At 38.2% G+C, this 144,179-nt stretch overlaps 1 protein-coding gene across 2 annotated transcripts; it reads left to right on the top strand.

Moving 5' to 3' along the window:
• Positions 1-25,749: 25,749 nt before the first annotated feature.
• On the top strand, positions 25,750-123,752 carry LOC145997467 (sialin-like). Of its 2 annotated transcripts, XM_083134547.1 has the most exons (11): positions 25,750-25,876; positions 50,921-51,017; positions 82,864-83,186; positions 87,431-87,655; positions 90,249-90,333; positions 93,931-94,151; positions 102,094-102,243; positions 106,258-106,390; positions 110,581-110,736; positions 112,950-113,035; positions 117,879-123,752. In XM_083134547.1, exons 1-11 carry the CDS (start codon positions 25,832-25,834, stop codon positions 118,176-118,178), a joined length of 1,821 nt encoding a protein of 606 aa, XP_082990673.1. In that variant the 5' UTR covers positions 25,750-25,831; the 3' UTR covers positions 118,179-123,752. The 2 variants fall into 2 exon arrangements, with proteins under 2 accessions (XP_082990673.1, XP_082990674.1); XM_083134548.1 differs by lacking the exons at positions 25,750-25,876; positions 50,921-51,017 and adding an exon at positions 74,314-74,443.
• The last annotated feature ends 20,427 nt before the right edge of the window (positions 123,753-144,179 follow it).

The following is a 144,179-nucleotide window of genomic DNA, read 5'->3' as shown; positions in this document are numbered from 1 at the left end:
ATGGGCCAACCTAAATATATCAACCTAATGTGCTAACTACAGAATTATCATGCTGTGAAAATCTCCAGGTCAACAATATTTGTGCAAAATTATAGAAAATGCTTTTACAGAAAATAATTTCGCCTTGTACTGGTGTACACATTAATTAATATCAGTTCCAAAGATTCTCAAGGACAAGTAAACAATACGATCTAACAAAAAAGTTAATAACATTGCACAATAGCTATCCAAAATGATATAACGCATTTACTTCACGTTTACAGCAGTATTCTGGTGACAAGGTTATTAATTACGTGTCTGTTGTTTTCTTCAATTTCGCTCCAGTTTTCTCGAATTATCGTCAGCAACATCTTCAAGACCTCGAGGGGACTTTTCAGTTTCTTATCTGCCAGGGCAGGATACCTTGGAAAAAGAGCTTAAGGCCAGACATTTTGTCATTAGAACCAAAAGCATAGTACAGTATGACACGCGATAACAGGTGCAACATTCATCGATCATTTGAGAAATACAACAGGATTTATCCTTTTTTATTATGGAACATTTTATATATTTATTTTAAATATATGGCTGAAAATGCATGTTACGGAGTTACAGCTGTGGAACGATTTTAGAGAGGAGGTTAAAGTATTCTGTGTCCATTGTCTTGTTTGAGAGTTTAAAGTGGGATCCGAACCACGATATGCCTCCACCAGGTATCGAACCCAGGACAGCTCGAGTACAATGTACAAACTAAGGGCACAAAACAATGCCTTGGTTTATTTTGTAAATGAACAAACTAGGGGGAGATTTTTGCCCTTGTCTATTTTGTAAATGAACAAACTAGGGGAAGAAGATTTTTGCCCTTGTCTAATTTGAAAATGAACAAACTAGGGGGAGATTTTTGTCCTTGTCTATTTTGTAAATGAACAAACTAGGGGAAGAAGATGCTTACCGTTGTCTTTTTTTATAAATGAACAAACTAGGGGGATATTTTTGCCCTTGTCTATTTTGTAAATGAACAAACTAGGAAAAGAAGATGCTTACCCTTGTCTATTTTGAAAATGAACAAACTAGGGGGAGATTTCTGCATTTGTCTATTTTGTAAATGAACAAACTAGGGGAAGAAGATGCTTACCCTTGTCTATTTTGCAAATGAACAAACTAGGGGAAGAAGGTTCTTGCCTTTGCAGCAAGATACGGTGTTTTCTTGTAAACACGCTACCTCTGCTGTGCAGATGATGAGCAATATTTTCCACTGCTCCCTTTTACCGGGTACAGGTCATGCTGCACTGAGAACACATCTTTGTTCGGGATGCTGCCAATTATTTCCGCATGGGAATCCTTCCTTCACGCACAACATACGAGACAGGGCAACGACAGGCTCTGGAGACAAATTGCGTCTATTTATGTTCCTTACTCTTGCAATTTCTTCAACCGTCAACATAAGGATAAACTTCAAAGCCAGGGCATGACCAATATTAATAAATTATTCTCATATTTTCACACTTATATTTGCACTTTAGGCAAGTGGGTGCCAATACACATGACATGAGTATGTACTTCTCAGAATAACGCTGACCTCCGTGGTACAGAGATTACCATAGTGCTATACAACTCCAGGGGTACCGTGTTCGAATCCCGGTCTGGGCGTAGGTGATCTTAGTGAGTGTCGCTTCATCAATTTCATCATGTCACACTGCAGGAGGCCAAAGCTCGTAAGGGGTGTAGTCCTGAAGGCATGTAGACAGAGGGTGGGCTGAAACACCCTCCGAAATCCCACAACTAACCAAATTAAATAGTGGTAATTAATTTTACTTCCTTAGTAGGATTAAACATCTTGTATAATGTGTTGTAATATACTGAGAAATTCATCTTCACGGCATGTACCCCGACTATTTTGCATTTAGATGGTGGCTGCTTATAAGGGATGAGCCTCCCCCCGCCATCGAAATAAAATTCTGGCGACGGGCCTGTACTCCTGTATAATAAAGTAAGGTAAAGTGTATTAAAATTCAATTTTGCGCAACACTTGATTTCAGTTAAAAGTAGATCTCCATCAGATTGCCTGTTTTAAGTGAGATTTCACACCGAAGAGGCAAGCGACACGGGCCCCTTCAGTCTAAAGCAAATCATTCACCGCGCATGCGCGATCAACAGACTGAGGCGACACGACGCACGCTATTGAGCAGATATCGGCTCACTACGAGCGACACGCAAGCAACAAGCGACACGTGCAGCTTGTCGTGTCTAGTGTTGCCCACGGGACGAGACGGGACAGGCTTTTAAAAATTTGAGACGAGACGAGATTGACCATGTGCCATAAGACAAACGAATATTTTCGAGACGAGACAGCATTTCCACGAGACTCCACGAGACGAGACAGACCAAAGTCTCGTCTCGTGGGCAACACTAGCTCGTGTCACATCGGTTCGGAAATTTGCATTAATTTCTGATGATTGGTTTCCAAGCGACACGGGGATTTCACACAGAAGCAGCAATCGACGCGCGTCCTTTCAGGGATAGTCGAGACCGAAGCAATCAATGCAACCTTTCATACCGAAGTGACAGGACAAGCTGCGCGTGTCGCTCGGACTGGATCGTTTTCTCAATACCTTGCATCGTGTCGCCTCGGTCTGTTGTTCGCGCATGCACGATGAGTGATTACTTTTCGACCGAAGCGACCCGTGTCTCCTGTCGCTCCGGTCTGAAATCTCCCTAAGATCTCTGTAAACCGCAAATGCTCCAAGACAACTTTCGTTTTCATGCGCCATAGGATGTATCATATTCGACTCCAAATTACCATTACACGAACGAAGTTATTACTGTATACCTTATTGTTGTAACGGAAACAAAAGATAGCCTGCGGTTATCTGGGCGAGAAAGTAGAAATTCTCTCTCCTTCGTGAACCATTGTTAGTTATTTCTCCCTCATCTCTCCCACATATGGCCAGGTGACCGCGCTGACGACATGTGAGTGTGCAATAACGCCCGCCTGAACATGCATTGTGCGAATATGTGTCGTTTCGTCCTTGCTGTGTGACAAGACGCCGGGAAAGCTCTAACAAGGACATTACTCTCGCTAATTCACACGTGTTTACACACGTGTACAATCGTGTAGGCGAGTTTACATTCTGCGCCACTTTCAGCACTGCGTTGACAGAATTACGGAAGGCTTCAGGCGCAATTAACGTTGTGTTGCAAACGTGACGGAAATTCATCATTGTATAAAACAAAAGACATTATCTTGATTTTTGTTATTTAGCGTCGCTTTTCTTCCACTCTTGGCTAATCGCAACCACATGGATGAGTAAAAGGTTTCACGTATTAACACTTCCAAAGTCTATATATACGTGAAACACACGAAACAAAATCTAACTAGTTAAAGAATTTACGACACAAAAATATTAACTTTCACATTCCCAGAGTGCGTCTAACTGCATACGAAAAAGGGCCATTTTACACATGCATCCAGTTATACAATTCGTTCAGGGTGTGGGGTTCTCCCCCGACAACAAACATGCATAATATCGAAAACACACACAAAGTAGTGTTTGTCAATGTTGCATATTTTTTGTCTCTCTCTCTTTCAAGAGATCATTAACAGATCTACACCAATAAGAATATACTGGTGGCCTCCCAGTCCCAGTCCCGGGTTCGATACCCGGTGGAGGCACATAGTACATCGGATTTCACTTTAAAAACTGTAGGCCCAGTCCCGATTAGCCTTGCTGTGCATAAAGTGGACTTAAAACACAAAATGAACAAGAACATAAAGTTAAACAAGAATGAAATAAAATATAACTACGAAATAATTAATAGAATGCAAATACTAAACCAAAACTTAATACAAAATAAAACAATTTCAACTATTTTGTAATTTATAGACATCTTTAATCAGTTAGAAAAGGAAACAGTTTTCTACTTTTTAAATATATGATATATAAACTATATCATATGTAAAAGTAACAAATTAAGTCCTTCACATGTATTTAAATACAATGTATTTTTTAAAAAATATTTAGCAATTTACTTTTGTTTAGTAGTATTATAGCCTATGTATATCATATAATATTATATATATGCATACGTGTGTGCTTAAGATCTTCTTCCTCTCACCAGGCTTCAACGATTTCGCACCCTGAATTCGTTTCCAAATATAGTTACAGTAATATTGAGAGAACCACGCTCTTTAAGGTGAAAACATTGCTCATGGAATATGGTACATTATATTCACTTGAAGAATTTCAGTAACTGAATAATTTTATAGAATAAATTTAGATTGTATATAGGTGACACACACACACACATTTGAGATGGTATGGGACACGTACAAATATATAGTTGCTAAGAAATACTTCAGACCTGCCAAAAATATTAATTTAAATTTGATCATTTCGTACAGACAGCGCATTTTTTGGCACATGAGTTGGAAACGCTGCACGTAGATGCAACATATTACTTTAAGCACAGCGACTAGCGCAGGAAGGAATGTCTTATATGTGAGTAGCCTAAATAACAGCCACACTCCACTTTGCTCAGTAGTGAACGAGGAATGTAAACAGTTATGGAGAAACCTTGACATTCACGGAGGCACCTCTTCAAACGAGTAGAATTGCCATCCAACTTATTACATCCCGTTTCGCCTACAGCTTTGAAACCTGTCCGCCAATTTCTCTCTCTTCGATGATGATCTTATATAAAATGGATGTTTTTAGTTAATGGAAATTTCATGAGGAATCAACAAAGAATTGGTTGTCACGTGCTAAAACTTCCGTAATTTGAATCCAAACATTAGAATGCATTTGCTAATCGTCAGACGCATTTAATGACTAAAACATATTTATACCCGAGATCGCCACAAAATTCGGATAACGGGTATCCTTGATCGTTTCGGATAAAACGCATAATCGGGTAATTCGGATATCCAGATTATCTGAATATAACGTATATGCGGATAATTCTCATATCCGGATAGTACAGATTTGATTAACGATTTGTAGAAAATATGTACAGTGAAATATGAACATGACGAATAAGAGAACATGTGGATAGTCTGTAAACGATAAAACTGTCCGGATAATACACATTCGGATATCCGGACACATTGGACAATCTGAATATCCGAATTATTCGGATAATGCGAATATCCAGATAATCCGGATATAGGATATCCTGACAATTTAATATCCGGATAATCCTTATATCCGATATCCGGATATTTGAAAAGGGAATAGAACATTTTCAGATATCCGGATGAAATTTTACACGGATTTGGCCATCCTTTCAGGAGCGTATATTCTGAGCTAGCTAGGCAATCTGCGAAGCCTGAAGTCTAGAGAATAAAATACAGGAGAAAAATCCATCAGAAATTGTATATAAAATTATTCATATCATTGAGATGATGATGGTGATTCTGGAGTTGGCAACCTCATTTCCTATGAGTTGGCAACCTGGTTTCCTATGAGTTGGCAACCTGATTTCCTATGAGTTGGCAACCTCATTTCCTATGAGTTGGCAACCTGATTTCCTATGAGTTGGCACCTGATTTCCTATGAGTTGGCACCTGATTTCCTATGAGTTGGCAACCTGATTTCCTATGAGTTGGCAACCTCATTTCCTATGAGTTGGCAACCTGATTTCCTATGAGTTGGCAACCTCATTTCCTATGAGTTGGCAACCTGATTTCTTATGAGTTGGCAACCTGATTTCTTATGAGTTGGCAACCTGATTTCCTATGAGTTGGCAACCTGATTTCTTATGAGTTGGCAACCTGATTTCCTATGAGTTGGCAACCTGTTTCCTATGAGTTGGCAACCTGATTTCTTATGAGTTGGAAACCTCATTTCCTATGAGTTGGCAACCTCATTTCCTATGAGTTGGCAACCTCATTTCCTATGAGTTGGCAACCTGATTTCTTATGAGTTGGCAACCTCATTTCCTATGAGTTGGCAACCTGATTTCTTATGAGTTGGCAACCTGATTTCCTATGAGTTGGCAACCTGTTTCCTATGAGTTGGCAACCTGATTTCTTATGAGTTGGAAACCTCATTTCCTATGAGTTGGCAACCTGATTTCCTATGAGTTGGCAACCTGTTTCCTATGAGTTGGCAACCTGATTTCCTATGAGTTGGCAACCTGATTTCCTATGAGTTGGCAACCTGATTTCTTATGAGTTGGCAACCTGATTTCCTATGAGTTGGCAACCTGATTTCTTATGAGTTGGCAACCTGATTTCCTATGAGTTGGCAACCTGATTTCTTATGAGTTGGCAACCTGATTTCCTATGAGTTGGCAACCTGATTTCTTATGAGTTGGCAACCTGATTTCCTATGAGTTGGCAACCTCTTTCCTATGAGTTGGCAACCTGATTTCTTATGAGTTGGAAACCTCATTTCCTATGAGTTGGCAACCTCATTTCCTATGAGTTGGCAACCTGATTTCCTATGAGTTGGCAACCTCATTTCCTATGAGTTGGCAACCTGATTTCCTATGAGTTGGCAACCTGATTTCTTATGAGTTGGTAAACTTATTTCTATTCATAGCCTAGGACCACGTGACATAGATAGCCCAAACCTTATACTCAGTATACGCCACTGCATAATTTATACCTGTCAACCCTAATCTATCAATATGCAGCTTGTGCCACGATAAGTTAAGAATATATCAGGCAATACTTAGGATTTATCTTCTTAACTTGACTCAACTTAACTTGAAGATTGGTTTCATCAAGTCGTACTTTTCCTGCTGACTTAATATTTTACTTCCTTCCATCTTTCTTCCTTGTTTTTTTCACATCCTTGCGAATTTACAAAAGAGGGCTGTGTAACTTATGTTCTTCTTACTCTGTTGCGTTGCTCTATATTTCTTTCTGTATTTTGTCAATGTCGCCATGTCTTTGTACCTTTCGCAATTTACGTTTTCAAGGTTTGTTTGACGAAATCCATCCTAGGCTGGGCAATGCCTATTTTTCCTTTCATTCTTGGTTAAATCATTAAGTAAAGAGTTGTACTTCCTCATTTTAAAAAGCATCACAGTTACAGTTACTGGAACTGACTGGCGTATGCAGAAGGGGGGTGTTGGGGCTACAGCCGCCTCCGAAATTTTGGTAATGCCAACGTTTTCAAATAAAAGCATCTTTATTGAATAGAATATTTTCGAGAAAAATTCTTGGTACATTGATGCATATAATTACACACTAATGTTAATGAATATCTTGAAAGACTATTTAATTATTGCAATTTTCAATCATCGGTTTCGGTGCGAAGTGATATCGGCTCAGTGCTAATTAGTTCTTAAAATCAGGTTACTAAGTTCGAGTCCACGCTCCGACGTAAATGTTGCAGTTTGGAACCTGTACGAAATCATAATCCTTGTCCCGATTATCCTCTGTGCGAAACAGACTTTGCCAAACTTGTAAGACATAAGGTCATAAAAAAAGGAGTACCTTTTAAAAGAAAAGACATTGTATTCCGTGTTTTCTGTAAGTCACGCCACAAGAACGTTCTTTCAACTTTCTTCTACTTTCCTTTTCTTCGGACGAAACGACGAGTTAAAAGTCACACACGAAGGGGAGGTGCGTGAGTGTCACTCGCAGCTCGTCTCCTGTCACACGACGCAACTGATCGCTTGCGGCGATTTCCGCAAAACAGACAGACGGATATCAGCAGAATAATGTGAATTATTGTATTGCAAATACAGTTGAGACTGTTTTATAAGTAACTCAGTTCTGTGTAATTCTGTTTTATACGTAAATGATTGTAGGTCCCAGCAAAATATAATTTAAAAACGTGTTAAATAAAGCTTATTTGTATATAATTCATTTACACGTAATTCGGTGTTATACGTACTAATTTTCATAATATACAGTTGATTTGTACGTAACCAAGCTACAAAAGTGACTTTTTTCTGTTGCTACTGGTCGAACGCAGGCTTGTGCGGCCTGTCATGCCGCTACGGTGTAAAACGTTGCTGCTGATTGGCTCGTTCCCAACGGACAAACGTCGCGTGTCGCTTCGGTCTGAAATCTTCCTTAAATCTGTGATATGGTAGTTACCTGGGCACCGTCTGCAGGCAAGTTGTTGAAGGTTCCGAGCAAATCCAGTCCGCCATCTTCCCGAGGTGCTAGAATCTGCTGAATCGCAGAGTCCAGGAGCTCTGCGGGCTGAGCCATTGCACACACTAAACGGTCGCCAGGAAAACTTCAAAGAAACTGAAAGTTTCGCCGGAAAAGAGTGCAATTTTGGGGAACCTTCATGGGCTAAGCATTCAAGCACATCATCATACGTTCCTGCAACTTTACCTTGGTTGAAGCCAGCCAGAAAAGGGTTACAAGATAACTGTAATGGAGTTGTGGAAATTGATTGTGTTTCGAGAAAAGGCCTTGGTTAACTTTTGTCTCGCATCCTGTCCATTGCATAAAAGATTATTACCGTTGCCACAAGATGTGTTGCAATGCGGTGCATGTATGTTATGTGAACGGCCCACGTAATTTTGGTTTAGTCCGGAGGACACATGCAATGTGGGATTCGTGGCACGCGACTAATTGCCAATGAGACACGTCCTTGCAACGAGTCGGGAATCACTCTATAATATACGACCCGCGTGTGGAAGAAATTACTTTTGAAAGTTTTCTCGGTGCACATCGCGAGTTCACGCACGAGCTGAAAGTGCGTAAACTCGAACGTGAACCGGGGGTGTAAGTGGCGTCTCTTCCTTAATAAAAAATGTATCGATTTTTTTTTGCGACTAGTTTGGTGCGCTTGCTTCATCGACACACTACGATGCCGACAAACGGTCGCGAGTGCCTCGCTTGCCGGTACACACCAACGCGGCGGTCTACACTTCAATGGATCGCGATGTACTTGTCGGTGATATTTTCTTAAGCTAGGAAAGCTTTATTGAAAATGAACGAATAATTGGTTGCTCCATATGTTTTAAAATTTCCCTAACAATATATTAATCTTAATCCGAGCATACTCATACACAGAGCAAACAACACTTTCAGTTAATAATTCACAATATGTAAAAAAGAAAACAAAAAAATCGTGTACTCAGGTTCATGCATTTGAATTTTGAACAAAATAATTTAATTCTTCACCAGTGTTTACGAACCACACTGTCACCGAATATGTAACATGTGTGCGCTTTGTACCTCTTGCTCATAAGACTAAAAAACTGAGACAAATGAGAAGGCATTAGGGATGGAAGATATCGGAAATTTGATATCGCGATATATCGTAAAGAAAATATCGTCACAGACGATACGATATTTTTTTCCGTATCGTGATGTCGGCGATTTATCGTCTCCACGATATATATCACCAAATATCGTGACGATATATTGTCAAGTTGATATCGCCTGGACGATATTTTTTCAATATCGCGATATATCATCTGGAGGATATATCACACAACACCAAAAGGCATAAAAGAGAAAATGAAGCAAGATAAGGGAAGAGAGGTAAGAACATCTGCGTGAAGGAGAGACAGGAGGGAACACGTGAAACTCATATCATCTTACGTTTATACTGGCCACTCTAATTTATCAATATAGGCTTCTGCCCACCTGGTCACAAATTCCTGGCGACGCCTCTGGTGTACACCATTGTTGGGTGGTAACGCACGAATTGCAATTCAATGATACTGTTGCAACCCACATTAGGGTGGCTACTGCAGGACCATTATAAAATGAAAGTACAATGCCCAGTTTTCAAATTCAAGGCTACAAGCAGATGTTTTCTCTATTTCTCTATCACAAATATATATAAACAATGTAAAGGGCCTTTGTGATTCCAATGTATCCAAAAATTCTAATTCAATTAAACAGTATATACAGGGTGAGTCATAAATATCCATACAAATGGTGAAAACTGTGACTAATGTTTATTTTTCCTTTTCAGGCAGGTGAACGAATTAAAAAGAGGTGCCATTAACGAAGGAAGAACTGTTTGGCATCATTCTGTTGGCTGGGAGTGGTACTACCTGTCATGTAGCATGTATATTCAATGCAACCCACAGAACGCAGATAACCCATGACACCGTGGCCAAACTTATCAAGAAATTTAGAAGGACAGATACCGTCGCCAACGAAAGCAGGCCTGGAAGACCAAAGACAGCAACGGAACCTGTCCTTCTAAATTTCTTGATAAGTTTGGCCACGGTGTCATGGGTTATCTGCGTTCTGTGGGTTGCATTGAATGTACATGCTACATGACAGGTAGTACCACTCCCAGCCAACAGAATGATGCCAAACAGTTCTTCCTTCGTTAATGGCACCTCTTTGTAATTCGTTCACCTGCCTGTAAAAGGAAAATAAACATTAGTGACTGTTTTCACCATTTGTATAGAGACTTATGACTCACCCTGTATATTTAAAATATTTAATTTAGGGTGCGGAGTTTGACATTTCACATACAGTCCCGTGCGAATTAATCGGAACAAGATATGTTTATGCATGATAGAGTCTCAAACTTGACTATGGTTTCTTGATGATGACTATGACAAATCGTGTAATACAAATTATATAACAGAAAGAAGAACATATTAGCTATTAAGAAATATTACGAATATGTAATTTATTGTTTCTGAATAGTGTAATTGATGAATTAGGGTATAAGTACAACAAATACATAAAGTGTGTAGTTATTGTCGTATTTCAATTAATTCGCACGGGACTGTTGTCCTCATTTCTGATTGGCCTACTTTATTTGGAACATTTTCTCAAAGTTCATACATTTATTAGTGGGCGAATTCACACACACGTACAGTCCCGTTTGAGACTCTATCATGCATAAAAATATCTTGTTCCGATCATAGGCGTAGCTAGAACTTTATATTTGGGTGTGCACAAAGAAAAAAATGACGTCTTGTACCTTTTTAATAGCATATTTTGCAACACAATCACTTGGCTCTTTAACTGCACTGATGTTTATAAAGGAATATAAATTCACTAAATTACAGTGTTGAAAATTTCTGAATATATGTACCTAGTAGAAAAAAATCAAATTGCATAGAAATTACACACACACAAAATGTTCATAAATGTTACAAACAAATACATCAAAATACACGTCATCTATAGTCTGTGGTGATGGATCGGTAGGACAACGGTGTGAATGTGCTCCGTGTTTTTGTCTTATTTTATGTATTTCTGATGCGAGGTGGTGAAATCGATATTGCAGGAATGTGCAGTAAGTACTCAAGATTACTTTTGTGTAACAAATAGTTCAATATATGGTAAATGAAACGATAAATACGTTAAATACTGTCACTGTCATTTCTACTTCCCGTATGTAAACAAACAGTGTTGCCACCTCAGTGTTAAAAAAAAACCGCGGAGTACAGTTGAACTGTCATTATCGAACTGTTCGATATATCTAATAAGATGAGTAGTTGCATCGAATGTCACGAACCTGTGGCTCGGAAGGACATTTCCTCAAAAATACAGTGTTCAGATTGTTTGAAGCTATGTCATTTGAAATGTGCACGTTTGAAAGAGGAAGATGCAGAATATATGCGGAGTGCGGGACAAATTTGGAGATGCAAAGAATGTGCGAAGATTAGACGTAGTAGTTTACAGGACGAAAGTGTAAGTGAAACGGAAGTGCCAACTATTGTTGATATGTATAAACTACTTCAAGTTGTAAAGCAGGAAATGGAAAATTTGAAGAAAGCAAATATAAACTGTGAACGCGAACTAAGTAAATCACTTGAGTTAGCTCATCAAAAGCTGGACGAAAATGCATCATTGATCAAAAAGCAGGCAGAGTCAATAAATACTTGTTTGGTACAAATTGAGCAGTTGAAAGGGGAAAATGTAACTCTAAAAAAACAACTGAAGGATAATCAGGAGCAACTAGATGAATTAGATCAGTATGGTCGCCGCAATACATTAGAAATATACGGTGTTCCTGAACAGCCGAATGAAAATACGACGGATGTAGTAAAAACTATTGGGCGAGCATTGGACATAGAAATCAAGGATGAGATGATAGACTGTTGTCACAGGTTGCGCAAACCCTCTAATCAATCTTCAAGTGGAATCATTGTGAAATTTGTCAGGCGAGTGGACAAGGATGCCTTTCTACAGAAGAGGAAAGTGAAAAGGAACTTAAATGCTGTACATCTCGGTTATACCAAAAGTGATATCATTTATATTAACCAAAGCCTCACACCTTACCGAAAGCGCATTCTTAGTCAGGCTAGGAAGATAAAATATGAGAAAAACTATGCTTATTTATGGGTAGACCATGCGGGATTAATTAAGTTAAGGAAAAAAAGGGATGATACCAACATCATATTATTAAAATCACTTGAAGACGTCACCCAATTAATGTAACTTTCGAGGGTCGTATAAATGAAATAAGTATTTATTATCAAAATGCCCGTGGTCTAAATACTAAGATTATGGAATTTTATATTAATGTTTTGAGTAATAATTTTGATATTATAATTGTTACTGAAACCTGGCTGCATGAGAGTGTAAATAGTAATGAATTATTTAATGGCAATTACAAAGTGTACCGTCGCGATAGACCAGGAAATAAGAGGGGAGGAGGAGTTATGATAGCAATAAAGGAATCACTGAAATCGGAAGTAATAAATTTGAATTGTGAGGTAGATACATTGGTTGTTAAAATAAGTACACGTAATAAGATTTATTACATTACGACAGTGTATTTTACGCCTGCATGCGGTATAGAAAAATATTTGTCATTTTATAATATGTTTGATTCTTTCGTGGAATTTCATGGCTCGAATATACTTATAATTGGAGATTTCAATTTACCCACGATTACCAGTTCAGGTTATGAGTTACAGAATGGTGGACCCTCTTGTAGAGCTTTGTTAAATTTTTTGAATTTTTATAACCTTCATTCTGTAAACAATATTAAAAATAGCCTCGATAGAACTTTGGATCTTATTCTTACTAACATTCCAAAGAATGTGAATATATGTAGGGAGGAAATGTCACTTGTAAAAGAAGATAACCATCATCCTGCATTGACTGTACACCTAACTATAAGGGAATCTACTGATGTAATAACAAATGAAGCTTATTATTCTTACAATTTTAAAAAAGCCAATTTCATGCAGATGTATCATTTGCTTGGAGTGGTAGATTGGTCTGCATTAGATAATATGACTGATGTAAATCAGGCGGTTAATTTTTTTTGTAATAGAGTTCATGAAGTATTTCTTGCCACAGTCCCAAAAAGAAGACGAAAGACAACAAATAAATACCCATGTTGGTTTAATAATGACATCATTAAATTGATAAAGTTAAAAGAGTATTACAGAAAAAATATAAAATTTAGAATAGAATATAAGTCATTGTTTCGGCAAACTAGAAAGCAGGTAAAAACAATGATAAGTAGTGCCCATTACAACTACATAAAGGAATTGGAAAGCAATTTGAAATCAAATACTAAAGAGTTTTATTAGAAATAAGCAAAGTAATAATGGTGCTTGTAACAGCACAATGAATTTTGAAGAAAATTCTCTCAAATCTGCAAAAGATATTTCTGATGGTTTTGCTAAATATTTTAGGTCCGTATATGCTGAAACATCTGAACCATGTATAATAGACGAACACACTGAGTCCATTATATCATACACATTAGCGATTTCGCCAGTTAGTCAGAAAGAATATGAAAGTGCTACAAAACAGTTAAAAGGCAAACGATCTAGCGGCCCAGATGAAATACCACCTTACATTTTGAAAGGATGCTCTGAGGTATTGATGTATCCTCTCCTTAGAATTTATAACTTAATAATGAAAACACAAATGTTCCCTGATATCTGGAAGGAAACGCGTGTATGCCCCATCTTAAAATCTGGTGAAAGTTCAAAAATAGAAAATTACAGGCCCATATCAATTCTCTGTGCACCGGCGAAAGTATTCGAGTCCATCCTATACAATCGCATATTTAATCATGTAAAATGTTTCTTAAGTGACAATCAACATGGTTTCTTGCCAAGTAGATCAACACAAACAAATCTGATAAATTTTGTCCAAGATATACATGATGCGTTCCATGAGAGACTTAGTGTACATGCAATATATATAGATTTCGCAAAAGCTTTTGACAGAATTAATCATAATATTCTTCTAAGAAAACTTGCAAGTTTTGGGTTATCAACACAATATGTAAATCTTTTCAAATCTTACATTATTAATCGAAAACAATATGTAACTTATAAACAAGCGAAGTCTTTTGTTTATGATGTTAAATCTGGGGTTCCACAAGGTTCAAATCTGGGTCCTCTATTCTTTGCAATTTATATTAATGATTTACCAGGTACAATCAAATTTTCAAAGTGTTTAGTGTACGCAGATGATGTTAAAATATATAGAGAAATTAGGGATATTATGGATACTAGGAAATTACAGACTGATATAAACATGGTTCATAGGTGGAGTGTAAAGAATGATATCAAGTTTAATATTAAGAAATGTTCATACATGATATTTACTAGAGCACGAAATAATGAGCGAAATGATAAGTATGTTATTAACGGCGAATTTGTTAAAAGAGTGTATTCAATTAAAGACCTAGGAGTAATTATTACCCATAATATGACTTTTACTGAGCATATTTCTTGCATTACCCAGAATGCCTACAGGAATCTTGGATTTCTAATAAGAAATGCTAAAAGTTTAAATGATATATGCTCTTTGTGTATGCTCTACAAATGTTTAGTTAGAAGCAAATTAGAATATGCTTGTTCCGTATGGGCGCCAAACTGTGACTCCCAGAAAAATATGATTGAACGTATACAGAAGAAATTTCTCAGATTTTTGTATTATAAGAAGTATCGAATATCGCCAATAATTCTTAAAATATCATACAATGATTTATTAAATGAATTTGATTTTGTAAGCCTGTCAAATAGACGTGAAATTTCTCAACAAATGTTTCTGTATAGAATAATAAATGGACATATTGATAGTAGTTCTATACTAGAGAGAATCTGGTTTAATGTGAGACAGGGTCATTTACGTAATAGACGTTTACTCTCATACAAAATCCCAAGAGCAGAAATGTATAAAGGTTCCCCACTACAAAAAATGACACTTAAATATAACAAGATCTCAAATCATTTGGTGGACTTGGATTTCGGCATGACACGAACCAAATTTATGAATATGTTAAAGGGTTATCTCTCTTAATATGTATTTATTATGATAATTGGATTTGTCATATTGAAGTTTGTTGTAATGATATATTATACCAGTGTTTGTGATACTTGTTTTGTGTAATTCAGATGAAATGTGTAAATATCTGAACATTTGTTGTCACAGTTAAGCAGTAAACCTGTTCTGTCACCAAGATGTCTGTATATATATATATATTATGTATTAACTGTCTATGTTTGTGAATATGTGTGTGTGTGTAAAGGAGGAAGGAGGGTGAATGTGTACGTGCGTACATACAAGTTGTAAATGAAAATGTAATATTTTGATATAACCTTTCTGTAATTGGAGACTTGTCTCTGTTGAAGGGAAATAAATAAATAAATCTATAACAAGAGACGTCTTTCAAAAGGTACAATGTTCTTAAACTCATCAATAACTTCATTTACATCAATAGACGAAGCTTTTTCCTGTTCCACAAATAGGAAGAGCACGGCTTCCAATCTATCCTGCTTCTGAGTTGCTCTTAATTTAGTTTTAACTTGGGTAAGCTTGGAGAAAGCTCTCTCACACGTGCAGCTTGTGACAGGTATAGACGAAAGGCGCTGCAGTACAGAGTAGAATGCAGTAAATATCTTCTTTCTCCAATGACATCAAAAAATCGAAAAACTACAGACACTCGTTTCATCCGCGATAATGCACACGTTTGTACCAAGTAATGACATTTTCAACTTCTTACAAACTGCAGCTTATTTTCTCTCTTATTGAAATATCTGTATTTAATTCTCTTTAATAAAGCAGCCCATTAGGGGTGCCTAGGCACACCCGGCACACACCGTAGCTACGCCTATGGTTCCGATTAATTCGCACGGGACTGTACTAAGACGCGAAATAAGTTACATCTACAAACACAAGCCACAAATGTTACGGGATATAGTAATCTACGAAAAATAGTTAATTGTGCAAGAATTTCAAACTCAAAATTACCTAATCAACTTCAAGATATCTTATCTTGCAATAGGCTAATCTTCCGTCTGTCAGATTGGTCCACAAAGGAAACTAACAAAGTAAACGGACTGAGAGAATTCAGTTTCATTTTCCACGCCCCTTTTTTTTCCTTCCTTGATAAAAATAACATCTAAACTGTGAAAAACGTGCCTCAGGGCATTTAGATATATGGATAAATTCAGTGAGATTTGAATTGAATTTGATTTTCATGTCTACGAAGAAAAATTCACGCAGAATTTCCGTTGAGTAGCCACCCTGCAGATGTATTCATGACTGCACGTAAAACAATGTACAATCTACAAACTCATGCAAACATAGAACAGTATTGAAACAAGATGCCATAAATTAATTAAGATATAAGTTGCGAAACGCTTAAAGGGGGTAAAAAATTCTGCCAAGAGAAGGTTGCAAAAGATGTTGTAAATCAATGCATCACTTGAGAAAAGCCGTTAACAAAGAAGCGATCAATAAACGGGAGATATATCACCTGACCCCATTTTCCATTGTTGGTCCTCAGTTGCGCGGGAACGCTTTCCTCGCGTGGTGGAAGGTCTGCTTCAAGAATGTTCCCACTGATTATATAATTCCCTATGATTTAATACGGGAGCATTGTTCTTCTTCTGGTGGCATTCCCATAAGTCCCTTGGCACAGAATCCAACAGGAGAGCCTTCAGACGGAACAGTCTATAATTAAACGTTCGTTAGGTTCACCAGACCTTCAGGGAAATTAGTGAGGATTAACAGGGATAATGACTGAAGTTTCATCCCCTTTCTCATGGTAAAAAGTCACTGTCAACATGGTAATCTCTGCCAGAATGATAAATTTATTTCTGGTCAAGGCGGATAAATAATCATAATTTTTATTTTTAAAAATCATTTTTGATTTTTATTGAAATCGGATATTTTTTTTTGTAAATCTATTTTTAAATTTTAAAAAAACACGATTAAAATTGCTTGTATTTTTTGGCACTGTACATATAGATAGATAGATGTCTTTTATAGAAACGCCTTTGAACAGTTTGATTAAAGCAAATAAAAAATTACATGTAAATATACATTTTTCTGTTTCTGATACTGTACATATGAACCTACTATGGAAATGTGTGTTGACTGTGTTAGTGAAACTATAATAATTTCAGTAACTTTTCTTCTAGTGGAAATAAAACGTACTATATAACTGCAACTTAAAATATTTTTAAAGTCTTTGTAGCTGAAGTTTGGCAATTTTTTTAATGATGGTTTGCAAAATATCTGCTGCCATGTTCATTTACAACTTAATGATAATGACACTATGTACGGTTTAACATGATCAGTATTTTGTATGTTATTCTATTTTAAAAAAATGCTATTTTTGCCTACACGAATTTATATTTTTTTGTTTTTCTTCAACTTTATTTAAGCAATCCCTACTTACAAAAAGTTGGAAATTAGCAATTAAGAAAATAAATGTTTGTATTTAATGAAAAAAAGTTACCAAAAGGTCTGTTAACATGACAACTGAAGCTGTACTTTAGAATTCCTTTAATTATTAATGCATATAAAAAATAATGCTTGAGACTTCATCCTTCATGCGGAATGGCCATATTACTTTATTTAATATTTTTAGAAAGACTTCACACATACCAGAATGTAATTCTTAGGAAACAAAGCTGAACAAATCTTAAACACAACTCAATACAATTTCAGATTTCGAAATATTCATAAATAACTGTCAGGGAAAGCTTGCATATGGTAGGATAGGTGTAGTCCTGAGAAATGACAAAGGAGAGGAGCTATCACTCAGTCAACTGCTCAAATTCCATTACATCATAAATTAAGAGTAAGAGCAATTCAGCTGGTCATCATTTTGATAGCGGGGTGTAAGGGATAACCCTTTCCGAAGACAACCCACGACTGCATTTTGCAGACTAGCGAGGCTGTGGCGTCTGGACTCACGGCTAGTGTATGTGTGTCGTCCATATATGTTTGTGATTGTCCCTTCATCAATCTTACCTCAAATTCGCAGTTAGCAATTGGCAGAAAGCGAAGTAAAAAAAAAAAGTAATTGTGGTAGCAAGAATTATTTGAAGAATGAAGGGGGGTATGCCAGAGATCCACAGCCTCACCCCCCACAGAAAATGTTATCCCCGGCTAAGAAGAATTATTTCTTTCCCTACCAGGGATGATCTTATCCCCCTCAAAGAAAATGGAACTGAAAGCATATAGTATACTATTTTTTTTTTAATATGTAACAAACAGAACTGAAAAATCATTCGTGTCCATTAACGGTCCACTCATCAAAAGTTTCCCTGCCGAAAATGATACAGCCTTGTGGATTAAAGGAGGACACTATTCTGCAATTGTCCAACCTCACCTCACCGAGCCAACAGAAGCAGTGCCGGATCTACAAACCTTGGCTCCCACGCAAAATATTACCAATGCCCCCCCCCCCTCTACCAAACTACCTTCACTACACACACACACACACACACAAATATATATATATATATATATATATATATATATATATACGTATATTACACATATATAATGTATGTGTGTGTGTGTAATTCTTGAAAATTAACCCTATAAAAAGTAAAGGAGTTAGGCTAAGTACAATTGGTCATGTAGAAACAGGTTAGGCTTATGGGGAACCATATTGGTGTGCACCAATACAAAGAAAGACACTCAAACTGAGTGATAGTCCCACATTATTGATTCTGCTCATTTCAGAGCAGAATCCTGCGAAATTTCCCACCTGTTGTGTGCGAAGTTTCTGTGTGCAAAAGTTATGTCATATTGAAAGTTATACATTGGATTGGACCCCCTATAGGGCAGCGAAACGAGAACTGGAGGGACGTGGGCCTCCCCCTTACCCCGGTTACGGGCGCCGTATATATATGACACTGTTTTCTCACACCTGTAAAATGATACTTGTTACAATCATGCAGTGGTAACTTTATGCTAATTAAAGATAGGTTGAAGAAACCTTCACCACTGCATTTCTAGTGAAATTCTACCCTGATTTGATTGTAGTATGACTGCCACGTGGAACACACGAGGTGGTTGATCTAAGGTAGGAATTTTTCCGGTTTTGTCCCCGCGGCCCCAGGGCCCACAGCAGCCCTGAATCAAATGGTACCCGGTGGGAAGGTAATGGCGGCCGTGTGGTGTTGATCACATCACCTCCAAGATATCAGACATGGAAACTATGTGGGGCCCTAGCTCCACATACCCTTAATGTGCCTTCATGGCACGGTGCTATATGCACAGGGAAGTTTACCTGTATATATTGTATTCATTTCTGTCCCCTGAGTAACTACGTTTATTTTTTTACATAAGTGAACCCTCTACTATGTCAATGGCTGAGGGCCCCCTAAAGGCTTACTTGTCTACGGGCCCCCCCGCACTGCGAGGTTTCGCGGCTTGCAGATCCTGCACTGAACAGCAGGCTGTTTTCAGCTTAAGTTTTCATGGCACAGTGGTGATATTTTACATGTATGAAAGTGTTCGCAAGAAACTTGTAGGTAGGTTATGGGTGGGCATTAAGATTGAACCTGGCAATAGAAATTTGCTCAAGTTTTAGCTGTTACTAGTTCGATAGCTACTTTTGTGTATGAGTTCGGATTTTCTTAGAATGTAGTAAGTGTTTCAAAATTACGCGTAAATGTTACCATAAGATTTAGTGATAAGGTTAGAACCAATTTTCTAAGGATACCGCAAGACAGTAGTTTAGTTTACTAACTGCTAACACATACAAATTTGCATACCTACCCCCCCCCCTCAATTCGCTACTGAGTGGGCACCCCCCCCCCCCCAAGCAAAAAACATGATTCGCATAGTGTGCTTGACACAAAGGACAAGATGGAGTAACATGACATGAACGTATTTATGGGAGTCGAGAGGGGGCTGGACCCCACGAAAGACTTAGTACTAAAATAAAATAATGAAAAATGAACTTTTTAGCATTATTGTTCTATAATCGTTGGTTATTTATATTCTCTGAGCTTGGAAGGCAAGGATTATTTTATTGGGTCATACTGTTTTGAAGAGAAGATTTATGCACACTACTACTTATGATAATATGCATAAAATATTAATCAGGAATTTTACTTTTCGTCAACAGGATCTAACATGTTATTTTTTATTATTCAATAAATATTCAATTCTTTACCCATTTGATATTAATTTCCTTGTCCTTATGCAAATTTTGGCGCTCTTAAGTACACGCAAGATAGATAATAAATGTGTACTCTTGTATCTATAGCCGGCCTCCGTGGCAGAGTGGTTAGCACATCGCGCTACGGCGCCAGGGGTCCCGGTTTCGAATCCCGGCCTGGACATGGATGTTTGTGAGTGTCCATTCATCAATTTCATCATATCACCACTCATCCCCATCTTTGCAAATTAGCCATAAGTGGCACAAAATGCGAAGTAAAATAAATCAAATCAATCAATCAATATTGTATATATATTCCTACGCCGTTTCTTTAAGCATCCATGTAGGAGCCTCCCCGATGGCGCAGCGGTGACGTCATGGCCTTGTGATCATGGCGTCCCGGGTTCAGTATCCGGTGGAGGCACCATAGTGGTTCGGATTCCACTATAAACTGTAGGTCCAGTCCCGTTTAGCCTTTCTGTGCATAAAGTGTACTTAAAACAAAAACTGAAACGTATTCATGTAATAATAAAAATGCAATATTAATAAATGTATATATTTTGATCAATATTTAATTTAATTATTTTAAGTTATAATTATTTCTGAGACACTTGGCTCGGACCCCCCCCCCCCAGAAATATATTTCTTGATACGTGCCTGTAAGACTGTTGGTCCAGTAAAAAAATTCACATTTAGTAGAACATAGTATGGATGTTGAGAGTAATAAATCCAAAGAAATGAAACAATCGTAGCTACACATGTTTTCCACAGTATTAATTTAGTCCGCAAGACATAAATACAATGCTTTTTGTTGCTATACGCGCCTTGCCATTCTACCTGCTAATTATTTGTTGTTTCTCCCGTCCCCAATTCCAAATCTGATCCCCAGGCCTTGAAAGACAACTAGAGGCTCTCTCTGCCTAATACGACAGCTAATATCTCTGCTACGAAGGAGCTGAAGAGGTTAAAAACGTTTTGTCCTTCAGAGGCAGCCATTAGCTTCTTGGTCTCCACTGGTGATTGACATGGTTTCACGCCACCCACTTCCCATTGTCTTTACATCCACAAGGGAAAATGAGATGACCCACGTGTCATGCTGTTCTCTCGGGCATTGCTTCTGTAGAAAGTTATGACGCACGTGCTAAAGAGGTGAATGGCAATATTAAAAAGGTTTAGACACCAATCTTTAAGACAGGGGTGCCACAGAGGGGATTCATGACGCACCTGCGTCGTGGGAATTTTGTGGGGACAAGATTTTATACCAATTCTATATACGTGTCTTCACACAAAAAGGGGGGGGGGGGTCGTTTCTTTGATTGACTTGTTATTGATTCTTAGTTATGGTTATTATGGGTAACAGTTAAGATATAGTGAAAACACATTTCTTCAAATTTACAGGAGAAATGATGGGAAAGTACTTACGGAATTGAGTTCCTGTGGACTTTTGGAAGATGGGAACTTATTCGACCGGTAAATAATGACATTTTCATTTTTCGACATTAATGTATCTCCGTTGCACGATAGCTCGTGCCACCATTACCGTCGACTACGTGAATCAAATGTTCCGTGCGTTCGATCATGTAACCCCCTGTCAGTGTAGCAACCACGCGGTAGTTTTACCAGATGACGTGCGAGCGTATTTTTTTTTTAAATTTAATTGTCTATGTTTGCCTAACCTAACCGAACCCAACCTAACCTTCCGTGAATGGTTTGTGGATCAATTTTCGCTTAAAACCCTTTTGTGAATAGTTTGTGCGGCATTTTTCGGTTCATAAGTTTGGAAACACTGCATATCAGCTGACGATAGACAACGTGAGTCAAGATTTGCCCGCCATATTGTGTGTAACGAAAGCGAATTAGCAGCGAACAATAAATACTTGTAATGTGAAAATTACGCTTTTTTCAGTGAAAAAAAACATAATCCCAAGTTGAAAAATGTTCCGCTATGCATATAAGGTAAGTACAAATGTAAATAATTCGGAAATAAAAGAGTTAAATGTGTTTTCACTATATCTAACTGGTACCATTATTATGTACAGTTTTTCTATCTACCTGTGGGTGGTCACGTCGATGGGGTTGAAATAAAACTCCGCCTCTTATGCCTTTAGAATCGATTTGGGAAGGGAAGGGGGGATATGCTGTTCCCATTAATACAAGGTTAGTCAAACAGACAAACGGTTAAGAATAAGGTTCAGTACACTAACAATGGCAGTGCGCGTTTCATATTAGCAAACATGAAAGCCAAACATGTGTTGCTTAAATATGTCTATATTATACTCTTCCGCAAATTTTGTCTGACCAAAATAATTTTAGTAATTAAATCGGCATAATGGGTGGGGGGGCAAGGGGAATGTTCTACCTTTTTGGGGGGGAGTGCGTCATAGGCCTTGGGTGGGATGCCCACCCCTGCTTCAAGATACAGACAAAAACAGTATTTATTTATTGAGAATATTTCAGTTACAGCACAGACGGCCATTTTACACTGAAACTGTGAACAATGAAAAAAGCAAAATATTTTAAAAAATATATTAATAATAAATAAAGAATTACATAATAACGCAGAAATGAACAAATATCAACAAAGAATAAGAAAAAGATTTGATGTTATTTACAAGTATTTCTTCTGTTAGAAGACCGGCTCTTTCTAAGTATCCCTTCATCAATTTCTCTCATTCCCATCTTCGCAATTAGCCAGAAGTGGCAGAAAAGCGAAGTAAAATAAAAATAAAAATTCTGATAGAAAACCGAAAGGCATTACAACCGATACTTGAAAGTGAAATTCCTCAAGGAGTGTGTTGCAGCGGATTTTGCCATTAACAATTTTTATAAATAACTGATATGCAGTTTGTAAGTTTAGAAAAGATAAGATTAGGATAAGGGGGGGTGGACTGATAAGGGGGAAGAGTAGGGTGACCAGACATACTGATTTCGGCATGATAGTCTTTTTTGAAGAGGGTCATGTCCTGCGGTCTGCGACGAAACTCCGAAAACCAAAACTTATTAAAATATGCTGCCAAAACATCAATTGAGCATGAGCATGAAGTATTTCCCTGATTTCAAACATTTCGTACACAAAGGTTCTCTAGGTAGAGAAATGCGGTCTTTTTTTAATAGTACCAACATTCAAAAACAGTAACGGCGATTGGGAGCCAAAACTGGAGGGGGGGGGGCGAGTAGTTTCCTTTCTCTTGATATAAAAGACTCAGCATTAAGAAGCCATAGTGCAAACGATACTCAATTTTGCTCCACATATTAGACATCATCTGCATATTGGGCTTTATGTTCGTCGGAAGTTGTTTCAAACAGCTGGATTGTAAGTAATGGTACAACTTCATAGCCTCCACGATCTCCCGATATTACGCCTGAATACAGTTCACCAGTTCCAGATGTTAAAACTTTGAAGGCAAGGAAAACAGATATATACTGGGTGAGTCTGTTAAAAGAGGCCCCGTGGAAAATTGCTCCTTGCATGTAGGCAAGCCCCCCCCCCCCCCCCGATTACAAATTTTAAAAGTAAGTAAAGTAAAAGAACATTTCGTAAAAATGTTTTGCTCGCAATGCCTGCTATTCTTATAGTCCATGTTCAGAGCTATAGCTATGGGGCGGCGGGAGTTGGCCATGGGAGCCAAACGATCTATATGAAAGAAAAATGTTAAAGAGAATGGCATGGCGCCCCGTAAAATTATTTAAAACAATTTCTTTCTATGAAACTTAATATTAAATAGTAATTATTACACTCTAATCCAAGAAGTCGTTGATCAATCAAGGGATTCCTATTTATTATTGTCAGGTGCCAAACACATGTATCTTACCTATAATTCACACAATATTTTGCAAAATGGTTAACATAACCAGTAGGCAAACATTGTCTGTAGTGATTCAAGAGTCTCCCCTTTGAAGGAAATAGAGTCCGTGGTGGACCAAGGGACCCATGTTTTAATGTTTTAGCAAGTACGTACAAATGTATTACAAATTTTTACAAAATTCATCAAAGTGTAGATAATATGTAATCATTATTATTTAATTAATTCGATTTTTCTTCCATAACACAACACAATGGTGTTGTTGGATTCTCGTTAGATTCCTTTGTGAGTAAAAATCTTGCCTACTGGAAACTAGAGGGAATCATTATGAAGCATGATTTATAAAGGGCTCCCTTAATCAGTTCTGCAGAGAGGCCCAAAGCTGTTGGTGCATATTAATCGTCTATTAACATTATCGACCTGTAAATATCAAGTAGATACTGTCCCTATTAGCCTATTTATGTTAAACTTTATATTCTTTGGCAATATGGAAAGGTCATTATTGAAATATTGCTATTTGATGTTGCTGGAAGTTTTTTTTTGTTCGTTGGAGTTTCAAGATATCACCCCTTTTCTGTTACTTAACTCTTTTGGGGGAGGGGTAACTGCCTCTGTGTACCCTGCTATATCTGCCAATGCGACACCGTATATTAAAAATGGCCCCCTCTAGGATTGACTTCGCCTTCCCTACAAATAATTCCTGGCTACGGGCTTGGGGGGGGGGGGGGCAGTTGCCACTTTTGATCCCGAACTATGCTAAACCTTATATTATCAAGGGAAACTAAAGTGTCGTTGCCCCCCAGTTTTGGAACCCAATCGCTGCTACTATTCATCACCTTTCATCCTCATCTTCCCAATTAGCAGAAACGCGAAGTACAATGAATCAATTCAATCAAACCAAACTAATTGCTTATCTTTGCTGCTATGACCAAATCTCTCCCCGCGGAAATTTTTGTTGGGGAAAATTCCCCTTATCCCTCAGAATTGCTCACCCTGCTGGGAACAATTATTCTCCTTTGGAGAATATAATTTCGGAAAGTTTGCTATTTTTAAGTACTTGGACTCTTATTGTAAATAGAGATAATAAAAACCAGTGGCGTACCCAGAGTGGGTTTAGTGGGGGTCTTAACCCCTATTTGGACCAATATTCCTAAAAAAAGCCACTCCCGTACTTTTGGATTGATTTGATGTTTTAAGTCCACTTTATGCACAGTAAGGCTAATCGGGACTGGACCTACAGTTTAATGTGAGATCCGAACCACTATGTGCCTCTACCGGGAATCGAACCCGGGACCCCTTAACACTCCCGTACTGCCATATCTCCTCCCTAAAGAAAAAAACAATCCTGGGCAGTCCACTGACAGAAACCAAACAACCTCTGTAGTTCACAAGCCCCTATTACCTTCTCGAACGCCACTGAATGGATGTCGTTGCGACTGAGCAATAAACTCACGTGAGATGTATTTTTATCAACATAAACAGATTCCTCTACTGCACGAAGCGAAACAGTACAGGAGCAGCATCTGGCGGCAATTTGCGTAACTACGTAGAATGACTGTGGCCGGCAGGATGAACACATTTCAACGCTTAAAAAGACAAGGTACAAAAAATATGTCCTGAGGGGGATTACGTCACACAAACAAGCCACTCCTCCCTGCATCAACAGGTTGTCTAGTGCTTTTTATCAAGATGGTTGCGTTTCTGAGTAACTTGTAGTAAACTGTTTTTTTTTGTGTGACGTAATATTTTAACCCTGTGACGCCACCAATGAAGGAAGTAAACACCGTAACAATACAACTCATTAAACATGAGGTAAAGTAATTATATTACAACTTTTTCACATTTAAGATAAACGTATATTGTTTGCAGCATATATTGCTGAAATTTACCTGAATTTACTTGACATTTACTTCAAGTGATAATTATAATCCATATGCTTAGATGGATAGAACAGTACACTTATGTATTATGGTTATGACATTTTAAGCTGGTAGTTTGTAATATTTTACGAACTTGGAACAAGTCACAATTAAACTTCTGGATTGAGTGTATATTATTTATTTTATATAATTTCTTTGTTTATGATTCATATTTGAAACATTTTATCCGGACGGTGTAGTGGTTAACGCTGTCGACTTGTAAGAAAAGGGTCCTGGATTGTTTCCCGGGGCGTATATATATGACCTGAAACTCTGAGGCGAGTGCCGATTGGCCTATCTGTGCATAAAGTGAACGTCAACACGCACATTATCACTGTAACGTTGCTAGATTCGAGAGGAGTTGTCATTTACATACTTTGGTCTTGTTTACAAACATAGTGACTCACGTAGCAGGGTACTAGGTGCAAGTAGTTCAGGCACAATGCCGCTAGATGGCAGAGCCGCCACTCTTTTTAGTTGTGCAAGGGTTTTGAAAGAAATCTCACCAGGCGGCGCTGAGGGTTGTCTCTTATTTGAACATCAAATTGTGTGACGTAGTCAGGCATGGGCTCCAATGGGTCCAGGCCCCTCCAGAAATGTTGCCAAAGTATGAGACTGGTCCACCTGCATCACCTTATAGCACTAAACATAATAATTAAAAATATTAACTAATATAATGCAATTTTAGTGTAAATAAGGCAATTGTGACAAATACACAACAAAGCAATAGGACTGAAATGCACGGAAACGGTGCTAAATACAACCAAAAGAATATCAAAATTATAAAAATTAAAGAACAACTGAAAAAGAGTATTGAAAATGATCAATGCCACAAATTTGAATATATTTGATATTCGTTATTTAGCGCTGATTTTCTTCCACTCTTGACTAAGCGCAACGACAGGATGGGTGGTGATGATATGAAATTGATGAAGAGGGTACTTCCAAAGAACACCCATTTCCAGACCGGGTTTCGAACTCCGGACCACTTGTGCCATAGTGCGCTGTGCTACTCACTACACCACGGAGATCGGCAAACAAGTATTAGCCAAATATGGCGAAATAAATGCAAAATAAAGCAATTTCTGTCTGTTTCCGAGTCTGAACTTGTATACAGTGCCAAAGTATTTTCAATTCAATTTGAATTTTATGATTTGTAAAGATATAGTAATAGCAATAATAATAAAAATGCATGGCTGAAGGGCAAGAAATCTTACTCTGCCCCAGTGGCGTGCCCATGATTTTCGAAAGGGAGGGGTTTACGTACCTTTGACGTTCTTTTTTTAGGGATACTGGACCAAAGTGGGGGTTATAACCCCCACCAACCCCCTTGTGCACGCCACTCCTCTGCCCCTTCTGAGAAAAAAATCCTGCGTGCGCCCTTGCTGGACTCATTGATTGCTAGGCGACGACGTTACCACTACGCTATCGAGAAGGTGGAAATACGCTTGAGGAACAGCGCTCTAACCCCCTTCGGTGGATGTTCTATCACGAAATACAATTTGGAAATAGCTTCCACACGAGTCCACGAATGAACCTCATAACACACGTCGAGATGTTCGCAAACCTTCATCTGTCAATCTGCTTCGGTACTTAGTATTCTGTCCACGCCCGGCGGCTCTGCTTAATTTCCTCCTTCTGCTGGGGACAGTTAGTTGTCACCAGTCGACCACCATGTTCATCTGAAGACAGAATGCGGTTCTCCTTCCTCTCTCACCAACAGCCATGGCTCCAGATGCTAGGAGAGCGACTCTTCACATGGTGCGTACTTTGTGCATCAATTTTAGTTTCTGTGGCTGCTACCAGCACATAATCATAGGCGCAGACTCCATGGGGTTTGGGTGGGCTCGAGCCCCCCCAAAAAAATTTCTTAAGAGGATCTAATGTATTATTTTGCTTCTCTTGTAAAGTTTAGTCTGAATTGTTGTGCCACATGAAATTAACTTTTAATACACATTTGAAATGTTCTAGACCATCAACTTTGGGGGGGGGGGGGGGGCTGAGACCGCTAAACCATCAACTTTGGGGGGCTATGACTAGAGACAGCAAAACACATGACTCATTACTATATACTAAGTATATAATTATGAGTATTCTTAACATTTTTACTAAAAAGAGTTTCAAAATAAGATGTGCATGAACTAGGGTAGTGGATGGTACGTTCGGGCTACAAATGGCTCTCACATGACATTCAGAACGAGATCATTGATATATTAGGGAAATCTGTTTTGCGCTCCGTGGTAGCAGATATTAAAAGTCGGGAATATTTTGATATTATGGTTGACAAAACTTGTGACATATCCATCCGTGGACAATTCACATTCTCCATTCGAACTGTGAATAAAAAAATTGATATTTTTGAGGAATTCATGGGCTTTTATTAGGGGTGTCGGGACGGTCGGGACGGGAAAAATTTTCAATTTCCCGACTAAGGTGGGAAATTTTTGGGACGTTAAATGTTCGAAATTTCCAGAAGCTCTGAAAATCTCGAATTCTACACCTCATTTTCACTTTAAGTGATTTCTGGATTAAAAACTAACAATTTACGATAAGTTCCAGAAATTAACAATGTAGAAAACGTCGAGAAATAACGACATTTTAAAATGAGAATTCGGTATTTCCCGACTGTTCGGGATCGGTACGGGAAATTTTTTTCCCGATCCCGGTCCCGACTTTTCTGGATCCCGCACACCCCTAGCTTTTATGAGATTCCGAACACTGAGGCCAAAACTTAAAAAAGGGAGAGATTGAGTCATTCATTAATTTATTTCAGTGATCAGAGCCCCCCAATATTTTTAACAAGTCGACGCCCCTGCACATAACTATACTCTATACAGGGATTTTGTGGAGCAAAAGGCCGCGCATAACGGCAGAGAAGGAGAGAAAGCGAGTGCACGGAGCGAAGCATAAACGCTGCAGCAAAGGCTGGTAGCTGAAGCCGCATTTTCCTCTTCGTGCACCCGCTCACTTCCTTCTCGCGCGTTCATTGGTCGAGCCCTACACTTGTTTCTGTTCGCTCGCTCCAAAGGTTCCCAGGACAGAGTGTAGAGTGGAATTATTTTATTCTCATCGTTGTAAGGTCATCTTGTCCTACCTCGCTTCCATACTCTGCCCCTGCTTTCTCTGGGGGGAAAACCGCACATAGCGGCAGAGAAGGGGCGGGGGGAGAATCGAGTGGACAGAGCGAACCAGTACAGCCATAACCCCCCCCCCCCCCTACGCTCAGGAGAAGATCCCTGACGCAAGTCAATTGACGTAGCGTCAGGCGACTCCACTATTAGGGTTGGGGGAGTGCACCCTGGGTCAGAAACAAGCGCTGTGGTCTTGCTGTAAGCTTTAAGGCTTGATTCACATCTACGCTCAAATCACTGTCCGCGCACAGTCAGGGGGTATCCACATTAGCGGTAAAGGTATGATCATCGTCAATCTGGTGTTGATTTCTTGACAGAGTTCACCGATTTTTAATTTTTTTTAAATGAAGAGCCTGTCGATTGTACTAACTCCAATCTATTTTCAGCGACGGAATTGGCTGTTACAGTACTGGCGTTCGAAGCAAATGGCAAAGAAAAGAAGATAAAAAGAATTGTGAAAGCGGAGAACGTTTATTTGCACTTACAATGTACAAAGCTACAAATGTCAACAATGTCGGTCTAGGTTTGGCATGAAAATTCTCCTGATGATTGTTTCATATCGACACTGTCGATCATTTCTTTTATTCGAACGTTTCCAACACAACACGGCTAAATAATGTACAACTACCATAACTCTTACAACACCACGAAAAATCCCAAAGAAATCACAATTAAATACCCACGCATAAGCACTTCCACAACGACAATGACCGCAGCGGAAGACTTCCTTCTACCCCTAAAATCTGCAAATAGACCGATCTTCCCCTGTCCCTCTGCACGCCCTCTCCCCTCATTTGGGGATCTTCTCGTGAGCGGTGAGCTGTACACGCCGCAGCGAAGGCTGGTAACCGCAGTCGCTTTCCCCCTCCACGCAATCCCATTCCCTCTCACGTGTTCATTTGTGGAGCCTTCTTTCCCTTGTTCCAGGGATGACATGGACATAGTATGTTCAGTTTGCGAATTTCTGGACCCAGGTATTCGTTCACAGGAATAATTATAATAACTACGTTTGTCATTATTATTATTAGAAAGAATATAAACAAAACTCCGTGGGCTAAGACCTGCCAATGAAGTCCCATCGCCGCTGTGATATGTCTACCTAGACTCGAACCCGTGATAGCCGGCTCCCGTGGTTAGTGCATCGCGCTACGACGCCAGGTGTTCCGGGTTCGAATCCCGGCCTGGGCACAGATGTTTGTGAGTGATCACTCACAATTTCATCATATCATCACTCAACCCCGTCTTTGCAATTAGCAAAACGTGGCACAAAAGCGAAGTAAAATATAGCAAATTAATCAATCAATCGAAACCCGTGGTCTCTCGCGTCGCAGTCAGATGCCCTTTATAAACCTTGGACCTAGAAGAATTCCCAACCGCTAAGATGACTAAATGTTCTAGCCTATTATTAAAAACTTGGTACTTTAGTATTATACGGACTACCTCATTTCAGACCGTCTGTTTTCTTGGAAAGCAAAAGAAACACTTATGGACATAATAGGAACACTGTATTTGAAAGTTTACAATATACAAGGCTGTCGCAGAGAAGGTGAGACTAATTCCTGTATAGGAAAACAGCGACCTCCATTGGCTAGCAAATGTACTAGTGTGAACATTTGGTTCATTAGCTGCCGATTGAGACCAAAATGAGCGCAATAGGTCAAAAAGTCGTGACTGCGTAGCAGTTAAAAGACAAGCATGTACATTGACCCCTCCAAGAATCATTAAAATGAAACAAAAAAATTACAAACCACAAAATTTTTATTCAGAATAAGCCATATCGAGTAGCCGTACATCTTTTTTCAAAATAGGCACCATTGACAGCTAAGCAAGCGTCCATATGCTCGTGCCACTTTGCGAATGTCTTTGAAAATTCGTCGTCAGGTAGCGAACTGAAGAAAACTTGCGCTGCGGTGATCACTTCTTTGTTCGTCATGAAATGATGACCACGTAAAGCGGCCTTTAAAAGTGGAAATAGCCAAAAGTCGCAGGGTGCATGGTCCGGGCTGTATGCTGAATGTGGGAAAATTTCAATTTTTCTCTTCGTCGTGTAATCCTGAAAAGCGCGCGCGGTATGCGGGCGTGCGTTATCGTGGTGCAAAATACAGGACTTCTTCAAATGCGGCCTATTTTTTGCTACGTGCTGGCGCAGAATCTCAATGACTCTTTGGTGATACTGTGGCTCTACTCAGTCTGTCTTGATCGGCATATGCCTGTTGAAACATTGCATATGTCTCCGCAGAACTTTTCCCTAAACGCCAACAAAATTTTATGGCATGTCGCTGTTCATCTTGAATACTCATCGCGAAAAGCAATGTTATACACAAAAACATGGAGGGGTAAATGAAACATGTTCCACGTAAATCAACACAGCTGCTCACTAACGTGGTTTCGCAACATGTGACAACTTGCTACGGAAACAGAGTGAGTCATCCTACACGACGCGATTAGTACCGAAACCATAGGCAGTGTTGCCAAGCCAGGAAAAAATCTGTCTCACCTTCTCTGCGACAGCCTTTGTATAAATCATACAATTTAGGTTAGGTTAGGTTAGATTAGTGGAAAAGCAAAGAAACACTTCAAACCTAACCTAACCTAACCTAAATTGTATGATTCATATATTGTAAACTTTCAAATACAGTGTTCCTATTATGTCCATAAGTGTTTCGTTTGCTTTCCCAGAAAACAGACGGTCTGAAATGAGGTAGTCCGTATAATACTAAAGTACCAAAAACTTTTAATGGCCTCAGTCGCCGTACTAAATCTAACTTACAATTCAGTGGCGCAACCACAGGGGGGCATTGCCTCCCAACCTTCGACGGAAATGAAATCTAGGGGGGCAAGAGGGGCAAACATTGACGGCTAAGGGCACCTGCAGGGGGCACAGAGGAGAATTGCCCCCTTCGATTTCAAATTTTATTCAAATACAAGTACATTTTGTAAAATTTTCTTGCGTCGCTGGCAAGGCCTGATTTTCTCACTTTCGTGAAGTTCAGAGCCGTATAACTCGGTGGTGGCTCAAGTCAGCCATGGGCGCCGAATTATCTAAATGAAAAAACGTTGTGCCTTGGCACCCCGTGATTATTATTTGCACCCTATTAGGGACATATAGGAGGATGCAAGGGGGGTGCAAACATTGACGGCCAAGGGCACCTCCAAGGGTGGCGCAGAGGAGAAATTGCTCCCTTCGATTTCAAATTTTATGCAAATTAAAATATATTTCGTAAAATTTTCTTGGTAGCTTCGCTCGCAAAGCCTACTTTTCTCGGTTTCGACAAATTCACAGCCTTAGCTAAGGGGCAGCGGGAGTCGGCCACGGATGCCGAGCGATCTGATTGAAAAAAGTTGTATAAGAGAGAATGAATGCCATGTCTTCCAGTGAAAATATTTGTGCCCTATTAAATCAATTTGTTTCAAATTGCAAAAATTGGATCTAAACATTTTCTGTAATGTAACGTATTTAAATAATGCGTGTTGTATATATATGTATTGAATAAACTTTCAATACGTAAACGATTAATGTTGGCATGTTGCATATATATTTTCTTATTTTATGTCGCTCCATGTTGCATATGTGTAAGACATAAAAGTTATACATGTTACATGTTCAAAAATTATTATCTGCGGAATGCATTTATCATTCATTTTCTGCCATTCAAAAATACAGTTTGTGTGCTTGTTTTCTATTATTAGCTAATGTGAAACTGACGGTTTTGAAAAAAAAATTTCAAATCGTTTGTTCCAAACAAATGCTTTAGCACCGACTTCTACCCCCTTTTTGCGTAATTTATGAAGATAATAACGTTTTTGATACTACTACTTTTATTACTACTACTACTACCACTAATAATAATAATAATAATAATAATAACGTCATTATTGTTGTTATTATTATTGTTATTGTTGTTGGTACGTTTATCCTGGTACTTGCCCCCCAGACAAAAATTCGTGGTTGCGCCTCTGTTGCAATTGCCCCTCCTAATACTCTCAGTTAGAAATTTAGTGTAGAGAAATCTTATTACCGTTATTAAACAATATTATTCTCTTTAAAAATAAAGTATTTTCAAGCCCAACAAAGTTTCAAGCAACTAGGGCGGGTTTATTTTCTGTATAATTGGACGATTTCACTTCATTCTCCAGCAAATTTGTTGTTATCAAGTCTCAAGCACTTTATTCGGTAGCCTAGTTGTGTTCCACCTACGTGGTCGCAGAATAAATTGGTCACACATTGGAAATGAATAAATTGAGTGTAGTTGTTTGGAAATCTGCTGTACCAAATCATGTTTACATGTAAATTAGTCTGAAGGACAATAAAGTGGGAGGGGAACAGGAAACTTTTCTGTCACGGAAGCTGGAATTCTTCAACTAGAGTGATCAGTTGTCAAAATTATTGGGGGGGGGACTCTGATCACTGAAATAAATTAATGAACGACCCACTCCCTCCCTTTTTAAAGTTTTGGGCTCAGTGTTCGGAATCTCATAAAAACCCATGAATTCCTCAAAAATATCAACATTTGTATTCACAGTTCGAATGCAGAATATTAATTGTCCACGGATGGATATGTCGCAAGTTTCGTCAACCATAATAGCAAAATATTCCCGACTTTTAATATCTGCTACCACGGAGCGCAAAACAGATCTCCCTAATATAGCAATGATCTCGTTCTGAATGTCATGTGAGAGCCATTTGTAGCCCGAACGTCCCATCCACTCTCCTAGTTCATGCACATCGTCTTTTGAAACATTTTTTTAGTAAAAATGTTAACAATACTCATAATTACATACTTAGTATATAGTAATAAGTCACGTGTGTTGCTGTCTCTGGTCATAGCCCCCCAAAGTTGATGGTTTAGCGGTCTCAGCCCCCCCAAAGTTGATGGTCTAGAACATTTCAAATGTGTATTTAAAGTTAAGTTCATGTGGTACAATTCAGAGTAAACTTTACAAGAGAAGCAAAATAATATATTAGATCCTCTTAAGCAAAATTATTTGGGGGGCTCTGCACCCACATCGTTAACATTGGGGGGGGCCTCGACCCCCCCCCCCCCCCAAGACCCATGGAGTCGGCGCCTATGAGAGTGATTTTCGATGAGTCCGGACACACTCTATGTACGCCCCTGTTTCGTACCCATCAATAGAATTAAATAGTGAGATGTAATGAACTTTCCTCTTTTTCGATTGAACTTTCACATCAAGTATTTTGCCCTCCCCCCCCCTCCCGCTTAATCAGAGGGTCTTCGAACGCATATAGAGGATACCTCCCCCGTTTTCCCTCTCACAATCTTGCAAGAAAATGCTGAGAAAAAACTAAGAGGCCACAAAACATAGTTCGACCGAGATTCCCAGGTTTCTGCCAGACTAGAGGAGACTCCCACGATGCTCCAGGAGCCGTAGCGATTTTTTTTCTGGTTTGTCGGTGGCAACCCTTCCCTCCCGTCAGCTGCCCACGCGGCGAGGAATCAATCAGTCGCCTGCGAAGGCGTCGACTCTTGGAAGGAATGGGGGGAAGGGGGGCGGTTTCCGGTGAACAGAATACTTTTCTCTCTCGTAAAAAGGTCGACCCTTAAACCTCCCACGCTCCCCAGGAATTCAAGGAAGACCCTCTGGCATACAAGCATCGCTACCTTTGCTTCTATGGGGGGGGGGGGGGTGCATGAGGAATAACATAATGCATCAATATCCAGGGTCGCCGTTGAGGTGAACCAGGGGTGGTAGGTAGCCAGTGGCGTGCCCATGATTTTCGAAAGGGGGCTTAGGTATACTTATTTTTAGTACTCAGTCCTCATTTTGCCATCCTCTGTACTATTTGACGTTCTTTTATTTATAGGAATACTGGGCCAGCAACCCCTGGGCACGTCACGGGTGGCAGACCACAAATTTTCGATGGCTTAGAGGAAAAGTTACTTAATTTTTTTCAGAAACTTCCAGATTATCTTGTTGAGAAAACTTCACAAAATTGATGAAGGGGACACTCACAGAGAACACCCATTCCCAGGCCGGGATTCGAACCTGGTACATCTTACGTCGTAGCGCGCTGTGCTAACCACTCCGCCACGGAGGTCCGCAGTTTCATCATTTTAGTTATTGCACTTGTTGGGAAATTGACTTAGTTAAATATAAATGCAATAATGTGCCTCTTGCATGTATTCGATCGATCGATTTGGTTTATTTGACTTCGCTTTTGGCTAATTACGAAGATGAGGATGAGTAATGACTTGGGCTCGGAAGTTGAAGACCTAAAAATATCAAAAAAGAACCTAAAACGGAAAAAAAAGACGTATAAATGTGAAATTAATTAATAACTTCAGTTTTAATTACATATTTAATGAATAAAAAAAATAAAAAATTCTGGTGGTATGGAACACACAGTGCGAAAAAACTGAAAGCTTCAAAACAAGATAAAGTTGCCACTTACAGCGCGACCTTCCAGACAAGTTACGGTTAAAGGACCTTGTACCGTGCCTGCTTCAGTCGTCCAAAAATGTTTTTCTCTCGTTTCAGGGATGGTTCAAATATATTTCTTTCTTTCTTTCTTTTCGTTTCTTTACTACAGAAAGGATGTTTAAGAGGTGATGAACTGATGATGATTCGAATTGAGAATGGGCAGTAAAAACGTAGTCGAAAGAAGGTGAAGTTGCAAAAAAAAAAGCCGTTAAGACCTAAAAAGGCTAAAAAAAGGACCAATAAGCCAAAAAACGCCGAAAAAGGCAAACAAGGACAAATAAAACCCACCTTTTTCTGGCCTACAATGACCCAAAATGAACATATATTATGTTGGGCCTCGTCTTCGGACACTAGGAAAAAAAAAGGATTTTTCCTCAACTTTCGAGTCCTAGTGATAATAGTTGAAGGGCCGGGCATGTATTCGAAAAAGTAGTCACCATACGTATTAGCTAGAAATTTTAGAGTTCCGTTTCGAAATCGTCATGTAGTTATACAGGGCGTCCCAGTTAAAAGTAGCCGGCTCCGAACAACAGTTACATGCCAAGGATCATGAAAAGAAGTGTACTGATAACCTTGAGTACTTACCACGGTTCACGTTACAAGGGACTATTCCATTTCACCGGTGCAATGTAGCCGTCATTTGCCTCATACATAGACAAATGTCTTTGTACTTTTAACTGGGACACTCTGTACGTACATGATATATTAAACAACTACTGCAACTTCGAACTTAGCCAAGCATTTTTAAAATTACAGTTAAATGTTCTCTGCTTACGCAAATACATTTAAAACAATTACGGTATTTGAACCACATGATCTACAAATGATATTCTTATTTGTATGTAGTATACAAATATATTTAGCGTGTTGATTTTCTTATTAAACGTAAATCAAGTAATAGATAACATAACAAACTTTGCGAAAAGCTACAGTTAGGCATAATATACTCAACTCAACAAAATTTTATTGGACTTACAGCTTTACATGTGGCTGTTTACACCCAGCATATATTTTAAATACATAAGATACATTTTTAACATAACTTTTACACACGAAGTTCAAATACGCTCTTAAATACATTTTTATATAACTACATTCAATCATTCATTAACAGAAATAAATTACAATTTTATATCAGCTTGTCTCAAAAAATCAAGTATAATACAGGGTGTCCCAAAATGATTACCCTGATTTCATAATGTTCTTACTCTTCAGTGATTGCACATATTTTGATTTTTCTCTTGCAGATGCGTTGGACCAATCGTCGAGTTTTTCTGGCTGTGTGAAATTAATATGCAGGTTCGTCACTAGGAGCACTGCTGCTCTTTATTCTGATCTAATATTTTACCCTTTTCGACTGTACCTGTATCTAGAAACTTTTGCATCCAAGATTTTATCAACTTCGCATCTCGTGGTTGCTTTCCATGGCGATTTTGAAACTTCCGTTGCACCGTTTTTGGTGATTTCGTCTCAGCCAGCCACACGACACACTGAGCCTTTTCTTGTGTAGAAGACATGTTTTCAGATTAAACAGCAGCAACGCCCCTAGCGACGAACCTGCATATTAATTTCACACAGCCAGAAAAACTCGACAAACGGTCCAACGCATCTGCAAGAGGAAAAATGAACATCAGGTCGATCACTAAAGAGTAAGAACATTATGAAAACAGGGTTATCATTTTGGGACACCCTGTATATCCAATTGGAATATCTGGTGCATACAACATTGAAGTCAAATTAATTGGAAAACGAACATTAATTTTTGATAATGTTTCGTATAAAGTTTTTCGCATAACATACAGTGAAATTGTCTTAACCGTTTAAAAAAATATCGCAATACAAGTGATCAGACACATGTGGTAAAAATTGTACAATGTTTATATTTACACCATTAAGACAACACCAACCAGTATTACTTCTGTTTGCTTGTTGAAGGTAATAAAATTCTATTAATGAAACAGTGTTGGCAAAAGTGATGAGAATACAAATATAATAATTTAGCTGTATCCCCACCCTGTTCTATAGCTTAAAAATCGCAACTGCTTATTTGAGCAGGTTTAGGAAAGAGTTGCCCACACCATTGTCAAACAACAGTTCCAGATGGTCTATGATCTGGCAACAGCTCAGTGCAGCTCAAGCGAACGAGAAGAGGTAGGGAAGGTTTTTCTGCTTCTAACTTGGTGGTAAAGGGGTTATAGACTGTTTGTATCCTTCAATGCAAATTTCTGAAAGTGTAAATCAACCATTCCATGTGACATTAGAGGAGAAATTATGCAGAATTTGGAATTATTAATGCAGCAGAAGTAGGATTTTGTGTGTGGTGTTTCCACTTAATTTAGTTTCATTATGTTATAGTATTATATATAGTATTAATTTTGTTCTAATTGTCTAATGTATTGTTTCTATATATTAACTCTGAAGTATCCTAGTTCATTTCTGAAACAAATTTTAGTTTGAAGAATCTATGATAATTTTCATAGCCTTTCGTTGCTAAGGTGCATGGTGGAATTGACCAAATACATATATTTTTTAATACTGCAGTTCATTAATAATAATAACGCCATACAAGTGCAGAATGAGTTAGTAGGTTTACAGTATTTTTGTCACTTTATGTAAATACCAAAAAAGAGGGAAAGAACTACCTTGCCGTAGGTAAAAAAGATAATTTGTTTGCTGTACAGAATATCCCGATAATACCACAAGAGTCTTATACATCGCATAAACCAGTGTTTTTGAACCACTGCCACCTAGCGTCAATTATGCCAGGTCGCGAGAGCTCCTGAAGTTTGCAACCTGCAGCCCGAGCTGGCAACCGCCTGGAAAGATGGTCGGTCCTTCGTTCGGAGTTCAGCCATGAGCGGAAATCCTTTTGCGTCAGTGGCGGTGAGCGAACAAACGATGTAACAACGGGGGTGGGGGGGGGGCCGTTTGCTTCTCGCCTCCAAATTTTTACTTTGACGGACGGGCTCAACGGTGAATTTAGTTTACCCATCAGTTTTCATTGACAAATATATTGGAATGGAAATATTCTGATTAGTTGGAATTTTTCGTTGTCCGAAATGGAACATGCCCACAGAAAATCAGCACTTACCAAATTAATTTCATGATGTTGGCGGGAGGAACCTGCATTTGCTTTAGATCCAGTGGTTGTCAACTAATTTAAACCAAATTCTATATTTGTTAACAACATAATCGAACTAATTACCCTCTATGATTATGGATATACAATATTATTAATTAATATTACATTTCAATGGTTACATATCAATAACGTGTAAAGAAGAAGAAGAAAAAAGCTATTTACGAATAAAATTGTTGGGAATGGGGCATTTACTTTTAGAAAACGAATTTACCGGGCCGCGGGGTCACGTTTGCGTGGGCAAATGAAAACTGGAAGGGCCCGGGTTTCGGCACCCCTGGCTTGCACTCTGCTGATAAAATATAAAATCTCCCCCCTTTATTTCTATTACAGGGAACTGAACGTTAAGTATCGTTTTGACTGAATGACCTTTTTCTTGGTATTGTTTATGGAAGCATTGAAAATGCTTGTGTCATTTACTGGTCGTGTTCTTGCTGTTCTGCTTTGTTCCCTTATCGCTGTTGACAGCAGCGAAAAGTTCACAAGCTGAGTCGCGCAGGTTCAAGTTACATGAATACAACCACAAGGCAGCTCATGTTAAAAGACTTTCGACATGCCTTTCTTCCTGTTGCTATGCGTCTCGCCAGTGTGGAGGCGTCTGTGGACGGTTTCCACTTCTTTCCATTCAAGGTTACTTGTAATAGTTTTGCCAACTGAAACTCTCGGTGTGTGTGTTTGAAAGACATTTAATAATAATAACCCGTGGCTCGACAGCCGTTGAAGGGGTACCGACTGCCAGTCTCCCTCCCACAATCCTACCTAGAGGTGCGGAGATCTTCAACCGGTAATGGGGTGATGTGGGGTCAGCACGTCGAACCCTCAGCCTCAGCCTTTATAAGAGGGTTACGCTACTCACTCGTAGCTCCCCAATTGCCTCACGATGGTGGGTTGCCACCGGTCCTATACACAGGCCGAAAACCCAGACTGAACCCAGGCGGACCCCAACCCAGAGCTCCCCAATTTCCTCACGATGTTGGGTTGCGACCGGTCCTATACACATGCTGAAAACCCAGAGACTGAACTGAGGCGTACTCGAACCCAGAGCTCCCCAATTTCCTCACGATGGTGGGTTGCCACCGGTCCTGTACACAGGCCGAAAACCCAGAGACAACCCAGGCGGACCCCAACCCAGAGGTTCCCAATTTCCTCACGATGTTGGGTTGCCACCGGTCCTATACACAGGCCGAAAACCCAGAGACAACCCAGGCGGACCCCAACCAAGAGCTCCCGAATTTCCTCACGATGTTGGGTTGCCACCGGTCCTATACACAGGCCGAAAACCCAGAGACTGAACCCAGGCGTACTCGAACCCATGACGTCCCGCTGTCGGAGCCCAAAGCACAGCACCTTAGACCGCACTGCCACGGAGAAGGACTTGAAAGCCAATCCTGAATTACTGGTCTTTCGTATTTCCTGCACAGACAGAACGCAGTGACGGAACCGGATATCAGTGATTTATGCACACCCCCAACCAGTGGCGTGCCTAGGATTTTCGAAAGGGAGGGGTTATGTATACTTTTTCTTGGCAGTCAGCACTCATTTTGTCATATTTGCCTACCTTTGACGTTCTCTTTTTTAGGAATACTGGGCCAAAGGGGGTGTTATAACCCCCATCAATCCCCCTTGGGCACGCCACTGCCCCCAATACCCTCCCAAATATCCTCAATGCGGTTCTGAGTTCCTTAGACTTAAGAACATTATTTCTAGGTCATTAAATCATATAACAATTACACGTAATTTAGAAAGACGTAATATAATGAACGCCATAACTAGGTAATATACAGGTTGCGTTCAATTGCTTGATAGATACATTTGCATTCTAAGAAAACCCTAACTCATACAGAGAAAGAGCTTTGGAACTAGTAACAACGAAAAACGTGACCAAATTTTCATTGCCAGGTTCAAACTTAACCCGGAATCGGTGGCGCTCGCTGTAGTCACGTCGCCGGTGAGCACAGCGCTCATCCTTGCTTTTCAAGCTCCGTCAACTTGGAGTGCAACAATCACGAACATTCAATTTCACAATACCAAAGTTTTATACAAGTTTAGTACACCCCGTGAAAAGATTTGTAACGCCTCGGTTCAAGAGAAATTCAAACTTCAAAAGTTGCACTCCAGCAGCAACAACTGCGGATTTCAAAGAAAGCAAGCAATATTGCCAAATCCTAAAATGCCATCATCTTCTTATTGAAATGAACAATTTTATGCACATTTTTTCGACAGATTTTTCCTTCTCTTCTGAGCCTGGGCTTCGCAGGTAGCCTACTTAGCCTGAAATTTACGCCTCTGATTTTCAGTGAATTTATGCTAATAGAACCAAACCTAACAACGTACGTATTCCTGGTCTGACGTCAGAACGCAAGGTTGCTAAAGCGCTGTGCAAGAAGGGCACGCTGTGCATTTCGGCACGGAAACCCTTGATGACTGGAGCATTAATGGACATGGAGCTTTCAATTTTGTTTGTTACTTAATTGATTGATTGATTGATTTGTTGTTTTAAGTCCACTTTATGCACAGTAAGGCTAATCGGGACTGGACGTACAGTCCCCTTGATTACAAGGCGACGACGCTACCACTGCGCCATCGGGAGGCCTCATTTGTTACTTAATTAAAAACGTATATATATATATATATATATATATATATATATATATATATATATACCGGGTGGTCCATTTATAATGATAGTATGGAATATCGCATGCAGAATGCATCCAATCGAAAAATTGCACAGAATAAAAGTTTGATACTATTGAGGGGGTAAGTCAATGCCGCAAAAAATTTCGTCGCACCCCTTAGGGGGGCGGGGGGTAAATTTGAAATTTCAAATGGAACACCCCCATTTGTTTTACATATTTGGATTCCGTGTTGAAAGAGAAGAATTTTTTGTTTGAAAAATTTTGTAAAAAAATTGCAAACTTCGAACATTTATAAACATTTGGTAGTTTCAGATTCATTTTGTTCCCTTTACGTAATAACGGTTTTGGTTTCCGTTGAGAACATTGCATAAACGAATTTTATTCAAAAAATGTGTGCAAAGAATTCGGCAAAAGAAAATTGTTTGCAATTTATGTTTTTGTGTAACAATAAATAATATTAATTTGTTCCAACTCTTACCCCCTCAATAGTATCAAACTTTTATTCTGTGCAATTTTTTGATTGGATGCATTCTGCATGCGTTATTCCATACTATCATTATAAATGGACCACCCGGTATATATATATATATATATATATATATATATATATATATATATATATATATATATATATATATATATATATATATATATATATATACACACACACACACACACGTCCTTTCAATTACAATTTCTTTGAGGGGGATAAAAACATTTCATGGCAGGGATGAAAAAATTTACTTTTGACAGGGATAATATTTTGTGACGGGGGAATCCCCGGCATCCCACCCCCGTTAATTCGCGCACTGTCAACCCCCCCCCCCTAAATTTTTTACACAAAGACCCAGTTTATGGCCATTTTGCCTCGAGTTAAAAAGGAAGGAAGCAATCAAAATAAAAGGAAAAAAAAAGCAACAGAGCGTTCATCGGTAGTGAGCGTGACATCCTTTGCGTAACTTTATCGCAAACTTATCGGGAAATCCCCTGCCTGTGTAATTGTTGAGCAGCGAGTTTTAGATAGGAAAAAATCTTGTGTTTTGAAACAGAGGTTTTTGTGTATTTTAAATACCGGTTTCCATATCTTAATATTCTTGGTAACACGTCACAAGTTACAACAGGGAAGAATTTCCATGTGCGTTCTCCCCCCCCCCCAACTATTTTGTCATTCTTTATCTATCTGCTCACAGGAATTGTTTTAGAAAATCTTCTGTGCAATCTATCCTTTATTTTTCATAATCACTCGTGGTCAGAGGTAAAAAGAAGATAAAGTGCTCCCCTGTGCTTAGCACCACGCCATGAAGGCGTATAGGGGGTGTGGGGGCAATGCCCCACACTTTCTTGATTCGGTCGTGAGTGGGGGTGATGTGATCAGCATCACGCCCCTCACCGCCTTTACCCTCCAGAATTTTCCCCAGGTACCCATGTCATTCGACGCTGGGTGGGCCCCGGGGCCGCTTCCAATGTTTGAAAAGTTCCCGGATTTGAACCGGTTCGTGGTCAGAGGTAGTCTACAAATAAATGAGGCGAATTTGGTTTTAAAGAAAGATTAAAACAACATTTTGCAGCGGAGTAATGCAGATAGTGCGTTGTTTTTGTTATATAAAGGCGTTAAGGCTCGGCTGGACCTTTGGCACCCGAATGGGCGATTTTTTAAAAAAAATCCTCTCCATTTGAAAAACTGCTTTGATATTCCAAAATATGAAAAATTTTCATATTTTGGAATATCACAGCAGTTTTTCAAATGGAGAGGATTTTTTAAAAAAAATCGCCCATTCGGGTGCCAAAGGTCCAGTCGAGCACCGTGGCCGCGCGGTCTAAGATCAAGGCGTTAGACTTTCGACCTGGTTCGAGTCTCTGGGGGGAAGCGTAACAACTTTTCTCCTGAGATTTCGACCATTGCATGGGATCCGTGGCCAGTCACCATCGTGAGGAAATTGGGGAGCTACGAACGAGTAACCCGGTCATGGAAAACCTACAACAACAACTGTTGGGTTCGTCGTGCTGACCACACGTCACCTCGTAACTGGTTGGTGATCGCTCACCTTTGCTGAGGCATGTGGGAAGATAGGCCTTGGCCCTCAAGGGCTGTTGCGCCACGGGTTGTTTATTCATGGTGCCTTGATTGATTGTTTTTTTTTCTTCGCTGCTTGTACCACTTTTGGCTAATTTGACAAGATGGGGTGAAATTGGGAGTGATGATATGATGAAATTGATGAATGGACACACACAAACATCCATGCCTAGGCCGGGATTCAAACCCAGGACCCCTTGCGTTGTAGCGCGATGTCCTAACCAGTCCGCCACGGGGGCCGGCATGGTGCCTTGAGAGCAGAGTAATATGGCCTGGTCTTTATAAAAGGAACACAACGTACGACATTTTCCCGTATTTTGGTTCAAACAACAATAGAGATGAACTCAAAATTTTGTAAATTTCACTTTTGGGTTAATCGGGACAAAGAAGAAAGGACGAGAGAAAATTACTGAAAAAGGGAAATTCAAGAAAAAAAAGGATACACTGCAGATGGTGTGGTGGTTGCAGTTCCAGCGCTCCATACTTGTCTCCAACTTTGAAAACTTAGACGTTGTCATACTCTGCTAAGCCCCTCGCGGCAACAGTGTAGGGGAAGTTTATATGAATACTATAATATGTACTATTAAAGTGTTTAACAATTTAGTTCAGACTGAAAAGGAAAAATTAGTAAAATATCTAAAAATAAGTTAAACGAAACGGAACGGTCCATTGCCATTTCTGACGAGACCGAACGAGAAGGTTCCAGATATTCATGAACCGGAATGCCGTTTCGGTCCACTACGGTCCATTTTGAACTTTGGGTATTAATATTCAGAAGAAACTCATCATGTAAATTGTTACAAGCCATTACAGCAGCGAACTTAAATTAATAACGATAGATGGCAGCACAGTAAAGCAAAGTTCTTGGGTAAGTTGCTGTAGGGATAAATCAAACAGAATGAGAAGAAATCTTTCGTAAAACGGTGGGGAATGACTAGTAAACAACACACACATAAAATGACGACAATGTAAGAAAAAGAAGAAGAGAAGTGATATAGACAATAAAGAATAACCGCTTGCGTTACTACAAACTTTATTATTAATAAATCGGCTATCAGGAAGAAGAGATGAAATGGGCAAATACAACATTGAATTGTGTTACCAAATTACGAAACTCTTGCATTGAATTATTGGATTTATTTTACACTTTTCATTATTTAAATGGCACACATTTATATCATAATCTCCAGAAAAGGATATAGATTTTTATTATTTATGACTGAAGAACACGAACAGCAAATATCAATATTTCATAAACGTAAAACTCCACCTGGTTTACGACAGCTTCTACATCACTAAAGGGGCTCTAAACATTGACCACAACTGGAAATTCCACTTATAAATTGTTCCGTGTGACAAGAAACAGGAAATTACATTTCCAGTGGATTTGGGTTAGCCTGGATTGCATAGACAGATCATATGTGTGTGTGATTTTGTGCTGTAGACCTTAATGCAAGACCTGAATATATTGTATGACTGTTCTGTCTAAAGTTCCACAGAAAGGATATTAAATAGCTTTACTGCGTGCAGTATATGTCTGGGAAATAGAATATACGGCGAGCTTTCAGTGGTCTGCTATGTTATGGGTGCAGTGGCGGCGAATAGGAGAGCGAGGGGGGTGGGCAGTTGGTTCCTTACTTCTTGCCACTTTTTACCCCTGCACTGTGCCCACTTAATCCTAAGCCCTGTCTACCAAGAAAACGTAAACTCTCCTTGCCCCCTCCCTCTCCCACGTTTTGGCACAAAAACAACATGTATGTAGAATGGCGAAATCATTTATTTTACTTCGCTTTTCTGCCACCTTTGGCTTATCGCGAACATGAGAATGAATGGTGTGATAAGATGAGTTGGATGAAAGGACAGCACATAACACAAGTCTCATGAAGGATTATACTGGCCGTGAGTCCAGCCGCCAGAGCCTCGCTAGTCTGCAAAATGATGGCTAGGATGTACTACATGGAAGTACTGGCGGATGCAGGATTTGTGGGTGGGGGAATACACTATAAAATATTTCATGGTAACATTATCGTATGAGGGAAACGGATTTCTTCAAATTTCCTTCAAATTTACAGGAGAAAGTACTTACGGAAATCATTTTCTTTAGCGTTGTGGAAGTTCCTGAATATAGATTTGATCCATTTTAATGTGAATGCGTGTTGTTTTGTGCGAAAATCTCTGTCCGGCACGCTGTTTCTGCTCACGCCATTTGCTTTCTGCATGAGAGTGCAATGTTCCGTGTGTTAAGATGATGCACCCCCGTAGTCAGTGTTTCAGCCTCGCCGTGTTTTTACTAGAACATGACGTGTCGAGTAATTTTAATTTTTTTTTTTAACTATGCTTGCCTAACCTAACTTAACCTAACCTAACCTTACGGAAAATGGTTTTTGGGGCTAACGTGAATAGTTTTTGGGGCTAACGTGAATGATTTTTGGGGCTAACGTGAATGGTTTTTGGGGCTAACGTCAATGGTTTGTGGGGCTAACGTCAATGGTTTGTGAGGCTAACGTCAATGGTTTGCGACGTATTAGCATAATTTCAAATCCGAGCACGAAAGTAGATATTTTCCGGTGAACGAGGTTACAACACTGCATAAATCGATAAAACACACTCAGAACGCCCCCTAAACCAGTACGCTATCACGGCCATAATGTGTTACAGATTCGAAACAACAAGTAACAGTAAGTACTCGTAAATATTTCACCTTAAGAAATGTTCCGCATTCGAAAATAACACGTTAGCAATGTAAAGAAGTCCGAAATATATGATTCGTAGGTGTTTCCCTCATACGATAATAGTACCATATTTCATAATTACCATTTCAACCTTCGTCTTGTAGGCTGTAAAAAAAGACAATAAATATTAATCGGGAATCATTTTAAGAAAGGATTTCAGTGACCACTTTTGGTTTCCCCCGAATTCTCAACTGCATTTATTTGTCAATGTTGATTTTCTCAAAAACTCGGAGGGCTGTAGCCCCATCAGCCCCCTCTGCGTACGCCAGTGCATGGAAGGGAGGTTGACATTTGGGTGTCTTTGCTAAGGGCAACCCCTAACATCCCAAATATATTTTTTTCGTTCTCTTGCTCCAGAGATTGCGGGTTAGAGTCTAGCAGGTGCGCACCTAACAGTGGTTCCTTTACCAATCAAGTGGTCCCGGGTTCGATACCCCATGGAGGCTCATAGTGATTAGGATTCCACTTTAAACTATAGGTCCAGTCCCGATAAGCCTCTAATTTTCTTGTGTAATCACATTTTCTTGTGTGTCAGCTTCTACTGCCTCGTAGAGCTCCGACACAGTAAATAGTCTCTAACGAACCTACCTAATTTATGTGAAAGAAAGAGCGAAGTGATTTTAAAAAAGTATAAAAGATTACCTGCACATAGAAACAGATCTTCATATGAGATCGTTGAAGGTAGGCATTCGCTGTTTACTGTTCACGGCTGACGGAAGGACAGTTGGGGTGGGGTGGGTACCTGAGGGGAAACTAACACAATCGCTTGCAAGGGTGGAAGGACGTTGTAAAGCAGTTGACCATCTTGCGCGCAGGCGAGCGAAGAATTTTCTACCTGGGGTGTAAATTCATATTTAGGGGTAAATTTAGAGCCGAAATTACCTTAAATTGGAGCGTTGTGAAAAATTTTAGCGGGGAGTGGAAATTTTGGATCGTTTAAGGAATAAATCACTGCTCTTAATTATGTTGGTAATGAGAAGGCTTATCACCCGACCTCCTTGCTGTGGTGGTTAGCACAGCGCGCTACAACGCCAGGGCCTCAGTTCCATTTAGAGCGACCACAAGAACCTTCGGCCAAAAGTCTCCGCACACCTTCCTTTCTAACGGTTCAACTCGGGCCATAAGGAAGCATGCTCTACTCCACACCTCCCTTCCACGCGCGAGTACGATGCGCAGGAGTTGCGGGTCTGCGCAGGCTATACCGGGGTGAACTGTAAGTGTAAAACCACAGGCAAAATAGTTAAGGGGTTGTTGAGGAAATTTGGGGGTGTGTTAGGGGGTGTTTGGCAGTGATTTGTCCGCCCACCCCCAACACCACCCCAAATGTACTCAACACCCTCCTGAGAGCTTACACAAAGGACCAAGTTATGCCTGTTTTCACTGTAAATGTTATTTTACAACGTATGTTATTCTTTTCTACTTATAATTGCCTGCAACATAAATACATGGGGTGCGACAACTTTCACAGTGTGTAGAGAACATCAAGACGAAAAAATTCGATGTTGCAAGAGCTGCAAATTGCATTTTCTATCCCACATGTATGCAACTCCATTTAATAGCTTCTTAGTTGCAACTGGCATTTATTTTTACTGTCAAACAAGATTCCAAAAGCGAAACAATATTTTGCCAGCAGAGACACTGCCAGGGTGAAGTCACTTCTCTTAGCCGTTCCCTTAAGGCTCGGCTGGACCTTTGGCACCCGAATGGGCGATTTTTTTAAAAAAAATCCTCTCCATTTGAAAAACTGCTGTGATATTCCAAAATATGAAAAAATACATCAGCTTAGATTTGCTTCTAGAGCATTCACGTGAATTTTCGTGTAGTTTGCTTTCACTGTTATCTAGATATTATCAATAGTTTAATAGACTTACGTAATCACGAAACTATTGATAATATCTAGACAACAGTGAATGAAAACTACACGAAAATTCACGTCAATGCTCTAGAAGCACATCTAAGCTGATGTATTTTTTCATATTTTGGAATATCACAGCAGTTTTTCAAATGGAGAGGATTTTTTTTTTAAAAAATCGCCCATTCGGGTGCCAAAGGTCCAGTCGAGCCTTAAGATAGTTAATTTGCAGGGTTCGCACAGACCTGAATGTCCTGGACAACTGGAGGAGTCAGGAAAACCAGGATAGGAGTGAGAAGGTAATTGGAAACAAAGGATTTTTTTTTTTAAAGCGTTCAAAACCTGAAAAAGTCAGGTGAATTACATGATTCTTGCTTGCTTGCCAGAATTTGTAACCGAAAACGCATTTCGTCTTATCTTCCCAACAATCTTCCTTTATTGTTAATATTCCTTCTTTCTATTTTTCATTTATTTTCAAAAATGTTCAACAAACTTAATTCATTTGATTAACTTGCAAAGTTGAAGTACAACTCTAATTTATTAGCATGTTAACTCATTATACAGTAGTCTGAAAAGTTATGTAAAAAGAATGCCTGGAAAAGTCAGGAACTTTGATTTTGCAAAATGGTGAACACTCACCGCACAGACATATGTTGCTTTTTATTATTTAATTTTTTATAAATCGCAAGTTACAAAACGTCGTTCTTCAAGGATTCCTAGCATCGAAATGAGCAAAATTCTGTACACACCCTTTCCCATATACTATATGTGTGTGTGTGTGTGTGTGTGTGTGTGTGTGTAAAGTGTATAATATATTTACAACATTAATACACATGCTGTTCCTCAGAGAAAATTTATAAAATCCGCCTTTGCGTCTGCCCCCCCTAAAAAAATCCTGGGTACGGCCCTGCTACTGACTATGTTTTTGTTGAAAGATTATTTTCAGCATATAAGATATCCTCACAGACAAAATTGCTGAGTTTGACTGTGGGTAACATGAAAACAGATTGTTGCCTAACTATGCGGCGAAGAGTGGATTTTAATAGCAAATTTCCAATGCTAAGTTCTTCCATCGCCGTAGGTTTAGGCAACACACATAACATTATGCAAGATAGTGCGTATTCCAGGATATAGGTGTCCCACTTTCATTGCCGGTGACTATACCTACTCAGCATTTTTCAGGAATTTTGAACTATTTTAAGTTCTTTTGAACCTACTTAAGTATTCTTCGAGCGTAACTTAAATTTTTATGATTTTTAGAACCTATTTTAGGGTTTTTCGAACCTATTTTAGGATTTTTAGAACCTATTTTAGGATTTTTAGAGCCTATTTTAGAATTTTTAGAACCTATTTTAGGGTTTTTAGAGCCTATTTTAGGATTTTTAGAGCCTATTTTAGGATTTTTAGAACCTATTTTAGGGTTTTTCGAACCTATTTTAGGATTTTTAGAGCCTATTTTAGGATTTTTAGAACCTATTTTAGGGTTTTCGAACCTATTTTAGGATTTTTAGAGCCTATTTTAGGATTTTTAGAGCCTATTTTAGGATTTTTAGAAACTATTTTAGGGTTTTTCGAACCTATTTTAGGATTTTTAGAGCCTATTTTAGGATTTTTAGAACCTATTTTAGGGTTTTTAGAGCCTATTTTAGGATTTTTAGAGCCTATTTTAGGATTTTTAGAACCTATTTTAGGGTTTTTCGAACCTATTTTAGGATTTTTAGAGCCTATTTTAGAATTTTTAGAACCTATGTTAGGGTTTTCGAACCTATTTTAGGATTTTTAGAGCCTATTTTAGGATTTTTAGAGCCTATTTTAGGATTTTTAGAACCTATTTTAGGATTTTTAGAGCCTATTTTAGGGTTTTCGAACCTATTTTAGGATTTTTAGAGCCTATTTTAGGATTTTTAGAGCCTATTTTAGGATTTTTAGAACCTATTTTAGGATTTTTAGAGCCTATTTTAGGATTTTTAGAACCTATTTTAGAATTTTTAGAGCCTATTTTAGGATTTTTAGAGCCTATTTTAGGATTTTTAGAACCTATTTTAGAATTTTTAGAGCCTATTTTAGGAACCTAAATTACATTTTTTAGAACCTAAAAATCCGAGGTCTACTAATGAGAAGGCTTATCAGCTTATGGCTGAACCTCACGCGCAAAATAAAGGAATTATTAAAATTCTGAAATATTGTGAACACATTTGTGGTATGCTACTTCCCACTGGGCTATACAGATTTTTTTTCTGGGGAGGGAGGGGGTTGGAATTATGAAGTCAGATATTACGTAGCTGCGGTGTATGGGGAAAACGCTATAAAATATTTCGAAAATACCATTTCCTCGAGTTCTTTACTGGTTTTATTTGACAATTTTGATTTTTATCAAGATTTCGGAGTGGGCTGTAGCCCCAGCAGTCCCTCCCTTGCGTACTGCTTCCACTTCTGCACTGCAGATTAGAGACGTCAGACTTTATCGGTTTCCGCACAATAACAATTCGCGCACTGGCAACCTTGCGTCCAGAGCTGCGCGCGCAGGTATTGGATTGCAGTGTCGTCTGCTGAGAGTGGGCCGAATACGGGCTAGGCAGAAGCAGCGGTCGACATTTGTCGGTTGATATTTCTTGTTCCTTTCCGGACTGAAACACGTTCTGTCGTCCCGTCGAAGGCAGAAGCACAGAAAATCTCCTCTAGAAAGTCCAATGGTGGCGTTCACGAAGCTAGGAGCCTCAAACGAGTCGTTGCATGAAAATAATCGCCTCTGCAGTGAAGTGGCGAGGCCCGTCCTATCACCCCGATCTCCGGATTGCACGCAGCCAGTTCAAAAATTAGCCGCTTTTCTCGACACTTCGCGGCAAGCTTTTCGTCTCGTGTGCCAAGTTATTCTGTATTGAGAAAGTGTGTTTCAGCCTCAGTGTGTTAATTCCTACATTTGTTGCAGCTGCGTCGATGCAGTGCCGCTTGGGTCAGGAGGGTGTCGATTCTGGACATTGCTACGGGAAGAATGGCAGAAAGGCGTGTGCCAAACATGTGCTCAGGTATGTCACCTTTTCATTTTTGTTGTTGCCTCTGTCAGTGTTTTCGCAAACTGCGCGTAACGTGCTGCTGTGACAGTTCACGATTTGGCACCTTTGCTGGTGGACTTCTCAGCGGCTAAGGGTCTCACAATGAATCCAACGGTCACTGGTTCGATTCCTGGCACCTCACTCTCAAACTGATTGATTGCTGTTTTAAGTCCACTTTATGCACAGTAAGGCTAATCGGGACTGGACCTACAGTTTAAAGTTTTTCTTTCTTTCTTTCCTTGTTTCCTTCTCCCTTCCTCTCTCCTCTCTCCTACTCTCTCTCTCCTACTCTCCTTCTCTTCATTCTTTTCTTTCCTTTCTTAAGGAAAGAAGGAAGGAAAGAACGGGAAAAGACGGGAAAAGAAGGAAAGAGAAGGGAAGGAGGAGAGGGAGAGAAAGAAAAAGAGAGGTGGGAGAGGAGAGAGAGAGAGAGAGAGAGAAAGAAAGAAAACGGAAGGGGAAAAAGATAAAGAAGGAAAGAAAGAAGACAAAGAAATTCTCTCTCTCTCTCTCTCTCTCTCTCTCTCTCTCTCTCTCTCTCTCTCTCTCTCTCTCTCTCTCCTACCCCTCTCTCTCTCTTTCTTTCACGTCTCTCTCTCCTTTCTCTTTCTCCTTTCTCTTCCCGAAAGAAAAAGGAGGGAAAAGGAACTCCCTCTCTTTCTCTCCCCTTGATTATAAGGCGACTATGTTACCACTACGCCATCGGGGAGGCCCCTCCCTCAAACTCTACGTCTCTCCAGGGGTGCCCCCGCAATCATGTCTTAATCCCAATAAACAAAAGCGGTGATTAGGTGCCAAAACTACTTTCTACTTAAAGGCAATACTTAGCATTAAGATGCTATAGTCCAGGGGCAAAAAGTGGGGGCGACTGCCCCCCTCGCCCCCTCTAATCGCCTCCACTGCCCATAAAGTATTTAATTACGACAGCTTGTCTATTACTATCCTATTGCTGAGAGTTACTTTTCTAGCTTTTAATGAACCAAGGGTTTATCCAAAAATTTCCATCTAGGGTAGAGGATCCTAAGTTCGTATATGGGGGTTCAATTGTGTCAAAATATCAAATTGAGCCTTTGTGAAACATTTTAGGGAGTCTTCAGAAAATTGCGGTCGTGTTTCGGGATGCAGATAAATCACGATACTGAACAGTTTACTAGATCTGCCATCAAAATTCTTCCTTTTCATCTAACAGATTAAATATGATGTCCCTAGTAGCAAAATTGCATTGGAACCAGGTAAAGTCAATTACGAAGGAAATATATACCGATTACTCCCCCCCACCATGCCAAGGTATAGACCTAATCTTTCTCTTACAAATATTTTTGAAAAATATATAATCCCCCCCCCCCCCCCGTGGGCATCCCTGCGTCAGTTCTCTGGAGAAATTTGCCACTAGAAAGTACAATATTAATTTATGTTGATGTCTTGCGCATCTTGTTTGATTTTCGATTAATCGATATTGGAGGTTTGATTTTTCGATTAATCGATATTGGAGGAATATGACATTAAAGAAACCGGCGTGTGTGTGTGTAATAAAATAAATGTATTTGAATTCCCTGCCAATATTTAAAAAAAGAAAACCTTTCAACGTTTCTTAGGAAATGATCACAGTTTCATTCAATAGGAGAAACCTGACGTCAGCTGGTTATACAGGGTGTCCCAAATAAAAGTATACCCACAGCAAAAGCGGTGGTGGTAATCTTTTGAGTATACTTTTGTTTGGGACACCCGATATTAGCAGAAAAAATAACTTGCTTCATAATCCATGATAACTCGTGCATACATAACATAGGGGACTGTCATTTAAAGGGACAATTTTCTTCATAAATTTGCAAGAAGAAGAAGACAAACACAACCATTGTGTTTCTGATTTTTTTTAGACCATCGAAACCGCTATGTGCGTCCATCGGGTATCGTGCCCGGATCTCCTTGTTTACAAGGAGACGACGTTCACACTGCACCATCGGGGGGGGGGGGGTAATTTTGAATTTACGATATTGTCGAGATCAGCTTCACCACTTCCTATGCAAAATCCCTTGATTTTTTTTTATTATATGGTGAAGTTACTAGCATGGGCGTAACTTGGTGGGAGCCAGAATCCCTTAGCTTGTAAATCCGAAAAATTTGGGAGGGAGGCACTTGCCCCCACCAAGTTATCCCTACAGTTACTAGGGCGTGTGCTTGTAAGTAAGTTAATATGTGTTTTTTCGGCAGCAAACTTACTATGGAAAGTATATTGTACTTTGCGCCTAAGAATTAATAAGTTATTATGCAAAGAAATCTGAAATGTTGGAACAGGAAACCCGACCTTACATAAACCCTTTTCTATCACGTGCTCAGCTGACTACGTCATGCAGTCCTTTGCCGCCCTGCGCTTCTTATCGATCGCTTCCCACAGCACGTGTCCCCATTGCGACATCCTTCGCAAGCAACGCAGGGCAGCCGTGGGGGCCTTGGACTAGAAAAAAAGCCTACCAGGTAGTCAGAAGTGTTTGGAAGTAACCAGTTACAAGTAAATGTTACTTTTTGAGTAATTCCAACCGTACCTATCTACTTTCAAAAGTAAACAGCCGTGACTGTAACAGAGTTCAATGTTTGCAATAGAATCGGTCGCGTGCCCAAGGGGAGTTGGTGGGGGAGGGGTCATAACCCCGGCTTTGGCCCAGCATTCCTTAAAAAAAAAAGAACGTGAAAGACAGGAAAATATGTCAAGATGAGGTCTGACTGCTGAAAAAGGAAGTATACGTAACCCCCCTCCTATTTCGAAAATCTTGGGCACGCCACTGTAATAACGTCATAAACAGTTCCTTTGCGACACTTATGGCCGTGTGCACGAACGAAGATCAAATTTTAAACTCGGATCGGGAAAGGATCACTGGAAAATTCCATTGCACGAAGACGGTTCAACACTTGATCGCGATCTAGAGTCGTTTTCACGTTCAGAAGACACAACGGCGCTTATGGAGAAACCGCACAGTGTTGCCAATACAGCGCTAGCTCATGTCGCCGGGAAATGATGACCTTCCTTCACAATGAAGGTGTTACATATTTTGTATATATAATGATAATTATATGTAATTATTAATATTAATATTATACTGTGAACGTTACAGTTACCCTTTTTACTATGATCCATTGCGATCACTACACACGCGAGTGTAATGCACGAATATGACACTTCAGAAATCACTTAAAAAAGTAAAAATCATTGAGAGCTCACACAACTGAAAACACTTTTTCGGGAGAGGGAAAAAGTCTAAACAGACCAAAGTAGATCTCTTACTCAAGTAAGGGGAACCTGGCACATGGGTTAAATTCAAGTTCCAACCCAAACAAACAAATGAGTTATGGCCCACGTGAACTGATAATACGTGAATGACTCAAGCAAGGCATGTCATATTTCTATCTTGAAGCCCCATATTTTGTCACGTGTTGGAAAGCCTTTCAAAGGTTAATATGGTGTCTATGAATTTATGTGTACGTTGGAAACTGAAAGGTGACCTTCATTTCAGTATTAATGTCGACAGTAATGTAAACGAAAACAACGTGTATTTGCGACAGCACTAATGTTGCTCACAACAGCAGCATTGGAAATAATTGTCAATTATTAAATTTAAGTAATTTCAATTCTATTATAACAAACTGCATGAAGTTCATATTTTTACTGAATGGAAATAAAATAACAAGTCGAAAACTTGGTGGTGATAGCCGTAATGCTGCGGTGAGTCGGCTCAAGATGGCCAGACAACGTCTCCTTACTTCGCGCGCGGTTCGGGTTAAAAAGAAACTCCAAATGCATGGAAGTAATATTTCTGGGAACCTTTGAGTGGTTACAAAAAATAATTTCATTATTTTCTCCACAACTTTGTCGCTGAAAGTTTTTACTTGGAATTACAGAACAAAAAATGGCCAGCGACGACATTTTCTACTGCACGAATATAAAAAATCTCCACATACTTTATTTGAATATTTTTTAATGCGAATATGCTTTAAAGTATTGATAAATTCTGAGTACCACCATCACCTATGACAATTAAAAAACAGTGTCAATTTTTTTAATAATGAATGCTTCAATTTTACGGCATGTTTCAACGTTAGGAATGAAAACAATGTAAAAATTGTGTTTTCACGGAAAATTTGCGTTTTTAATTTATCTAAAATTATGTAAGCAAGTTACCAGTTTTTTTGTGTACACCATCGTATTCTCTACAAAATTTGATGCAAAACTGCAGGTACCGATTTTACTTAAGCTAAATTTGTAAATCCAGAAATTTCACAACAGCGCGCTCGTATTTCCCATAAGAAAAGCATTGCCCATAAGATCCCATTGTGTCTTCTGAACGTGAAAACGACTTATAGGAACATCAAAACGAGTTTATCTTCTGATCGGCCATTCGCGACCGTTTTGGTGTCTGATCCTGGTTCAAGATACTGACGCTTCGACTGTGCAGGCAGTTGTTTTTTAAAATAAAAAGAGCGGAAAGTGATATCGAGGGCGTGCAAACGCTAGAGATGTTGGATGTACAATGCTGATAATTCGAGAACTATGTAAACTAAAAACTGCCAAAATAATAATAATAATTTGTGGTTCTGTGGTGCAAAGTTGTAATGTTTATAAATACTGTACTTTCTATCCCAGAACATATATAAATGTCATATATTACGTGCAAGGTAAATTATAGCAATGTTTACGATATTGCTACATGGTGTTGGAAATATGATTGTATAAATTTACGAAAATACATGTTACTGGCTATTTACACGACACGACAATATAAATACATAAGAATTAAGAAATAAAAAATTCAAATACTTACCACAGTACAGTAATAATAGAAATAATAGTAATATATCTTTATTGCGGACGAGACAAAAGTTTCTATGGTTCATCATACGCTGTTCTCTCAAAATCGAATGCATTTCGTAAGGCATTAAAGTCCCGTAGAAGAAGGTTCCATGCTTTCTCCTTCTCCTTTTATGTTGTGCCGTTAGTTCTTTTTATTATTATTATTTTTTTACACTCCACTACATCCTTGTACATATTGACAAGGTTGATTGTACATCTCTCAAATTCATAGAAGTTTGCAGCCCGAATTATCTTCTTCTCCTACATGTTGATACTTTAACACATCACATTACTCTATAGGGTTCTTGATTGTCATTTGTTTTAGCCAACCAATCAGGTATAGCCTTACAAATTAATCTCGGATCAGTTGAACGGAATCTCCTGAACGTCGTTTTTCGTTGGTGCAATGCAAATCTTTAAACTAAGTTCATTTAGAGTGGATTAAAATTGATCTCGTTCATCTGAACTTCGAAATAATCGGCGTTCTTGCACGCGGCCATTAAACGGTTAACTTGAAATTTTGTACCGTTGCGGAAACTTGGCAACACCGTTTCCAATTGTGTCTGTGGTGAAGTACCCATAGTTGGCATAAATTAGCCATATTACATAAGTCATTTTTGAAATATGAAACGCGTATTTTATTGATTGCATTTGAACGTAAGGGATCCAGTACAACATGAAATACTTGAAAAAAAAAAATGCATATTTTAAAGACCGCACTATTTGTATTGTAACAGAAGATGTACGCTAATGAGGAAGATTAACCAGGGGGTATATGGCATATACCACCGTATACCCTCTGTGGATACTCGTCACTAGTGTTGGGCGATATATCGTCACTAGTGTTGCCCACGAGACGAGACTTTGGCATGTCTCGTCTCGTGGAAATGCTGTCTCGTCTCGAAAATATTCGTTTGTCTCATGACACATGGTAAATCTCGTCTCGTCTCGAATTTTTAAAAGCCTGTCCCGTCTCGTCCCGTGGGCAACACTAATCGTCACGATATTTGGAGATATATATCGTGTCAGCCATATATCGTCACGATATTTCAGCGATATATATCGTGTCATCTATATAGCGGCACGATATTTGACGATATATATCGTGGAGACGATATATCGCCGATATCACGATACGGAAAAAATATCGTATCGTCTGTAACGATATTTTCTTGACGATATATCGCGATATCAACTTTCCTATATCGTTCATCCCTACTTGTCATGCACCCCAGCCTTTCGGAATTGTCATTTCACGTCACATAAAGAAGAAGGGAATGTGAGTTAAATGGACAAGGAATGCCCCTCCCCACTCCCTTAGAAGAACGAAAGTGTGAAATCTCGCCCGTTTCGCCTTCTTGACACTGGTTGCGCAACTGCGCCTAGTGACGTCACAGCGGTTGATGCACCCACTCTCTGCGAAATGTGGAGGGGCTGGGTTCGTCGCTCTTTCGCGCCACCGGGGTGAGCTGGGCGTGCGGACGTAATCGACCCAGATATTCTATGTGCTGTGTGAAACAAAGAAGACGTGTTGTAGTTCTTCCTACAAAGAAAAGAAAACGTTTATTTTTCGCTCGTTTGTATTTAAGGGCTGTAAGTGTAAAATTAGAGTAGAAATGACCGTAAATTCGGTCTTTGAGAAATTTTTGGGGGTGTTGAGAAAATTTTGGGGGTGGGGTTGTTAGGGGTGTGTGAATAAAATCACTCTGTGTTGATATATTTACACAAAAAGCTGCTCATAGTCCTGGATTGATTGAGTTGAGTCCACTTTATGCACAGTAAGGCTAATTGGGACGGGACCTACAGTTTAAAGTGGGATTCGAACCACTACGTGCTTGCACCGAGTATCGAACCCGGGACCCCTAGATTACAAGGCTACGACGCAACCACTGCGCCAACGGGAAGTCCTGGATTTTCTCGCAGGTCCCTTCAGTCTAATAATTCAGTTATTTCCATGTTGTGCTTCGCATACAGATAAGCCCAAGACAGTTCTACGTATTCAAACACCAATATGGAATATTGGGTGCTTCGACACTTCAATTTTGGAATTCTGTAACGTTCTAAAACCTCGGGATACTACGGAACCATCAATGTTTTCTAACACACATCCTTGTTCAACATATGGTTCAATTCCTTTGACTAGGTAACTTGCCTCAGTCTAAATAAAGCGAGACATTAACCTTTATTGTTAATATCATTTCTCTTCTTTCTTCTCCTACATTATCATCATTCTATTTTTATTTCCTCAAATATTCACTAAATTTATATCCGAAACATTTTGCGATTCTGTTTGACTCATATCTATAATAATTTATATAACTTATGTTTGATTGTGGTGCTATCTATCGTCATCCATTTAAGTTCGCTGCTCTTGTGGCTTGATATCATTCAAAGATCAAGTGAACTATAAGTATACAGTTTTGGGGTGTTAAATCTTTATACCTACACTTGTAGCATAGCTGACTTCTTTCCCATCCCAGTTCAGTCGACTCAAACCACGCACAATCGCATCTTCAAAGCTCTTCACAACGAGATCACTGCTCAACTGTTTACGCGCGATCAGGAATAATGGACAGCGCAGATCGTGGATACTCTAAATTTAGCGACCCAACAAAGCGAGGAGAGAAATCTTGTATTTAGGACACAACCTAGACAACTTCCACAGATATTTCGTCGCTCTATGGGCCTCTGGAGTCAGTTAGAGTGAGACGATTGTGAAATTCGGTTCTTGTGAACTGACTCTTGATCAAAAAGATGTTGCTGAGAAATTTTTGTACTTTTTTGTGCTTGTAGTCGACCGCGTACAGACAGCAAAGTAAATGCATCAGATGAAAAAACATGCATCAATCTCTAGCTCAGGTCAATGTTTAAGTGTATCATCGAGAAAGATGCATAAAGGTGCATCAAAACGCGTGCATTGAAGTACATCTCGACACAGAAATACTCACTTGAATCATGTGATGCATTTGGCGTTACCTTTACAAACGTTACACAAAAATGCATCGAAGTGTAAAGGTGATTCTTGGCAAAGGCCAAGAAAACACACTTTAGTGCATGAATCGTTTTTGGTGCATCAAATACACTTGATGCACTGAAGTATTCTGTATTCTGTATGTACTGTGGTTGACTCATCATGATCCTGTCAATGAAGATCTCAGAATGAATCCAGTGGAAATAGGCTTTGAGGTCTAAAAACTGAACTCTTTGGCGAAACAGTCGTCTGAGGTCCGGGGCCTGCCAAACATCTTTTTGTTGAGCAAAGTGTGGTCAGGACGTCGGGTCCCATCGCCGCTGTTTTTTGGGCTTTTGGGACCGGAACCTGCCACTTCTTTTCAAGTAGCTCCTCAATTGTCTTCACGATTCTGGGTCTACGTGGAGATTTGTGGGTTCACACCGGAAATCGAACCAATAATAAACATTTGTGTTGTCCAATGCCTCCTTATTGACCACAAGACAATCCCCAAAAATCCTGTGATGGGTTTTCGGCCATTTTGAAGGGAAAAAACGTCGGCCATATTGGATTTCGTGCTACAGTAGTTCGGATTCCATGTTTAAACTTTAGGCCCAGTCCCTATTGGTCGACTATTGGTGCATAAAGTTGACTCGAAAAAGCAAACTACTTTACCAGTGGTTGGGCCCCTTTCCACTCACCGTGGACTCCATTGCCACCATACTCTCATAGCCTTAAAAACTTCACCATAGCGTCATTTTCCCGCCACTTTTGGCTAATTGCGAATATGAGAGTGAGTGATGATATGACGAACTTGAAGGGACACTCACAAAGAACTTCCATGCCGGGGCTCGAACCAGGAACGTCGTAGCCCGTTCTGCTAACCACTCCGCCACGGAAAGCCGACTTCATCATGAAATGAGACGCAATATCTGTACGTGTCGAATGTTATGAACGAAAAGTCCATACTTTGAATGGAAGATTGTGTTTGGTGATTTTATCCAAGTGGATTTTTTTTACCTCGTAAATCTTTCAGAGATTCCTTGGCCCTAAATGTGCTTGTTTCGACGGCTCTCATATGCAAACACATTCCTCGAATATGACGTCATGTATTAACACATGCAAATATACAGCCTGCTGTGTTCCCCTCATAACAAACGGACCAGAATACGCGTCGCAAACACACTTCTAGGAACAAGGACACCTGCGAATGGTAACAAAGGAAACGTGTAATAGTAGAACTCCAGTTTGTGCAACTTCCGGTTCGCCTAATGACCAGCGTTCCAGAGATAACGTGATAATTATTTGTAATTGTCAATGGCTTCCGCCAAATCAAGAAACCTTGAGAACGCAACTAAAAATTAATTAAATGCTCAATACGTGAAAATATCTCTACCGCTTCAATCATGCGGAGTGGAATTCCCGTCGAGTGATAACTTCACTTCAGCCATCGAGTTCTTACGTGATTTTGCGCCGGATGTTAATCAGTGTTGCCAACAGCTAGAACACACAAGTCACTACATCCCCCACATAAAATCCACTAAATAGCATCTGCATGTAGAATTATCTGAATTAAGTCCACTTTATGCACAAGATAGGCTAATCGGGACTGGACTTACAGCTTAAAGTTGGATCTGAACCACTGTCCAAAGTATCTCACAAGACGACGACGTTACCACTACGCCATCAGAGAAGCCACATCTGCATGTAAAAATCGCTAAATTCAATTTTAGAAAATTTTATTTTATTGAAGGTTTTTCGGGTTTATTTTTTTTTTTTTCAAATTTTAACCAAAACTTCGTTCAGGGAAGTAAATCTATCCAATATATCATATTTGACTGATTGATCTGGTTTATTTTACTTAGCGTTTCTGCTACTTTTGGCTAATCGCGAAGATGAGACTGAGTGATGATATAACAAAACTGATGGGCACTCACAAAGAACACCCATGCCCGGATTCGAACCAGAGACCCCTGGCGGCAGAGCTATATATGCTAACCGCTCTGTCACGGAAGTCGGCGCTGACGCTTCCACTACACTTGGCACGTTGTATTTTAAAAATGCATTCATATTTAGAAAGAATATTCACGCTGAAATTGATAGAGACACGAGTTACTTTCTTGGGATGAAGAACAAAATATCATATGCATTTTTCTTGCATCACTCTCCAGTTTGTAACAAAATAAATAAATAAAAATAATGTTAAAAATGTCATAGGTGCGACTGTTCTCTCAGACGCAGCTACCAAGCCAGTAAAAATGCTTTTCTGTTTTTCACATACACACTAACGCCAAGCTGCACCAGCGTTAGTGTGTTTTGGTTACATATGGCAACCATGGAATGCTTGTCGTTTCCGCTGCACCCGCTTCGAGCAGGGTTGCCACTACCAACCGTTCCGTGTGGAAGGTTAACGGGTACTCGAAATTCGATATAGGTGCCGTGCCACACTTTTATTTCTCTCCAAGTCACGTCAGGTCTGACGTAGAAGTTGAAATGGAAACGAAAAATTCCTATTTTGCTAAAAACAAACCATGGTAGGGGTGGCCAAACTGATCCGACACGGCTGGTCTGGTATTCAATAAAATCTGTGTGAAGGCGTTTTTTTAATTTGCCGTAACGGAACTTTCTAAAAATACAGTTTGCGTGGTTGACGTGAGGAAGAGTTATTATTAACATTTGATATTTAGTCCTGTGATCATTTTATATTCATTCAAGGACAGAAATAGATAAAACGATTTGCATAAATTTGCTTCTGACCTTCTTTGAACATTTCACACGCAAACTGACTTCGACCTACGTAGTTCGAACAGAGAAACAGATATGGGAGGGGGAAGGGGGGCATTCATTCCATTTGAAACTACCCCTGAATCTGAATTTTGAAAATTAAATGCAATGCTGTAGCTTTATACTATCTTGTTAGTGAACAATCTAAAATTGTAATAAATCAAGTATTATACACTCTTAAGTTAGAAGGTATTTTAAATATTGTTAGTTTATTTTAACTTTTTATTTACTTGTGTTTTCTATTGTATCCCACCCGTGACACCAAAAATCAATTAATTTCTCCATTAATTGTTACTCCCCCTCAAATCCACTAGAACAGTAGGTCTCAAACTTTTTTCTCATTGTACCCTAAGTTCGCAATTAAACGTGTAATGTACCCAGTGATGAGCCGTACACTATAAGTTTACGTCTACATGAGTTGTCTACACGTAATCTACGTGTAGATTACATTGGCTTGTAGTTTACATAGACTACGTAGATAATCTAAAGTGCATTGAAATTAATTTTTCAAGACTTTCATGAAAGGAAAGTGACATTTTCAACTATACTGGTTCCTAACGAACTGACAAGAATTCTATTTACAACAAAATTTCTCTTCTCTTCTATCATCAACTATGAAAGATGATACATAGTGTGCCAAAAAGACAACAGATGGCAGTCGTGAGGCAAAATTAGTTTTTTTCCCCCCCATAAAACACTAGCATATTTCCTATGTTAGGACTTTTTCCTAGGTGAGAAATTATTCTAATTTGGAAGGGAGCGTACGAAAAGTTCTCCTCACACATCAGCAACTGATACGCAATATAATTGTGTTTTACTTCCACGGCTCCCTTTGCTAAGTTATCTCCTTTCGCCATGTTGTTTACATAGATTACGTCATCTACGTGTATAAAATAGTCTACGTGTAGAATGTATAGACTATCGTTGTTTACGCGTAGACGCACATCACTGAATGTACCCCCACTAGTGTTGTTCATGAGACGAGCCTTTCGTCTCTCTTCTCGTCTCGTGTCTTGTCTCGAAAATGGTTGGAATTAGTACCACAACACCTTTTCTTCTTCTATCTAACCTAATCGCCCGCTAATGATGTCACGTCACGTCAGCCAATCGGATTGCTTAAAACTGTTGTGGCAGCAATCACTACCCTCGAAAATAATGGTTTGTCTTGTCTTGTGTCCTTTTACGAACTGTCTCGTCTCCGTGTATTCAGTCTCGTCTCGTCTCGAATTTAAAAGAGCCTGTCCCGTCTTGTATCTCGTCTTCTTTTCGAGACGAGACGGTAAATGTCTCGTCTCGAGAGCAACACTAACCCTCACCGGTTGCAAGAGTAAAAATGTGGAACACATGCATACTAACAATGTAAAGAACTTTAATTTTCATATATATTTTTTTCCAGAGTTGTTAAAAAAAGCGAAGAACAAAAATAAGTTTGTAAACAAACTGTCAAGCACAGTTTTGGAGTTTTTATTGTAAATTCTGAGAGTTTCTAGTGAGAAGAATGTGCCTGCATAGTCTGACACAGTTTCTTGATGTCTGTTTTGTGCATTTGAAACTTTCAAGCCGAGATGCGGCTCCAAATGTAGTCTATTTTAGATTTCGAACGAGTTTTTTAAATTTTATTTCAAAACATATGAAACGAAGATAATAGTCAGTGACAAAATCAGCCTTATTTTCCTGTTGAGCGTTAAAGCTATGAAGTCTGAAACAGGTAAGCGTACCACAGTTTGAGAACCACTGCACTAGAATATTAAAAGGTCAATTACCTTCTCTCTTTGTATTAAATAATTTATATTTTATCATGTGACAATTCACAGAAATTAAAATAAATTTGTTATTAGTGTAGAGGCAGTGTTTCGGACAGGACAATTTACTTTCCCTTGGTAGATAAGGTTTAGCAGAGTGCATGAGCAAAAGTTGCAAAAAGTGGGGGCAATTTCCCCCTACGCTCCCCCTAATCGCCGCCACTGGTCCCAACCGTTATAACAACCTGTTCCGTTCCCCATTCCAGAAGAAAATTGAAAGTATGACGTTTTAAAGCGATAGACCAGTTTCCTAATCTTCGCAGCTTGCAGTTCCTTTCATCTGGCCTGCAGCCCTGGGGGGGATGTCACCAGCTGTTCGTCCGTGAGTAGCACCTGGCGGAGTCTTTGAAAGTCTCAACGCCTACCTGTTTCTAACGTATCTTTATTTTTCGCAACCATAAAGCCTTGGCCGCCCTTTCTCTAGCTGCGTTCGTATACTTGCAACACGAAAGCCAGATTCGGGAAATGCTAGACATCAGTGATGCCACGTGAAGGGAAATTTCCCCTTTTGCAGGGAAATTCGGACCGAAATTGTAGCCAAAAGGGAAAAGGCAATTTCGATGAAAAATACCACACTTGCAGGGAAATTTTAAGGTCATCTGGTTACATTATTTCAGTTTATGTTAATTTCGAATTTCATATCCACATTTTTATGTTATTTATTTATTTTGCTGTTCCTACTTGTTTCTGCTTCTTTAAGTTTATTGTACGTTGCTGTTATGCATCTTTGGATAAATAGTAACGATTAAATAGATTCTTGACCAGGATTCAAACCAGACACATGTGGTCAGGAAGTGATGAAACTGAAATGTGAAATTCTTTTAAAATATTTTTTTATTCAAACTAATAACGAATTCAACGGAATACTTAACTACGTACTACTACTGCTTGCACTACCACCACTAATAATGCTGCTACTACCATTACTACTAATTATCTTTATTATTATTATTATATAATTTGCTTAGGTGAAGGGAAAAATTGGTCTAAAAAGGGAAATTTTGTCCCTTCGAAAGGGAAATTGTGCCCTCATATTGTGGCAACACTGCTAGATATCCGCTGTCGATTCAAATCTGCTACACCCAAGGAACAAAGCAGATGATAAGAGAGAGATGCAGGCTGAAGCTTGTTGAGAGTTTTAAAGATCACACGTCATCAACATCCTGGCCCTGGTAATAAGAAAGAACACATTATTTTTAAACGAGACTTTTCGATGTATACCTCAGATCATTTGCTGTTTGAGTCGCAAAAACCCGAACAGGTTCTCCAACCCACGACCACTTGATTTCACTAGGACATCCGTAATCATTGTCGGAACGGTTCGAAAGAAAGCACATGACACTGAGAGAGTCTATTGTTCACCAGGAAAGTTTGCCCCATACCCTATCTAATTGTTGGGGACAAGAAGCGCAGGAAAAAGGTGAACCCTGAGTCAGCGCATGCCTCACGCTGAGCCTCCAGATCTGACTAAACGAATGACTGACTCATGTTTCAACGAACTTCTCATGACTGTCACAAGCACGTTAATCAGCGGGTGCTTCTCCAAGGTCATCTGTGCATGTATTTCTGTGACGTAGCGTCGCTTTTCTGCCACTGGGACTAATCGCGACGACAAGATGAAATTGATGAAGAGACACAAAGAACACTCATGTCCAGGTAGGGACTCGAACCCGGGAACTTCGGTGGCGAGATCGACAGTGGACAACTTTAATTTCCATTCTCTCTCTCTCTCTCTCTCTCTCTCTCTCTGAGATCTCTTTTCTCTCTCACTCTCTCTCCCTCTCCCTCAGAGAGAGAGAGAGTGAGTATGTTTTTCTTTCTCCCTCTCTCTCTCTTTCTCTCTGTGGGGAGAGAGAACGGAAAGAGAGATAAAAGGAAAGGGAGGGAAAGTGAAAGGGAAAGAGCAATCTCTCTCTCTCTCTCTCTCTCTCTGCTGAACCTCTTTTCTCTCTCTAGAGAGAGAGATTCTCTCTCTATATATATATCTCTGTCTCCAAACCCCCCCCCCTCTCTCTCTCTCTCTCTCTCTCTCTCTCTCTCTGCCCCTCTCTCTGCCCCTCCTCGCCCACTCATTTGAAAGAAAGAAGAGAGAGGGAGAGAGGAAAAAGAGAGAGGAAAAGAGACAGACAGAGTAGTTCCTCTCTCTCTCTCTCTCTCTTTCCTTGGTTCCGTCCACTCGCTTTCTCCCCTTCTCTACCGGATAAAGAGAGAGAGAGAAGGAGAAAAGGGTTGAAGTGTTTTGCCACCTTTCCAAGGTAAACTGTGAGCCGTAAACTTTGTAAAGTGTAGATGGGAAAGAGAGGCAGGCCTCTTCTTCAAGACTAGTCGAGACGAAACCAAGAACAGAGCATACCGAGACAACACGAAATAGTGTCCGAAATTCTCAATCCCATTTTACGTAACTTCTTCTCGAGTTAATCGCGACGATGTGGATGAATGGTTAACTGGTGAAATGGATGATGCGACAGATACAAAGACACACTAATGTCTTAACCAGTGTTCGAACCTGGGACCCTTGGCTTCGCAGCGCGTTACGATGAACGCTCCGCTCCGAAAATCGATCTCTTGGTTGCGTTCGAGACGTTATTTTACGTACATTACTTCTGTGCCACTTTTGGTTTAATCGCGACTCAGAAACAATCATGCCCAGGCTAGAGATCTGCGTGGGCGGGCTTGACTCGCTCCGTAATCCGGGATCCGTTCAATCGCCGTCCCACTTCTCGGGACGCGAATTTTTTTTTCCAGTCAACTTGTGAATGCGGGTTCATTTCTTGCTCTCTGATTGGCTGTTGGAAAGTTACGGTGCTCTGATTGTGAGAATATCTTATTTCCTATTTTCACCGCAAATTTGCTGCTTTCTAATCTAATCTAACCTAACCTAACCTACAGCGCAAATAAGATATTCTCACAATCAGAGTACCGTAACTTTCCAACAGCCAATCAGAGAGCAAGAAATAAACCCGCATTCACAAGTTGACTGGAAAAAGAAAAAGCGCACTCGGGACCCAGCTCTCCATGTGTCTGCGCAGCTTGGATAAAACCGGGCTGGCGTCATCGCACTACGGTTGCTAGCCGGGCGGGATCCACGTGCTTCCAACTGCGGGCGCGAACTAACGAGTCACACGCTACAGCGCCTTGAATAACGTAGTGTGGAAAACGGCACAGTTCTGCGCTCTCTGGCTGGTTCCACTCGAAAATGATCCGCTAGAGGCGCTGGTGTTGAACCCGGTGCTTGGTATTCGTCTGCTTATAATGGAAGTAAATGGAGTTTTCGCTGCAACGTCTGATTCTTTTACATGAAGCATTTCTATGAATGTGATAATTGCTATGAAATTTGGTACAGTGGTCGCGAAGATATTAACGAACATTCTAGACAGTCGACCACGTCCTGTTATCGTCATACTTTCGTTAATAATACGGGAGAAAAAATACGCGTGGAATGCTTTTGGCAATTAAATTTTTCTGTATGGATTAGGTTCATTATCATCATCATCATCATTTCTTTTAAAGATATACACACTGAAGCATTTGTATTTTGGATATTTACTGTCTCTTTTCTTCCGCTTTAAACTAATCGTGGCGATAATGATAATGATGATTTCATGAAACGACAAGGGGAACCCCAAAAAAACTTTCTAAGTGCCATCGACATGAGTGTAAGGAAACTTTCAAACCAATGGGACAAGCGACACGGAATGTTCACACTGTCACACTACTGACACACACTTGCAGACTGTAAAATAGCATTCATTGCACATGAGGGTCCAAACAGCAAATTACACGTTCATATGTCGTATTCGCATGCTACTTGTTTTTTCGGTCGGAAAGAATGGTGCTCAGCCCGAAGCGACGCGCTACGGGGGGAGTTCCCAACTAAGTGACAAGCGACATCCTTGAAGGGGCACTTCAGTCTATTAGCAAGCGTTTGCTGGTAATTGTGCGAACACCAGATCTAGGCGACACGATAAGCCACACGTGTCGCTTTGTCGCTTGTGTGTCGCTCAAACTTGGCTATTTCCTCAATAGCTTGCAACTTGTTGCTGTGGTTTGTTGTTCGCGCATGCGCGATGCAATTAGTGTCTTGCTTTAGGGATATTACGCACCAAAGCGGCACGCGACACTTATCGCTTGAAGATTTCACCAACCGAACGCTGGCCTGTGCTGCCCGTCATGCCTTTACAATGTGAAATGTTGCTCTTGATTAGCTCGTTTCCAAGCAACACGTGTCGCTTCTGTATGAAAGTTGCCTTGGACCGAATGACCCGTGTCGCTTTGGTGTGAAATCGTCGTATCGTTTGTCGCGTGTCGCTTTGGTGTAAAATCTCCTTGAGGAAACGGTGCAGTCAGAGCTTGTGTCCCTACGGTTCGAAAGGCTGCATTGATTACGGACTGCTCGGTTCCAAGCGACACTTGTGGTTTGTCGCCTCGGTATGAAATATCTCTCAGGATACTATTTATATTCTAATAACATAGAAAAATAAAACTGTAGTACACAATCCAACACCTGACGTCCGGAATTACTTTGCGATTTTTCTTCTTGTGTTACGCACGCATGCTATTTATTTATTAATTTTATTTTACTTTTCTTTCCAAATTAATGCCATTTCGTAACTGCAAATCACTCCACAAATATAACTGTTTCCATCAATTCACTTACCCTCTTTATAGACAAATAAATCGACACAATATATTCCAAAAACTAACTAAGCCGCATTACTTTCATAAGAAAATTTGCACCGATTCTGATCGCACTGCCATCTATGTTCTCATCAGTCGCGGAACCAGTTTTTTGGGTCGTTTTCCACACTACGTTATTCAAGGCGCTGTACCCACGCTGGAGCGGGTATACGCAGTTCATCCGGGACTAAGAGGGCAGACGGTACGCTACACAGCCATGGTTATTCTTGGCACAGCGCTAAGGCAATCTTTTGATGATAACTGAGGAGACGGTTCAGAATTCCCAATGAAACCTACATAGTAGATTCAAAACCATGTGTTTGACATGATTATTTCAAACTCCGTTCCAGTACAAAATAAATTATAAGCGTAAGTAGCAAGCAGCATACACAAAGGTCCCAGAAGAATCACAATTTGCAAGGTTGGCGAAATGGCGTAGTGAGTAAGGCACGTGGTAGTGACGGTCTTACTTTCGATCCCCACTTGAGGCAACTTTATTTTCAATACTTTTTTTATTGTCTCGTTGCATTTCTACAGTCAATTACAACATATTGGTAAATTGAATAAAAGAAAATGTAACTGATTTACCAGTCTTATGAATTCGATTATATTTCTTTAAAACTATCCTCTTAGCAATGGCTTAAAAAGATTGTTTGGTTGTAAGACCAACAAATCGAGAACATTTATTATACGGATGTTTAATTACTAATTTGCCAACATGCGTGGCGGAGTGGCTAGCACAGAGTGCTACGATGCTAGGAATTCCAGGTTTGAATCCCGTCCTGGAATGTCGCTTCATCAGTTACCATCCTCATCGTCGCGATTAGCCAAAAGTGGCTAAATGAAAAATCAAAATAAATTGCGTATTTATGAAAGAAGAAAGAATATTGTTTTTGTCTTTGAAGCATTTATTACAAAATGTAGAAGGGGAATATTTTGTTTCGTAGGTTTGAAGGTTGTCAGTAATTCGATCAATATGAAGTAGCCTGGATGTTGAGCTGTCTTGTTTAAAATCACAAGATAAAACAGACTCTGAATTGGTCTCTAATAAACAGGAAGTTAGAGTTGAAATTTCACTTGGTTTTGGACCACGCTATAAACCTAGTAGAGACTTGTCCTGTTATATTTGAATCCTACCTCAACAACTTGAATCTTAAATGAGAAAGGGAGTCTAGCGATAGTACGATCCAATTTTTAGGAAATGCATTTCCTGATATGGAAAAGTGCTTTCAAATGGGCAATCCAAACTAATTAGTACAAGCTAAGAATGCTTCCTATGCCCTTCATGTAATTGTAACACCACTGACGTATCCAATTACATCTGACCTAGATTTATGGTTAACTATTAAAACATGGTTACCAGTACTACACTATGTTTCCTGTTGTTTGAAATTAACCTATCAAACGGGAAGTCACTCGACAATCGTTCACATTTAACGTTTTCGAGATTTCTCCTGAGCAGCCTTTTCATGCAGCGACATTGATAATTCGAACAATGTATTATCAATTTTAACAATATTTGCCTGTGACAGATTCGCAACGTGTATAATAAATGTCCCTGTATTCCCTGTCCGCCCCTGCTTCCGACGCCCATGCTCGCAGTGCAGTAGACAGCGACGGTTATCGGCTGCCCGCCCGCTGTTGAACCATGCTGGGTACTGATGGACGCCTGAAAGCTTCCCCCTCAAGAGGGGCGTGTCGGGTTGGTTCACGACAACAGATGGGCAGGGCGGGATGGGCGGGTATTTCTTCCCATTACGGCGGGCGGGCGGGCAATGGATCACATTTCCACAGAATGTCCAAAACCTATCCAAAAATATCCTCAGCTTATCCTTCATGAAAATCCTTCGGATATCTCCTGGACGAATACATGGATATCCATGGGATTCCTGGATATCCTCCATATCCAGAACTTCGACACGAATATCCACAAAGATATCCACTAGATGTCTCCTGGATATTTGTGTGCTGTGTGTGTGTGGGGGGGGGGGGATAAAGAGATGTTTAAGTGTTATTGGAACCGGAAACAGAAAGTTAAGCACATTAGCATTTCCGTACTAAAAACCATTGCTTTATGAGCAAACGAAAATCTTATTCTTTGCTTCAAAGTTCTTTTGTGCAGATCATATAGAGAACTACAGTATACAGGAGACATCATCGAATATAGAGTTTAAGAACTTGATTGATGTTGAAATTGTAAGTTACGTCTCCAAGAGATGGCAAATGGAAAGGTAAACGTATGTAAATTGAAAGCAACGCTAATTGTATGGCACCTCGGTAAATATCTTGTTGAGACCTTGATATTGTCTTGAGACCTCGCTCGTGTAAGATCTGGGTTTGAGCCCTGGTCTAGGTAAATAATATAACCCTTGGCGCAACAGCCCTCGAGCCCTACCGATTGCCGGCCACACTCCCACATGCCTCAGCAGAGGTGGGCGACCATCCAAACAGTTGAGGGGTGGCCACCGGTCCCACACACTGGCCGAAATGTAAGGAGAAAATTGTTACGCTTCCCCCCAGGAGATTCGAACCTGCGAGCGTCCCGTAGCAGGAGCCCAAAGCATGACGTATGACCTCACAACCACGGTGCGGGACAATTCCCGTACGCCTCAATCACAATCAGACGTACCCTAAGTAATTAGTGGGAAAGACTAATTTTTAGAGTCATCAAGTTAAACGTGAAGGCAATGTGCCGGATGCAGTGCACTACGTCATCAGCTGTCCACATTGCCTTCGACTTCTGCCAAGATAACGAAACCAAATGTCCACCTGCCTTGCACGGCCAGTTGTGCAAACTTCCGCTTAGTAATAGCTAACAATTAACAAATCGACAAAGGTAAAAAGCATAGCGAGAAAAACGGCCGGGAAGTTCCCTTTGGTAAAGAATACTAATTAAAGAAGATTTCACACCGGAGCGAAATGTGTCGGTTTGAAACCAACCAGCAAAAATAAATGCCGCCTTCCGAACCGAAGTGGCATTGCCAGGCCACACGAAGGTGTGTAAAATGTGCAGACAGTCACATGCAGCAAGCCAGATAGAAACCTCCCCGCCAAATGCTGCAACTGCGGAGAGGCTCACCCATCAAACTACAGAGGATGTCGAGTATTTACAGCACTCAAATCATCGACCAACAAGACTCCACAACCAGACAAGAAGAACAATGGACTACATATGCAGCAGCTGCACAGCCTGAACAAAACAAAACATCACCAGCAAAGGAAAGAAAAACAGAAGAAGAAGACACCATCCAATGGTTCATTCAGAAACTTACCAAAAGAAGTATAATCGAACACAAAAAGATCAAAACAAAACCTTCAAAAACAAGAAGACCACGTCCAGAAACTGTAAAGCATAATAGAACTCACGTTAGACATAATCACAGAAGCAGAATTCTAAAAGAATATAAAAAAACCCCAGCATCGATAGACTTACAGAAGTCAAAGAACAGAAATGCTCATAACATCAAACATACAAAACGGCCCTTCACAGAGCCAAAAGAGAGGTCCTTCACATGGCCACAAAAGCTTTCCTTCAAAGGACCAAAAAACCACGGTTCTCCATAGAATCTCCACAGAACCACCACAAGCGATGGATATCGAGCGACAGGCGCAGAGATCCTACAAACCAGTTACACACCAAAAACCCGCCAAAGATGCAGCAACACAGATGGAAGCCAAGGAAACGATTCCTCTAAACGCAAAAGCAAAATGGGCGGCCGGTTGAAGTGGCACAACAAGGTGCACGTCTCAATATCGTGCATGGTGTCGCCTCGGTCTGTTGTTCGCTCATCCGCGATGAATGTTTTGCTTTAGACTCAAGGGTCTTGTGTCGCTTCCCACTTCGGTGTGAAATCGTGTCGCTTCGGACTGAAAGCTCCCTTAGTGAAAAGATCTGGAAATGCTATTACACTCCTTCCACAAGTTGCAGCTTCCCAGTCCCAGATTTTTCACGGGCACACTCAAAGGTTTACAAACATTTGTATCAAGTCCACGTTATGCTAAATTAGGCTAATGGGACTGGAACCATGGGTGTAACTTTGGGGTAGGGAGGTAGAACCGAAAAGTTCTCCATTCCATAAGAATAGCGTTCAGGACTATTTTGCTCATAACTGTTATATGTGCAAAATCATAAAAAAAAAAAAAACCTTTATTCAAAACTCAAAATGCCCCCTTGCCCCCCAAACGTTATGCCTATAGCTGGAGGTCGATCTGAACCACTGAACAATTCACGATATCAAATTCAAAAATTCTACATTTGAATCACAATCAGGGGAATCTTGTTTGCTCTCCCATTCGTGATATAACAAAACACTATCTTGCGACCTACTAATTGAAATATACCAATATAACTATTTAAATATGCTAACACTATTAAGCCTTGTTTCCATGTTTAATAAAAGAAACTCAAAATGCTGACCAAGGTAGAATGTATTGTGAAATAAACACATTGTAAACGTCACTTTCAACCTTATAGCAAGATCTTCATCAGACTCTGAACCAAATTAAAATAAATGTAGTGTGTTTATTTGACAATAAATTCTGCCTTGGCCAGCATTTTGAGTGTTTTATTTAAATATATTTATACAAACTTGAAAAAATGAATAAACTGAGACACAAGTCAAATCAATTTAATCGGAGAAAAAAATAGAAAATTATTTTTCGTTATCTACATGTACGTATGTGGTAGAGTAATATTTCGTGCTACTTGTGTGGATACAAAACAGTAACCCCTGATTCATTTCATTATATTTTTGTAAAGAGGTTAGATTGAAATATCAAACAAACTTCCTTTCTCTCCCGAGCTCTGAGGAATTAATTATAACCTTATTCATTGTTTGTTTTCAGAGCGTATACAAAAACTACGAAGTTACGACTGACCTTACTTAAAAAAATAAACGTTGTGTTTACATCCGGTTCAACACAAAGAATTGTACGGAATTCTTTTATGTGTTACATATACATGTTGAAACATTTTATAACCACAAAGAATTTGTCAGTCAATTTTCCCTTGTCCGACCTTCGATGTTTTTACACATCTACGTAATGAGTTTATCTATTGCACTATTTTCCTGTACAGTGGAATCCATGAGTATTACCTTGGAAATTGTCCATCACCATGTTCGTGCACTTTATTTGACCCAATAACAGCTTCAAAAATTAAAAGAAAACTCAAAACAAGTTGTTGACTTGTTGACAACTTCTGCACCAGCATACATAAAAATCCATCGCTTCAAAACACATAGGATGTAAGAGAAAAATTAATGAAAACAGTCATGGACAATTTGCAGGGCAATACTCATGGATCCCACTGTACCAAGAGTACCGTGGACTCAATTTTAATATATTTGCAATCAATTATCGAGTCTTTTTATTCCTAACGATTGGATTGTACTGAAAAGTATATCGCACAGAATAAGAACGTACGGTTTTTGCTAAACACAATTTATCTGAAATGGAATATGTTTTTGAGTTTTAAAATTACTTTTCAAATTTCCAATTTACACAGAAGAATATTTTTTGTTAAAAATGTTCCAAGTGCAAATATTAATTGTAAGAAGCTCTAACTTCATGCTCAGATAATTTATCTTGATTGATTTGATTTATTTTACTTCGATTTTCTGCCACTTTTGGTTAATCGCAAAAATGACCAGTGATGATAGCTATGATGAAATTGATGAAGGGACACTTACAAAGAACATCCATGCCCAGTGATTCGAACCTTGGACACTGGCGTCGCAGCGTATCCATTCCGTCACAGACTTGATCACTATTACCAGCAACGACAATGTGGACTTAATTGTGATTATATCTTCTAAGCTTTATTTTCTGTTAGAGTGCGAAGTACGTAGGTCCATTCTTTTTGACAGAATATTCAACATTACCACATTTCCATCTGCAATGATAGGTTAATGGCTAAAGCGAAGTCATTTGAGTACTTAGGTCTTTCAAATAAATGTGCTGGTGAAGGAAAAAAACAACACTTGGAAACAGCTTGCCTCAGGAAAGTATGCAAGAAGTCCGGTAGCTGTTAGTTTCACATAGTTTGTGTATTCCTCGTCTTTTACTTTTTTGCTTCGGGAAACCCTTACGCTTCTTGGAATTGTTTCTATTTACATTTTGTTGTCTAAAGTCCAAGGTGAATGCCACTTAAGTGTTATGTGTTAACTTCCTTCGTATCAGACGACTAGTGATAACAGAATCCTCACAGAACGACTGTTCAACGGATCACAGGGCATTCTTCAATGCATCTTCACAAACAGTCATCGGTATCAACTCTTTCCACGTGAAATCACTCCTTTATTTCATGGTTCCTGCGCCATGTTTCTACCACACTGGCTTGCAGGTAAGATTACCTTTACTTTTCTTCGGGTAATATCTTTCGTCCAATGACTACAGTACCAAGGTTTTAGTGTGCGGGCCAACTTACTATTTCGGGATTTCTTGTTCAACAAAATAGGAATTCAACAATTCAGTAATACGGGTTTCAGCCGTTGCTATTGTACCCTTCTGACGTACAGATACTTGGCAATTCCTTAATCGAGTACCATTTCTGTTGTCATGGATGTGAGAGCAAGTAGTGGATATTTGTGTTTGATCTGTGGGAGAAAATTACACTTTGTCACGTTGTTTCTGAACATGCCTTACAATCAGTACACAACTATAAGGAGTAATATAATGCAATTGTATTATTTTTTGTTCATCGTTATTGCACGATATTCCAAACGTATTTCTACTGTATACAACGATGTTCGTTTTATCTTCCTCCGCTCGTGTTGAGGGAACACTCGTGGTAGAATCTAAGTCAACCTCACTTCCAATAGTAGACCTTGAACTAACTGCATTTTGCAGCCTAACGAGGCTCTGGGGGTCTAGTACAATGTATTTAATGCATCTATCGGTATGTGCCAACAAGATTCAAACATACAGGAACTACATGTAGGAAACGAGTGCAACGGTGTTTAACCATCATTTATCTTGGATCTTCCTTCACACTCGAGTGACTATATTTTTGTTTTCTCAAACACGAACAGAGCATTGTTAAAATTTTCCATCGTTATTCTCCCTAAAATTTGTGTGCCCGGATTCTTCCAGCATTCAGTCGGTCAGGGGAGGGGTATATATATGTGTGTGTATGTGTGTGTGTGTATATATATATATATATATATATATATATATATATATATAGAGAGAGAGAGAGAGAGAGAGAGAGAGAGAGAAAAGTGAGAGAGAGAGAGAAGGATAGGGAGGGAGAGAGAAGAAGAAGTTAGTTAGAGAAAGATATAGAGGAAGGAGGAGAGAGAGAGAGAGAGAGAGAGATAGAGGTGGAGAACGATAGTGAGAGGAAGGAAGAGAGAGAGAGAGAGAGAGAGAGAGAGAAAGAAAGAGAGAAAGAAAGAAAGAAAGAAAAGATAGATAGGGGGTGGGAGTTAAAGCACACGTTGAAGAACTCTCTGATAACTCATCACCGAAAAACCCTCCGAATTTGCATCTTTCTTTTGCAAACAATTTGCTTTAAAATAGAGCTGATCCGATGCCACTTTCAATTTATACCGATCAATATTAGTGTGTAAATATTCTTCAATTATATGCATCAACTTACCAAGAAATTTGCTTTCGAATATTCAAGAATTACATCAGAAATTAAAATAGATGTTTATAATCACAAAACCCATTTTTTTCATGAAAATGTGGTGCAAAATAGAAAAGATCAAAACGCCGGGAAAGTATCGGCTGGTATCGGTGAATAAATTCCAATCGATACCACTGGTATCGGCCGATACCGATACATCGGTAAAGCGCCTCAGCCTTACTTTAAATATAAAATGAATTAATACTGTGACGGACTGCTTGTTTACAGATTGCGAACAACGAACTTCCTGATGTATCATGTAGAAGGAAAATCTCGTTATATTGTCTTCAATACGGATGATATGATAACGCTCTATATTGACAGGGACAGCGAGAGACAAGATAAGTTTAACATATGTTCCAATGACGTCACACACTAAAGATATAGGAGAAACAAGATAGCGGTTTTTGCGAAGGGAGGGGGACTGTTTGCTGAGAAAACCAAAGCTGACATTTTGCAGATTACGGTGCAATTACGCTGGCTAACGTGGTATTAAAGTGTGACGTATGCAAACACATGGTTTACAAGGAACGCATCATAATTCTCGCCACAAAGCCATGTTTAAGCTACTGTAAATTAGGCTCACAAACGACAGTAAACAGAGTCCTGTTTACAATGCCGTTTAGGGACGGGTGGCAGATTGGGAATAGCCTGTGCTTATAGTTGAGATTATTTTCCTGTAAATTGAGGAGGGAATATTGGAGATTTCAGACCGAAGCGAAATCGCCAAGAGTGACAATTTCGCACCATTTGTGCATTTACTTCAATATCGTCGTAATGGGTAATGAATGCTACTGGAAAAAAAATGTGCATGAGAGTATGAATTTCTTCCCACGTTGCACGTGGAAGCGGTTTATTAAGTTACAGTTTTTTTTTACGATTATTAAGCAAGGTACGATCTGCGAAAAATATGATGAATAAGTATTTACAAAATCCCATGCATTCCTTATGGAGAAGCAACTTCAAGTGATGGTTAATCAAATGAAAGTTTCGACTTTTGCTGCCACAAACAAAATCTTCAACGTGGCCTGTTCCCGCTGATGTGTTTTTGTACGCAATCGGAAGTTTTATATTCCCAAGAGGAGAAATAAAATAATACTCCCGTAAGAGTAATGCTAAGTTTGTTTGCACCAGCCTTGTGCACCTCCCCGTGGGGAAAGGTCGGTGGAGGTAGGCACGGTCTAGCTAGGGTCTTTCCAGACTCTCGTGTCTGCTGGACACTGGACCTCGTGGCCTTATCAATTTGTAGTTATCACACAAGAGTTCAAATAGTTTATCTGTAGGAGAGGGAAATTACATGCATTCAAGAAGGCTACACACACACACAATTTACACCATGCTGAAGGTCTTTGCCATTGTGCTTGAACAATTTCCTCCTGTGAAAGAACTGAAGAGGTTTAGGTGAGTAATTAAGATGGACTACTCCTATTCAAGAAGTGTTAGGTTCTATTCACGTGACTAGCAATCCTGGTTGAAGGTATCCATACTATATATAAGTATAAATTGTTACCTCAGTATTTTCAGCACACAATTTTTATTTCGTGATATGTTATCTTTTCCTCTTGTTACATATGCAATGCTTCAAGCGGTTTCAGTCATTAGCCAGAATGACAACCACGAATAAATAGACACAAGTACTACTACCACTACTACTACTTACATCTTAAAGGAATAGTACTGACCGAAATGTATTATTTCTTTCTACATTTCCAAACTGCCCATGGACAGGAGATAAATTTAGTACAAGAACTTTCTCTGTTCCTCTTCATCTATTATTTACAAGAAGAAATGTAACAAAGGATGCACTATTGTATAGTGTATTAAATAAATGAAGGGTTCGGGTGTAAAACATAGTAAGTGACATTTTTGTCATTTCTGAGTTACAAAGTAAAATGTCCCATCCTTCAATTTTCGAGTGAAATTGCTATGTCATACAATTTGCATTTGACTCAGTGAAGCCTTCTGAAATTGGTAAACACAACACACACACAATTTATCTACAATATAGCTTCTAATAACCCAAAGAAACACTCAAGGAAGAACTGTTTCCCGAGAGCAACGATAGATGGCAGCACGCCATATAAAGAAGAGCAGAGTTCATTATAGAAACTAGGAGCGGAGAAGAGCGATTATATCTATTATAGTAAATGAAAAATATATAAAGGAAGAGTATAAAAATTATAGAAGGAGTGAATAAAATGTTGTATATAGCCAATTAAGATAATTAAGAAAATCCTCATATATGAAACAATTAGAAAAGTTAATGAGTGAGCAAATGAATTCAGAAATGTATCTCTTTCTCTTTTTTGATCCTCTGATGAGGAGAATATCGTCAGCTTTTGTAGTTGTCCGTCCCTCGTTGGCGCTGTGGTCAATTAGATGCCCCGAAGCACTTAGGGTTGCGCTTCTTATTAGACACACTGGGCCATAGGCAGCGCTTGCTGTTAGCGATCCTGGGCTATTCCCCTTTTGGTCGTTACATAGAGGTGGCGCTATTGTCAGTTTAGTCGCCCCTAATCTTTCTATAAGTATAGCTTGTGAAGCGGGGAAAGCGAGCGCATATATGTAATAAATAAGATTATGCTTTAAAAGGAAAGAAAATAAAATAGAAGAAAGAAAAGAAGAATAAGCCTTCTCCAAAATTAGAAAGAAGAAGATGCCTTTTCCTAAATAGAAAGAAGAAAAGAAGAAGAAGTCTTTTCCAAAAATAGAAAGAAGAAAAGAAGAAGCCTTTTCCCATAAATTATGAGAAGAAAGAAGATTTCCTTTCAATTATTCATATATGTATAAGAAGAATATAACCGACGTAAATTTGGAATCAGCATATATATATATATATATATATACATATATATATATATATATATATATATATATACATACATACATACATACATACATACATACATACATATATATTTCAGTGCATATACAAGATTCGCTATATATTTTCTCTGCATTGTGTATAGTTTCCAGAATATAGATCCGCATTTAATTATATCCTCTTAGCTATAAAACGCTTTCTTATTTGGTATTCTCGAACAAAGAACCTATCCCCTGAGATTAAGATATATCTGTAGCCGTTGTATAAATAACATTTAAGTACGTACCCCAAGGGCGTAACATAGTGGCGCCCATAACGTGGAGCCTTGCCTTACATTATCTTACCCAAAAATGAGAAGTAGCATAGTGGCGCCCAACGTTGCGGCTAGCAGATTTGTGAATAAGAAAGCAAAGAGAAAGAAAGCCAAGATGGAGAAAGCAAATAAAGTCGACGACGAGAACGGAGAAACTACAGTGGAGGAAAAACAAGAGAAAATAGAAGAAATGACCGTGATGAAAATGTTCCAGAAGTTATTGATGCAAGTGGAAGAGTATAATAGAAAATTAGAAGAAACTAACAGATTAGAAAAAAGGTTTGAAGAAAAAATAGATGAAAATAGTAGATAATTAAAGGAGAATAGTAGAAAGTTAGAAGAAAAGTTAGACGAAAGGAATAGAATGGTAAAAGAGCACCACAGAAGGATGTTGGGATTGTTTGACAAAAGGGAGATAATAATAGAAGGAACAATGCTGTCGATCGAAAGTACGAGTTTAGATATGAATAGAAGAAGCAAAGATGAGGTTACAGATATTAGTGAAGAAAATGAACGAAAAAATGAGAGTCCGGAAAGAAAAAGGGGGAAAGCGATTCTCAGATAGAAGTAGCTGTTTCAAGAACAGAAGAAAATGAAAGCAAGACAGAAGTAGATGTTTCCAGAATAGCAGAAAACGAAGACAAGATAGAAGTAGCTGTTTCAAGAACAGAAGAAAATGAAAGCAAGACAGAAGTAGATGTTTCCAGAATAGAAGAAAACGAAGACAAGATAGAAGAAGCGAAGGTCCTTATAGAAGATAGAAGTTGGAAGATGAAAAAGGAAAGTTCCAATGACGAGCATGACAGCAAGATAGAAGAAGAAGCTATAAAGTTAAGCGAAGTAAACAAAGAAGAGGCAGATAAGAAAATAGAAGAAGAAGAAAGAGGAATAGCAAGGGAGGAAAAATTTAGTTGTCAATATAATGATGAAGAAATCCATGTCGAAATGAAGATGAAAGAAGAAAGTTCCAGTGTCGAGTCTCTGACGGAGGAAGAAAAGAAATATAAGCCTAGCAGAAGATGTAAACAAAGAAGAAAGAAAAGTAAAATGAAATTTAGATATATTCACGTAAAGACATGGAAGAAGAAGAAGAGAAAGAAATTAAAAATAGAAAGGAACCTGAAGAAAGTTAAGAATGTGCTAAAAAGGGTCGACATAGATCAAATGGATTTTGATGCCACTTCGCCAAAGAGAAGGAAGAAGAAGACGAAACGGAAAAGACAAGGAGAGCATGCATTTTATGAAGATGTAGAACATAAGAAGAAATCTTGTCAGAAACCAGATTGGGAGAAGAGAGAAATGAAAGTAATTTCTTTACTGGAAGAAAGTTGGAAATGGAGGAAGAAGGATCTTGAGAAGAATAGAAGAGAAAATAGAAGAAAGAGGAGAAGAAGAGGAAGGAAAAGAGAAACAAGATAATGACAAGCAACGAGTATTTGAAAGAATCGGAAGATACAAATAGGACTGACTAGTGCAATGAAAGGAGATGTTATGATCTATAGACTGGCACGCGAACGTTTCTAGAATTAATAAAGTGTCTGAAAGGGTTCCAGTTCACTAGAGGAAAAATTCATGGAATTATTAGTATGGGCAAATATTAATGATCTATTTGAAAGATGAAAATTTTAATTCTTTAATGTTAGTTTCTGTAAAAAGATAAATATATGATAGCCATCGTTGGAGGAAAATCTATTCTGCAAGTGATATCTTAAGAACGAATAATGACTGCTAATTTATGTCACCACTCCATTCAACAATGAGACTGATAGTGAAAGAGCAAACCAGTAAAAGGAAAGATACCAAAGAAAGTAATATGGAAAATGGAAGTAAACCTATCAATTGTATGGACGGAAGAACGAAGAAGATAGAACAGTTAGGCACAGAAGGAAGTTAATTATGAAGAAAACTCTAATGAAATAAGGAGAAGATAATATAGAAGAAGATCGAATATTATCAGTAAAATAAATTCTTTGTAAGCTTAAACGATTAAAAGTCATCGTGTATTTAGAAAAGTGCAAAAGAAAATGGTTGTAATCCCAGAAGTTAAAAAAGAATCTGTTGTATTCCGAGAATTGGGTTGTAATCCCAGAAGTTAAAAAAGAATCGGTTGTATTCCGAGAATTGGGTTGTAATCCCAGAAGATAAATATATCTAGATACATGCTGATATGAAATTAAGGCTGATGTGAAGAATTATTGTAGCTGAAGGAAACACTTAGATTGTCAACTTAGAGAAGAGAGAGAGTTCTTTGAAACGGAAAAATCTGAGCTAACTTATAATCGGTAGAGAGATTGCTGAAAGAAGAAAAGGGTGAAACGAAAATTACTATTTTGGCAGGACATTGTCAGGTAAAGACTATCTTGGAGAAATTAGACGAGTAGACTTACAGGAGGTGAACTATTGAAGAATTATATTTTGTATCTAAAAATAACATAAGAGGTCACGAATATTTCCGGAACGTGGTGATAAGATATCTAGAAACGAAAATAGAAAGAAGAGAGAAATAGAGAGATGAGGGAAAATGCTGCATGCCAGGAGATATAATTGCACAGAGAAAGTGAAAAGTAATATAAGCAGTAGAAATGAGAGCCAATGAGAAGAGTCAAACGAAATGTAGAGAAAGTGGAAAAATTTATCTATTTCCAAAATATTTTTTCCAATAGAGAAATTTATCATCCTCAAGGAGGGGGATATTGTGTCACATGCCAGTTCCGATGACACAAAGAAACACTCTAGGAAGAACTGTTTCCCGAGAGCAACGATAGATGGCAGGACGCCATATAAAGAAGAGCAGAGTTCATTATAGAAACTAGGAGCGGAGAAGAGCAATTATATATATTATAGTACATGAAAAATATATAAAGGAAGAGTATAAAAATTATAGAAGGAGTGAATAAAATGTTGTATATAGCAAATTAAGATAATTAAGAAAATCCTCATATATGAAACAGTTAGAAAAGTTAATGAGTGAGCAAATGAATTCAGAAATGTATCTCTTTCTCTTTTTTGATCCTCTGAGGAGGAGAATATCGTCAGCTTTTGTATTTGTCCGTCCCTCGGTGGCGCTGTGGTCAATTAGATGCCCCGAAGCACTTAGGGTTGTGCTTCTTATTAGACACACTGGGCCATAGGCAGCACTTGCTGTTAGTGATCCTGGGCTATTCCCCTTTTGGTCGTTACATAGAGGTGGCGCTATTGTCAGTTTAGTCGCCCCTAATCTTTCTATAAGTATAGCTTGTGAAGCAGGGAAAGCGAGCGCATATATGTAATAAATAAGATTACGCTTTAAAAGGAAAGAAAATAAAATAGAAGAAAGAAAAGAAGAATAAGCCTTTTCCTAAATAGAAAGAAGGAAAGAAGAAGTCTTTTCCAAAAATAGAAAGAAGAAAAGAAGAAGCCTTTTCCCAAATTAAAGATAGGAAGGAAGAAGAAGCCTTTTCGCAGAAATTACAAGAAGAAAGAAGAAGATTTCCTTTCAATTATTCATATATGTATAAGAAGAATATAACCGACGTAAATTTATATTTCAATGTATATACAAGATTCGCTATATATTTTCTCTGTATTGTGTATAGTTTCCAGAATATAGACCCGCATTTAATTATATCCTCTTAGCTATAAAATGCTTTCTTATTTTGAATTCTTGAACAAATCCCCTGAGATTAAGATATAAATAACATTTAAGTACGTACCCCAAGGGCGTAACATAGTGGCGCCCATAACGTGGAGCCTTGTCTTACATTATCTTACCCAAGAATGAGAAGTAGCAATGTCACTTACCATGTTTTACACCTGAGACCTTCATTAAGAATGGGAGTCTAATGTTGCGACGGGAACTGAGTTCCGGTACATTCCGGCTCACTTTAAAACCTGTGTATATGTATTCAATAATTTGTTTTTCCTTGGAGCATTGTATAATGTTTAGCAAATGTAATTTTGCCATCTTCATAGGTATAGGACACTTTCCTTAAACATTTCTCTTTTCCTTGCTTGCAGGAAGCTTCACAACAAGACACGTGCTTGCAATCTTGGCAATGCTGGGATTTGTCATGAACGGAATGATACAGCACAGCGTGTCCGTGGCCATCTTTGCATTGAAGGATCCAGCTCTTACGGGAGAGCTCTTGGAGTATTCAAACAACATCACATTCACAAAGTATTATTGCAGTCCTCACGTCTACAATGGTTCGGGAGAAAATGCATCCTCATCTAACACCACAGCAGTGAACATCACGTATGAGGATAGTGCGGAGAACTATTCAAATGAATCATCTGAAATGAATCACGATGAAGAAATTTACGACGAACCAGAACCAAAAGTAAGTCAAGTGCACCAGCAATGTAGCTGTATCAAAGTTAATGCACTAGTCTTTGGAAAGCTACTTTGCTCAAAAAGTTACTTAGGTAGTCATAGTTACTCTTTTTGAAATATAAATCTGTTACAATTACATTATTCTAAATAAGATGTAACTTGTAAAACATTTTTCATGCATAAACTGCAAGCAGGCCTTTCTTTACTCAATAATGACCATCTTAAAAGTAATGTTAAGTTTCGTTAAATTGCATTGAGCTTCATAGGTTTATAAGTATGAATATATAGAGGTGAGAGAAAGAGAGAGTGACAGAGAGACAGAGCTAGCCCCCAGCAGCAGCTGATGGCTCTGAATTAGGTGAAGATTTAGTAGTAAAAAAATGGAGTAATAGAGAAAATTAGATCAATAGTTACATATACTTATTAGAAACCCAATTGTCTAAGAATTATGTGTAACTATTGATTTAATTTTCTCTCTTGCCTCATATTTTTCCAACTAGATCTTTCTTTACCTAAGAAGACAATATAACTTACAAACATACTCAATCTGTACATTGACGGTTACGCGAAGATACTCCTTCAACACCCTTATAATAATGAACATAAATTACTGTGACTGAAACGAAATTGTGTGTGAAATATATACTTTTTAAGTGGACATTCATTTCCTTGGGGGAAGGGGGTGGCCCTCCTTGTCGCCCCCCCTTCCGGACGTCCATGAATCTGTATACACTTCACAAGTAAATCTCACAGAGGAACTAGGCAGTCTCCCTGCCTGAAATTCCAGTGTAATATACAATGTGTTTCCAGTAGCGGCTCGTGCCTAAAATAACAGGTGAAGAAGTACATTTATAGGCAATGAAAAACAAATAGTAAGTTGAACTGAATCATGCTTGACTCACCTACGTTTTGTAGATCAAATCGATCCTTCTATCTTTCAGGGCTGCAAATCTATCGATAATGTCTTCATGGAAGGGGTGACGTTCAATAAGTTCGTTCAAGAGCTCCTTTTGGATTGAAACGTTCGCCAAAGATGAAAGTCGGTTCTGTGATGTAGCGCTTCTTGAGTAGGTTTTTATTCTCTTGAGGCACGAAAAACTCCTTTCCACTGATGCACTGGTTGAGGGTATTGTTTCGACCAGGGAGAAGAGTTTGTAAGTTTCCTCGAATACATCTCGATTTGCCCTCAAAGAATGAAGAACTTCTTCAGGTGTGCAATTTTTGTACTTTAAATGATCATTGTAAAAAAGAGACAGCTCATTTTTAAGGCGCTGAGGCTTATTGAATATTTGGGGATAACACTGTTGTAGCTGGCATAGTGCATCGGAGGGGAAATTAATGGAATGTGTCTGAAATTTCGATGTGTCTACAAGACAGAGGAACTTCAATTTGTCACAGTCTTGAAACCGAACACTTATTTGCATCAAAATATTATCAAGTATTTCAAAGTAGAGGATTCTATAATTAAGGAAAACTTCTGATTGTTCTCTTCCGGTAGTCACACTCGTGAGTTTGGCTGTGTTTTCAAACAATGTACCGAAATATTGTTCGTTCCTTCTTGCCGTTAGAATATCAGTCGTACTCTTGATTTTAGCCACGCAGAAACTGATGTCCAACGATTTTTTCTGAAGAACATCGAAAAGAACGTCAGTCATACTAAAAATGTCATTGAAAACTACGGCCAGGAAAGTGAACTGAAAACTGTTCATTTCATGAAGAAAACCTTTGCTTGATCGAATGGCCTTTTCATCAGATTCTGGATCGTCCATAATTATTTCAAATACATGTTTCAGCCTGTCCCAGTCTTCAATGATCACACGAATGAGTCTGGAATGGGAACTCCACCTCGTCTCAGTTAAAGTTGGAATTCTTTTGGCCAAAACTGAATCAAGAACATGCGTTCGTTTGGCAGATTTGTGAAAAAAATTTGGAAAACCACTGATACTCGCAAAAAATATGCGGCATTTTGAATTGCTATTGCAACTTTGTTTCAGAACTATATTTAGCCGATGGGCTAAACAATGGACAAACATTGCTTGAGGTGCTTTATCCTTAATTCTTTTCTGCAGTCCGTTTAAGTGCCCTGACATTACACTTGCCCCATCGTAGCATTGCGCAACTAATTTATGTTCATAATCAAACTCTTTCAATACACCGTCTAACAAATGAAAGAGTGTTTCTGCAGACCTATCAGCACTTACGTCAAAAAAACCTAAAAATCGTTCAACCAGTTTCCCCTCTTCATTAACATATCTCACAATAATGGAGCACTGTGATATCTGGCAAATATCTGTGGTGTCATCCACTTGAACAGAAAAAAAACCTGAAGCTTGAATTTCATTCCTAACATATTCCTGTAAGTACTCAGAAATGCATGCAATGAGTTCGTTTTGTAATGTCTTAGAGTCACCACTGAACACGTTTTTTATTTTTTTGTAATGGTTCTGTATTTCTAACGAACTTCTCGATATTAATAATGCAACAAGTTCTTTGAAATTCCCACGATTAAGCGAAGACACGCTTTCGTCGTGACCCCTGAACGCAAGTTCTTGTTTACATAAATACAGCGTTGCGTCAACTATTAATTGTAGGAAAAGCCTATTTAATCTTACATTTTCATTGAACCGTACATTTAAAAGCCTACTATTTTCTTGAAGGGCATCTGCTATGGTATTCCTGTTTTTTTCAAAAACTTTGAATTGTAATTTACACTTTAAATGTTCCACCGAATCATTGACAATTATTGAATTATATTGACAAAATCGTTATACCCTTCTTTATTCCACACATTGTATTTGTTGCTAAACAGTAAACAAAGCCAGCAGAACAACGAATGCAAATATCGACTACTACACAACCAAGGAAAGTCGACAAACCAGGAACTTTTAAATTTAATGTTGTATGATTTCCCTGCCTTTTTGTTCTCTCGCTTAACTGATATTTGAAGAATGTCAGTTGGCCGCCCACAATTTAAAACGTCTTTTTTTGTCTTGATCCGTCCATCTGGAAAATGGTGTCTGCAACAAATTACACACTAAGTCATTTACTGGGTTCATTGTACAAACCACAGCTCAACACATGAACACAACACACGATTAGGAAACGCGAAACACACACGCGGAACAAGATCTCGCGAGAACGCAAAGATTTTGTCACAACCACTGGATGCAATGTTTTCTCCGACGAGAGAACTGATTCACGTAGAGGGCGACACCATGTTCAAGGCCAACGCTAGGTGACGTCACCGTTGCCATGACAACCGGCTAAGTCTTCCGCACCCTGGCGGGGTTTGCTCTTCGACGAACTCACGTGCGTAGCGCCGAGCGGCGTAATTTGAGTATTATCGCGTACGTTCTGCTGAGAAATAGTTTAATTTAACAAGCAAATGAAAAATGTCAATATTAATTTGAAAATTAGGTGAAAACATCTGCACTTGTTGCACTTGGCCAGCCGCCACTGTGTGTTTCTTAAAATGTTTATTCTTATTTTCATGATGCAAGGCCAATGTGTTTTTATTTTTATTGTAGTGTCGAGCATAGTGGCACAAAATGCTAACTAACTCTCTAGCCTTCTTAAACGTGAAGGTTCATGGCTGCATCAACACAAGCCTTTCATCTGTTCCTATCCAGACAAGATGAATCCAATCGTTCCCATCCTTTACCAATTTCCTTTAGGCCAATCTGAACATTATCCCTCCATCTTCGTCTTGGCCTTCCTACAGGTCTCTTACCATCAGGTTTCCCAACAAGAATCCTTTAAATACACTAATGTAAAATGTAGGGCTAAGCTGATACCACTTTGAACCGATACCAATGCTGATACTATTACTGATTCTCGCTGGTACTGATGCTTGAAAACTGTGATAATTAAGTTGTTCAAAATGTATTGTAATCTTTGAGTGTAAGTATTCCACTGTAATTATAATTATATACATCAATTTACCAAAATTTTTGCTTTAAAATACTTGAGAGAATTACATCAGAATATTAAATTACATGTTATTTTATCACAAAATTCAATTTTTTTTACACAAAACTGGTGCAAAATTAAAAAGAAACTCTATTTTTGCATAATTTACAGGATAGTATTAGACTCCATGTGTCGCATGGTATTTTTGAGGATTCCATGAAAGATCGAAATGCTGGAAAAGTATCGGTACATATCGGCAAATACATTCCAACCAATACTGATACCACTGCTATCTGCCGATACTATCGGCTCAGCCCTAGTAAAATGTTCATTCTTTCCCAGGTCCCACTGACTGAGGAAGATAGTGTTGCATGGACTCTACAAGAAGCTTTCATCTGGGGAACCTTAATCACGCCCCTGCCTGGTAGTCGATTAGCTCTCAACATAGGACCCAAAAAGCAATTTGGATGGGCAACCCTTGGGTCTGCGTTGTGTTCCCTTCTCGTTCCCGCTGCTTGGAACACTCCTGCCCATGTTATGATTAGGGTGATACAGGGAATGCTTATGGTAAGTGAATTCGGTGGTATGGTAATGCTTGCACAAATGATTAGAACGAGACAAATATGTAATCTGAAATTAAATTATCGACTCATGAGTAAGAGTGTGCATATTTCTTTTTTTTTTAGGGGTGGTGGAAATTCATGTGCTTTCACCAGATTAATTCATATCTCCTAATTTGGAATACTTTGGTGAATGTTTATAGTGCATATAAATTTATATTTGAGAGTTTAGTGCATATTTTAGTTTAAGATGTATATAAAAGAAACAGTGCAATCATCAATGCCTTTCCCGATGATACACTGGAAACTTTAGATATAAAGTTTATGCTAACTGTTACAATTTTTCCCTCTTTTACATGTAATCATGTAAAAGCCTCCTTAATGGCACAGTGGTAACATCATCATCTTACAGGGTTGGCATTTTGCCCGGTTTTTTTTTCGAAAAACTCAACCCAGGTGGGTTTTCAGGTTTTTTCAGATAAAACCCAGGCAAAATCAATTTTTCATCCACCATCTTGAAATGCTTTCAACAAATGCAAGTGCAAAATAAAATCCTTCCCTGGGTGTATCTATTTCAGACATGAATTTCAGCTTAAAAACTCTAAATTTGCTACAAATATTGTGGTCTCAAAATTAGTGACTTCCCCCCCCACCCTCCCTAAACCACACACTATATTACAGAGTTTTTATTAAAAACTTCAAGCTCAAGTAATGTCCTAACATAGCTGAGACTTGGTTTTCTAATCGTAACTTAAAGCTCTCCCAAGGCAAGTTAAATCAGTCTGTCGTACACCATCTTTAAACATGGTGACAAATTTTTTTCAAATACAATATGACACCAATCCTTTAAGTTATCTTGTAAGTCTAAAAGTTACAACTCAAAAGCTTTGCATCTAGGGCAAAATGTATGTTTGTAATTTTACCACCAGTCCTCTCCTACACTCCTCTCCTAAACTAAGAAATACAATATTAAAGGTTTTACTGCAAAATTGCGGACCGACGAATTATCTGCAGTGACTGAGTTTAGTTGCTTATATTCTGAAAATGCATTGTAGGCAGTTTTGGGGAAAAAGAGAGCATGGTATAGAGCTTTCGTGCAACATAAGGAAAATCAGTTTTTCATTCACTATCTTGAAACACATTGTTCAATTTCACTCACATGTAATACCGTTGCACTCTGTCAAGTTTTCTAGCTGCAGAAACATGTTATCATGGTCACTAAATAGATAACTTGTCTTTCTTTGCCCCACCCATGCTCCTCCTAAATCGTGCATTATGTTTCGATAATTTTATTGTGAATTTACAGTGCAAGTAATGTCACAATGCTCCTGAAAGTTTTATGCACAAAGCTCGGAATTGTAGTCTCTAAAAAGGTTTGAAAATGTCAAACATGGTCAAAATATGAAAGTATACGTATGCATTGTATTTTCTTGAGTACACCACACCCCCTATTTTTAAGGAAAAAGTAATTGTGGTAGATTATAAGAGTGCTCAAACTCTTGGGATAGAGCTCCTAACCACAAATAACATTTATCCTACATGGGTAAGCAACCCATTATGTTCAATCAATGCACTGAACTGCCAGGAGGGAGGGGTCACTGTCTTAGTGCAAGGAATTGGAAAGGAAACAGAACATTTGCACACATACTAAATTTTGAGAAATGAATCATTCTGAAAAAATGCACATGGGGAAAACTGGGCTGGACCCACCCGAGCCAACCCTGTCATCTTATAATCAAGGGGTTCTGGGTTCAATACCTACCACATACTTTATATTGTAGCTCAAGTCCTTGTTAGCCTATCTGTGCATAAAGTGAACTCAAAACAAAAACCCAATTTTTTCACATGACGTGATAGATATTTTGATACAACAACTGGTAGGTCATCTCAAGTCACCACAACTTGAGGTGGTACAAAATTGCAGATGTAATATTTCACATTATGGCTTATTAGGAAAATGTGAATAGAAGTTCCTTGTTAATTGAAGGATGTTCAGATACGAATGTAAATTCAGTTCCCAGGAAACAATCAATTGAATGATGTATCATGTTAGGACATATTCCAAATCGTTAGCAAGGGAACCAGCTGTACTTAATATCATACTCATTTTGAAAATCTGATGTTATGATGTCATGATTCATTCAAAATTGAAAGTGAATAACAATAATAGAGTAGTAATATGGTTTTATACATCTTGACCTCTTTCTAACCACGTGAAAAGAAAAATGTGCATTGTTATTACTTGAGAAAATATATTCTTAATTTCATATCAGATATGTTTGTTTGACTGATTGATATGCTTCATTTTACATTCCTTTCTTTCACTTGTGGCTAATCGTGAAGATGAGGATGAATGGTCCTACAGAGGATTATGCTTGCTGCAGGTCCAGCCATCAGAGGCTCCTTAGTCTGCTACATGCAGTCCAGGGTGTACTGCATGGAAGAGAGGTTGACATTTGGGTCAGCTCATAGTTCAGACATGTATTTTAAGTTATTAACAGTATAAAGTTTGTTTTAACAAAGAAACAAAAAAAACGAGGAAGTTTGTCTTAAATACAGTTACTATTGAATTGTTAATACCCGTTTCTTTTACCCAACAGGGCTTGACATGGCCAGCAATACACATGTTAGCTGCTACCTGGTTTCCTCCTCTAGAGAGAAGTCAGTTTGTTTCTTGTTATACAGGCAAGTTCATGTCTTTTTCTAGTCTGTGGAATATTTCTTAAGTTTGGTAATGAAATTAAATTATATAGATACTCTAATTTTAAATGAATTTGCAATATTTTATGAATCACCATGTTGTAAGACTACATGGAGGGACAACTTACAAATTTATGTTGTATAGAAAAGGTTATGCATTTTCCCTCATTTATGAAAACATTGTCACTGAATATGTGAAGTGATCAGAAAAAATGGTTGCAAAGCCTGTAAATAACAGGGTAGTGTTTACAGTCTGGGGTGAAAGTGGGTACATGCAAGGGCAGATTAAAGGGGATGGTGGAGGGGCAACTGCCCTCTCCAAGGCCCTTAAGGGGCATCGTGGGTGACTTCCACCAAGGACCTATTTTATTTTTTCACATATTGGTAAATAATATATATACACAGTTGGAATGAAATATATCTCATGTAGTACCAATTAAGAAACAAACAAGAGTAGAAAAAAGGGTGACTGAGGGGCGACAGACCCTTAAGGATCTCATTTTTATTTCTTCAATATGGTAAATATTGTGGTATTTTACGAAGAACTACCATTATGGGGACTAGGAAGCTTAACGGCGAGTGTAACGAGTGAGTAAAATAGGGGCAACGAGAGACAGGGGGCGAACAAAGATATAAGAATGACGAAAGATAGGGGCGACAAAAGATTGAAGGCAACGAATGATAAGGGGCGTGAACAAAGATAAGAATGATGAAAGATAGGAGGGGACGAATGATAAGGGGCGAACAAAGATAAGAATGACGAAAGATAGGAGCGACAAATGATAAGGGGATGAACAAAATTAAGAATGACGAAGGATGGGGCAGTGAAAGATAGGGGCCGGGGTGAACGAATATATGAATAAACAAATATAGGGATAAGAATTAAGAAGGATGGGTGCGATGAAAGATGGCAACTGACAAAAGATTAGAGGGAGACGATGGATAGGAGGCGAAGAGGGAGCAAATAAAGGTAAGGATGATGAAGGAAGGGGGAGGGACGAAGGGATGAAGGTACTAGGGTGGATCAAAGGAGTTGTGAGGTGACCAACCACCCCTTCACAGAGGACCTAGAAAATACTCCCACCACTTCTGCTTTCTCACTCATATTTTCATGCACAGTCACTATGGAAAGGCCATAGCCAGGGAGAGAGAACAGCTGACATGGAAAAAATTTAGGCAAACTACAACTATCAATCTCAGTAACTTGCTGCAAGGGCGAATTAAAGGCTTGAGGGGGTGATCACTCTTCTCCTGTGCCTCTCACAAGAGGTTTTTTTTTTAAAAAAATTTATTGATAAATTCACAAAGTTGGAACGAAATGTATCAAACATTGTGGCATTTTATGAGATACCCAAGAGCTAAGAATTAGCAACTATGGAAGGTGACACAGCAGTGCTCTTCTTGCTTGTTTGGGGCAAGACATATCTTAAACTGGTCCATGTTGCTGATAGTCACATCTGTTGGAATCAAAAATCAATGTATTTTGATTTGTGAAGAATCGATTACAGTCTTTATTTTGTTGAAGTTAAACAACTTAGAATGATTGGTGTGCTACACAGTGGCATAACCACAGGGGAGGCAGAGGGCATTGCTCTCCCCTAACCCTGGATGGAAATTAATTCGGGGGAGGGGGGCAAACATTGACAGCCAAGCCCCCCCCCCCCCCCCGTTTTCAAATTCTATGCAAATGAAAATACATTTCGTAAAATGTTCTTGCTCGCTTCGCTTGCAATTCCTACTTTTCTTAGTCTCATCAAGTTCAGAACCGTAGCTAGGGAGCAGCGGGAGTCAGCCCTGGGTGTCGAGCAATCTAAATGGAAAAAAGTTGTAAAAGAGAGAATGCCATGGCACCCCGTGGATTTATTTGCACCCTGTTAAATCAATATTGTTTTCAGTTTGCAAGAAAATTGATCTAAAATTTTTCTTCCTCGCTTCACTCGCAATGTATTTTCTGTAACGCAATTTGCCACAGAAAGAAGTAAGAATTCTCTTTATTGATTTTGTCTAAAATGTATGAACAATTGTTTGGAAGAGAAAATTTATGTAATTTAGGTTACACATGTTGCGTGTGTATTTTATATTTCACGTCGCTCCATGTTACATCAGTGGCACAACAGCAGGGGGCAGGGAGGCATTGCCCGCCAATCTTGAAAAAAAAAATCAATTCTAGGGGGTAAATATTGACAGACAAGGGCACCTTCAGAGGGACATGGAGGGACAATTGTCCTTTTCGATGACAAATTGTATGCAAATAAATATATATTTTGTAAAATTTTCTTTCTTGCTTCGCTCGCAATACTTCCTTTCCTTACTCTTGCCAAGTTTCGAGCTGTAGTTAGGGAGTTGCTGGTCGAAAATGTCGGCATCTCCACTAGCGTTGCCCTCAACACTTCTCCCAATCTCTCGGCCTCTCAAGGAATTGGAAGCACGGTATGTGTTACATATAAAAAAAGAATTATATTGGAAATATATTTATCATGCATTTTTTTATGTCTGTAAAAAAAAAACATTACACAATATTTTAGTTATGACAGTGATTTTATGACATATGGTAGGACTGTAGTTTGTGAGGGAAGTGTTCTGGGTGCCGAAAGTTCAGGGGAGGGGGTGCCGTAATGGCTGCCTGCCCCCTCCCAAGAGAACGTCTTTAATCCGCTACTGGGTACATGGCACTACTGCTCCACATAAACAACGATCCTGTTCAAACACCTATCACAGCATGAGATTTAGTTTTTCATACAGGTGGAACAAAATTTTGCTTCAAGATTTCAGAACCATCTGGAGACAGCAGTTTTCACATCCTCATTGTGCTGAAAGTAGTGTTTAGACATGTGTTACTTTAGAGCAGAGAAAAGGTGGAAATCATTAGGTGCCAAATCCAGATTTAAGGGGAGTGGGATCCATGGTTTCCCAATAAAACCTTGCGAAACAAGCAAAGGTTTTATGTGTGTATGGGGATGTGCATATCATTAAGATGGAACACACCGCTGTGTAGAAAACCTGACTGTTTTCTTCTAAAATCCTTCTGTAAATGCTGAAATGTCTGGCAGTGGACATCAGTATTAATAACCCGTAATGCAACAGCCCGTGAGGGTCATCACCTACCTGCCAACTGCAGGCCTCACTCCCACCTGACGAGGTGGCAGATCATCCAGCCAGTTACATAGTGATGTGTGATCAGCACGACGGACCCCCAGTCGTTGTCATAGGTTTCCAAGACCAGGTTAATCTACTCATTCGTAGCTCCCCAATTTCCTCAGCATACACAGGCCGAAATCTTTGGAGAAAAGTTGTTATGCCCCCCCTCCCAGGAGACTCAAACCTGCATGCATCCTGTATCCGGAGCCCCAAGCATGATGCCTTAAACCCTGAAATTTATGGTGCTTGTAACATTTTTTTCTGATCACCCCACATTTTGAAGTTCACTAAGCTACAATTACATGAGCATATGTGAGTTTTTAATGCCATATTCATATTTCAAGAATAATATTACCAAACAAGTGAAAGTCAGGAAACAAAATATTTGATTTGTTGTTGATGCTTCCCAACATTAAATTCTGATATAGCTTTTTCTTCTTTCAGCCTTGTATTTTGGAAGTGCTATGTCAATCCTAGTTGGTGCTCCTTTCGTGCGTGCTGCTGGCAGCAATGCATTATTCTATGCTTTAAGTATTCTTGGTGCTGTGTGGTTCATTCTCTGGTCAAAATTTGTGTTTGATTCACCTATGAAACACCCCCGGATCTCTGACCAAGAGAGAAGGCATATTGAGAATTCAACAAAAGGTACACTCCGCAGAGAAAAGGTAAGCATACAGTATTAAAGATTACCTGTAGCGGTAGAAAAGTTGAAACATGTCAGCTGCATACATTCGCATGTGTTGTTGTTTCAGTCCTTGATGACCTTAATCAGAATTATAATAGAGACAAGGGGAGGGAGGTGAACATTTTATTGTTGCAAAGAATGTCATAACAAAAAATTGGGGAAAACAATAAGTTACATTAGATATAATTCTATTTGTAGTTGTATTTTTGTTATTTTAGTCAGACTTCTCCCACTTTTGGCTAATTGTGATGATGAGAATGAGTGATGAATGAAATTTATGGAGGGACACACACAAAGAACATGTATGCCCAGGCTGGCTTGAACCCAGGACCTTTGATGCTGAAATCAAAGTCAATCACTTAACATGCTCGGCCACAGGGGCAACATTTCTTCAAGTTTAAAATTATAATCATTATCCTTTGCCGTTTCCTGCCTCTGGCTGGGTCGGCATAGAAGTCAAGCCTCTCCAGTTTTTCCTGGTCTTCCACCACTCCTCTCTATCCACAGTGTTCCAATCTTGTCCTCTTCTCCAGCACTCTCTGGTATCTGCTTTTTCCACTGACATCTTGGTCTCCCCCTTGGCCTTATTCCCTTTCATTGTGCATGGTAAGTCTTTCTGCATCCATCCTCTTCATGTGTCCGAACCATCTCATCTGTGCCTGATCTATCCTCTCCTGAAGCTTCACCACACCCACTGTCTGTCGGATCTCCTCATTCCTTATTCTATCCCTTCTAGTCTTCCCCATTGTACTCCTTAAAAATTTCATCTCCACTGCCTGCATCTTTCTTTTGTCTCTGTCATTGTCCAAGTCTCTACTCCGTATGTACTTATTGGCACATAGTATGTGTTACATATTATCTCCTTGTATTTCATAGGTACATCCCTGTTCCATATTAATCTTCAAAAGCTTTGATATAGTCCACCACCCATTTGTCCTCTTCTGTTTACCTCCTCATCTATGCTTCCACTTCTCTCAATTATGCTTCCTAGATATTTGAAGCTTCCACTACCCTCAACTCTTCCGTGTCCATCTTTATTCTTGGTTCATTTCTGGCTCTGTTTATTGTTGTTATTAGCACCTCACTCTTTTCTGCACTGAATTTCATTCCTGCTCTTCTGATTTCCTCACTCCAACTATCAAGCTGTCTCTGTACTTCTTCTTCCCTGCTTCCGCATATTACTAAGTCATCAGCGAACAACAGGGCCTTCATCTCTTCCTCTCCTATCATCTCCCCCACCTCTTCGTTAATTGCATCCTTTGTAATTACGAAGAGCAGTGGGGAAAGAGCACTTCCCTGTTTTAGTCCATTACTTATACTGAACCACTCCGTTCTTCCCACTGGTGTCTTCACACAGATCTGGTTGACCTTGTATGTGCTCTGCACTCTACACACTATCTCTTCCTCAACTCCTTTCTCTTTTACAGCCTTCCAAATCTTTGTTCTGTCCATGCTGTCATATGCCTTTTCTACAGGGTTTGAAAAAAACCATTTTTTAAAAAAAAAAAAACCAACCCACCTGGGTGCATGTTGGTTTAATTGGGTTTTTCAGGTTTGATTGTTAAATAAAATGTGAATACATGCAATAATTCACATTTACAATTGCCGTTCAACCTACCCACTATTACAACATTTTATACCAATTGTATATATCTTCACACAAAAATGGGGGGATCATATGGTTTAATTGACTTGTTATTATTTATGCCTTTAGAATCGGTTTGGATGGAGGGGGAGGGGTGTGTGGTATTCGCATTAATACAAGGTTAGTCGAGCAGACAGACTGTGCAGAATAAGGTTGACTAACAATGGCAGTGAGCCTAAAGTATCTAAAGTAAACATATATTGCTTAAATATGTCTGTATTATACAGTGACGAAATCACAGGGGGACAGGGTCATCCCCCCCCCCCTCCAACCTTCGACGGAAGTCAATTCTAGGGTAGCAAGGGGGACAAACATTGACGGCCAAGGACACCTGCAGGGGGGCACAGAGGAGAATTACCCCTTTGATTTCAAATTTTATGCAAATAAAAATTCATTTTGTAAAATTTTCTTGCTTGCTTCACTCACATTATTTGCTTTTCTAGTTTTCGTCAAGTTTAGAGCTGTAGCTAGGGGCGACGGGAGTCGGCCATGGGTGCCAAGTGATCTAAATGAGAAAAAGTTGTCTGACAAAAATAATTTGAGTAATTAATTCGGCATAAACGGGGGCGGGGTGGGGGGGGGGGTGGGTGGGGATGGGTACTCCTGGTTCAACATACATATTGGAATCTTTTGTCTAAGAACCTGCAGAATCTACAGCTTAATATAGGCCTATGTAACTTCTTAATACAGATTAAACGTTTGTATTGATGCACTGAGCTCTGATATTTCCTTCTACTTCATTTCAATATTAGAAGTGTTGTGCATTTTTAACTAACTAACTCTCTAGCCTTCTTAAACCCAAAGGTTCATGGCTGCAGCAACACAGGCCTTCCATCTGTCCCTATCTTGAGCAAGATCTATATACTCTTTTCCATCCCTACCGATTTCCTTTAGGTCCATCTCAACGTTGTCCCTCCATCTTCGTCTTGGCCTTCCTACAGGTCTCTTACCATCAGGTTTCCCAACAAGAATCCTGTAAACTCCTCTTTTCTCTCCCATTTGTGCCACATGGCCTGTCCACCTAAGTCTTCTTGATTTAATTATTCTAATAATATCTGGACATGCATATAAATTATGTAGTTCTAAATTATGTAACCTCCTCCACTCGCCTGTCTCCTCATCCCTTTTAGGTCCAAATATTTTCCTAAGGATCTTATTTTCAAATACTCTCAATTTATGTTCTTCTTTCAATGTAAGGGACCAAGTTTCACATCCATATAATACTACAGGCAAAATTACTGTTTTGTATATTTTAACTTTTAGTTTCTTTATATATTAAATGAGAAGACAAAAGTTTATGAAGAGAGAAGTAACATGCATTTCCTGAATTAAGCCTACTTTTTATTTCCTTTTTAATATAATTTTCATTTGTTAATATTACTCCTAAATATTTGAATTTGGAAACTGGTTCAAACGAGTTGTTATCAATAATTAGATTTTGATTATTACCTAACACTTGGTTTCGGCCTGTAAGCATATATTTAGTTTTATCTTTGTTAACTTCCAAAGCTATCTCTTTAGCAGTTTTGAAAAATATTTTAGCATTATTCTTAATTGTATTCACATCATCCCCCGGTAAGTCTACATCATCTGCATATGCTAACAACTGAGTCACACCATTTAATTTTAGTCCTTCTTTAGTTTCTTTTACCTTCCTTACAGCATATTCTAAGGCAAAATTAAAGAGCAATGGAGATAATGCATCTCCTTGTTTTAACCCATCATGAATTGTAAATTTGTCAGACATATTAATACCCACACGAATTTTACTTTCTGTGTCACTTGTGCATACTTTTATCATACTAACAAGCTTCTTAGGTATTCCAAACTCTACTAATATATTATATAATTTATCTCTTTTGACCGAATCATATGCTTTTTTGAAATCAATGAATAGCTGATGGACATTTTGATTATATTCCCACTTTTTTTCAAGTGTCTGTCTGATGTGAAAAATTTGATCTGTAGTTGATCTGTTACGTTTAAATCCACATTGATAATCACCTATAATTTCATTAGCATATGGTGTTAGTCTTGTTAAAAGAATGTTAGACAATATTTTGTATGTTGTTGAGAGTAGAGAAATTCCACGGTAATTATTGCAGTTCATTTTATCACCTTTTTTAAACACAGGAACAATTATGGATTCTTTCCACTGTTGAGGGATTTCTCCTTTATTCCATATTAAACAAATTAATTTATGAATTTGACATATTAATGAATTTCCACAATATTTAATTAACTCAGCTGGTATTAAATCAATGCCAGGTGCTTTGTTATTCTTTAGCCTTTTAATAGCATCTTTAACTTCAGTCAAGTTAGATTCTGAAACTAAAGGTTCTGCTGTGTGGACTTCATTTACTTCCGATTTATCTCCTACATGGACATTTAAAAGGTCATTAAAGTAGTTCTTCCATCTATTTAGAATATCGCTTGGGTCAGCTAGAAACTCACTGTCTTTATCTTTTATCAAGTTTACTTTAGGTTGCCACCCCTTTCTAAATTCATTTACACCTTTATATAAATCTCTGATATTTTTAATTTTGCTGTTTGTTTCAATTTCGTTAATTTTGCTTTTCAAGTAATCTCTTTTTTTACTTGTAAATGTGCGGTTAACTTCTCACTTTATTCTATTATAATTGTTTAGATTTGTATCATCAGAGTTATTTAACCACCTAAGTCTAGCCTGATTTCTTATTTCTATTAGATTATGACATTCATTATCAAACCATGGCTTACTTTTTCTTGGTTTATGGTATCCTATACTTTCTTTAGCTGCTGATTCTATTGCATTACGTATGTGCTCCCAATTCTTATTTACGTCTGTCTCATTTATATTTTCATCATCATTTAAATCCTGCAAAACATCAAATCTATTTGACAGTTTAATTTGGTAATCTTTCTTAATTCTTTCATCAGTAAACTTTCCTGTATCAAATTGTATAACTTTTAGATTTTGTTGCTTATGATTTATCACTGAGAGTCTTTCTCTTAATTTAGCAATTGCTAAATAATGGTCACTGGCACAGTCAGCACCTCTATGTGTACGAACGTCAATTATACTAGTATGCCTTCTCTTATCAATGAGAATATGATCTATCTGATTATGAGTTTTACCATCTGGAGAAGACCAGGTATATTTATGGATATCTTTATGTTTAAAAGTGGTACTTTTCACAATTAAATTCTTTGAGGTTGCAAAAGTAATCAATCTTATACCATTATCATTACTTAATTCATGAAGACTTTCTTTACCAATCGTGGGTTTAAATGTTTCTTCTTTGCCAATCTGTGCATTACAGTCACCTAACAGAATTTTCATAACATACTGAGAAAATTTATTTATTTGTGCATTTTAGATAGCAAAGTTAATCTCGAGTTATAATGACAGTCGTGATCGCATTCTAAGAATCTCAAATGCAATCTTCATTAGTATACACCTCTATGACATTCCTTCATTTCAGAAATCACTGAAATACCAAAGTTAATGAAAAACCCCACTGGGTTTCAAAATGAGTTTTTCAAGTGGGCCCAAGCTGGGTTTTTTCGGGCTGGGCCCACCTTGGCGAACCCTGCTCTTCTATATCTAGGAATGCCATAATCAAATCATTTCCATACTCATAGTGCCTTTCCTGCATTGGCCTTATGGTGAATATCAGATCTACTGTTGATCTGCCTCTTCTAAATCCATACTGTTCCTCTCTCATGTTTAAAATATTGAACCAAAATGTACATCATTGTATGAGAACCAGAGGAACATAACTCCACTTCTAATCCATAGCAGTAAGATTAAGTCACGTATCTCCAATTTACAGACTCCTCTTAAGAGTCAGACATATTCCCGAAAATACATTATTTCCTCTCACCTGTAAATTTGAAAAATTGGAGTTGCATTCCTCTGCTCCTCACACGACAATATCTTACATCACTTGTTGTGAACATGTTAATTCAAACAAAAATCTTATAAACTCTTATTATTTTAATGCAGAATTATGCTTACTTCTGGTGTGGCAATCTAAGTTTGTAAGAATACAGCTGAGTTATAGTAATTTCTATTTATCACTGTAACTTTAACAAATACAGAGAAGTAATATTCAGTTTTTGTATAGTAACGGACTAAACATTGTCATTCATAGAAAAAAGCAGATATAATATGGTTATGCGTATATGCTACATCTGCATGTCTAGGAATGATGCAGTAAAATCAATGCTGGTGAAAGTATTGTATTGGAATCAGACTCTGCAACCTATTATTAGAAACTCAATTATGTCAGTTGATTAGCTGAATGAAGACAAATCAACACATCACAAAAATCATTACTAGCTATGGAACTACCCTAAGCTGGTTATGAAAAATACACGAGCTCCAAGGTGTGGTTCCTCAGCACAAAATTGCGAGCCCTCACTTAGCATTGCAACAGTTGCAACAATAGAAAAACTTGTGTGTAGAACTTGTGAATGAACGAATGAGTTAAAACTTTTGGGTGCTTGGGCATAAATGGCCATTTTGTATCCCTCAGTGTAAACAGGGGGAAATCCCCTTATCTTAGAGTTAAAAAAAGTGGTGTAAAGAACTCCTTGAGAAAGGTTTAAAGTCGAAGGTTGTGAAAGGATCTGCACAGGACATACACTACATGACACATTAAAAAGATAAAGACGCACTAAGAAACTTTCTCAGAAACAGTGGAAAAGCTAAAAACATTAGTTAAATACTGTCATCATCTCCCAAGATGGATAATAAATCGCTGTCAAGGTTAAAACTGTCTCAGGAAATTAAAATCAACATATTTAAGAAGGATATGCTGAACATTTCAATCAAAACTACAGACATGGCACAGTGGGGGGTCCAGCCCTTGGAGCAAATAACGATGTGTGATATGGCTGTGTCTATTTCGAAGCCAATTTAAAATGACCTCTTCTGGATGCGAGTGACGGTACAAGGAACAACATCCACCAATGGTGGACTTGATAGCGCAAAGCTTGTTGCATGTTACCTCATCCCACTCTTTCTGCCATGCATCAAGAAGAGATAAAAAAAAAACATTCTGCATGTCCCTAGCTGGCAGAAGATGGACTAGATCAGCTGAAATAAACCTCAGCACTGTAGAACTTTCACCTTGTTTGACTTTTACATCTCTTTCTGTTTCAAAAGACTACTAAGTTGCTGACCAAGGCAGTTTATTAAGATAAAAAACACTTAACAGGTAATGTTTCAACCCTGTATCAGGGTCTTCCTCAGACGAAGAACTAAACTAAAATGATACAGGGTTGAAACGTTACCTGTTAAGTGTTTTTATCTTAATAAACTGCCTTGGTCAGCAACTTAGTGTTTTTAATATGGAATAGGCTTAATCACATTACAATTCAAAAGGAAAAGTTTCAAACAGACAACGTGAAAACTGCTTCGGAGCACACATTTCTTACAAAGACTTTGAGGCATAAAGAAGCTTTCATTTGATCTCCCTCATGCATGGATGCCTGCAGGATTTTTATCAGAGAGGGGTAAGCAATGTATTTCTTCCAAGGAGGGGGGGGGGGGATACAAACAAACATAATAGTGTTGTCCTGCAAACACTACTTCAGGTTGATTATCATGTTCCTGCAATGCTCTTATAATAATTAACATAAATTACTGTGACTGAAATGAAATTATATGTGTAAACTATACAATTTTAGATTGGCATTCATTTCCCAAAGTAAGCAATGCCCCCTCCCTGCTCCCTGGCCCAGTGGCATGCCCAGGAGTTTTGAAAGGAGGAGGTTAGGTATACATTTTTTACTAGTTGGCCCTCATTTTGCCATCTTTTCCCTGTTTGATGTTCTTTTTTTTAAGAATACTGAGCCAAAAGGGAAGTTATAACCCCCACTAACCCCCCTTTCGGCATGCCACTTCCCTGGCCCTACTTCTGGACATCCATATTTTATGCATATAATGTAAATATGTGAAGTTTTTCTGTTGTTTTTCAAAATCTAAATCAGGAAATTTGCTATTGTGCCTCATACCCCTAAAGACACGACACTCCCTATATTATATTGAAGTACTGGTGGATCTTCCCATTACCAACAATATATATTTGGATACATACTCTGACAGTGTTTCGTTGTCGAGAATGCACAGGTATAATGAAGGAAATATGGGAGTTACCTGTCACTGCATCTCAACAGTTGTCATAATCTTCTGACCTCAGACACAAACCTCTGTCCCCTGTTAAACTTAGTACTGAACCTTACAATGTCTATACTTTCCTGATAAATTATGTTGTTCTTATATTCCCAGGTACCCCCACTTCCGTTGAGATCTTTTTTGACAGCGCCACCTGTGTGGGCATGTGCTGTAGCAGTGTTTGGCAGCCAGTGGGGACAGACCACCCTGTTCGTAGCTGCAACGAAGTACCTAAAATTGGTGTATGGATTTGCAATCACTAATGTGAGTGATTAAATTTTGTTTCGTTGGTTGAATACTTAAGTAGATTACATTGATTGATTGATTGATTTGGTGTATTCTGCTTTGTTCTTCTGCCACTTTTGACTCACAAATAATGCCCAATCCCAGGCTGGAATCTGAACTCAGGACCCATGACATTATAGCAGGCTGTGCTAACCACTCCATTACAGGTATCAGCTATAGTAGATTAGAGTTAGGAGAAGAAATGAATACAACATCCTAAAGTGCATGGCTAGACCATTCACCTTTGAAAGTATCCTATAGTCATGGTTAAATTTTTGGGTAAATTTCTCGTAAGGGACAGACAGCTGAAATTTGCTAGTTCATTTAATTTTAATATTTGTACTTACGTATTCTGCATTGAGAAACATTGCTGAAGGTGGCATTTCGCTTATTTCACGGAAATAAGCTCTATTTGCGGCATATCGAGTAAGTTTTCTTCGTTTCTTTTTGCCTTCAGTAACACACAAAATGGCGGTCACAGTTGCACTACCATACTCGGCATGCAGTGTTTCCACCCCACTGCACCTAAAAATACCTCTGTAGCTCCACAAACCATTGACGCATAGCCCCATTAACCATTTCCAGTAAGGTTAGGTTAGATAGGGTCATGTATAGGTTACAATAGTTAAAAATTGGTTTCGAAAAAAATATGCATAGTCCCACACACCATTCTCGCATAGCCCCACGAACCATTGACACATACTCCACAAATTATTGACACATAGCCCCACAAACCATGTGCCTTCTTCAGTTACAAAAACACATGTTTGGAAACACTGACCGGGATTACGCCATCACACACATTCTACATCCACCTGGAAGTAAATGGATGCAAGAGCTTCTGTGCATCGGTCACACATTTATATCGAAAAATATATGATGCGAGAAAACAATGCGAGAAAACACTTCCTCGAACTTCCAGAAGTATAAAGAAACTGCATTTGGTAAGTAATTTCTCCTGTAAATTTGATGAATTCTGTAAATTTACCAATTTTTGTATGTACTATATGAAATTCTTTCAGTACAATTAAGAGGACTACAAAATTGACCATTTCTCACAACTGGTAATGCCCTGATCCAGTATAAAGGGTATTTACAAAGGAACCAAAGTTCTCAAGAAAAACGTCTCATATGGTGTTTGAATAAATATCAGTATGATAATAATTCATTGACAATATTTTACGATCCTCTTCTGTTTCTACCAAGAACTGAAGTTAATGTTGAATTATTTATTAACGAACTAACGAACATTTCAAACAGTAGAACAAAATAGTAACAAGAAGAAAGCTTTACGTGCATATAAAACAGAAAAAAAGATTTTGGCATTACTTGCCCGACATATACATATGTACGTATGTCACAGCATCTTGCAGTAGGAGAAAAAAAACGGATTACTGCCTGCTCACAGTTGCCAGCTCATAGTAAATGTTTACACACAAAGTTACTAAAATAAATATCTCCTACAGTTAATATATGTAATGCACTTGCAATACAATCTCAAACATGTATACACTTGCAAGTTATCAACATCCCTCTTGTATAGTTTGGAATTGGCATTGAATGAAAATGTGTAATACATGTGAATTCTTGCATATTCTGATAAACTTGTAACAGTGTGAAAAACACACAACCTACAATAAAGAAAAGTACATAGAGTGAAAGATCCATACAATGACATTTGTAGGTCCTGGGATTTTTGTAGTCTTGCACCTATAATAACTGGTTGGGTGATCTCCCATCTCCGCAGGTGGGAGTAAGGCTGGCAGTCAATAGATATAGGCCTTGGCTCTCACAGGCTGTTGCACCATCTGTTATTATGTGATAGGGTTTTGTGTATATGAAAATTGTGTGCAAACCACGTCATTTTAGTGTAAAGTGTTATCATAAATATTACCAATCAAATTGTCCACCATGTTCATATGCACTTTATTTTACCCAAGGAGAGCTTGAAGAATTTAAGCAAATGCCAAGCAAGCTGCTGATAACCTCTGCATCAGCAAACATAAAAATCTATTCTTTAAAAACAGATAGCCTGTAAGAGAAAAATTTATGAAAACAGCTACTGTTTGACCAGAGATCGGAGAGCTCCAGTTGGCAAAGTGCCAAGAAAAAGGGGAAGGTCTTGATGGAAAAGCAGGTGGGAGAACGACATTTGCGGTTGCACGTTGAACAGTGTTACCAATCTGCAAGGATGCTTATCCACCAAAACATAACTAACAAATACTGAGGGACATGCATAGAAGTAAAGGATTGTGACAAGAACTCCGCACAAACACGTTACACACACACACACACAAACTAACTTCATGTATTTCTGCATTTTGTTGCAAACACACCATTCCACGGCCAGAGCACTTCCAATATCTTATGTGTCAATATTCTCTGGTTGGCAACACTTGCACTTCAGAGAAGCAGCTCCGCAAACTCCCCCAATTTACGAATGGACTCGGCTACTTCGGTCATGCGCAGAAAACTCGAGAGCTCTCTGATTACTGGTCATACAGTATGGACAATTTGCCAAGCAATACTTGTGCGTACCCTTACAAACAAACATTAGCCATATTAAAAATGGCAAGTATTAATAGAAAACATGGATATATATTCACTGCCTTAGTTAATGTATTTGTGATCAAGCAGGATGGATTCTTGCATGTCTTTGTAACTTCATTACGTACTTCCAGATAAATTCATACAACCCACAAATTATTTCATAGCTTATGGTTGTGCGAATTACTCACAATTACAGAATAATAAGTATTCTTAAATTAATTTAAAAATACTAAAACTTCTTGTACTTATGATTAGTGAGTATTTGTTTCGGAAACAAATACTCACTAATCGTAAGTACAAGAAGTTTTAAGAATACCACAAATTTGTGACAATGATTGTTTGACTTCACAAATGTGATAATGAAAAGCAATCATAATAATTTATCTTGGATGAACTAACATTTCAGATTACTAAGTTTTATCTGTGTATTTGAATGTAATCAATAAATGAATAGACAGATATAATGATATGTACACACATCATTATCCCAAGTTTCCTTAATAGGCCCATGGCATGCTGCTCAAGCATCTGGAAATTAAGAGTTACATTGACCCACAGAATGCATTTTTTTAAATGCTAATTATGTGATGCTCAAGATATAGAACATTTAGGATTATTTCAGTTTCCTCCCAGACACCAGGCATAGGACCAATATATAGGACACATCTTGAAAAAGGAGGATGTCTAGTTACCCTAACCACAAGATCGTTCTACATATTTATGCTTCTTCCATCATCAATGAAAGGCAGTATATATACTCTAATCTGATACTCATCACTATCCTATATGTGAGCCTCAAATGTGAATAGTGAACCATCATATTTTAACATGCAAATAATGTCTGCATCCTTCATTTGTTTTGTGGATATAATTCGTTCATTTCAGTCTAAGCACTGTTTGATTGATTGACTTGCTTTATTTTACTTCACTTTTCTGCCACTATTGGCTAATCACAAAAATGGTGATAAGATGAAAGTGATCACAAACACATCTGGACAGAACACCAGCCTCATGACTGGCTGTGAGTTCAGATGCCAGGGACTCGTTAATCTGCAAAATCTAGTCCAGGGTGTAATATGTGGAAGAGAAGTTGACATTTTGGTGTTTTCAGAAAGGGTCACCCCTTAAACCCCCTTGATTATTGATTTTTTTTTAAAATTATGGGCACATCAGCACATACGCTATTTTTGCCCGTCACACAATATGGGGATGAGCCCCTTAACTAGAACAAAACTGAGCATAGGGCCTTAACAAGAAAATAAAATACATCTGTCAAAAACTTCCTAAATCAACTGCTAAAATTATTACTGTTGCAGTCTACCTTTACATAGTGTGTTAATCAGCATGCTAAACACAAATAATTTCAATAAGTGTTGAATGCACAGTATCTCATTCAACTTTTCTTAAGGATTGAATTAATAATGTTCTTTTTTCTCCTTGCAGGACAGTATTCTCTCAGCATTGCCTCTTCTTGGTCACTTCCTCTGTGCAATCACATTTGGCCGTGTTGTTGATCATGTTAGAACAAAAGGGGTAGCTTCCACTACAACGTGCAGAAAGCTTCTTGTTTACATATGTAAGTTTACTCTTCATGTAGTAACAATGTTTGCAGTTTTAGTTGTAATGTTATTAATCATTATTTGCAGAAAAATGGCTATACGTCATTGATTAAAGCCAACACATGCTCTTAAAAGATTTATGCATCATTATACATCAATTTCTATGAAGAAAAATACTTCAAGGTAATTGTGCACTTAATGACTTCCCTCTAGTGAAAGAAGTGCTACACCAAGATCTTGGTATCGTTGTGAACGTGAAACTCACTTTCTAAAATGCTATCTCGAACATCACAAAAAAGGTAATGCATATTCTAGCTGACTGTACAGATTCACAGAAATCAATAACCCGATAACACCTTCCATTTACCAAAACATTTGTGTTCCTCATTCTAGAGTATCATTCACCCATTTGGAATGTGGCTGTTCATTCTCACACCTCCAAGATCAAGCATTCCCATGAAATTTCTCTGCACGGTTCAATATAGAGTACCAGTCCTGAGACACAAACCAAAGCTTGAAAACTTACACAATAATACCCCCCCAAATCTAGTAATTACACTGGAGATATGAAATTACTATGTAAGATCATTAATGGAAAGTGAAGATGTAGCAAAATTCTAAATTCAAAACCGGAATAAGTGGGAAAGGAATAAACGCAAAATGGATTAAGCACGGAATCAGAATTGAACGCCAGAATAAGCGTGAAAGGAACAACAGCAGAGGTGTGGCGTGCATGTAGCCACTGTTACCGCAGGTAACACCAAAATATAAAGAATTGAAGAACCCGTCTTAAAATATTATTACATACATAAACTGGTAATATTGTTGTAAAGTAAACATTGCAGACTGACATTTTTTCTGACACCGGCAAAAGCGAAGAGGAGGACTGATTCGGTACCCTCCACAGGCAACATGAGGAAAGGGCCCTGAGCCCACGCAAGGAAGACTTCGCGTTGCGGCAAAGACTGACCGCGGGAGGAGTAGGCGGGTTTTTGGCATGGCTGTTTAGCCGGCGCAGTTGCCGGTGATCCTTACCGGAAACATACCAGTGTTGCCATTGACAGAAAAGAGCTAAGTCGCCTAATCAGGTCTATCTTACTCTGAAGGTGTCCAGTCACACTGGGGAACGATGGCGCAGTGGTAGCGTCGCCGCCTTATAATCAAGGGATTCCGGGTTCGATACCCGGTGGAGACACATGTGGTTCGGATCCAACTTTCAACTGTCCCGATTAGCATTACTGTTCATGAAGTGGACTTAAATCGCCAAATCAAAATTTTAAAAAATCAAATCACACTGCGGCAAAAGCAAACTACCAAGTGATATTTTGTATTTACACTAAATATCAGCGATTATGAAAGTCCTCTTTGTCCTTCTTCGACATCATGGGCGAGAAGGAGAGGAGAGGGATGGGTATGGTCAAGGGGTCCGCTGTCCTTCCAAAAATGTCAACCTAAAATTCTATATTTCACACATATAATATTATTTCGGTTACAGGAATTTGTGATAATTGTTGATAATACTGATTGAGATTGACATACGTTGTCGCAGGAATGCAATAATTTCAGATTGAAGCAATGTTTTTGAGGTGGTAGAACTGTTTTTGGGTGAAAACAATACTTACAAGTATAATTTCCCGATTGTTATCTTAGCACGCTCTGAAGTGTCAGGTGTCGCAGGTTCGAATCCTCAGCATGAAATTGTTATTTCAATGTTCGTTGTTATTATTTTACTTACATAATTATAAAAATTAATAATTACATACACAAAGAAATAATAATTTTATTTCAATAATTCACCATTCATCCTCATCGTCATGATTATCCTATAAAGCGAAAGCCTTAAAGGTAGCAAAGGACGTAAAATATACGAAATAGTAGTGGTGTCAGAAATGAGATTTCAGTGGATTTAGCGAAACATGGGAGTGGGAGTAGTTAGGAAACAGATGAAGACTACATCTACTCTACATACGTCTTATTTGAAATGAAAAGTTTCGTGATTTGGGCAAATCTGGTTTCAAAAGAACTAAGATGGCAACATTAGTAGAACTGGACTTCTGCAGGTTCGGAAGGAAATATTGGGGAAGGGCCGATGCTGAGAGGGGAGGGGGCAAAGAGGGTGCTTCACGTGTTACAAAAGTAAACAACAGTTTGTGGGAGGGACTGTGCAGTGGGAGTTTTGTGACTGGTGCCTTTCGTCTTTATGTTGTTTTCGGGCATTGTCAATGAAGCTTGCTCCGAGTTCCGAGGTGGCGGGTTCATCCTATCTGGACAGTGTGTGTAATCGTGCAATAGAAGATATTTTGAAGCAATCTTTCGGTTCGTTATTTTGCAGAAAAAATCGAAGTTGTGGCGAAAGGGAGGCCAAAGCCTATTTTGAACGATTTAAAAACCAAGTCGTCTGCTGGATATGACCGACATTCCAATGTTTCGTGGTATAACGACTATCCGTAGTTATGTGGATGTGTGCAGTTGTCGAAACTCTTTTGTTGGCCATGTACTCTATTTTCGGGTGAAAAAAAAAAACGTGTAGAATTCAGATGTGGATAACATGGACCATGACCATGACGCACCCAAAAATTCAAATTCAAATGAAAAACTTCTCTTTATGACAGCATCATAGAAGTTTTTTGATTTGATTTGATTGATTTTGCTTCGCTTGTGCCACTTTTGGCTAATATTGCGAAGATGGGGATGAGTGATGATATGATTAAATTGATGAATAGACATCACAAACGCCCATGCCCAAGCTAGGTTTCGAACCCAGGATCCCAGCATCATATAACTATTTTCAAAGTCGGATTGATCTGCTCTATAAGGAGCCTTCGATGTTTCTGTAAGTATCAAATTATGTATTATTGTGTCAACAGCCAATGTTTGCGATTTCACTTTAGTCCTTATGTCAACATTTTTTTTCCTGATTAATAACTTTACCAAAATCTAGTATTGAATTGCATACGTACCACATGAATATTATATGAACTACTTGGAAGATATGGGAGGGGAGGGGGGGCATGAGGTGGGGAGGCGCCCAAGTCTCCCTTAAATGTCCTGCTGATAACCGGTAACACTTTTAAAAATCCACGCCACGCCACTGAACAACAGTGAAACAGATTAAGTGTGAAACCAGAATTGAACACCATATAAATACAGAAGGAATAACAGTGAAACAGATTTAATGCGAAACCAAAATTGAACACCGTCGTAATAAGCGTAAAAAGAACAAAAGCGAAACAGATGTAACACAAAACCAAAATTAAACACTGGAATAAGCTTAAAAGGAACTACCCCAAACTGATTAAGCACGAAACCAAACTTGAACACCAGAATAAGCATGAAAGGAACAACCGTGAAACAGATTAAGCACAAAACTAGAATTGAACACTGGAATAAGCACGAAAGGAATAACAGCAAAATGGATTAAGCATGAAACCAAAATTGAACATCAGAATAAGCACGAAAGGAACAACTGCAAAATGGATTAAGCATGAAACCAAAACTGAAAACCAGAATAAGCATGAAAGGAACAACCACGAAATGGACTAAGTGGGAAAGGAATTAGAGCAAAACGTACTAAGCATGAATTGAATAAGAGCAAAATAATTAAGCATGAAACAGAATAAATGCGAATGGAGTAAGTACGAAAGGAACAACCACAAAAATTTCACTATCATGCTTAATCCCTTTCGTGGTTGTTCTGGCAGCCCCCACATGATTATTTAGAGATAAATATTTATATAACTTAAGTATTGTCACATGGTAACAATTGTGTACTGTGGAACTTGCGTTTCTTAGGCAGCTTTCTAACTATGACAATGATACATGTTACTTGGAATTGAACCTTTATTTAATTTGATTTTTGCTACTGAGCATCACTTTTCTGCCACTTTTGGCTATTTGTGATGATGAAGATGAGTGACGATATGATAAAATTGAAGAAGGAACACTCACATGAACAACCAGAACCCCTGGCATCATTGCAAACTGTAATAAGCACTCTGCCATGGAGGTCAGGTCAGTGAACCTTGAAAATTAATGAAACTTTTTATACAGGAGTAACACAACTTGTTGCCTGTCACATGCTGCTTCTCACTTGTCCCTTCCATCTGAAAGTTGCTCGAATGTAAAACCATGATCTAAAAAGCAAGTATATTATAATCATATGCTATGTCTATTTGAACTTTCATTAGCTGTTTTTTCTCCTTCCTAGCACACTTCTTCCCGGGAGCCATTTTGTTTGTTGTTGGTTACAGTGGCTGTGATCCTGCTGCACCTGCATCACTTTTCACTGCAGCCGTTGGTCTCAGTGGTGCAACTGCAGCTGGTGCTTATGCAAGTGCTCTTGAAATTGCTCCAAATTTTGCTGGTGAGTTAACAGAGTAAGATTTTTGCCATCTTTTCCTGCATTTGACATTTTTTTATTGATTTATTAGGAATACTGTGTGAAAGGAATGGGTTATGCCATCCCATCTACCCTTGGGAACACCCCTGTTCAGTAGTATCCAGGATTACCTAATTACAAAATTACATAAGCTGTTTCCTCTATATCTTCTTATGAGTGTTGGTTTTAGGTTGCGTTCAAATACCTTTCATGAACTGATGAAATAATCCAATATACAAGACAACACGTTTATTATGACAATTTTCTTACTTAATTTCACTGATACAGAAATTGAAATGCATGTACTAAGTTTTAACAAGCCTTGAATTTTAACATAAATGCTCATTTGGCATGAAAATATTGATTTGTTTATCATACTTAATGGGTATTACAGACAATGGCCTATTCTACATATATGTGTGTACCAAGTTCACTTTGGGCCTCCCCGATGGTGCAGTGTCATCACTTTGTAATCAAGGGGTCCCGGGTTCGATACCCGGTGGAGGCACAAGTGGTTTGGAACCCACTTTAACCTGTAGGTCCAGTCCTGGTTAGCCTTACTGTGCATGAAGTGGACTTAAAACAACAAATCAAAATCAAACCAAGTTCACTTTTTGAAAGGTGCGCATGCATTCCTAGCATGGGAGCATAACAGCCACTGAAGGTTAAAGTACAAGGGGCATTCAATATATAACCAGAATTTTGCAATAAAATCTCCTGTAATAGGTCCACAATCATGAAACTTCATACGCTTGTTCTAGGAACTATCCTTGTATTAATCACAGAAGCCCCGTAGCGTGTGATGCAAAATCCCTGCGATAACTGCAGAAGCCCCATAGATTGGCATCATGGCGCCCGTAACAGAGTGTACGAAAGCAGAGATGAGATCAGTGATACATTTTCTGCATTTTGAGGGTGTAAACCCCGGCTGAAATTTATCGACGAATGACTATAATTTACGGTGATAAGTGTTTGGCTAAATGCCAAGTGTACAAGTGGTTGAATAAGTTCAAAAGTGGTGTGACAAGTGTGGAAGACAAACCACATATTGGCCGATCGGTCATGGTTATGACTGAAGGTGCACGGAACGCTGTTGAAGCAGTTATTTGTGAAGATTGCCACATCACCGTAGCTGAGATAGCAAGAGCAATGAAGATTGGTGTTGGATCAGTACACAAGATCATCCATAACAGGCTGGGATTCAGAAAAGTCTCAGTGGGTCCCACGTCATCTGATGCAAGATTTGAAAAACAGACGTTTGGATGCCTGTCAACACCTTCTGGAATGCTATAGAGCTGAGAGGGACAACTTCATTGGTCAGATAGTTACTGGGGATGAGTCTTGGATCCATTTCTTTCACCCTGAAAGCAAGAGAGCCAGCACGGAATATCGCCATCCATCCTCTCCTAGGCCCAAGAAAGCAAGATCGCAGCCATCTGCTGGAAAAGTTATGTTGACTGTTTTTTGGGACAGGAATGGTGTCATTCTTGAAGCAAACGTACGGCTGAACAGTGAATCATGTAGTGCTTTACTGCAGGATCGTTTGAAGCCAGCAATAAGATGAAAACATCCTGGACTTGTCTCGAAAGGAATTTGCTTGCAACATGACAACGCCCGTCCACATACTGCTGCTGTGACTGTTCAAACCATTGAGGACTTACATATGGAAGTTATAGCACATCCCCTTATTCACCGGACTTAGCACCCAGCAATTATTGGCTCTTTGGACCTCTCAAGGAGGCTCTTTCCGGGAAACACTTTGCATTTGATCAAGAAGTTCAAAGGGCTACACATTCCTGGTTGACAGGTCAACCAAAATAATTTTTTTACGAGGGCATTAAGTTGCTGGTGGTCCATTGGCAGAAGTGTATCGAAAGAGAAGGGGACTACTTCGAAAAATAACATGAATGTAGCAACTCTGTTCAACGGTGATTGATGCTATTACAAAATTCTGGTTATAGATTGAATGCACCTTGTACAAAGCTAGGGCCACTAACCCAAGAGAGCCAAACATGCAGAAGAAATAAATCACTTAGCTCTCCATGAAAGAATTGACATCCTCTTAAATCAATATTGTTGTCAGTTTTCAAAGAAATAGTTTTGATAATTATTTTCATGGTCTTTGTGCTTGCAACACTTCATTGAAAAGTTGTCAAGTTACATACTCTTGTATTAATGCAATGTAACTTCTTCTTCAGGTACAGTTTTTGGTTTATGTCAAACATTTGGCGCTGCTGGAAGTCTTCTGTCAAGTTTTGTAATTCGTGAAGGACTGCATGGTTGGGTGAGTATTTACAAGCAAACTTCATAAACAGTAAAAATATCCATAGATATAAGCAAGGGTCTTTTTCTATTTATGTCTTCTTTTTGATATAGCTTGCATAGCTAGCATTGGCAGACAAGAGGTAAGGTAAGACTTACTTCAAGAGACAGTGGCGGCTATTGAGTTCCAAAACTGGGGGGGGGGGCAAGGTGCCAAGACTGGTGGGGCAAAGACAGTTTTCTTTTTCTCATTGATAAGGTTTAGCATAGTGCGGGGACAAAAGTGGCAAAAAGTAGGGGGCAACTGTCCCCCCTTGCTCCCCCCTAATTGCCGCCACTGTCAAGAGATAATCGCTTAAATGAAATGACACCTCAGTTCAGTGACTATCATTTATACTGGTTGCATTTCCAGCTGGTTCGACTGACATCGAACATTTTTATGCCACAAGACACTGAAAGTTGCTGACGGGATGAAACAAATTAGTGTGAAAGTTGCTGACAGGATAAAACAAATTAGTGTCACATACACAGCATGTTGCCAAACATACTGTAAAATGAAGGAAGAGAGAGTTGACAGCACTGTTACTCGATAAAAAATGTACAATAGTACACAAAGCATGGAAAATTAGTACACAAAACACCCAAATACTGTACACACAAGCTAACAAAAAACAACTGACAAAAATAGACGTACACTTGGCAATGCTTCAATTGGAGAGCGAAATTACCCCTACAGGTCTTACTTCGCAACTGAGGTTGTTCACTATTACCGAGGAACCCCCCCCCTCCCCCCTTAGATGATAAGTGTACATTTGGAGCTGAGTAGATCAGCCACCAGATGAGCTTGTGATCAGTAATGTCACTGGACAATATTTGGTGTAAATTGCCACTCACTTGATGCCAAAATGCCACAGTTAAAGGATCCAATTTAAAACAATAAAAAATAAAAATGTGTTGAGTGAGAAGCTATTCCTTGTGACAAAAACTGGTTTGCTCTTAATGGAGAAGATCATATAATTGAATTATGTTATGAGTAACTTTTGATTACATGCACCCCCCCCCCCCCTTTTCACACACACATACAGACAGAGTGATCATTGAGTTATGACCATCCCAGTGCGAAGAGAATGCATAATCAAGAGGGTGCTGTTTACCAACCAATGAAGCAATAAAAATGAATCTGTTTGTCAGTAGGTAGCACAATGTAGCTTGCAAATGATACGATAAATGTAGACCTGAAAAATAATAAAGCAAAGCAACTATCACTCAGTCAACTGCTCAAATTATTGTCATAAATTAAGAATATGAACAATTCAGTTGGTCATCACAGTGACAGTAAAAATTCTTGACCACAAGTACAAATTCCCTGACCTATCTGTTGATTTCCTTACTTTGGTACTAGTTAGATATAGTGAAAACACATTTAACCCATTTATTTCTGAATTATTTACATTTGTACTTACCTTATATGCATAGCGGAACATTTTTCAACTTGGGATTATGTTTTTTTCACTGAAAAAAGCATAATTTTTAACATTACAAATATTTATTGGTCGGCGGGCAAATCTTGACTCACGTTGTCTATCGTCAGCTGATATGCAGTGTCATCAGCTGATATGCAGTGTCATCAGCTGATATGCAGTGTTTCCAAACTTATGAACCGATAAATGCCACACAAACTATTCACAAAAGGTTTCTAAGCGAAAATTGATCCACAAACCATTCACGGAAGGTTAGGTTAGGTTCAGTTAGGTTAGGTAAACATAGAAAATTAAATTGGGAAAAAAAACGCTCACACGTCATCTTGTAGAACTACCACATGGTTGCTACACTGACAGGGGGTTACATAATCAAATGCATGACATTTGATTCACGAAGTTGATGGTAACGGTGGCACAAGCTATCGTGCAACGGAGATACATGAATGTCAAAAATTACATTATTTACCAGCCGAATAAGTTGCATGAATGATAAAGAAACACTATTCCCAGCTTCTAAAAGTAAAAGTCCACAGGAACTCAATTCCGTAAGTATTTTCCAGTCTTGAACCCCAGTAGTTCACATACAACAGTAATTTGTCTGTGGGAGTGGGCCTTCAAATATGCTTCGTGAAGTGAAAGACGCAGTGAAATTGAACATAGCCATCATCCAGTGGTGCATTGCCCCCCCCCCCCCACTCCAACCTTGGTCAGAAATGAGTTCTAGGGGTGGCAAACATTGACGGCCAAGTGTACCTGCCGGGGGCAATTACCGCCCACAAGTTCAAATTTTATGCAAATAAAAATACTTTTCATAAATTTTTCTTGCTCGCTTCGTTCGCAATGCCTGCTTTTCTTAGTCTTATCAACCTCAGACCCATAGCTAGGTGACGGCGGGAGACGGCCCTGGGTGCAATCTAAAATTGTAAAATTTATCGATTGATTTGTGTTTCTACTTTATGCACAGTAAGGGTAATTGGGACTGGGCCTATAGTTTAAAGTGGGATCCAAATCACTATATGCCACCACCGGCTATCGAACCCGGAACCCCTTGATCACAAGGCGACGATGTTACCACTACACCATCGGGGAGGCACAAAAGTTGTAAATGATATAATGCCATGACGTTCCATGAAATTATTTGCACCCTATTCAATTAATATTTGATTTCAGCCTGCAAAAAAATTGGATCCAAAAAAATTTCTTGTTCGCTTCGCTCACTGTAATGTATTGTAAATCACCAGACAGAGAAATAAGACTTGTCTTCATTGGTTTTCATTGAAGTGCATGAACAATTGTTTTGAGGAAAGGGAGCGTGCACATTCGAGAGACAATTTATGTAATTATTGCTGTTTGTTTATTGTGAATTGGTTGTGTAATGTATTTAAATAATATATGCTGTGTATATATATTATTTATTAAAGAAACTTTGAATACGTACACAATTTAGTGTCCACATTGCATATATGTGATACATATATCGTGCATGAAAGTTATGTTAATGTAGGAAAGAATTATACTTGGAATGCATTTATCAAACATTTTCTGTCTTTCAAAAATAGTTTATGTGCTTGTTTTCAGTTATTAATGTGAAATTGAACGTTTTAAAAAAATAATTCAAATCGTTTGTTCGAACACAAATGGATTAGCACAAACTTCTTCCCCCTTTTTGCGTAATTTATGAGGATAATAGCACTACTAATAGTAATAAAATGTTGGGGGTTTGAATCCCGGCTTGGGCATGGATATTTGCGAGTATCCATTCATCATTTCCATCATGCCATGGCCATCACTCATCCCCATCTTCACAAATTAGCCAAAGTGGCACAAGAAGGGAAGTAAAATAAAGCAAATCACTAATAACAATAATAATAATTTTATAGTAACATTATTATTATTAACATTATTTTTATAAACATTATTATTAAAATTATTTTTATTATTATTATTGGTACGTTTATCCTGGTTCTCGCCCCCCACCAGACAAAAATCGTGGTTGCGCCTCTACCATCATCTCCATGTTAAAATGTAATTTAGTCTATCTTACCAATACATAGCAATATATGAAAATGAATAGATGATTATGGGCTGAAACTACACATATTTGTACGATTATTGTCACATTGAAATGATACTTGATGTTCTATATATTCGAACGAATTACGCTCGAGCGTGGGAGCGAGCGAAATTGGTTCAATGCAGTACTCTAACGTCCACGGTTAGCAAATTAAAGTTGATATTGAGTTATGGTAACAGTTGTTATCAATACTTGCCAAACCATGGAAAAGTGAGTCAAAGTCAGTTTTAAAAACTAATTTCTCCTGTAAAGATAACTTTCAAGACTATGCTGTAAATTCAAGTGTGTAAAATAAATGACACTTGGCAGTGGCAGAATTTCTTTCCCAACATTTCAGTCATAGCACATACTGAGAATATAATATTTCGTTAATGAAAGTATAGATTAACCAGACATCCTCTTTTATCTGGACCTGTCCTCTTTTTTAGGTGTCTGTCCAGCATCCAGCCAGATTTTTTTAGAAATCGGTAAATGTCCTCCTTTTTTGGAAAGCGTATAGCATCGACCATAGCAAATGTGCTGCATAGAGAATGCTTCCACACATAATAGTCATCATTTAACACATATCACTTGGGGTGCGTTAAGTATTCAAGAAATGCTCACCTATCATCTGGGATCTGAACATGATCACTTTCCCGACTGAGTCATTAGTATTATTCTAACTCGTTACTTCACCCTCTGAGTACGTCCCAGATTGCTGGAACACATGTACAACAGTTTGCACAGGTTTTTTTTCTATTGATTGATTGATTTGGTTCATTTTACTCCCCTTTTCTAACGACTTTTGGCTAATTGCGAAGATGAGGATGAGCGATGATATGATGATTTTCATGAAGAAACACTCATAAAGAACACACATACCCAGGCTGCGATTTGAACCCAGAATCCCTGGCATCATAGCACTTTGTGCTAACCATTCCACCACGAAGGTCGGCCAGTTCCTTTTCGAGTCATACATGCCCGATACAGAAATGCGTGGTGAGAATTTTGATTATTAAGAGTAATATTTACTTTTATGAAATAAAGAAGTGAAAGTGCAAATTCAACAATGATCTCGCAAGAAAATATCTAGCTTTTAAAGGATGGAAGGAATGAATATGAGGTAAAGTGTAAGGTGTCTGTGACTTTCCCCTGCTGTTGAAAGAGTTCTAGAAATGCTCGCGGCATTAAGATCATATTTCTTGTCCCAAATCTAAAGTGCCTTACATTTTAATTCGATGTACAAATACAACCTGAAGAGTGTTCTGAATTTGTTTGCAATTTATTTCAAATACGTCACAGCATTCACTGAAAGGGACATTATTTCAAAGCTTCCAGGTTCTTGGAGACTAATTTTCGGGCTGAGTACTGCAGTTCTACTTGGATGTGCAGTTGTCTTCCTCATCCTGGGCAGCGGGACCGTGCAGCCATGGAACCTCCCGGGCCACCTAACACCGGCCGAGGGCACGGACCCTGCCGATGCAGGCAGCGAGGGCCAACTGAGCATCGAGGAGGGCGATGTGATGACTCCGAGCACGTCAAATTCTGTTGTTGAGAATATCGACGGAGTGGAAATTATAGACCCAGATGAAGGAAGTAATAGAGTTCTTCCACACACTGTCACCGTGTGATTGGTACGTTTGTCAAAATAGTATTGTAACATGTCCCACTGTTGTCTGTGATATGAGGAGTCGTATTTCTCAAAAAAAAACTTTCATAGGTATCTTGATAACTTAATGTACTCCGAACTTAGTTGTTTGAAGGCAGTCTTACAGTAAAATAACTCCTATCGTAAAGTTTATTATCAATATTGTGAATCTAGTGTATTTTATATCATTTTGTTGTTACATCCATATAAATACAAATGACTAATGATAATATAAAGATATAAGAATTGTACAAAGTGGTACAAAGATATTTCTATCTCTTTGATCATACAGTCTGACTTGAAGTACTAATAATCAAATGAAAGAGCAATAAATGAAAATATTTGCCAGAGCTGCAGAATTTAGAATGCTTAGCAACATGTAGCAAAATGTTTATGATAAAACTATTAATTCTTGTTTTCGTGTTTAATAAAACACTAAAAATACTGACCAAGGCAGTCTTTATTGTAAAATGACACATTATAAACGTAAGGTTTCCACCCTCTATCAGTGTCTTCTTCAGACATATCTTCGTGTGTTCTAAAATAAAGATTTGTCTGAAGAAGACCCTGTTAGAGGGTGAAAACGTTATATTTTTAGTGTGTTATTTTATAATAAAGATTGCCTTGGTCAGTATATATGATGATTTAGGCAAAGAGAATAGTTCAGTGCAGTCACTATGTAATGCTTAACATGGAAAAAATTGATTCTTGCCTTTAATATTTTGAATTATTATGTAACTGCATATTTTGTGACAAAATGTAAGTGGAATTGATACTTGGACTTATATATTGTTTGTGTTTCACATTAACATATTTCTCTGAATACAAGATGCACTTCGTTTTTTTTTTTTTTGGGGGGGGGGGGTATTGGGTGTTTGATGATATTGTCAATTTGAAGATGATAATATAACAAATTATTTAATTCCAGTGGTGAAAATTTGAACTATTTTTTTTCATCAGCATTCACATCATATCATATCATATCATATCATATCATATCATAGCATAGCATAGCCTCTGTACTTGGGATGGCCAAATCCAGATAAAATTTTATTATTTTATCTGGATATTGGATAATTTTCTATCTGGGTTTCAAATATCCAGATGTCATATATTCTGACATCTGAATTGTCTGGATATCCAAATTGTTTGGATTATCGAGATATCTGATATTCTGATTATCTGAAATGTCTGGATATCAGAATGTGTGCATTATCTGGACAGTTTTATCATTTACCCATTTTACAGGCTATACACATATTCTTTTATTCATCATTTTCATATTTCATTGTACGTATTTTCCACCCTTCATAAAATCTGTTCTAACTGGATAACCAAATTATCTGGATATTTAGATTATCCAGATATCTGAATCCTTTGAATATTCAGATTATCCAGATATCTGAATTCTCCAGATATCCCCAATTCTCCAGATATTTAGATAATGGATTATCTGTTGCATCCAAAATGGATATCAGATGATTTGAAATCTGCATATCCATTATCCGGATTTTGTGGCTATCCTTACTCTATACCAAGATTCACCGAATGGGCTCCAAAGGGCTCTGTGTAGGGGAACTTGAATTACGACCATCCTATACACAGAGTCCCATCAGCATACACATCACTTGGGAAGGAGCCACATGTCCCTTCCAAAATCGATAAGTTAAGGGTGTCTTTCTTAATCCCCTGGGACCTGAAGTTCACATTCTGGCCCCTACCCAACCCCACAGAAAGTTAGGCCCTTATGCTGCTGTGCATCAGAACTGTTCTGTGCCTTTCTAAACCAGACCTTGTATCATCATTGCACAACAAATTGACGCCCTTGAAAATACATAATCACCACACATAGATTTTCCACATTTTACCACAACTGCTCTATTTAGTACAGTTGAGAAATTCGTTGTGTTCTTCTTTAAATTATCCATCCAGTGATATAATGTATTTTAAAGTTATATCAGAGAGTGAATCGCACTATACAATTCCTACAATATTGAATACAGTTGTACTCATTATGATTTTTATCAGACCATTCTTGTCAGTTTAGTGCATCATTAAAACTCTTTCATAAATGTAACTTTTGGTAATGCCAAAATATAAATGTCTGTAATCTCCTTTACCCACCTAGAAAATCCAAATGACTTTTTTGCTTTTTGTGTTATGCTTGACTACTTTCACATGTATCATTTTGCTAATAGCAAAACTTCAAAGTTACGGGCAAATATTTTCCTGCACCTTACTTAAATTCCCATGTACCTCACATGATCTCTATTGTGAGTAAATTTTTATGTATAATATGAGTACCTGATGTTAAGAATTAAAAGGTTTAAGCCTATATTTTGCTTACTTTCAATACATTAAAGTTACTGAAATAATATATTGTCCAGCTTTGTATTAATAATTGCATTTTAGGTCAAAGAACAAATTAGGCCTATTAAGATGTAAGATCTATGAGTTACTTTGTGATAAATTTCAGTGTTCAGTTTCTATATAGTTGCATTAAGAAAAATCAGGCTTGTCTCATTAACATACTTTTTATAACTATGAAGGACATTTCCATGAATGGATTCTATAATGTTTACTGGTGAATTTTTAGAAATTTAAAAAAATGCTTCCGTCAGAGCACAAGTTTAGACTTTCCGGTAAATGACTTCCAGAGACATGTGACAAAGTTGCCAACAGAAGTCATTGTTAACAGAGATGACTTGGAAAAACAACTTGGGAGTTTTAGCAAAGCAACAGTGAAAAGAATAGTTATCCATCGAACATTAACATGATCGCAAAATTTACACTAAAGTAGGCTAATAGGGATGAAAACCGCAGTCCTAAGTACTGAACTACTGTATAACATCCAAATCAAAGATGATAAAGATTTCAAACATAAAGACGGAGACCATACAAAAGAAGTTTGGATAATGTGAATGCCGTTCACCAACTCTTTATTATAGAAATGTTAAATGCATTATATTCAACTTGACATCATCACGCAGTGTGCTATGGGAAGAAATGAAGCAAACAGATTCACGTGTGTTAGGAAAGCATGCGAGAAGCCTTCTTACAGTGAGAAAATTTGCATTCACCACATTACACACTTTTCATGGTTTCTGTAGGGCTTCTGAAAAGATAAAAAGTACAATTTCCTCAGATGAGCATGATAACCATACCTTGAATCACTTTGGCAAAGATCATACGCACAGTGCTTACCTGCCATGTTGTCAATGCAGAATCTTTATCCGTTTGCCAGAAATATGGTGCAATTAATTGTGGGGAAAGTTGTTTGCTGAATATCATCCATTGTGTTTGATGTCTCATTTCTATAGAAATGCTCTATTTAGTATTATTTATCACATATATCTCCCAAAGTTATGAGGAAATAAAATATATCTACTAAACTGGAGCTTCTCTAGTAAATGGTAGCAGGAAGTCACCTTATTTGCAAACATTTAGTAACCACTTTTTTGAACCTGTTATTTTCAACAAGAATAACTTTCCCCTACAGTTCTTCCTGTATGTATGTACTGCTTCCATTGTTGAATTCTTCTTCTTGTAGTTTATGGTTGTTACAAACATTTAAACATGTTTTTTGATGTAAGGTTTCAGGAGAACACATATTCCCTACATGAGACTACAGTTAACAAAAAAACAAACAAAAAAAAACAAACAAGAAACAGTTATAGAATCAAGCTTTAATTTAAACTTAACAACTTGATTAACTGGCAATCAGCAACCATTTTTTTACAACAATTTCATTGAAATACCATCAGGTATTTCAAAATTCTTTGTTGTCTGCAAAGTTTCTTGATTTTTTGGTTTTTTCTTGATTTTATTTAATATTTAATATATTTCAGTGAACAAAGCCTTCTACACATTCAAATCTATATCTCCCTTTTCTTTTTTTTAAAACCTTTCTCTCTTTAATCCACATTCTTCTGCTCAATGATGTGAATTGACAGGCCCATTCTTGAATCTAAACTTTAACTTTCTGTACATCAAAAAGCATGTTTAAATGCTTGTAACAGCTGCAAACTAGATGAATATCTCCTGATGGAACATTATTTATACCAATGAGAAACCTCCCCTCCTCCCTACACACACATGTACATGTGTGGAGTTCAGATAAAATTACATTTAGTTTTTAGACTACTAATAACACATTACCCTTCTACTTGAATATTTCTGATGGACCTGTCACTATTATAATGAAAATGGAACCAGAGAAATGGATAGAAAAATCAATACATTCATTAAATACATGTTAAAATATGAAATCAACTAATGGATAGATTCTCTCGGGCTATCGACCAGGTGACTTCTGCAAACGTTTTCGGGCTTTCGAGAGCTAATGTCACTCTCATATTCAGGGTAGAAGCAAAGTGAAGATGAGGGTGATGTTCACTCTCAAAAGGTTAGAAACCTTTTCAAAGCTCATCAATGCATCGTTCGTTGTCAGGAAAGCTTCAACACTTACATGACATCGCTCTTCACCATCTTTGGACAACTTTGATATTGTTTATGATATCCACTGAAATTTGTATGCTGTCTTTTGGTTGATTTACCCTGATAGACGATGGTTCAGCTTGTTTCAGCTATGAAATCTTTACTTCCACATTGTTTATTTAATTAAGGAATGTAATTTACAAAGGATCCTTCTATGCTGGAACTGCCGGTCTTTCACACAATTGTTGTGTCATACCACTGATATATTCTGATTTCACTACAATGTTGATATAATTTTTTAGAGAGAATTTAACATTAAATAAAAATAGTAATCATTGTTCTTTGACATTTCTTGAGGTACAAATACATAATGGAATGAACCACTCTGTACAATTTGATTAATATTATATGTATATAAATAATTGCTGTTCAAAATATTTAAAAACTTTTATTGTACTGTACGAACTTTGTAAGAAAATACTATTATTGACATGCAATGAACATGTTGATTAAAGTTAAAGTTTCCGTAGTATGAATATCCATGCACTAATTATGTAGTTAAGTTATTAAAGTGTAAATTATCCTGTCTAATGAGCCTGATATATGCATGACAGTATATCCATGTCTTTTTCTGTCGGGCAAGCATATTTATCTTTTTTTAATAACATCAGTATGTGGTGTGAGCTGGCAAAAAATTAATATGATACGTACAAAATTTAAACACATACTCTTTCCATGTTCCCATATAAGGTTTTCATATTCACATATGTGTACATCAGTTTCTTCATGCAGCAAATGGTTGCTAGCTATATACTGTAATGCAGGGTTGTTAAAAGTCCAGAAATTGTAAATAAATTCAATTCCTGTCTGGGAGAGAAAATCAGTCATGCAAATGTGTTCTAGACCATAAAAAACCTATTTATATTTCAGTTTGGTCCAGGAACGTTTTCTCTGTATCAATTTAAATATGGTCCAGGAATCTTTCTTCTGGATCAATTTAAATATGGTCAAAGTTTCATATTGAAATGAAACAATACACAACTCTCTCTCTCTCTCTCTCTCTCTCTCTCTCTCTCTCTCTCTCTCTCTCTCTCTCTCTCTCTCTCTCTCTCTCTCTCTCTCTCTCTCTCATGCACACAAATAAACAACATTGATTTGTTTATTACATTCTTTGCATTATCATTTTATTGAAATGTATCATTAAAGTTGCAACATTCACAGACATTAAACCATTACCATATAACAAATCTGAACATATACAATATGTGATTTTAATTTGAAAATATATGTAGGCTGCACATAATTTCATTATAATCTGGGATATTAAATGTTCACATTCATTGAAAAATTATCATCTTTTGTACGTAAACAATTGCATGCATATTTTTATTGTGATAATTGTGATTTTCAAGAACATTTGACAGATCAGTTTTAGCACAATAAGAAAATACAAATTCTCTACTGCTTATATAATACTAACATGAAGAATAATATTTATTTCTCATTCGAGATTTTTAAAATAAATATTTTATATTGTTGTCTTATAGTTTATCTTATAGTAACTGCCACTCATACATGAATTCATTTTGAATGCTCGATCAATAACCTAAAGTTATTGGAAGCATTTCATATCCTAATTGTATGTCATATACTTATATAAATTTTGTGAATATAAACTATTGTAGTATTTCAAGACTTTAATGCTTCCAATATAACATTCCAAAGACTATCAAAGAGAACTATTACGTGGTTAGTTCTTCATGCTTTAGTATTGAATAGACTTTTTGTTAGTGTCATGTACCTGTAAATTTACGAAAATAATGTAAATAGAATAACATACATTTTGTACTAGGATAAGTTTGTGTGTATGTACATATGTGAGTATTCCTCTGTAGTTGTTCCTATGTATATACTTAATATGTAATAAATGTTACAATAAAGTTTTAAGATGATTTGTTCTTGTAAATTTAAAGTGAAACATTAACATTGGCCAAAGGTCCAGTCAGTCCTTAGAAGAAAAACTCTTCACACTCTCACAACCATGTTTACTCTATTACAATTTGTATCAGTGTTGTTCATTATAATTAGTAATAGCATCTCTCACATTGTTACAATCTAAAGCTATACTTGGTACTTGGCACACACTTGAATATGTTAAATATTCTCTCACATTTTCACAGCATAAAGAAAAATCCAAGAAATGATTTAATGGACTCTAAATAATACCATGTAAGGTTTGGTAATTTTACTTGTATTTCCAAATTTGGCATTGTCTGTCTGCTGTAAGGCCAACCGCACATGAGGTCTGACACAACACAGCGTGATGAGTGTCACAAACCGTCTTAGGGAAGGTTTAACATAACATATTTTGATGTGCGTATTACTCACTGCTAAATAAAAATAAATCGTTAAAAAGATCAAAGATCAATGACTTACGTGTGTGAGTATGAAATGTCGATCAAAACAATGTTTCAGAGGTCCTAGACTGCCTCCTTTTCCAGGTTGATGCGTATTCTTAGACACCTGACATGGTGTCACATTAAGCAAGTGTTAGTTGAGGATACAGGTAAAAGATTATGGTAAAAAACACTTATGGAACTTCTTCTTCTTTTGTTTATTATTATTATTATTATTATTATTATTATATACACGTTAGTCTTACTAGCCCCCATGGCAGAGTGGTTAGAACATCTCGCTACAATGCCAGGGATCTCAGGTTCGAATCCCAACCTGGACATGTATGTTTGTGAGTGACCATTAATCAATTTCATCATATCATCATTCATCCCCATCTTCACAAATTAGCCAAAAGTGGCTCAAAAAGCGAAGTAAAAAACCAAATCAATCAATTCAACATTAATCTCTTATAGGTAGCCTCACTCTCGAAATATTTGATTCGAGTCGCCTTGCCATGGGTTGCGACAGTTTCCAACAAAATAATGAAGGCCTGTTGTTTGCTCTTGCTTCGAGCAGCTTGCAACAAAATGCTCTGCGCATGCGCAAATACATTCTCCTCAGCCACAACATCTTATTACAGACTGGAAATGGAGATACAAAAAAGAAAACCATTTGAGTAACCCCTCTGGCCTTGCTATAAACATCGTCCCAGTGCAAGAGCAGTAGCAGTATGCACATATCAAATCAAAACTATGTAAATTCATACTTTAATTCTACATACACATCACACACATTGATACATTGATTTTGCTGTAAATAATTATCATGCATCGTTACCAGTTTCCTAAATTATAAGACAGACCTGGACTGATTGCATACATGGACAAAACCTGCAATCAAATTTTAGCTAAGAAACAAAATGACTCTTTGTGTCGTGTCACATTGTGTCTCATCATCATTGCATTGAATAATATTGGGTCCCGTCATGTTTCGTCACCAGGGCCGGATTAAGATGAAATTGGGACTGATGCTTGAAATCTTTGGTGAACAATAAACACAACGACATTATAGTTATGTCACAACGCAAAGAATAATAGTAACTGTATAATAAGTAACGCTGTGTCTAGGTGTCCGGAATTGTGGCTCCAAATTTCATTCTAAGATTTATTCTCAGTTTAATATAGCAAAAGAAAACTGTTCAGCTATCAGAAAATTCTCGTCTCTTTTCATCTGGGCCAATTTCAGGAATGGGCCTAATGCTGCAACATCAATAGCACCCACCTTAATCCGACCCTGTACGTCATATCATGTCATTGGATCCGGTGTGTGGCTGACCTACAGGGTAACAACCCTTCTACATTTAATTATTTTAGATAGCCAGTCAAGAACATGTAACTTTGCAGAGTGAAATTATTATTACCTACATTTTGCATGTACCATGAGAACAAAATTAATTAGATACTTTTTGTCTGGACAAAAGTATAGTCCTTATGAAGAAGTAATATACAAGTTCCAGGAAACTCATGATGCTGCCACCAGTAAGAAATCCTATTACTCCTCCGAGGGTAACTGAAATGAATCACAGAATGAAAAGACTTCCTGTAATTCTTTAACAACACATCAATATACATGGGATGGTCAAAAATATGGAAACCCCTGGTATAAAACAGGTAGCCATTTCAAACACGATTTGCGTCTGAATGGTAGGTGGCACTGTGGTCACTGGCTCTTCCTATGGGGTATATGCCCTGGCCAACCTGACAGATGGGCCAGTTACAGTTCAGCGACCGGTCCGTGCAGGTTATCGTGAATCATGTCTGAGCTGACAGAGTTTCAAAGAGGGCAAATTGTGGGTGCGCTTATGGTGGGAGCTTCCATGACGAAAGTAGCGGAAATGTTTGGTATATCAAGAGGCACAGTCTCGAAGATCATGACTGCCTACGAGACTTCCGGAAAAACCGCATCAGCGAAGCACCAGTGGGGACGTAAGTGTGTGTTGCGTGACAGAGACAGACGCACATTGGGTAGGATTGTGACCAAGCAGAAGATCACCACAGCTCCAAAAGTCACTGCTGAGCTGAATACAGTGCTTACAAACCCTGTTAATTTAAATACATCAGTAAGAAAACCAAGCCCATGTAGCACAAAAAGTTTGGGCCAATTTTGAGAAATGTGTTTTCATTTTTTTGTACTATGGTAAATTATTGTATGTCCATTCTACCAGTACAATGGAATTTTTAACCTTCCAGTAAGGATATTTGCTTTCCTCAATTTCTGAATTACAAATGTATTTCAGTTTCCCCTTAATTTTATGCACAATTGAAGTTCGAGTAAATCCATGAAAAGTGAAAATATTGTAACATAAATTTTCTTTAATAACTATATTTTTTTTAGCTTAACGTTTTTAAAAGATATAAAATATTATGGATCCAATGAGTTTATTGTTTCATTTTTGTTTATAGCATGTCTATTTGGTATTATACTTGAATTTGCAAATCATTTAAGACCCGTAAGAAAACAAAGGTAATATCCGTGATACAGGATTCTTTGTTTTCTTGATATTGAATTTAAGAATATTTTCAAAAATAAATATGTTGAGGATTTACATTATTATTTATACATAACACAATATGCATTTCAATGTGTAAGGTTCATTCAGAGACCACAGTATTTTATTTAAAGCTTTCCACCTATAAAGACAAATTTACAAATTTGCTAACACCCATGACAGCATATTTCCTTCAAATTGTCTAACAAGGTTTTTATCTTAGTTCATGTGAGTTTGGCTACAGGAAGCTGATTCTGTTACAATTGGAAAAGAAAAGTAAGTTTCCTCGCCATTGCTCACCACAGAATACCTTCTCTGCAGACATCTCCATAAAACTGATATCATGTCTGTTTTGAATATCCAAACTTGTCATGAATTAGCAGACATGAAATTTTTGCATAATATCATCAATGGTGAAACTAAAACCGAATTTCCAATCAATCAATTTCATCTATAAGTATCCACACAGCCAACTAGCAATGTAAACCTCTTTCACAATCTCACTACAAGGCTCTCCCTTCTACAACGGCCTCTTTCTATAGGCTTCCCCATTTATATAACAATCTGCCTCCAAATGTATACATTTTCTTGCCAGAACACAGTTTCTGACAATTTGTTTTTTTTCTTTTATGTGCCCTTGTATCATTCTGTTCTATTTTTTTTCTTTGCCATCTTGTATTGTTTTGTTGTTGCTGTTTTGTTTTTGTTATCCTATTGCTATAGTTTCAGCACAAAATGGTCTTTCAGTAAATTAATAAATAAGTCATACTAACTTCACAGTTCAAAATGAAGGGAAAATATAACACCCATGACAAATGGATTCGCAGTTTAGTAATTATAAAATAAATTGTAAAGTGAAGGGTCGTTTCCGACCACAACCATTTAATTTTGCTAATTTCAAAAATGGCAACGAGGAGAAATATAGAGAGTATTATGTTGTTTTTGTTAGTAAAGGTTTCAAAAGAGCATTATCTTGGAGGATAAGTTTGCGGGTACTCATTACGGAAAGTGGGTCTTATCCCAAGCCTCATTCGACTGTGAAGATTATACCTGCAGTTTCTACTCTCCCACGCAGCTGACGCATCCTTCTATTTCCAACTTGCAACTTCCATGTAAAGGAAAAGTGTCCAGTTTCATTGGCTTCAACGTAACTTTCCCTATGGAAGAAGATAAATGCTAACTCTATGCAGGTAATTGAAGATCAGGTTATTTTACATCTATGTATATAGACTGTAGTTCAAATGAATTAAGCTGCCTTCCAAGTAACAATAAAAATGCTTATAAATACGGATGCTTATAAATACTTTACACATGCCAAGCAACAGTGCAACAAGTTCCAATGAGGATGGTGGTAGTGGCCACTGAAATTAATAGAGAACGAAGAAGAAAAAGCAGTTTCGCGGATAAAGTGAATCAGTCCCGTACCCAGGAAGCCATAATTTTTTTAAATGTGAACCTATAAAAAGTTACGAAAATAACATCGACCATTTTTCAAACTTGTAAAAATTTCAATTTTGTCCTTTCTTCATGCTAAGACTTGTCTACCCAGACTTGGTGGAGGAACATATAGTGGTTAGGATACCACTTTAAACTTTAGGTCCAGTTCCAATTAGTCTATCTGTGCATAAAAATGGACCTAAAACAAAAGTTCAAACTTGTCTACTAAGAGAAAGTAAATTGTCCTTGCCCCCAGTTTTGGCACCCAATCGTCACTACTGGCTACCAGGTGAAAATTTCTCTCACTTTCTCTCTCTCTCTCTCTCTCTCTCTCTCTCTCTCTCTCTCTCTCTCTCTCTCTCTCCGTTAACCATAGCCCGCTTCGATCCTTGGTAGCTGGCTATGGGTTAACTCACATTTAGAATTCTTTATTGTAATAATAATTGCTAATGCGTATAATATAATTTATAAATATATTATTTTCTAAACATAGAATTATCGTGGCTGTTCAATTGTTCTGGTATAAGATAATAAAGGAAATTTCAAATCATTTTTAATTTGCGAAACTCGGAACTATTCGAATACTTCTGACCAGTATTGCTGATTGGGTGCCAAAACTGGGTAGGAAAGGAAAGGCAAGGACATTTGTTTTCTCTTGGTAGAGAAGCATTAAGAGGCCATAGTACAAAGGCAAAAGGGGCAAAAAAAGTTGGGGGCAGTTGCCCCCAGGTTCCCCCAAATAGCTGCCACTGTGTGTGTATATGTATATATCTGGTCCCTCCCTGAAAAAATCCTGGGTACGGGTCTGAAGTGAGTACTAGTTTCTCCGTATTTATATACTACCTCGTCTTTCTTTTCCCAGTTATTAAAAAAAAAAATGCCTGTTTTCCTTGAGAACCAAGGGAACTTTTTCAAATGTTGTTGTTTGAATTGATCGGAATTTCATGATAATGGTCCAGGAATTCATACACACATCAAGTTTTATTAGTGGTTGACATGGTCAAAGGATCAAATTAATCTTTGGCAGATCCAATAACATAACAGCCCCATCTGCAAAGTTATCTTATGCATTCTTGAAATTTTGCATACACCAAGAATTCAATAGTTAATGATTGCATAGAAAGTTCAATTTGAATCCAAGTCTGAACGCAACATCTTTTTTACTTGTGACTGTGCAGGCAAATTAGTGCCAAAACACCTGCAATTAAGGAATTTTCATACAGTAGGGACTCAATATTTTCCCCCGAATACATATGATGTCTCAGTCTATGATTGATTGATTGATTTGGTTTATCTTAATTTTTTCTGCTAATTTTGGCTATTATTTCTCTTGTAGTCTACAGTTGTTACAAGCATAGAAACACAGTTTTTGTTGTGATGTTTCAGGAGAACACACACTCCCTTCACCAGACATTAATTTTTAGTTTGATTAAAGATACAGTTATAACATCACAACAAAAAACTGTGTTTTTATGCTTGTAACAGCCATAGAATCTATAGAAACATTTAAAATTCAATGTAGCTGAAAATATCAAAAATCTCTATAAAAGGGATGATGACTTTGGATTGCCTGATGATATTTGCTATTTATGATTTTCTTTAAAATTTGATAAAAAAATTTCATCTTAAATAATAATAAAACAGATTGCTTGTTTCACAGTTAAGTTGCTACATTCCAACAATGCAACATTGAGGAGATCCATTGTATAACTGATTTTTTTTTGTTTAAAACATTTAGATTTTTAGATTTAGATTTATTTCATCCATAAATCACGTTTACATTTTCATGCTGTGATATTGAACATGTCAGTCAAACATTACAATATACTAATACAATCAAATATAATAATGTAATATACATATATACAATGAAATAATACCCTAACCTATTACAGATTCATGCTTTGAGGTGTGTACTGATATTAGTTTTACTGTGTATACATAAAAGTAACTCACAAGATGTGAACTTGCATCTGTAGACAGAAGCCTACTCCATAGCCACCTGGAAATATCTTCTTCCGTGTCTCCGATGGACTGGGAATGGATAGACACCAAAACCAAAGCCCGCATGGAACTACAAGCCAGCAAGACCATGGACAAGCAGAGCAGAAAATACATCCGCCTAGCTTCAACCAACAACCAACAAACTGGCATAACCGACAGAACAGAATCCACCGCACCATTGTCAACTTGACTGACAAACGTTTCGACGAACCCACAATCTCCATTTTGTCCAAGGGGTTGAACTTCGTCCCAGCTCCTAAAACCATTCCAACCACAGACATAATCAGCAGCAACGAGCAAGTTGTGGATTTTGGACCTTTTCCAAACAGTGATGTGTTATGCATTGGAACTGCAAGATTGGAGTTATTCCTAGTGTTGTAATGATGCCCATTGCTATAACTGCATCTTTAATCAAACTAAAAATAAATGTCTGATGAAGGGAGCATGTGTTCTCCTGAAACATCACAACAAAAAACTATGCTTTATGCTTGCAACAACCGTGGACTACAAGAGAAATAATTCTACAATGCAAGCAATGCGTTCATACAAGATAAATTTTGACTAATTGCAAAGATGAGTATTAGTGATAAGATGAATATGATGAAGGGATACTCTCAAAGAACACCCATGCGCAATCCAGAATTCAAACTTTGGATTCCTGGCATCATAGCACGCTGTGTCAACTACTCCATCTTGGAGGCTGGTAAAATAGTCTCTGACTATATATAATGCTGGAGAGAAAACAAATACATAACGTTTCTTCAAGACCCCTATTCCCTGGGATCACATATCAACAAAGACAAAACCATACACCCTCTGGACTAATTTCATAACAAATGTTGGAAATTCATTTTAAGCGTAAATTGTAACAGCAAAGTCTAGCACGGTGGCCATGCGGTCTGAGGCATCAGGCTTTGCACTCACGCTATGGGATGCATGATGGTTTGAGTATCCTAATGGAAAGCATAACAACTTTTCCTGAGATTTCGACCATTGCATTGGATTGGTGGCCATTCACCATCATTATGGAGCTACGAATGAGTAGCGTAACCCGGTCATTGTAAACGTACAACAAGGACTGTGGGGCTCATGGTGCTGACTACACATCACACCATTACACATTACACACATCGCCCACCTCAATAGCCCTTGAAGGCAGTTGCACCGCAGGTTAGTAATAGCAAATGTTATCATAGCTTTAAGTACATTCAAAAATAATGCTGCTTTTTAATTATCGTACTTACCTCTTTCTTCTAATAATTATTGGTTGTGGTTCGACACAAGACAACGAGCAGGGACAATCAAAACCACCTTCACATACTGGGACGGAAGTGACTGGAAACAGGTTTTCTAGAAGAAATTAAATACTGGGGTTATAATTTATCCTTTAAGGGAAATTTTGATGAATGCCAGCTCTTATGCATAATTTTGTAATAAACCAAAGCGAGAAATGATTACCACCATATTCAAAAACTAGCTAATGAAAACAAAAACAAGCAAATGAAAACAAAAACATGCTCTTCTTTTCATAGACATGTATAAATATTTATAGACCCCAAAATTGCAGAAGATTTTTCTATCCTTGAAGAAGAAACTAAGTGCCTATTACTCATATAAAATGCGCACTTTTTTCCAAATTTTTTTGCCTCCCAAGAACAGTGAAGCATATTATGCAGGGAATATTTAGGACAGCAAACATGAAACCGTACAGGGTCATTCAATGATTTTGTGACACTTGCATTGATTTTTCATGTTTACGGAACCCTATCATATTATATATCGTTGTAAAGCTTAAATTCTGTAGTTTCTGAATATGGCAACATTATTCCATTCAAGATGGCAACACTAATGTGCAATGAGATTGAAATAAGCTCATCACAAAATGAAGGAACATTTTTATTTTTATTGTACTTTGGATGAGAGAAAATAAAATAATAATTAAAATGTATTACTGGCCAAATAATATGACATATATGAGGCGTGTAGATGCCTTAATGGAAGAAATCTTGTGCTGCTAACTGCTAGTTTGAGGGCTCTGAATGTGCCTCTTATAAATTTTACATTAGTTAAGGGAAAAGTATATACCGGGTGTCCGAATTGAAACGCCCTAATTTCAAATGCTTATATTAAACATAATATACAGGCAAGAACAGTGTGGTAGGTGGTACATGGTAGCTTAGCTGTGGAAATTTTAAATAGGTAATGAATAGTAACAATTCGTTTGTTTTGTATCGTTCCAGGTAGTGAAAAGTGAAACATATCTTCATATGTTAAACAATTTTGTGTTTAATCAGATAACACATTGACACCAAAACCTGCTTTTCCAGCAGAATGGAGCACCTTCACACTGGCATTTGGCAGTCCAGAACATATTGAATGAGGAATTCCCACAAAAATGGATTGGGCGAGGTGGTCCAATTCCTTGGCCACCCCGGTCGCCTGACATTACTCCCCTGGATTTCTTCCTGTAGGGGTATGTTAAGGACATGGTCTATGCAACAAAAGTGTCAACTGTGGAACAGCTTCGTGAGATGATTCGAGGTGCTATTGAGGCAGTTACGCCACAGATGCTGCAGGCAACCTGAAGAGAAATTGAGTATCGCCTCGACATTCTCCATGCCACTTGTGAAGTGCACATAGAAATTTACTGATTGCACAGACATAACTTCATACCTATGTGTATTCATTGTTGTATAAATCTTTTGAATGTATTAAATTCGTGCGGTACTACAGTCGTTTAAAATTAGGGCGTTTCAATTCGGACACCCTATATTTTGAAGATTTTTTTAGAAAAAGTAAAGAGGAATTGAGCAAAACCGTGTATAAATGTTTAAATGCCATTTTCCACATTTTTTCACTTCGTAATGTACTGTTCAGTGAAAACAGTGCCATTCAGTTGGAATTCGAGCATGCACCTCCCCACACAGGGATATCAGCAGTATTTGTTGGCCAAGAAATAATAGAAAATAACTTCTTGAGCACTGAAAACTATAAAGTAATTTTGATCTCTTTCTACTATTACTGAATAACCAGGGTGGTTAAAAAGTGGTTACATGCTAAAAACAGTGGAGGGAGAGGGGGGAGGTGGCATGGGTTGGTGACAAGAGGATATTCTCCTCTTGGTCTACATAGCAACAGGTGACTCTTTGAATAGGCAGGATGTCATTCACTGTCGATCGGCATAGCAACAGCTTTACGACCTGCAACTAAGAAAGCCATTTCTTGAACCTGGATTGTACTGTGCATTATATACAAGACATAACGTTTGTCACTTGTCCCAATCAAAAACATTATACATGCATATACATGGACGTCCGCAGGATTTTTTCCAGGGAGGAACAAGGAAAGTATTTTCTTTCCAGGGGGGCAAATGGAGGCAATTTTTTTTCCAAAAATAGGGTTGTTCCCTAAAAAACATTGCTTAAATTCGAATTTATGGTGTTCATGCAATAATTAACACATATTATTGTGGCTAAAATGAAATTATATATGTGAAATACATATTTTTTGGTTGACTTTTATTTTGCCCCCTCCTTGCCCCCCTTTCTGGACGCCCATGTGCATAAACACGGTATGCAAGTCAGTGCTCGAAGTGGAAACTCTCAGGTTCCAGGTAGGGTAGGTTAATTTTTGGGATAGATGGGAAGTGGAAAATGTTAGGTGGGGGAATGTTTCGTCGACCCTTGGGGTTAGCTGGGGGATGCTTCTAGGGTTTAACATAGAGACAATGAGACAGCTGTTTTTTTTGTTGTTTTTTTTGCTAACTGGGGTGATACCATTTGCCTCCATTTCCCCTCACTTCGAGCACTCGTTCAGCTTGTATGATTCAACATGGAGACAGTGAGGCAGGTTGAGGTATGCTTAAAAAAATTATTCCAGGAACAAAATGAACATGAACAAATATACAATGTATAATCACTTGAACATTTCTCCGAAGTTATTACATTTACACAAAAAAATCTTGAGAATCAAAATTAAAGTTCCACTGTGAAATGATTCAACATCAGAGCCATTTTGATTCACTGCCAATCTTGAAAAGCTACCGAACACTGATTAACACTAGGTTTCCCTATTTTATATCAAATTGTCATTTCCTTCATTTCTGGTAAAAGGACTACAAGGAATATACTCGCCCTCTTCATTAACATTAATTGATGATTCTGATCTTACTTTTTTTGTTTCCAAAGCATTTCATTCCATCTTCATCGCATAATGGCTGGTTTTCTGAAAAGAAAAGAAATGATAAAAAGGAAGAACATTTATATTTTGCAACAATTTTCAATATTTAATAGGTCTGTGTAATATCTACTGTGTTCAATACTGATTTCAAAGTCTAATACAGCACAAAAGTCATTCCTATTTCTGTTATGATGCCTCAGTTATTATTTGTAACTATTACTGAGTTCTTAGAAGTAACAGTTATTTAGTTTTAGTACTATAGTTGACATTACTAACTCAACACAGTTACTTTTTCAAGATGTTCACATGAGAGTTGATGACTATAAAAATTGTGAGAAAAATGTTCTACTGTACTCCATGTGACTCAAGGATATTTGTAGAACACGCAGGACATAAGAGTGTATAACCCCCATACATTACCTTGGACATGTTTCAGCTTTTTGACGGAAAAAGAAATATAATGTTAATCCTTAATTTCAGTAAAGGGGTTCACTTTGAATCTCTATATTTTAAATATAAAATGTATTAAGCACATTTTAATTTTATAAGTTATTTTTTGATTATCATCAGTGAATTAGAAGAATATCCCCTTTCACCTCTCACAAGAAACATGTTATACAAGTTTTATCATATCTAGTAGAAGCAAATGGACATGGGAAACTAGATTGTTTTATGTCACAGGAGAGCACCAGCTCAACACATAATAAGCCTTCTTTGTTACAGTTAAGGAATAAAGAGATGCACTTCAGGCTAAATTAATATTTTTTATGGATACCCCACGACATCAGAGTTATTGTTTGCATGCAAATATCAGAGAGAGGTGTGAGTTAAGAAAACAACACCAAAATCTATTTTCACAACTGGAGCTGAAATCTCTAACTGGGGGGATCTGAATCTATGTACAGGGTGACAATTAATGAACTATATGAAATAAAACGGAAATTAGTGACAAACCACGTAGTACACAAACTGTATTGCACATGTAAACGGCACTACAGACATTTGGATTTAGGTTATGACATGTTCGATATGTCTGCCATCTCTGGCGATGATGTGGGGCAGACGAACAGCAAAATTCTGCATGACCTGCTGAAGTGTCGATGCTGTTGATGATCTCCTGAATGGCAGTTTTCAGCTCGGCAATGGTTTTGGGGTTATTTCTGTACACCTTGTCCTTAACATAGCCCCCTTCCAGTGGGCTCTGGGTACCCCAGAGCCAGAATGCGGTCCCTAAAATACTCCTCCAGGACATTTTCACTTGCAAATGGCCGACATCAACACGTTGCGTGCGCACATGCATACGAATTCCCATCATGTCCTGTGGCCAGCCACGCAGTTTGGACGTCATCACGCGAACCATTCAGAAATTATGACGGTTTTATTTCATATAGTTCATTAATTGTCACCCTGTATGTAAGTGTGTATATGTGTCCCGCACCATGGCCGGTCTAAGGCATTATGCATTGAGCTCTGGTTACAAGACTCGTGCAGGCTCAAGTCTCCTGGAGGAAATGCAACAACTTTTCTCCTGAGATTTCAGCCTGCATATGGGACTGGTGGTCAACCATCATCGTGAGGAAATTGAGTAGCTACGAATGAGTAGCGTAATCCAGTCATGGAAACCTACAACAATGGCTGGAGGTTCGTCGTGCTGACCACACGTCATCCCGTAACTGGTTGGATGTTCTTCCACCTCGGCAGATGGGAGTGAGCCTGGCAGTCTGTAGGTAGGTCGTGGCCATCAAAGGCTGTTACGCCATAAGGTATTATTATTATTTTGTATGTATATGCATGTGCGAATAGGTTAATTAAGCTACTATTGTAAATTAACTTTCCGAACACAGTATTTATAGTAATCATTATTTCGGTCATCAATACATTACCTGCATTGTATCCAACCTGAGAATCTGTGCAATTGCAGAGTCGTATTTTCTCCTCCACCCTGCACTGTGCTATGCACGCCGAATAGCTGTAATACTTAAAGGCCCACAGTCCCTCATTCTCCTCAGGGAATCTGCAAGTCCTGTTTGCAAAGGGGAACATGGAGGCATCTCCACTCTCTGACATCACAGTAATCTCAGAGATCAAACTCTTCACCCGATAGAACAGGCCCTCTGTGTGCAGGGCCATGGAGTATATGTTCAGAGGTACGTCATATTTTGACAGGTGGTAGACCTTGGATAAAGTTAAATTGCATTAGGAATATATAAATATATGTAGGTTATATAAAAATGAGTGATGTAGGAGACAGTAAACACTTACCAAACACATAAAGGAAGCGTTGATATTTCGTGGCCTGGCCACATGTTTACAGTAAAAGTACAGAATAGTGAAGATGACGTAGGTACACCAGTGTACCCAAACCCACCATGGTTGAATTATCCACCACACACCTAAACAAAATCAGTGAATTTGTCCTTTCCAAAGGTCTCATTGAATGCCTATCCAACTCCACCATCATCCCTGACAACCCCCACACCCCCACTTTCCACCTTCTCCCTTCTTGCTACAGCAGTACCTACATCATCTTCATTATTCTGTGTTTCTACTGGGTACTGTTCACTTCCTGCACGAGCTAAACATCGATAGCAGGCAACCACACCACACTTGGATTCCCCTACTACAACAGTTATTGCCCGGAAATAGCAGACGACACAGACACAGATGCGCAGTTAACACCTAGCAGCAGCCAGAGAACTACAAACAAAAAATGCACGCCAAGCAACAGTACAGCAAGTTCCAACAAGGATGGTGGCAGTGGCCACTGGAATTAATTGAAAAAGTAAAAACAGCTTCGCGGATAAAAGTGAGTACTAGTTTCTCTGTATTTATTAATTTTGGTATTTCAATGATTTCTGAAATGAAGGAACATTATAGAGTGTATATTAATGAAGATTGCATTTTAGATTCTTAGAATGGGTCATTATAATGCGAGATAAATTTTGCTATCTAAAATGCACAACACTTCTAATATTAAAATGAAGTAGATGAAATATCAGAGCTCAATACACCAATACAAATGTTTAATCTTTATTAAGAAATTATATAGACCTATATTAAGCTGTAGATTCTGCAGGTACTTTAGAAAAAAAGATTCTAATATGTATGTTGAACAGCATATGTATGTTTGCTCAATATTGAATACATTCGTTACTGAAGTTTGTATACCAAATAGCATAGAATTTCAGGATTACTACATTATTACAAAAACACAACTATTACATTTTACGTAACAGCATATTTCTTGAAAACAAAATCTATCTGGGAATACCCAATATCGCTATTTTATTATTCTTGTGACTGAAGATAATAGTACAAACCTGCAATTGATCTCTTGATGCTTCTGACAAAAGCCGTAATGTATCCATTATTGCAACATCTGCTAATATCAGTTCAAACATACAAACTTGCTATCCACAGAGGCACATAGGTAACCAGGAAATCATAAGAGAATAAAGGATAAAAAATAAACATTACTATTGTTTAGCAGTTTGTTGTGGTCTACCGGGCAGCAAAATGCAGTGGGTAGGTTGAAATAAAGAAATGCACACGAGTCTGCTAGAAAACGTTAGTGTTTGCACGATCCAGTACCATTTACAGAGAGACTTGGATTTGCCGTGTCGTACTGCTGCTAAGAAGCCACTACTCACCGCCTGCATGAAGAAAGACCGTCTTGCTTTTGCAAAGAAATATGCACACTGGACACCAGCACAGTGGAGGAAAGTTATGTTTTTCCAATGAAAGCTCAGACCAACTGTTCCGAATGGGAGCTGCTAGGGTTCGCGTTCAACATCTTCAGATCAATACGACCCAAAGTATACAATTCTGACCGATAGGCACTTTCAGTCTGTAATGGTGTGAGGTTGTTTTTCAGGTGAAAAGGGTAAGACAGGTTTATATTTCTTACCGCAAAACGTGATGATGACTGCAGACCAATATATCAATGTTCTTAAGGATCATTTAGTGGATATGCTTCAGATCTATAAGTGCGATCTTTTCATGCATGATAACGCTCCTTTTCACATGGCTAAGAAGGTAAGTAAATGGCTCGAGAAACAACAGATAAAGATGTTAGAGTAGCCTGGTAATAGCCCCGATGTCAACCCAATTGAAAATTGTTGGCATCTATGAAGCAATTCCTGGGAAAAAAGAAGATTCAGAACCTACAGACCCTCCAAACAGAACTAAAGAAAATGTGGTGCATTGACATGGACTTAATTACTTCCGACGTCTTACTGATTCCATGCCTAAGTGGATCCAAATAGTTCTCAAAAGCACTCTGTACTAATGCATGCATTTTTTGCTGTATCTAATAGCTTAATAATAGCTTTTCACATGAATTTTCTGTATTTCGTGTGCTTTTGTTATGAGGTCTGAAGTCATTTTGCGGCAGGTCTATATATCAATATGGCTTATTGATTGATAAATTAATGATTTAAAGGAATTAATAACCTTGACTGAATTATTACAACCTTAATATATCAAATAATAGTACGTTCAATATTGAATAAATAGGAATAAATTCTAATTTTGCTCAAATTTAATATGAGTTAAAATAAACAAGTATATGTAAAGATGTGTTAGGATACCTGCGATACACCACTTCCATAAAAATGATCAAAGTTCAAAACCACAGACTCTGTACTGTTGATTACACTGAAAAAGTCTGCAGATGGCCTGGAAATATTGGAAAACGCTGTATTTAACTGTAGACTAACAGAAAGTAACATTTAATTTTTAAATGTAAACCAACTGGATACTCTAACAAGATGAATGAAAATGTAATTGTTGACTTTGAATGCTAGGCCAAGTGAATATTTATCATTGAGAGTTTACACACATTGGTGTAAACATTTGCACATTATTGTGTAGCTGGAAATTTTTCCAATTGGTTCCGATAGCCAATATGAGTTTTCAGACACTCTATTGAAACCAATTGGCATCGTAATGCATTGTTTTCAATTGAAACCAATTGGTGAATTGTAATGAAATCACCAATAGGTTCCAACAGAGCATCTAAAAACTCATATTGACTATTAGTCACTTTGTTTTTCCAGCACAATAGATCTACTCTTGAACTATAGAAGCTGTAGAGTAGGCCCACAATTGGGTTTCAGTACATTTCAGATTGCAGAGTTTGACACTGTAAACAGTAGAAATTTGCAGCAGGGCTAGTACACACACACACAATTGTAATGAAATTTACAATTGATATCACAACTGAACACAATTGGCTCCAATATATATAAATTTAAAATTGAATACAATTCACTAATTGGAAATTGTTCTGTATTTCCAATTGTTTCTTTTTTACATTTTGTTTGAAAGCAATCCATTCTGATACCTTTATTTGGCATCCAATTGAATCCATTTTATTTCAATTGAAACCAATTCATTCCAATTGAAATTTCAATGATGTGATATGATATGATTGATATGATTTATTTCATTCCATTGGCCATTCTACATTGGTTGTTTTCCACACATGGTATATATATAAAGTTATAGAGGAGAGAGGAAACACTCTCAAGACGCAGAAAAACTTCAAATTTTTGAGACGGCATGTCACATTTTCAGCAGTAGAAAAAGACTTGTGAATTTTTTCCACATGTAGCGAGTGTTTCCTCTCTCTCTCCTCTTTTACTCTTTATTTAGCCCTTGTGGCCCTCCTTCCTTTCATATATATATATATATATATATATATATATATATATATATATATATATATATATATATATATATAATACATAACATTTAAATACAGTGATTACATTATAATTGATTTGATTAAGGATTCTTGGATTTCTTGATTTCACTAATGTTAGTTACAAGGTATACATTAATTTACATACACATAATAGATAAAATCAATACATAATATACATGTTCTAGGAGTTCATTTACGATGTGACAAATTGCAGTTTATTGCCAGGTATTCTTTTAAAAGAATAAAAACAATGATGTATTAGGTATTTTTTCACATGTGGTAGCTAATTGTATTGTTTTTAAGTCACTTGGAAAGTTATTGAAAAAGTGAACAGTTGTGTATTTTGATCCTTTTGTTGTGGGATGGTGTGAAGTTGCTGCCATTCGTTGTACTATAGTATTTATGTGAGCAGTTGTTACACTTAAAGGAATTGTTTAATTCTGTTTTTACATACATCAGCAGATGAAGTATATACAAGCATGGTAAGTGTAATATGCCTAAGTTTTTAAACAGCAGTTTTCTGTAGGGTGCATTTCTCTTAGCTCCTGCTAATTTTCAGACAATTCTCTTTTGCAGCACAAAAAAATTATTACTATTAATGGCATTTCCCCAGAAGATTATACTGTATGCAGTGGCGTGGCATGACGTTTTCAAAAGTGTTACCCGCTATTGGCACGACAATTATGCCTGTTAAATATTATCCTCTCTGGTAAAGAGCACATGTCTACGAACTAGATATTTGTTCATTTCAACCTTGTTTTGCAATCAGCACAGTGATTTAGTCACAAACACTCCTAGAAAGAACCACCACTCATGAGACAGTTACCACGAAAATCCAATGAATAGTGGTAGACCCTTGTCAATTCTTCATAAAGTCCTTCCCCGCTCTTTCCTTGCTTTCCTTGCATTGGCACCACCTTCTTCCTCTCTTCGCTTCTGTCGGCTGCAGAAAAAAATTCCTAGGCAATATATACTCGACGGCAATGGTGTTCATTAATGTATTTAACAATCTTGTCATTTTATTGAAACCAATTTTTTAATTTTTTACATTTTATTGTTACCTGCGGTAACACCGGCTACATGCATGCCTCTGACCGTATGCTAATAAAGATTGAAACATGCTGAAATATAGTATTTTCAATGTTTCTAAGTTTGATATTGCCTAGTTTTGTGGATAGATTTCCAGCTGGGAAAGTGAGTGCCTGGAGGGGAATTTTATAAGAAATATACAAGGGCACTTTACCTAGTTTGCTGGGATCCAAAAATATAACAGTTCGGTACATCAGATGGAATCTTATGAAATATTTTACAGCAATTACATTCATGTCCATTGAGTGTACAATTGGAGAATATACCACTGCAGTTTCTGTAAAAATAGAATAATGATGCATTATTTTGTTAGTCTGCTAAGAGAAACTTATCATTCACAATAAAATAATCATCAATTATACTATAATTTTAACCCTAGCTAGCCTGAGAAGGAAGCTGCCAGACCCACCACCATCTCTTGTTTTTATTTGATTTTATCTGCAACGTTTTGTTCTGGTTTCTCAGAACTTTCCTTAGAAGTGTAGAGTGACTACCCATGTGAGGTTGTGTTTTTGTATGTAGCTTTAAAAGTTCAATTCCTTAGAAGTGTAGAGTGACTAGCCATGTGAGGTTGTGTTGTTGTATGTAGCTTTAAAAGTTCAATTCCTTAGAAGTGTAGAGTGACTAGCCATGTGAGGTTGTGTTGTTGTATGTGTAGCTTTAAAAGTTCAATTCCTTAGAAGTGTAGAGTGACTAGCCATGTGAGGTTGTGTTGTTGTACGTAGCTTGAAAAAGTTCAATTCCTTAGAAGTGTAGAGTGACTAGCCATGTGAGGTTGTGTTGTTGTATGTAGCTTTAAAAGTTCAATTCCTTAGAAGTGTAGAGTGACTAGCCATGTGAGGTTGTATTGTTGCATGTGTAGCTTGAAAAAGTTCTGGAAAACCAGAACGAAACGTCGCAGATAAAATCAAATTAAAACCACCAAAAACAAATGTGTCAGATTATTTTGCATGTACAAAAAGTGGTTATGCGAACCTTCATCTCTTGTTTTTTGATTCAACTGTGAATATTTTTATAAAAAGTTGAAAATAAATTACTATTACATTATTCTTTAGGGTGTTCTCAATGTTTCTCTACTACTTTTGTTCATAAAATCATAATGCTAACATACGAGGGAGGCAAAATTCACATGGTGAGCCTATCAGCCCCCTCCCTCCCTCCTTGGGATGTGTATACAGGCATTAGGCTCACACAATGAATTAATTACTTTATGTTTCTGTCACTTTTGGTCAAGACTAGAAGGAATGATGAAATAAATGAAGGGTCAATCACAAACACAGAAAGGGGTCACGGGTTTGATACCCAGTGGAGGCACGAGTGGTTCGGATCCCACTTTAAACTGTAGGTCCAGTCCCGATTAGCCTTACTGTGCATAAAGTGGACTTAAAACACCAACTCAACAACAACAAACACAGATGGCCAGAACACTATACGAGCCCACAGGTTGTGAGCCCAGACAGCAGAGCCTCGCTTGTCTGCAAAATGCTAGTCCAGGGTGTATTACATTGTGTGCAAGGGAGGTTGACATTTGAGTTTCGTACAAGTGGCAGGGTATGATTCTTGGTTTTTATTAATGATGGGAACTCTCCTAATATAAATACTATATATTTGCACCTATATAAACAAACAAAAAAAAAGCACTGATGCAAATGTATATTTTTTTATAGTTTTAGCAAATAACAAAAAATGTGTTTAACACTCATGCAAGTGAAAGTTTGATAGTTTGATTTATTACCATCCACTTGATCATATAAGTACAATGGGGCTTCACTATGGTAGCATCCTTGCCTTGCAATCAAGGGGTACCGGGTTTGATACCCGGTGAAAGCACATAGTGGTTCGGATCTCACTTTAAACTGTAGGTCCAGTCCCGATTAGCCTTACTGTGCATAAAGTGGAATTAAAACACAAAATCATTCATTCATTCATATAAGTACAAATAGCACTATGATATGGGATAGGTCAATTACATGTATAATTTTGAGTACACAGGAATTAACATATACTTATGCATGTTAAAAGTATAAAGGAGTATAAAATAACATAAAAAGTAGAAGAAAAATCAAGGTTATGTCTATTAATGACATGAAAAATCAAAGGTTATGTCTATTGAGTATGATCTAAGTTCTCTCTCTGTGTGCTATAAAACAAATACTTCATTAACAAGCTCTTTACTGTCATTTTAA

The sequence above is a fragment of the Lepisma saccharinum genome, chromosome 13 (assembly GCF_977018435.1).
Source record: "Lepisma saccharinum chromosome 13, izLepSacc3.1, whole genome shotgun sequence".
NCBI classification, from domain to species: Eukaryota; Metazoa; Arthropoda; class Insecta; order Zygentoma; family Lepismatidae; genus Lepisma; species Lepisma saccharinum.
The sequence above is the reverse complement of the archived record's forward strand: the minus strand, read 5'-3'. Positions and strand labels throughout refer to the sequence as shown.

Excerpts from the sequence above, each read along its gene's own strand:
- LOC145997467 (XM_083134547.1), top strand. The coding sequence starts at position 25,832 with ATGAAGGAAGTAAACACCGTAACAATACAACTCATTAAACATGAG. Across the intron at positions 102,244-106,257 it reads ATGGATTTGCAATCACTAAT|GACAGTATTCTCTCAGCATT; the intron begins GTGAGTGATTAA and ends TTCTCCTTGCAG. Across the intron at positions 113,036-117,878 it reads GTGAAGGACTGCATGGTTGG|CTTCCAGGTTCTTGGAGACT; the intron begins GTGAGTATTTAC and ends ATTATTTCAAAG.